We start from the raw sequence: 144,179 nt of genomic DNA on the forward strand, positions 1-144,179 counted from the left end.
ATGTGGCCTGCGTGGGAGTCATGATTTCAGAAAGCAGTAGTGGAGAGAGAGCTGGACAAAGAAATATGTGACAATTCTAGAAGAGTCTGTGGTCTATGGTCTGAGGCCCCTTCCTGCTGTAATGCTCCATGCCTGGATTGGTTCTTCTGGTTATAGAACATGAGAGAAGGGATAACGGTCTTCTGCCTGCAATGAGGAAGAATCAAGCTAGAGGTGGGGAGAAATCATCTAGAGCAATCTAGTGCCAGGGAACACATCAATGAAAAGTCCCCTAGGGAGTGGCTTCATGGCCACTTCCAACATTCATTTAAGAAATATCTTCGGTGACCTGGATCTTTTTAACTCTGTGGCAACCACAGTGATGGAAGCCTCCCATAATTTTCTAATTGACGGGGACTGTTACTGGTGGAGTATCACCTTCGTGATTGCAAGCATTATGGCTTTTTTTTTTCTTTATTCAAAATGAGCTCGATAATGTAGAATTCAAACCCCAGAAAAATCTCATCGATACAACACTTTTCCTTTCTGGCTGTCAATCTCCATTTTATTTAATTTTTTTGCTGTTTTAGTTTTGTGTGGCTCAGTAATCTGCAGGCAGTTAGCATCACTAATTCTTAAAAGAGATACAAAATAGAAATGTTTCCAAATTTGAAGCATTTATTAAAAGGAGCTTGAATTTAAAATTCAGACTTTATCCTTATCAAATGCTTTTGGCCACATTGAAGAAATTTGGGAGAAATTTAAGAAACATTTCTTGGAGGGACAGCATAGAGGGTAAACATCAGGATGACTCTGCAGAATGCATCTCAAACTTGATTTCTGAACAATGCTTCTGCATACCCTGAGCTACTCATTCCAGCATCTGGAATTCTAATTACAAAAATCCCAAACTCTTGGGTTCTTCTCCTCCATAACCACCTAATATTATTCATGTGCTTCCTTAGTGTAAGCATTTTTTTTTCTGTAATAAAACCGGAGACTGAAATTAATTCACACAGACAAAATAATAGCACTTTAACTTCTGACTTTATTATTTTCCGCAAATAAACAGGTGATGAAACATTGTCTGTGTCCAAAGCAAAAGGCATGGTTGCCTCTCCTCTTCTTTCACAGAGTGCCAGAAAATGTAAACAATCTTTAGGAGGTTGAACTTCTGAGTTTTAATTTTCTGCCAGCCTTTAGAACATCATTCATTTGTTTGTTTGTACCAGGATTTAACAGCAGAAAGAGTAAAACAAGCAAATGGTCGGAGGCATTTATATGAAGTGTTCAGACTGCGATACAGACTTGCGTCTGCATCATTTTTAGTCGGACAAAGAAAAACACTGCTTTAGGAAGTGGGTCATGTGGGTGTATAAGTGCTTCGTGGACAGGCCGGAAATGCCATGGTTCTGGTCAGAGTACCACTGAAACACAAAGGACAGAAGCCTCTGTTACAACTACAGGCACATGATGCATCTAGCTTTGACTTACTCATGCTCTCAGGTCCTGGTAATTTTTCTAATATTGTGGTTGAAATTCTACTTAAGCACGCTCAAATAACTAAACTAGCTTACACGTAAGCATTTAGAACAGGAAGGTATGAAAGCCTTCTATTAACCCTCACTGTTCTCTCACATTCTTTAAGCTGAGATTTTAGGTCTTGGTGGCTGAGCTTTAACAGTGGCCAGCATCCCGGGGGGGGGGGGGGTGCGGGGGGGATCCGGAGGCAGGCATGGGTTCCAGAGCTGGTGTGTTGGGTCTATTACTTTGCTTCTCTGGAGCTTGGTTTCTTCATTTGAAAAATGAGGAGGTTGGATTTGATTTCCTCTGAGGCTCCTTCTAGCTCAAAAATTCCACGAGGCTTTTAGCCTCTGAATCCAATTCCTGTCTGCTGCAGGAAATCCACAACACATATAACTGTAAACACCTTTTATAGGAGTTAAACATAGTATCATTAAAAACACCCAGGGAGACGGCATTATAAATTTAAACTTCATTGTTGGGGAGATGCTGGTATGATGATTGTTTTCACTGAATAAAGGTAGATCGTGGTCGTGATGGAATGCTCCACATACTCATCAGGTGAATTTATGTTGGGGGGGGAGGGTCACAATAAAAAAGACCAGAAAAACCTCACGTCCGCTTTTGTAAATTATTTTTAAAAACCAAATTTCCAAAAATGAGGGTTTCCTTTTCTAGGTTCTTATTCAGGAAAAGCAAGTGAGGGGGAACTTATGCTCACCGAAGGGGGGAAACAGCTGTCAGGGGTTGTCTCCCTTGCCGTGGTTTTCACCTTACTTTTCTCTCTGCTGTCATTTCCTATTCCTCATGCAACCTTGATTTTACAGCTAGCTCATTCATTCCTTCGCTCGGTGAAAACACCAGCTCGTGTGCTGGGCCAGGCATGTGTCAGGTGCTGAGAACACACAGATAAAAGGGCTCTCTGAGCGGAGCCGCCTGACTTCCCGGAGCCTCGGAGGCCTCTGGTAACATTCCATGATTGCTTCTTACTGGGTAAACAGAGACTTTTAGCTGCTTTGGGTCTCCCGGCCTTTGTGGGGACTCTAAGTATGTAGCTACACTTATGTAAGCAGGATCGCAGAACTATTGGATTTCGAGCTAGAAGATCAGCTCATCTCACGGATGCCTTTATTTCATATATGACTCAACTAGGATCCCTGGAGGTGACATGGCTTGCTTAGTGTCCTTCAGGGAGTTCATGAAAGATCTGAGACCCATCTGCTAATGTTCTGCCCACTCTACCCTACAGCCAGTTTGCCAGGTTTCAGTAAAAAGTAATAATTATAATCAAAAAATAAGATTCTTCCTTTTAGCTTACGGGTCTAAGGCCGTGAACATGAGTAAAACGAAATTATGTACCATTGCCTGGAAATCCACTTGTGCATTAACCAGAGCTTTAGCAATCTGTGCTGAGTTTTGAAAGTGCACATTATCTGCAACAAAGAGAGAGAGTTAAAGTGCTGCTAAATACCAGAAAGCACAGAGTGACAATGTACCGCCTGGAAATGAACACCGACAATTATCTAGTCATGCAGTTGACATTGTCAGCAGTGAGTAATCACACTCATTTATGGAAATGTCCCTGACTCTTAGGTACTGACCCTGAGCATAGGCATAGGAGGATGCTTAATGTTTCTTAAACAAAGTGATGTTGGCTCAGTATTTTTATGTGTAAGAGTCTTGCTTAAACCTCACCATCTGCTGTTCCGTGGATGAGAAGATAGTCTACATTTCTGAAATATTCTGCTCTTGCCATCACAGTTGAATTCTGGAAAAGAGGAAAAATTAACATTTTAGTTGCTGCAAGTTCTAATAGAAAACTAGCTAAATCATTGTGCGATGGACTTAGCACCAATACTGAAATTATGTATTGCTTTGGTTGATAAATATTTAAGAGTCAGAGCAACACATTTTCATCATCATTTGCATTACTTCCATCTGATTCCTAGTTTGAAAAACGGAAAGTTTATGTGTCATATGTTACATATGAGTGAGACCTTAGGCATAGATGATGCCCGCTCAAGCTGTGTGGGGGTTGGGGGTGGGCAGCACGATGGGGAAAAGGGAGGTGAGGGAAGGGAGGATGGGGAAAGAAAGAAGAGAATCCAAAGAGAGTAAATTTCTTTCTAGGGAGGTGTTTTGCAGCTAACAAAAGATCATCGCATTTGCCTGGGGCCCCAGCAAGAGTGTAAACTCTGAATGACTGCTTCAAAAGTATGTGGCACATACTGGAACTCAGTTAATGACCTAAATTAAACAGAACGTGCTTACTTTATAGTGCTCGAGATTATCGTCCTTTGTTGGGAGGCCCATGAATCGCTCCGTGTAGATAGATGCTGTAAAACATATAAGAACATGTTGTTTGCATGTGAAATGGTTCATTTCACTAACCAGCAAGACCCCTCAGTTTGAGAACTGCTCACCACTTTCCCCTGTGGAGCTGCTGAGGAAGGTTCTTGCTTTCCTTTACTGTAATGCTCCACCCAAGTCATTTGCTCTGCAATTTGCCTCAGTAGGGCTGGCGAAGCAAAGGAGGAAACAGGAACAGCTAACACGAGAAAGGATGCTCTTAAGTTTTTTCTCTTCTACCCAAAGCCCTTCCGTGGGGGCAGGGTGGGGGGGGGGGTGGAAATGTTGAGCTAGGGAGGACCTTATGGGATGACCTCATTATATTTTAAAAGAAATCACAAATGCAGCTGTCTCTAGTACTTTTATTGGTGTCTTACTGTGGGGTGGAACTGTGTCCCCCAAATCCTCCTCTCCCAACACACACACACACACACACACACACTTTTTTTTTTTCTGAATAAAGATTCCCTCCAAGTTATAGTGGCTTCATTTCTATCCCAGCACAGGGACGAGGATCTGATGAAAGCTAGTTTTTGTTCAATTATTAGAGTTAATTCCGACTGATCATCCCGCGTTAATGTTAATCATAAAAATAGGCACACACGGGAGGTGTACTTCTCAACAAATTTTGGTTTGTTTTTTGTTTTGATTTCTGGAGCAAAGGAACTGGCAGCTGCAAACTGTGGTGTGGAGGTGAATAGCGGTGGCTCTGCCTAACTTTGCATACAATGTGCTTAAAAGCCAGACCTGCTGCACCTGTGTGCCTGCGAAAACAAAGAGCTGGCTCTGGTTCTAGAGGTTTGGTTTAGCAGGAGGCACAAGGTGTTGGGGGAGAGACTAACATACTGGGTTTTAGAAGAGTCCTTCCTCATTCTTAAGATTTCTTTGATTGCTGCAACATGATTATAATGAATCATATAAACAACCTCGTTTATAGATTGTATTTTCCCCAGTGAAGCTGGGGTGAATTTTACTGCATAATTTGTTTTCCTAGCAACCTCAAATATAGAGTAATTATGTGTTAAATGTTTTCGCAGCAACATTTATGAAATGTTTCCATACCGTAATATTCCCAGCTGGAGACAGGAGCCACTGCTATCCCACATTTGAAAAGACCGGTTCCCGAAGCAAGGGCCAGTGATGAAACATAGCCTCCGTAGGACTGTGGAGACATCATTGCAAGTCAGTCCCAGATTTGCTTTCAGAAACTCTCCAAGATAGTTTTATAGCAACTCCTCTCACAATAAGTACTCATGGGCGCCGGGGATGTGCATGGGGTAGATTAAATGTCTATCTTGCACTCTTGGCAGTGACTTCCACCTGACACAGCATAATTTCACCCCTAGTAAACTAAAAATACTTGGTGTGCTAATCAGAGCATGGCAGGGGCAGTTTAAGAGATATTTATAATTGTAATTTTTCTGCCAAAATTCTTTCCTCCATATTTTTCCAAAGAAGACCTTGCCAGAGCAAAACCAGGATTTTACTTGAAAGAAATGCACAAAGAAAGCAGATTATTGCCCAAATGGAAAAGCGAGATACTTCTCACAGCTTGCAAAAGTCCCAGGAGGCGGAACTCACATCTGTGTATTAACTTATTTGTTTTCATAATAGAACAATAAGGGAAGGACATATGAATCTTCTGGATATTGAAGAAATGGCCAGAATTTGGGTATAATGTAGTGTTATATATTCTGCTCTGAAGATTTCTGGCAAAGCAGCTCAAAGGAGGAAAAGCCATTGTAAAGTCTTACATAGCCCCCCACAAATTTAATGGAAGAACAAAGACATGCAAAAGGGGATACAAATGGCACAGTCAGGAGTAGGGTTAACTCTCATCAAGTTTCTTCCCCAAGGAATCAAATAGATGGCTCACACATGTGACCCTGACAACAGGAGATGTCTGCCTGTGTCACCTGGATATTTGAACCTTTTCCTAAAACTGAAGAAAAGAACACAATAAGGTGGCATCTCTCCCTGGAAGTCAAAGGTAGAAACATGCCTGAGAGAGATGCTTCTCCTGGGAATGTGGACTAAACAGTGCCCAGGGTCCTGAGCCCTCCAAAATGTGTGTGCTAGATTAAGAAGTGATCCTCAGTGCATATTCTTGCCCCAACACAGGAAGGTTCCCACAAGTCACAAGAGAACAGTGGGACTTTCCAACTAGAAATGTAATGTGTCTTGTACTTAGGACCTTATAACCACAAGCCTCTGGGAGCTATTCCCTTAGATCAGCAGATCTTATCACCCTTTGCCAACAGAAAAGTCAGTCTTTAGAAAGAGGGTGAAAGAGTGAGTGGGAGAGCTTTATAGAGTGAGAGACAACGGGCAGACAGACAGACCGACATGGTAGTGAGGGCAGGTCAGTAGCAAGGGTCTATTCTCTTTCTTTTTTTTTAAAGCTTATTTATTTTGAGAGGGGGGATGGTAGAGAGAGAAGGAGAGCGAGAATCCCAAGCAGGATCCAGACTCTCAGCCCGGAGCCTGACGTGGGGCTCGAACTCACAAACTGTGAGATCATGACCTGAGTTGAAATCAATATTCAGCCGCTTAACTTGACTGAGCTACCCAGGCGCCCCAGCAAGGGTCTATTCTTAACCTGTGAAATACATGGTATGGGGCGGGGGGGCGGTAAGCTAAACAATCTTGCTGAATTGATGAGTTCAAGGAAGAATTCTTTGACTAGTTTACAGTTGTAGGTTTCCAGTTCTGAAGAATTTTATGGAGGACCCTTGGCTACAAAACACAGTATAGAAGAAGCATCTCCAATTATATCATGGCCTCCTTAGAGAAGACTAAAACATGTTTTAATAGGGGAAATATATTTTAAAAATGGAAGGAACATTGGGTTTAAAAATCTTTTGGGTAAGTGAAAATTTTCCCTTATAAAAATGATTTGTTTTAATTAGTAGGTTAGTAATGACTATTACTGAAACGGGAGTTCTTTCCTTCTTTCTTTCAGTTTTAGGTTCAAAGACAGTAAAGTAAGCCTGAGTTAGAAATATTATCATTTGTGGTTTTATTGGAAAACTGTGTTCACTACAGGTAACAACAGTGGGTCCCGCTGAAATAGCATGAAACAAGATTTGAAATCAAAGGCGCTTCTATATAGTGAAAAGGGTTTTGAACATTTCTGTTTGAAATCTTACAAGTTATGAATCTGTATCTACCCAGTGATTAGATAATAATGCTGTATCTAAATAAAATTTCCGTGTTTGCAGGATGAATACAAATTGTCTCTAGGAATTTGTAAGAGCAAAACTGGTGTAGCAGCAGCACAACAAAAGTAGGTGTTCTTTAAATTCTCAGGCAGCTTAGAAAAGCTATTCCTATTGTAGAAATGAAGAGGAAATAAAATAAACCCGAGTTGACTTTTTTCTGCTCTCCCATGGGTGGGGCTCCAAGGCAGAGTGGGTGGCTGTCGCAAGAAAGGAACCCACGGAGCAGATTGGCCATGAGAATTCTAGAATTTTGTCCTTTGCACTTAGATGCCTTGCCATTTTGTTTAAATGAAGGATATCTTTAAAAACATTCTTAGAAGGGCACAGAATTTTGAAGGGTTTATAGAACACTCTTATGTGAGCCATAATGTACATTGGAACATTTTACCTACAGGCGATAATAATAGATAGTTAATGTTTGTATGGCCAAGGCTGTTGTGACCTTCTTTGAGGACCCACAACTTTGCTTCCCTTCTCCCACCTCAGATGTCCCTCTGCTTGTTGGCTCTCCTAATGTTTTCTGGAGCCTCCAAGCGTGATCTAGTCCCAGGACCTTCACAAATGCTGCTGCCCTCTGCCTAGAACACTCTAGAACTCTGCCTAGAACACTGCTTAGAACATATCTCCGAATATGGGCAGGGCTCACTTCCTCCCCACTTCAAGTCTTAACTCAAAGAGTCTCACCCGTCCTTCTCATCTATAATTGCACCAACCCTGCTTCATGCTCCTTTCTTGTTTTGGCTTGGTTTCCACCAGGGCATTTTATCATTTAACATCTTATTCATTTTACTTATTTATCTTGCTTGCTGTCTTTCTTCCCAACCATTCCTAACTCCACAAAGGTCGACATTTTCATCTGTCTTGTGACCAAAGGTATCCCCAGCCCTGAGAATAAGGCCTGGAACACAGAAGGGAATAGACTAAATATTTGACGAATATGTGACTTTCCTATTAACTCAGCTAATCTTCACAATGACTTGGTGAGGAAATCAGGGCTGCATTTCATGATGAGGAAATTGAGGTTCGGAGTGAACGTAGAGGACTCTTGGAGTCATGAAACAGCAGAGCCGGGACTCAAAGCGAGGACACCTTCCTCTACAACCCATGACTTTCCGCTCCGTCCTTGCACTAGGGCAAACCTCTTTGGGGAACTTTAAGTTTGGAGTCTAATGTAGTCTCATTAGAGGTGCATTTGTCCTACTTTTACATCGCTGATCGCACATAGCAATTCAAATTGCTTATAATTAGTCACTGGAAGAGAAAGGAACTAAGATTAAATCATGAACTAATGCTTATTCAACACCACCTGGCTAGGCCTATATTAACAAAGCAAGGCCCATAAATGAGGTTGTTATTCTAATAATTTAGGCAAAACCCCTGCTGCTCTTCAATTGTGAGAATAATTACTTCAATTTTTCTTCAAATAAACCAGTGTTTTGCAACCTCAGCACTGCTGACATTTTAGGCTGGGTAATTCTTTTTTGTGGGGAGCTGTCCTGTGCATTGTGAGATATTTAACAGCATCTCTGGCCCCTACTCACTAGATGCCAGTAGCACTCTCCCAGTTGTGACAACCAAAAATGACTCCAGACATTGCCAAATGTCCCCTGAGGGACAAAATTGCCTAGTTAAGAACCAGTTATAACAGACACTCCCTAGGCATAGTGTTGGGTGCACAGTGGATATCTAATAAAACTAAAAACAGGGCTCCTGGACTTCGATTTGTGTGAGCCAGAAAAATAAAAGGGTAAGATAAAAATGCCTCTTCTCCCCTTCTTAATCAGGATAATGGAGGGAAATGCAGGATTTTCATCTTATTCACCCACTGACTACCAAAAATTTATGTGGTTAGCTGCAGTATGTTTCTCAGACCACTCTGGCGCCTAACACTTCATACAAACAGATATTTCCTTCCTTGATATGAAACAATAATAGCTAAGCAATGCTCATGGTCGTTCTCAATATCTTCCTCTTTCCAGTCTTCAGTGTCTTGCAGGCTCCTGCTTATTATACTAGAAAAGAGCACTTGAACCTCTTCCCACCTCATACCTCACTGCCTAAATTCAGGCCGTGGGCATTGGTTGCCCATATTACTGCTCACCTAGCTCCTTGGCTCACTCCTTCTCCTACCTCATATCTTCCTTCGCTCTGCAGCCAACAGGATCTTCCTAAGACACCAATTCTATTCCCTACTGACTTCAAGAGCGCATCTCAAAAAAGTATCCGTGGAATCAAATACTTTTTGGTAATACTGTTAATCGAAATCTCTCCTTCACAGAGCCAGCACACACTATTATGTAGACTTTATAATTTACCAAATTATTAGACCAGATAAACTTTTCCTGAAAAATCCCTTGGTACTAATAAGATACATGTGGGGGGACACTGACTTCTAGGATTAAATTTAGTTTAAACAACATCATCAATATATGAGATAGCCAAGTATTATGCCAAACGTTTGAGAAACAAATCTAGAAACAGATGAAGTCCATTCCCTCGATGAGCTTACATTTTCATAGGAGAAACCAATAGACAGACAAGATAAACCATGGTAATTCCCAGAAGAGCAGTAAAAAGAACTATTGGAGGACAAAGAAAGTCATGTCTGAGTTGGGTTTTATTTATTTATTTTTCAACGTTTTTTTATTTATTTTTGGGACAGAGAGAGACAGAGCATGAACGGGGGAGGGGCAGAGAGAGAGGGAGACACAGAATCGGAAACAGGCTCCAGGCTCTGAGCCATCAGCCCAGAGCCTGACGCGGGGCTCGAACTCACGGACTGTGAGATCGTGACCTGGCTGAAGTCGGACGCTTAACCGACTGCGCCACCCAGGCGCCCCTGAGTTGGGTTTTAAAGAATAAGTGAGTTTTCCATTTCAGAGGAAGAGGAGGGGGATGGAAGAAGATGGACACATTGCAGGTACAAGGAGCAGGATTCACAAAAACATGGGAGTGAGGAAGCACAGACATGAGTCAAATTATTCATAAGGCATGGGGAAAAGTGGAAAGAGATGAGGCTGGAAAAGCAGGTTTCAGCCAGCTTGTCATGGGCTTTGCATGCTAGGAAATATATTTGGGCACCAGGTCAAGGTTGATGTGTACATTAGAAAATGTACAAGCATATAAGCAGAAAAGCAACATGGTAAATTCCCGTTTTGGAACAATAACTTCATTAGCAACATTGCAGCTTGTGAAGTCAAAGCAGGAAGGCTAGTTCAGAGGCAACTGAACTACCCAACCCATGGTCCTTGGACCAAAGGAATCAGCATCACTTGTGATCTTGTGGGAAATGCAAATCCTCGGGCCTCACCAGGGAGTACTGAATCAGAATCTCTGGTGGTAGGGCCCTAGAACCTGTTTCAATAAGTTCTTCAGGTGATGCTTATGTAAGCTAAAGTTTGAGAAGGTCTGATCTAAATTACATATGAAGAAACTTGGACTAAAGCACTGGCTGTGGGCATGACGAGAACAGATTTAAATGTTTGAAGGTAGAATTGATAGACCTTACTAACCACTGGAGTGTTGGAGCTGGGGAGCAGGAGAAGTTGCAGATAGCTCTGAACTTATTATTTGGGTGACTAGGTGTGTGGTGAGGTCCTTTAATAAAGATGAGGACTTGTTTTAAGTAGACTATAACAAGTTTAGCTTGTGTGAGTTAAGCCTGAGCCTCTTGTAAGACATTGATTTGGGATAGATGACCAGTGAGCATTTGAAATGTGGAGCTGAGAAGAGAGGTGGGGGCTAGTGGCAGGGATCTGACTGTCATCACCATTTTTGAAATTACCTGGGTGTCACCAAGGAAGTGAAAAACAATGAGGGCCAAGGTCAGATCCTGAAAATCACCAACATTTTTAAAAAAATGAATGGAGTGTAATGATGATGGAGACAGAAAAATAAGAGAAATGTCTGCAAAGCCATGGAGAGAGCCTATTCTTCTCTATGCAGTCTAAAAGTCCTCCTGTTATCTGGCTACCTATCTATCCAAACTAATTTCCTACACCTTCTTTAGTATGTATGGATTACACTTCTGAAGTTTCAGGCATCCAGACCAACTGTGCCCTACTCATTGCTACCTTCGGACCCTGGCAATGTTGTCTCCATTCTCTGGCATGACCCACTACTAACCTATCTTCACTCCCTCATTTCTGAATCTTCCCTTAGCTCTCATAGCCAGAATTAACCAGTCTTCTCCCTGGTATTCTCCGCGGTAAGTTGTGTCTGTCTTAACACTTGGAATGTTGCTGAGCAATTGCTTTTTTGCTCTCTGTTTTATCTAACAGAGGGCCAGGGCTATAACTTATTCATCTTTTCATCTTCTAAAGAACCTAATATAAGACCTAATTGAGATCCAATAAAAATGTACTACATGCATGAAAGAACGCATGAATCAGTGATCGGATGGATGGGTTAAATAACTCTTAAATAATTGATAAATAACAGTATAGTATTAAGGTCTTTTTCCTTCAGGATCTTCTGGGCCCTGCTGATTCAGGGGTTGCTCATGCGTTGCATCCGGTGGCAGTTCACTTATTTCCCTCTTCCGCGCATGTTCTCAGGGTTTAGCTTGCAATCACTGCCATGTTGGAAAGTAAGCAATAAAGGGGACCTAATATACTACTTCTTCTAGAAGCATTTGCACAGACATCGTGAGAATCCCTTATTGAAGAATTTCAGACTGATATGGATGTATTTTGAGGTGATGAGTGGGTTCTTTAAATCATCCCACATAGATGGTTCTCTACCAAACTAATACCAGGATGTTGTAGAAATGAAATTAAAAATTCCACTTTCTGATTATTTCAGAGCTTGCAGTAAAAGCAAAGTAAAAGTGTAAGAGAAATGGTAATGATTACATGGAAGTGTTCCGCGTGAAATTTGAATCTTTTGAAAATTTACTTTAGGAAATTTCATAAAAATGGATGGAGAGATTTTATCTGAAATATTTCACTATAAAAATATTTCATTTATTTCCACCCATTTGAATTCCATTCTGTTTAGATATTTAACATTTGATAGTTTTAAGAAGGACCAAATGGCTTGAAGTAACAACTTTCCACAAATTCATAACAGCTCTTCATCTGGTCACTGAGCTGAGAGCTGAGTCGGAGCCTGCAGATTCCCTTCAATATTGGGTTTCATTCCCTCCATCTTGTGCAGGCCGCTCTCAGAGAAAACAGCCAAGAAAAACAACCCAAGCACAAACGGCTGCAAATTGACTTGCAAATGTACAAATTCAGACCAAAAAGTGAAACAGGAAATCTTCTTTGAAGGGTAATTATCATAATTTATAATGGGCAAATCTAAACTCTTTCCAATATTTCTCTAAACTTTCCAGTGACTTCATTGCCCATGATTGGGAAGTTTTGTCTCTTCCTTTTAATGTGTATTTTGAGAACCTGCACAGCTCCTCAAACGTGGGCAGTTATCTCCATGACCTATAACTCTGAAACTAAATTATACTCCTCTCCAGTTAGCACAAATTAATGTTAAGTCTGGTAAAATAATTTGATTACCAAAAAAAAAAAAAAAAAAAAAAAAGAATCAAAACAGCCAAGATATGACTGGGATAGGCTAGGTACTAGGGAATTTGTATTCTAAAAGTTCCTATAATTGCAAATGTTAGCTTAGTTTTTCATTAAAAAAATGAAATTATGAACTCTAAAAGATCTTTATTAACTCCAAAATAACAAAGGAAATGAAACCTTTGATGAACATAGTTCAATTCAGGATACTGTAATCTAATACCAAAAAATTAAGTAAAAATGTATCAATTATGAGTTAATTTGCTACACAAGAAAGAAATTAAATGATTGGGAAAAAGGAACACTTAAAGCCACCACTTTGAAGCCTAGATTACCCAAACTGACTGTTTCCATTGACAGATTAAATTATGTTGCAACATTAACATTTCATGAGAAACCTTATAAGCGAACACTTTAGAAAATTATGATTGCTGAACTGAATAACAGGCATAAAACATATAAAACAACTCACCCAGCCCCATATGGCTATTCTTTTTTCATCAATGAAACCCATTTCTATGAATTTTCTAAAATAAAAGAAACAAATTTTTAGAATTTTAAGTGTGTACACATGACATTTACTTCATTACACAAGCATATTTAATCCAAAGATTTAATAGAAACGCTTCATTTTCTTTGTTTAAACACATGCATAATAATGCTGCACTTACAAATAATTAAAAGAATATGATCATGTTTTCTGCAAAGCATAAAAAGGATCCTTTAAGGCTCTACTGTACATCTATTGAGTCGTACTTTCGGGGCTGAAAGTCTACTATCCTAATTGCGGGAGTGAGTTACTCGACTCAGAGAGGTCAAGACCTAGTCTTACAGTAACACAAGAAATACTAGCACCATAACTAGGACCAAATATCCAAATCCTCAGATTTTGGAAAAAAAGATTTGCATTGTTGTTGCCTTAAATTTTATCAATGTTAAATGCTTAGATGTTAATGATAATGGCCATCTCATTTTCGGTAGCTTTCATCTGCAAAAAAATATCCATCCCTCTCCCATTCCATACTTAGGAACCCTCGGTTTGTCACAGCATGGATATGTATCTTTTAGGATATGGTCATAATTCGTTTGCGTTTCATCACAGAAGAGCCATCGTTTGAAAACTATTTTGAAAATAAATGTCTTCTTAGGAGTAAGAGACCGTGCTGAAGGACAACTTTTAAATAAAAGTCATGGGAAGCCTTCAGAAATATAACTTTGCAAAGTCGGTGCGAAAATGGGAATATTTTAGGCAAATTTATCCCATGCCCCCTTGAGGATTGGTGTTCTAGAGCAATTGTGGTTTATTTGGGGGATGGTTTGATAAGAACTCCAGGAACTCTCAGAGAAGCAGGAGCAGTGGAAGAAAATAGCAAACTGGATGAGCCATTGCAGAGACCCGGATGCAACAGTAATGGGAAGGCGAGGAGAACGAAGTGGCACACGCAGCGCCAGAAAAAGACCATTTTTTTTTTTGTTCCCTATAGTTATGTTAATGTCCTTTGTCATTTTTCTCTGGAAGTAAGATGTAGTGGTTTCATTAGTTGAATAATGGAGTTTCTTAAGGGGATTTCACAGCAACCATTTTGCTCGTTGCATTGATTCAACATGCACGTTTCCAATGCACAGAGGAGTTGGGCAAATGCCCGGGACAAACAGATGGGAAGAAGCCCCGTCAGTCACAGCTTACCCTACACCGATTCTGAGGGACACTGAGGAGTCTACGGGGAAGAAATGCAGCAGCAAACGGGAAGTTGCTACCTGTGTGGATGCTGTTCATGATAAAACAGAGAAAATGTGCAGCAAACTGTGGCATTTCGGCAATTCTTCCACAAACTTCACAAACCAAATGAAAGAAGAGAAGGTTCGCTCTCTTTGTTAAAAAAAAAAAAAAAAAATCTTGCCACTCGTGCTGGAAGACGGTTCTGAGCCATAAAATCAATTTCGATTTTATGATCTCCCAGAAGCTAGCAATCATATTGCCTTGCATCTGGGGTAAAAGCAAATAGCAGGTGATGCATGGGAGCAGGAAATTCTTAACAGCTCCCTTCCTCGGTTTATTCCGAAAGGATGACATTTACAGGAAATGATAGTGCAATAGTTAACATGGAAATGAAACATTAACACTTAATGTGGCAGGACTAGGTTAAAGGTTAGCTAGATAACCCGAGCACTTTAAGGCCACCAAAGCTCTATAAAATTTACCTCCAAATTCTGAAGCGCTTCCAAAGAGAGTTATCAGAAATACTGTTGATGATGTGGTTAAATGAAGAAAAATGTTAGGAACAAATGAAAAGGCATTTTGGAGGCTAAACTGAACTTCACAACTTTTCTCTCATAAAAATGATCCTATTCCAAAGGTCAATTTGGAACCCTAGGGATCAATTATTATCCTATTTTGGAAATGTTCTTGTTGATGCCAGGTATAACAGTATGATAGATTTTTCTCACCACTAACCTTCAAGTTATATAAAAATTTTAAATTGTGGGAATGCCAAAAGTGCCAAATATACCCCAAATTAGTAGAACTGATCCTATAACTAACGAAGTTTTGTGGGACCTATGTAAGTACCATTTGCAGAGAAGTCTGGGGAAAGCAGGTCTCAGTTTTGTGTGTGCTTTGACCTCACAAACATCTCCTTGGAAGCATTCTGTTTTGTGTAGTCAAAGTAGTGAGCTTGTGTGGCTTTTTTTTTTTTTTTAACACTGCTTTGCTTTGTTTAAATCTATTTATTGAGTCTAGCCTTTACTGTCATTTCCAAATAGGTACACATGATTTTCTTTTGGTATGTAAAAAATTTAGCCAGATTGCATTTTATTTAGTTTTTATTTTTTAAAATATAATTTATTGTCAAACTGTCTAACATACAGTGTGTATAGTGTGCTCTTGGTTTTGGGGGTAGATTCCTGTGGTTCATCGCTTACATACAACACCCAGTGCTCATCCCAACAAGTGCCCTCCTCAATGCCCATCATCCATTTTCCCCTCTCTTCCACTGCCCTCCCCCCATCAACCCTCAGTTTGTTCTCTGTATTTAACAGTTTGCCCAGATTGCATTCTATATGAGATTGAAGGGGATAAATTTCATTCTTTTGTGGGAAGGTAATTTGAGGGCTACCATAAAGGGATTACAATCCCAATTCCCATGTCAGACATTCAGTGTCTGATTCCCAAAACACTTCTTGGCAGACATGCGGTTGAATTATTCCCAGGATCATCATTATAAATCTATCCTTTTTAGCTTTTGTTTTCTAAAAGCATCCGGTTCCAAGGCTTCCCTTTCACTTTTGCAGAATGGCGCTTTCAAGCAAAGCCAGACCAGCCTCAACTGGCATCTCCACTGTTGCATACGTGCTGTGCACGGGCCACACAGCCTCCCCTTGTTCACTAGGGTGTTTAGTAAAAGTTCCATCTAATGGCAATGCTGTCCCTTCAGAGTGCCAGGGGTTTATCCATTTTACAAAGATTGTAAGTGCACTGAAAGTAGAGATTATAAAAATTGCACAGTTTTGTACAGAGTGGATTGCAATGGCATACATTAATATTTGATCTGTTGTTGAATGGCTGAGCAAATGAGTGAACATATGCCTGCTCTATAGCAGGAAGACTTTCTTTAGATTCCATCCTAAAAATGGCTCAGAGAAGGTAAAGGTAGCCAATAACTGCCTCTGGTCTATCTTCAATTCTAAATGCCAAAGACATTTATATTATTGTGAAAATTGGTACAATTTGTGGCTTCATGTCCTATATATTGAACAGCAGAAATAACAATTTTAGCTAAGGCCTGTACATGGAATTCAGGTTTAGATTTTCATTCCATCCAAGAAACACGATAAGAAGCTATCTGCTCTGTTTCTTGAGGTATTCTTAAATACAAATGCTGCAATTTTGGTGGTAAATAAGTGCAAAAAACATAATGATGCACTTTGTTGTTATTGGTAGATTGGGATGATGAGCTGCTTCTGTTAAGTTTGGTTTTCAACCAATGCCAGAACAAACCACTGTTTAGCGCTACGAACTTTGGAAAAGATGTAACTGAATTACGAATGAGGTATAATCTACATCTGTCTTTTGATGTGGTCCCAGGGTTGCGTATCCTTGGTGTTTATTGCGTGGTTTAAATAAAAATAGATGTGACCTGCAGTGCCGAGAAAAATAATAATAATCCTTAAAGAATTAGGTCTATAATACTGACAATGGTGTTCATATTTCCACAATGGTGTTCATATGTGAGAAACTGATCTCGTGGTGGATTTTTCTTTGAGCTATCTCTTCTGTGTCTCTCCATCGGGCAGAAGATTATCCTAAATAGGTTAACAGCAGACAGGCCAAATAATCTGGATTAGCAAGAAAGATGGAGCCTCCTAGAAATGAGGTGTGAATGACACCTAGAGATTTCATAGTGTTATTTAATAATCTACTTATTCGTTTGTCAGATTTTATTCAAATAGACTGTTTTTAATTGAATATTTTGTGTTATAGAAGTGTGTGTATATTACTGTTCACAGAATGGAAGGAAAATTTGAAAACATATGGGTTATGATTACTTTTCTATTTTTAAAAATAATTACTTGTGAGTCTAAACTCTTCTGCTTTGATTAGAGACAAAAACACAGAAAAGTGTTGTCTGGGCCCACCTCCTTGCTGTTAAATACATTCTTCATTGTGTATGCTATATTGAAATCAGTAACTATCAGTGACATTAAGATGATAAAAGGAATGTGCTAATGAATTTTCTAAATTGCTCTTTGTTGTGCAACAATGTCTGACCTTAAGCCGTTACACACACATATATATCCACGACTAAGGGTGCAATTGGCCTGTGTTGGCTTTTACATTTATAAACTACTGTTCTCTGACTTCACATACTCACAACATAATAACAGAAACCCAACAACTATAGAGAAATATCCTGAAGCATCCTGCACAGTGTTTCCAAATAAACAGCAATTTTGATGCCTATATTCTATTTGTTTCAGAAAAGATGATGGAGATGCAAATTGTGGTTGAGAATGTGGTTGGGAAGGACTCAGATTATGGGTCTGCCTTCCCCATGAATGTTTTCATAATATAATTTGTATTACATAAAATGCATGTTTTGTCAAATGAAAACAGGAAAACACTTTCATGCTAACACAGCTAAACTTCACAGCTAGCTTAATTACAAAAGAATGCTTAGTATCTATAAGTGTAGGGTGTTGAGGAAATCTTGAGACATTTCTAAATCTATGAGATAGAATCCACAATGCTTGAGCAAATTCAGATGTTTGGTTTCCTATAGACCATCCCTAGTTACACAATTTTTTTTTTCTAGTTGTGAGCCATGTGAATCAACGAAAGGATATCAGAACGACTGAAACACTGAGAGTATTTGTCATTTATCACTATAAATCTTGTTTCTACACATTTATTAGCTCTTGTCTATCATTATTTTTTTTCTCATATTGGGCAAAAATATCTCTTTAAGATTAATGTTAACTTGAGAGGAAGTTAGGAAAACAGACAAAAAGAATTAAATCATCAAAGATGGAGAAACTCGACAGTGATTGCATGACTTTTGTTGCACGCCAGTTTCTGTTTGAATGAGGTGCTCACCTGACAGCTGTGATCTGGTCCTCAACTTCATAAACACCCAGCTTTCGATACACTGCATACAGGAGTTTGTCACCTTGGAAGGCTGTTCCTCGGCCATCCACCAAGGCAATGACTATCCCTTCCTTACTTGCAAGATAAGAAATCCAACTAATAGCGAATACAGACCTTACGCTCTGACTACAAGGACCACCATACCTAAAGGAAAAAAAAAAAAAAAAAACAAACCTTGGATTCCTTTGTAAAACTCAACTTCTCATCGTAGCTAAGAATTGCCTTTAGTATTTCCAGTACATTTGTATGATAAAATTTCAATAACAGTGGCATTAGAACTGGCTCAAAATCAAGAGAGGACCAGGCTTTTCCCAGAGGTTTGCTACAAGGAAGTTGTTTTGGGACACAGCCTCTCCTATTCCCCAAAACGGATACATCTAGGGTTGGCATTTCAAGGAATATGTGTGGGTTTTTCGTCATTTCTGCCACCTGCCACTTGCTAAAAGCAGGCATAAGATATACTAAAAAAAATGCATGGTGTTTTAAGCAAATTGTGTGTAGGTCAGCACTGATTTTGGGTGTGATTCCACTAAATGTATTCCATTCCCTTATTTCATTTCTAACTCACTTACATAAGACATTAAGATGATTTACAATATTTTTTGGCTGCAATTTCTCTATCTCAAAGGTATTCTGACACATTCGGCAATTTGCCATACAAAGGAAATTCAAGACAGCAAATGCAAGCCAGTCCATCTAAAATCCCCAAACTTCCTCATTCTATTTTAAATAGCCATATTTTATTTACTCTGATTAGTTGAGGAATATATAAAAACAGCATCAATAGGAACTGTTACCAAGGAGAATGGTTCATTCTATCTCATAAATGTGTATTTAATTTAACATATTTTCAGTAAATAGTTTTTACACCAAAGAAAATATTACATACACTTGAATTAGCAAGGGATACTTCTTTGATCTGTCAAATTGAGGAGGAAGAATCATCTTGTACCATAAAGCTTGGGAAAAAAAAGAAAAATCTTTATTCCACTATATGTCATTATTTATTTTCTTTAATTACAATATAACATAAAATAAATTTATAACTAGTAAATTGTAAAGAATCGAGCATATGTTTTAAGCTGATTTTTACTGTGTATTTTTGTCAAATTTATAAATTACTAGAAATCTTGAGTTATTGTTTATCTAGAAGCACACGTACTAAAATTAAAATCAGATAAACTTTTAAAAAATATCAGGGTTGAAGCGGAGCTATAGAGAAGTATCAGATCAACTCTATTTACAAACACATTAAAGACATTCTGTGAAACTCTATTATAGTAGTAAGATTGCTTGAATTAAGTTATTTTAATATTGTAGTGTTTGGACTATAATATTTAGCCTGTAATTTTTTTTTAAAAGCAAGATAAGTGTTCAGCTTCATATTTGTAAATGAGAAATTTTTATGAAATCTTACTAATTTCATCCACTTCAAGTTTCTTAATTTCTTCTTTAGGCAGCTGGATATTTTTCAAAGCATTTTCCAATTCCTTGTTTTCTTCCAGGATTTTAATTTCTTAAAAAATAAAATGCTCATTTTTAATTAATAGCATTAACACAAGAAAATTCCTTTCTTAAAATTCCTTTGGTTTTAATATGGATAAAACTGAAACTGTATAAGGAACTGTGTAGCAAGTTTCATATTGCCAAGCATATTTTTAACCCAGCCTTTAAAGCAGGTATGAGTTTATGAGGACATCAGTCATTGTCTCCTGTACTGATCCTTATGGCATCGCAACACATTTTGAGCAGAACCACAGAGACAGTAACGTTTATTCCCCATATTTTCCCATCTCCAACTTTTCTAACGTGAAATTATGTATGATCTGAGAAGGTGACTTTTTTATCACCTAAAGAAAAAAAAAAGAAATAAAATCTATATTGCTGAAATCTCAATTAAAATAATTGATTATGTAGTTACAAAGTTTGTTTTTAAAATTTTCAATGTGTAAAATCAAGTATTAGTTCTGTGATTTTTTAAAATATATGTTTATTTTTAATCTTTTCCTGCTCTGCTTAAGTAATACACGATATTCTTCCTTTTTTTGTAATTGAACTATTGCACATTATATTCCTTCAGATCGTTTCCCTCAAGGTGGTTACATACCTTAGTAAAATAACAATATATAACACTACGCTCTCTTTCTGTCTTTCACCTTAAAAGATCTTCTTAAAAACTGCTGTTTATATGTGAAATTAATTACGTTTCACACTTTAATCTTTGAAACTGAACAATCCATTGATCTCCTGAGGCTGTAGTTTGGTGATCTATGCAAATGGGTTTCTAGCAATAGAGGGTTTTTTGCAAGTTTTATTTTGAACTGGAATTGATACTGGCTATCTTCTAGAGAAAAGTTAGACTTTCATATGGCATGTGGAATTTGTAGATTTATTTTTTAAAAGAAGGTCTGGATGACTTCTGAGATATGGCAGGTTTTACAAAAGACATCCTGTGAACTTCTTGTTTTTGTGCCTTTTTAAAAAGTGGTCCTTGAAGATAGGGAACTGGAGGAGTACTTGTAACTACACTAAGTTTGCCAAACCACTTCCCTTGTAACTCTCAGTTTTCATATACTCATGGCATTTTGTTCCAACATGTTATATTTAATCTTAGAACAAGTATAGATGTTTTGGTATGAGTTGTATAAGATACATAATAAATTTCATTTTAACTTTGGATAATCCATCAGGAAAGAGATACTTGTGGCATCTTAAAAGCTAAAACTAGAAAAAAACCCAAAAAACAAAAAACAAATACACAATTCTAAGTACAATGGAGCCAATTCTTCATTCTCTTTGTGTGGGTTCTGTGTGTGGAGCTATTATGGATAAAGGGAATCCTGTGTGGAGTCACAGAGTGTGTTATAATTGCTTATTATTTCTTTTTATATTTTAGTTATTATTATATTTATTATTTGCTTATTTATTTTTATCATTTTACCAACAGGTACTGGAAGATCATACCCAAGTGTTGGCAGGTTGGTTAGACTTTCACTTCTCCATTTGGCTAGCTGTTGAACTTACTGATTCAAGACTTATTGAATGCCAAATTTAATTTATAAGCTTATTAATGCTCTATAGTGCAGAGAAGCATTTGTACATACGGTAACTTGGCAATTTTGCCCACCCCTTGGAGCAAAACGGGATTTCATAGGACTGTGGCTGGGGGATGCCGACTGGGCTTCTCTATGTGGCTTTGCATTAAAAGCCAATAGTGTGGGAGGAGTGCTGCAGTCTAGACTGTACCTTTCAAACTTATTTCACTCATCATTGTATACGCAGTACCTAGTACATGATAGGTACGTAGGATGTGCTCTGTATTTTTTGTGGACTATTCATTATGATGAAATAAAAAAAGAAAAAGGATGGACCATGCAAGAAACTTTTGTTTCAATTGCATTAACTACTATATGTTGCTCATTAATTAAATTATGTGAGGAATCTGTGGAAAAGCTGATAAACGGGGTCATTCAATCAGTTGGGTAACCTGCTGTGCCCGAAGCAACTAAGCCTCAACTGGGGTACGTCAAGGGCCAACTCTTCTGGGTTTTTAAAGCACATGGTTGAGGTACTATGTTATTTTCAAATGGCCCGACCCCACTTTGCAGATAAAATGAAGCCATTGTACTGTTTTCTGCAACGTCTACAAACTTGCGTACACTATATGAAATTGTACTAAATCACATTAGTAATTTCTTCATTCTTGCTCAGCACAATGCCAGGGATGAATCTCTGCACCTGTCTCTGAACTCCATCCATTTTCCCAACTCCTTGGGGACTCCCCTCCTTTATGTCTTCAACCCTTTTGGTCTCTTCATTTCTTCCATCAGCATTTAACCACGCTCAAATGTTTATTATCTTTCAAAAACAAAATTGAACTTCTATCAACTGCTTCCAGCCATCATCCACCCCCCTCTTCCTCCTCTCCTCAGTCAGACCTATTGAAAATACTGTCTTTTTATCTACCTCCTCTGCAGGCCTAAACTTGCTTTATTCTGGCTGCCACCTGCACTGTTCTCTGAAAGTGCTCCGACCAAGACAATGCTAATTCCCTCTTGCTAAATTCATTGATTTAGAGCAGGTCTCACTTCAGTCTCTGCAGCACTTGACATAGGTGGGCACTCCCTCTTTGCCCTCTTTGCCCTCCTCCCTGCCTTCTTTGATACCATATCTGCAAGGTTGTCCTCCTTCTGGTCCCTCTGTGTCTCCTTTACAGGGTCATTTTCCTCTTCCCATTTCTCATGTTGGTATTCTGCACAGTTTTATTCTAGGCTCACTTTCTACTACCTCCGCCCACCCTCATTTTTCCTACTCTGCAGTCTCATCCACTTCCATGGCCTCAGTAACCATATATTTCGTAAAGTAATGACTTCGTGTTCCTCCTCTTCAGTCCAAACTGATCCCGTGATGTCCAGATTCAAAACTTTGCCACTCCAGTCAGCTCCACTTGCATATCGTTGCAGTGCCTCAAGCTCAACGTTAAAAATAAAACTCATCATCTCCACAAAAATATTCTCTCTGTTGTGAACCCCTCTTCCAGTAAAAAAACATCAATATCAATCCACTTGACCAAGCCAGACATCCAAGCAGAATTAATACCTCCTTCATATTTGTGGGTTTCCAGTTTGACGTATCTATCCTTATGAGACATTTCCAAACCCCTGAAACCCAGATGCGGTGCCCTGCTTATGTGCTTTCATGTTCTATTTCCCGTATCTGAATTCTCTACCCCACAGTATTGTCCATTCACATGTCTGCCTTCCCCATTGATCTATAATTTCCTTGAGGAAAGGAAATCTACCTAATCTAATCCAGTCATGTCTAATCCAGTATCTGTTCATTTTTAAGATCTAGTATCCAGCACAGTGCCTGGATTAATGTGATAGGTGCTTAATAAATATATGTTGAATAAAGATTTCTGGCATGAAATGCAATGGAAAATGGGTAAAAACAAAACAAAAGAAAACAAAAGCTACAAATGAATAGAAGACACAGCATCAATTCTAAAAAGCAGCTCCAAGACGTATCTGGGAATTTATTAAAGATACAAATTCTCTAGCCCAGTCAAAGAGGTACTGAACTGGAATTTCTGGGGCGCGCTTGAAAGCTCAGGCCTTTATGATAAATATCTCTGGAGAATTTCATCGCTAGGCAAGTTTGCATAACTATGCTCTAAAAAAATTTGTGTTCTGTAAGAGAGTTAGAAAACATATAAATACATATGACAAATGAAAATGACATGAACACTGCGCCTGCTTTGTAAGTATTGGGAGAAGTAGTAACACTTTTGTATGCAGTACAGAAATCGATACCTGGCAGGAAGAGGAGAAGGATAATAAGAGAGTGGAAATTCATACCCTGAGAAAAGGGAAGCTGACCGGTAACAGCCATGATAAAATGGAAATCATACATTTATGGGAATTTCCATTAAAGCAAAAGATTACAGGTTTGAATGTAGTATTGCTTTAAAATGTCTCTTACTCGGCGCGCCTGGGTGGCTCAGTCGGTTAAGCGGCCGACTTCAGCTCAGGTCATGACCTCGCGGTCCGTGAGGGCTGTGAGTCCGAGCCCCCCGCGTCGGGCTCTGTGCTGACAGCTCAGAGCCTGGAGCCTGTTTCGGATTCTGTGTCTCCCTCTCTCTGACCCTCCCCTGTTCATGCTCTGTCTCTCTCTGTCTCAGAAATAAATAAATGTTAAAAAAAAAATTAAAAAAAAAATAAAATGTCTCTTACTCAAGGTTGAGTTGAGCCATATTGAGAAATACAATCACTTATTCTTAAAAGTATTTCATTATTAGCCACAAGGTTAAAAAAAACACAAAACTTCAAAATGAAACTAAATTCACAGTCCCTGTATTACAATGCCTGTCCTGTCCAGAGCTCCTGAATTGACTCTGTTTTTCCTCATTACCATATTTTCACCTATTATACTTGAGCCATTGTGCTGGCAGCCAAACTAATCCCAAAACAGTCTCCTGACTTGTCATCAAAGCTGTTCAGGGATCAAGATCACAGGCACAAGTGCTCAAGTCCCTCATTGTCCCTTGTCTCCATCAACTTCGACCTAAAATGTCCTTTAATAGTAAATCAGAAGACAACGGGGAATTGCTGGGAGAGCACGGGGCAGTGACACACTTGGATAACTCTGCCGAGGGCAAAGACAGTCATCTTTGGTCTGTGAACCCTTTTTAACCTATATCATAAATACAGGATGGAGGAGGACGATCTTGATCATAGTTGAAGATGGGAAAAGCCTCTGAATTTCAGGGCTTTCATACATAGCAACACTGTGATGTAGCTGTTAAAACAAAAAGCCAGCGTGATAGTCACCCTCTGCTTTGAACTGGACTTATATCTGGAATTTGTCTCCAGTTTGGGATGTTACAAAAAAAGCAGGAATTCTGATTTGGGAGGGAGGTTGTGCTAAATATCCTAACTGTCCTTCTAGTGCTAAGCTGCTGTGTTTTTTAGGGGGCCGATTGGGGAAGACAGTATGAATCCCTGTGATAACAACCCATCCGTGTTATGCCAGGTTCTTACTGCAAATAATTGTTAAATTTCATAGGGTCCAGTTTGACTCAAAGAATACCCAAATCTACGTAACAATAGGCTTTATGATAACAAGACTCCATCACAGTCCCCGTGTTGGTGTGAGGAAACTGTCTTGCTTCCTCTAGTGTGATGTCACCGACAGTTCAGGGTTTCTTTAGACAGCAGCATGCAAGAGAGCGTACCTTGATCAGTGCGACCGTCATGAAGGGTGGAAATGGGGAGGCCTGGGCCTGTGCACAGGATAAAAACAAACACATGCTTTAGCTTTTAAATAAACCCTGGGTTTCCAATAAGAACTGCTGGTCATCTTTGTGGTTAATGTCAGGCTCAACTTCATCTTTTAATTCTACAGCTATTTTTTTTTCCCCAGAGAGAAGAAAACATCACCTTGTAAGTTAAGTTTAACCTACACAAGAGATCAGAGCCCAAAGATGAGATGTGAGAGAAGAGTCACAGGTGCGCTTCACCAGGAGGGATCCTGAATAGTTCAGGATCTAGTTACAGAAATGGACCCCAGGAACTCCTGTGGCAAATGGCCTTCTGAGAAGACACCATGCTGTATGAGCTACATTAGCTATGTCTCTATTATCCAATAGCCTTCACCAGTACCCAGATAATACTTTCAGTCTGGCTTCTTGGTTCAATGGTCAGTAGAACTCAACATTTTTTTCTATGTAATTAATAAATGAAGAAATAAATTTATCTAGAATCTGTTGCCTGTTCAAATGTGTTGTGGCAGGTCACATTCCCTGGGAAACAGACCCAGCAGGAGTTTTGTGGGCAAGCAGTTTTTCCGGGGTAGTATTAGGAGGGATGAGGCAGTGAGGGAAGGTGGGCTTCAGTGCAGTCAAAACACAAAACTCAGCCGACCCCCACAGGGAGCTCCGGAGCTGGATGGCCTGCAGAGTTGCCTTCATGTACCAGCCGGGCTGGCTTTTACACAGAATGGAGTGGCCATTGGCTGTGGCAAGGCACGTCCCAGGGTGGGAGCTCAGCTGTGAGCTGTCAGCCGCTGGCACTCTCAGCAGCTGGCAGAATGAGGGGTTCAGTCCTGAGGTGGGAGGTTCTGGGTGGCACGCCAGTGTCCACTACACATTCCAGCATGGAACTCAAGGGCCATTTTAACCGGCCATTTTAACAAGACCTACAAATAATTGAGCACTAATTTTCTCTCACTTGAGAGATAAAATAATATCCTCTTACAGGATAAATTTGCTCAGGCAGTCAATGTGTTAAAAGAAACAACATGGAGGTTGGGGTAGAGCTTCGTTGCACTTCTGATGCTTCTGCCTTCTTTTTGGAACATCATTCGGGTAGCACCCTGGATCCCAGGCAAGCAGAGGAGGGGGTGACCTTTTGATGAATTCTGAGAAGACCTAGATTTAAGTAACTCCTTCTTCTGCCTTGTTCCTGGCATCGTTCTCCCTGCTTTTGTCGGGTCCTCAGTGTTCCAAAGAGGATAGTGCCGGGCTCTGTGGGGGCAGCCAGTGGCTGTCCAGTCATACCCATATTTGTGTAATTGTAATTCTGAGGTACAATATTAGGAAGCTGTACATATTTAACCACATTTTCCAATTAACATTTACGAATAATAAAGCTAAATAGTTTAATTTCCTTCTTGACCCTTCAGTCTAACTTGAGAGTGAGGAGAAGGGATACTATTTATTAGACTTCCTCAAAAAAACAACAATTCGTTATTGTGTGGAGTGCCAAAATTGTATAGAACTTAATTTCAGAGATTGTCATTTTGGCCAGCTTTTCTTCAAAGGTATTAGAAGGGACAAACGCATATTATATTTGTGGTCAGAATGTAAGGGAATGAAACATGAATCAGAATTTGTTGACTTTAGTCAACCGGCATCCATCCTATGGAATTTTCACGGGTATGCAGTTCCAGTAGTGACAACTAGCATATCTTTTCTGGCCAAATTATGACACTAAATAATAACTGACTGCCTTAGATACAAAAGACCTGAGCACAAATGACATAAAAGCATCAATTGTCTGGAATCCCCCCTTTGCATTACTTTTGTTCCATCGGCATCACGAAGAGGGTTTTCACCTATTTAATCCTATTCTCTGGGATTTACTCACCATCTCTCTTGGAGAGTTTGAAGTTACATAATGAGGCTTTACTCTTAGTCCTAAAGGGAAAGATTTCAAGGTTTTTCTTATGATGGCTCAGTGACTCATTTTACTGGAGCTTCAAAAACACCAGACGATGTGATGCTTCCCACACAGTATATTTTTTGCTAAATGGGAAATTACCATACTGCCGAGCAAGAGTGAGTGTGGAAAAGTCAGGCGATTCAAGTTCTAGAAAGGACTCTTCCACCAACTTTTGAGGAGAGCTTAGTCTTTGCTTCCTTATCTTTTCAGTGGGCACTCAGACTCGAGCAAACATTAGGAAGACAAACCGCTATAAAAAGTGGCATAGTGCTTTCAAAAAGGGTTGAAGCATTATGCAAATGCAGGACGCACATAAACACAAATGAGTGTATGCAAGTGTAGGGTCACTGATGTCTTTATCAGTAAACATATCGGCATAAGAAAAAGGTTTTTTTGTTAGACTTCACAAAAGGCAGTAATGCTTGGATCTTCTTTCGTACCTATGTTCATTCAACAATTATGCATTATACATTATACATAATTATTATGCATTAGCCATTTTTCTTGGCCTTATGAATGTGAAGATTAAAGGAAAGCATCCTCTGCCTTCAGGAGAGAAAGACAAACAGATTACTCAGTAGAGTTAATTCAATGATACTACATGCCTGGCATGTAAGCTTTCAATATGTTTTGCATGAATACATAGCTTGGGTTGAAAAATGTTGCATATAATTTGACAAGGACATTTAATATATACCTTTAAGTACCGTAACCACATTCAGCACATACGATTATGAACAACAATCTCTTGGCTTTTCAAAGATGTCATTGACCCAACATTTTGTGAAAATAGTTGTAACAAACCGACATCTTGTGCCATCTTACAGGGAGCATTTGGGGTAAAATGCTTATTCATTTCTGCAGTCAAGTGAGTTGGGGCTCTGGTTCAGGGGCCAGATGACTGGAGTGAGGAGAATGGCATGTCAGGGAAGCCTTCCTTCTGGGAAGTAAAGAACCTGGGGTCTTCTGCAACTGCTCAGGGATCTCCATCAGGCAAAGATTCCTTTTGTTCTCTGAGCTGCCTTCCACTGGGAGTTGATACCAGAAAGAGTTGAGTGGTGTGCATTTTGTAATAACATCTTCTGTTTGCTGTTCCCCACCAGAGAAACTCAGGGATTTAATTATGGGGATGGGACAGAGAATGGAAAAGTAGGTATTTCTCAAGTCCATTTTCCAAATCTCCATGACCCCAACATATTTCATTGATCTACTGATGCCCAACCTGACCTGTTTCATTGCTTTTCATATGTTCAAGATATAGCTAAGATGTTATGCATAAAATAAAATATTTTGGATAGAAATTATTAGCTAAATGTACACATGACCTAAAAAACCACAAAGTATTTAGTGTATTTAATTACCCATGACTTTTTAATATTTGAATGAATTCTTATGTTTCCCAAATTTAGAAAGGACATTCTGGGTGACAAACTTTATTTTCCATCCTCGCTGAAACTGTACTTCAAAGAATTATTGGCCTCCAAGGGAAGGAGCTCAGGTTTCTAGGACTTATTCTTCCTCCTGGCTATAAGAGTTTGACATTTTCCAGGCAAATGGGGCCGAAGTCTGGCAACCATTTTTAACACAGAATGCTTCTTTTAATACTATTGCTCGAGTCTTGCTGCAATAGCTGCTAGATGGTGTTTGCATATAACTAGATGGTGCTGTGGCAGGTGCCGGGTAAGAGCTTGGGATTTACAGTCAATAGATCCTTGGTCCCATCCTAACTCTGATGCTTGCCAGCAGTGCAGACCTTTTGCAAGCTATTCTATTTCCTCAACTGCGAAAAAAAAAAAGAGATAATAATGCTCTCCTATCTTCTTTTCATTCTTTTCCCCCATAAGCATCAGGTCAGATAACATAGGTAAGATCCCCTCCCATAAAGGTACTTGATAACCCGTAGTTAAGATCGGCTAGAGGATAGTGGTGATGAAGGCGACCACACTGGCAGTGATGTGGTAGAGTTCGTGTTGGGTCCATTACCTACCATAGCAGACAAGTGCATAGTACTTGGCGTAGTCACTGAAACTTGCTGTGTAATATTGGCACCTTTCTTTCCTTAGATGGCAAGTAATGCACTTTTTGCTTGGAGGATAGCTTCCAATGCTAATTCTAGAGGAAAATGAAAATAAAACTAAGCTGAAATTTTGAGATTGTATTTATCAAAATGTACTACTCCATGTAAAATGACTAATTTACATATTGACATCAAACCCACTCTATTTTTCTCTTGCCAATATCATTTAAAGTGAAGGGGAATTACAGTATTTTGATGTAGCCTGATTTTCAATCATCTTTGCTTGAAGAGGCACCAGACTTGAGGGAGAAGCCCCCCCAGTTTCTCTGCGGTGGGAGAAATACCTAACACCTTGAATGGAAGTGAGGTAACCACTTCCCATAGCCATTCATCTCTCACATCTTACAAAGTGGTTGGCAATGCATAGTTCTTCATCTTTCCATCTCTCTTTTTGTACTCCCATGTAAAACATGCAAGGAAATCTGGCAGTCTCACCAAGAAAAGGGTCGCTGTTCTTATCATATATCTGGAAGGGGAAATTAGTAATAAGCAAATTGGAAATTAAAAAAAAACACAGTTTTTAAGTGCCTCCTGTGCCTTTCATTCTTTTCAGAAGGAAGTTTTGGTTCAGAGAAGCTCTTCCTGGGAATGCTTCCCTACTGGCATTCTTACATAAGCCAACATGGACCTACACCCTCTCCCCAGTAGAACCTTCTGCGTGGCTCCTGAAGGAGGTGGTTGGTTTTAATATACAGACTCCAAGACCTTACCCCAAACATTCAGAATCAGAATCTCATTTGGGGCAGACTAGATGGTATGATGCCAACATGGATCAGGGTCAGAATCTGTTGTGACTGGTAGGATAATCTGTGGCTGCTGCAGTGTTCTTTCTGCTGCTGCCCTTGATCTTGCCTTGGACATGGTAGAGGGGAGCCAGGGACATTGCTGGCGCCATAGAGGGATTCTCCCCAACAGATAAGAAGTCATGATACAGGAAGGAGCAGAGGAATGCAGCAGAGGGAAAATTTCTTATTTCCTTGGTTACAGTCTGCATTCATGTTCACATTTTGGTGTAATCTTGGAAATATTAAGTAGGTAGTTAACAGTAAGGGGATTAGGTCAGCATGCCCAGGTGCAAATTCTGGCTATAACAGTATTGCCTGCCTCCTGAAGTTGTAGGGATTCAACAAAATTACATATGTAAAGCAGATAAAAACGTGCCTGGCATATAGCAGACTATCAGCCCATGGTAGCTATGCCTTTTACTTCTACATCAGAAAGGGCTGTTGAGGGCACCATTCATTTTTTCTCCCTTTTTAAAAATGTTTAGTGGGGCAAGGCCACCATTCCATTTGCCAAGGGGACAATTGGGCCAACTTAAACACTAATTTGGGAAGAGAGAGGAATTTTCTCCAATCCTAATAGGCTTATGCCAAGGTGAACCATGTTAAAAGAAATCACACAATATGGGAGTCAACGCCATACCTGGTACACAATAGGGACTTAATTAGTGTCTGCTAAGTGAATGAACATCGTCAATTACCTCTAAATTTAGTTGAAGTATTTAGTATCATGTTTTTATCAGGATTAGAATTCCTTGGCTTTTCTTTCTGAAGACATTTTGAGTTAGCTAATATTTTGGGGGTGTATATTTTATACTGATGTGGGGTACAGTATGCTCCAAATGTTTTACCTTAATTCATATATTATTTTTATTACATTCATGCTTTAAAGATATTCTATGTATCCAAAGGACTCTGACATATTTTCATTCAAATTAATGTATACAAATACTAGAATGAATTGACATAAATTACCTATAGATATTTCTTCTTCCAGGGTAGCCTTCAAATTCATTGCTAGAATAAAACCTGAAATACATTCAGAAGCTATTAAATAAATATTTATAACTAAATGGTGATAGAATTTTTAGTACTAATAGAGTAAACAATGTAGTCCAATGTTCATCTAATGAAACTATATTAATTGGCACTTATGTAGATAAATCATTGCTGGTTATTAACTTATTTTTAAATGTCTATTTATTTTTGAGACAGAGACAGAGAGAGAGAGAGAGAGAGAGAGAGAGAGAATGAGTGAGGGAGGGGCAGACAGAGGGGGCATAGAGGATCTGAAGTGGGCTTTGTGCTGACAGCAGAGAGCCTGAGGTGGGGCTCGAACTCACGAACGATGAGATCATGACCTGAGCCAAAGTTGGATGCTTAAGTGACTGAGCCACCCAGGTGCCCCAGTCATTGCTGTTTATAACACTGAATTTTATATACTTACTCTGACTTTCAAATCATAGGAGGATTAAAGTGTGCCAAATATTCTTTTTTTATTATAGGTATATTATATTCTGATTCATTATTTATGAGTTATACAAAATAAGCTAGGATATTGATTAATATCACCCCCTTCCTTACCATGATAAAGTTTACTGGTTTCTCTATGTTATATTATTTAATTCTGTTTGTGATTCTGAAGATATTTTGGATTTGTTTTATAGAAGCCCTGACGGAGAAGTTTGTTATAAATCCAGAAACGTATCCACACTACGACACAACACAAAGGGGCATGTTGATTTACCCAGATGCGAAAGAAGTCACAAGAGAACATACTTGTTACTTAAGTATCTGGGTCCCAGTTCTAACCTGTCTTAATATAGCCATGAAGTGGGAAATCCAATTTAGTGGCATGATTTTCACTCCTCTGTGAGTTCATCTGAATATCACGAAGAAACCGCCTTTTTTTTTTCCTTCAAGAAGAGCATAATAGACTGTAGAAAGTTAGGTTTAGTTACCAATTTTTTAATTCTTGAGGTTGTTCAGTGGCTCAGGTACTACTATGTGTTCACTGTCATAAAAACCTTGTTACCCGCGAGTAAAAAGAAAAGGTAACAGAATGCCAATCACTCCTAGGATTAAATGTATCTTCTGACCCAGCATTTTTCTACATGACTTTACTGATTTCAACGGACTCTGATAGACTGATGGTCACTTGCACTTGCCTTCCCCCACATCATCTCAAACTACTAGTGAATAAAATACTCAGTATCTTTTCCAAACAGCACCACCCTCCCCCCACCCTCCCACAGCTTTCTTGTTCTGTCAAAGGCTTCACGATTGATTACCTTCATCTGACACTTGCATCAGAGTCCAGTTTGCCTTGCCTTTCCCTTTTCCTTCACTGCCACGAAGTCACCAGTCTTGTTCAACCTCCATCTGTCTTTATGGTCTATCTACCCTTCCTCTCACTCACTTAACTAATATTTACAGAATTCCAGCTATGTGTCAGGCACTATGTCAAGTGCTAAGGACACACAAAGAAAGGAGGCGTAGCTTTTTCCTCAAAGAGTCCATATTTTATTGCCACTATTCTAGTTTAGGTCTCTATCATTGCAGGCCTGGATTATGACCATAGCTGGGTCTCCCTGCCTTTGGTTTCCCCTGAAGTCCTAACCTTGTTATGTCTGAAATTTGCCATCCACGTTTATCTTGTCACTCTTCTTACACTGGTGATTGTAATGACTGCTCCATATAATGTTCAAACTCCTTTGTCAAATGTTCCAAGAGTGCCATAAATCGACAATTGGTTTCTGACATGTTTTTATCCAGCGAGCCTGGACTAATGATTCCCCTTCTTTGCTCATAGAATTACAGATAATGACAGGCAGGTTATAAGAAAGTACCCTGGATTTGGGCTTTATTAGAAGCAAGGGAAAGAAACTGTACATTCTTGACTAGAGAAGTTTGATCATAAATGATTATTTTAAGATGATTTATTTAGATAGCACACAGGATGGACTGAGGAAAGAACTGGAAGGAAGAAGTCCCATGTTGAGATCACAATAAGAACCTTAGATTTAATATGTGTTAGGTTTGAATCCTAGTTCTGCTACTAATTAAATATGCAGTCTTGGCCATGTTAATTTGCAAGGATCAGTTTTCTCATCTGTATAACCAGGGTAATTGTTTCTACTTTACAGTATATGGTATGAAGTAATTGCTCAAAAAACGATAGCTGGGGAGCCTGGGTGGCTCAGTTGATTAAGCGTCTGACTCCTGACTTTGGCTCAGGTCAGGATCTCATGGTTCATGAGTTCAAGCCCCACGTTGGACTCTGTGTTGAGAGCACAGATCCGGCTTGGGATTCTCCCTCTCTCTCTGTCTCTCCCCCCTGGCGCTCTCTCTCCCTCTCTCTCTTTCTCTCTCTCTCTCTCTCTCAAAATAAGTAAATAAACTTTTTTTTAAAGATAGCTGTTGTAGATAATAATCTTAAACTTATATAACAGTGAATCACTACAAAAAACTTTCTGTATCTATGGGCTGCCCTTCATGGACTTTTGAAGCTTGCTCATTTCTTCAAGTGCTAAAGAGTAAAATTTGTGTTTAAAAGTCGTTATTATTTCTAAAATTTTATACTTTTAATGTAATTATCTACCAAGTATCAGAAGAGAAGTGACTGCTGACTAAATATTCTTTCCTAAAAGAAATCGTGTTAACTATTAAAGAATACACAATTTTAATGAAACCACAGCTGTCTGAACTACACTACAGAGTAAGTAACAAAAAATGCTTTTAACTAAGAGGTGGTACAGTATCATTTGTGGGTCCATCAGTGCCAATTAAAACCTGAATGGTGCATCATGCTTCATGCAATACTTACAGTGAATCCTGTGTTACTCTGAATATATTTATGGCCTCCCACTTGCCACTTGTAATTTGAATAGCATTTTCCTATAAAAAGACAAACATTATGTTGTGTGAAGCTGAGCGTTATTTGAGCAACCTCAACTGAATGATCTTTGAGGAGATAAATCTTGGAAGGAACATACCACAGTGTCTTTGATATAGTGAATATGTTTGTAGCCATCCTTGTCGCTAAATATTTTGTAGTATGAAATGGCATCATAGCTGAAAACTGGTGTTGAAACAAAGAACTGAAAGAAATGAACAGAGGTTATGTTCAAAAGACAAACCAAACTAAAACTATAGAATTTTTTATAAGCAGTGGATAGTTCATGATTATCGGAACCAGAATGTCCTGCCTCCCCTAGTGTCCATCAACCACATCTGAAATGCCATTCTTTCAGTTAGACAGCTTTTCTAGTAATTCTAACAGGCATTTGCACATTCCAACTGCTGCTTAATTGCTACTACATGCCCCTCTGTTTATAATGTTTAATTTGATTGAATGTCTATGCTTGGAGACACTGTGGTTTGGAACAGAGTTAAGAGAATCATAAATGAGTGTTGCCATGTAGCCAAGTCTAACTTCAAAATGTGGTATTTGACCAAAGCGTGACTCATGAAGGCTGATAGTTTTTTTGAGTTTTGATTTGTCGGATGCCAAGCACCTAATGCCAATGATTCAATGAAGACATTTTAAAGATGAAAATATCATGCCCTGCTAGTTACAGTTTTTCATGATGGAAAGAAACTTCTAGACCCAGGACAAGTAAGTAGGAGGTTTGCTCCTTGAGCTCAGGGAGCGAAGCAGACCTCATTACCCATCTCTGACCTCTTCCCAGGGTCCCTACTGGTCATTTACTGGGAACTGGTGAATGATCTAAGGAGGCCCTGACACTCAGCAAACCATACTTTCATATCCTTCATGGTATAGATAACTAAAATCCTGCAAAAGTCCTCAGACCAAATTTTAGTTAGTAGTTTCTCCCATAAAAAAAATAGCCTTGGGGAGCCTGGGTGGCTCAGGTCATGATCTCAAGTTCTTTCATGAGTTCGAGCCCCATGTCCGGCTTCCTGCTGTCAATGTGGAGCCCACCTCGGGTCCTGTGTGTGTGTCTCTCTCTCTGTGCCCCTCCCCTGCTTGTGTTTTGTGTGTGTGTGTGTGTGTGTGTGTGTGTGTGTGTGTGTGTATGTATGTGTGTGTGTGTCAACAACAAATAAACATAAAAAATTAAAAATATATATCCTTATCTTACATTTGTCAGCTTCTTTTTTCCTGGCCGTTGGGTTATAAAAGGAAGGTAAAATGGTAAAATAGCTATGTGAGGATAGAGCTACTCTACATCACGGCCAGTAGATACTCCCACAAATAATCCCAAGCCAGCTCTCTCTAGCTGGAAGTGTTTCCACACAACAAGGAATCAAGATGTTTAACTCCTTCAGAATTGACCAAGCAACAACAACCAAACTATCAGTATCTTTTAGTTGCTGTAGGCCTTTTGAGTGATGGTTTTTGACCAAATTGATGATTATGATTGCATGCTATTAAAATGTAACTTATTTGATGTGGTGTCTGTAGTGATCTGGGTAGGGTTCTCCAAAATTTACGTGAACCCAGAACCTCAGAATGTGACTATTATGGACTGTTTGTGTCTCCTTAAAACTCATATTTTGAAACCCTAATATGAATTAGGGTTAGTATTAGGAAGTGGGACATTGGGCAGGTAATTAGGATTAGATGAGGTCGTAAGGGTAGAGCCTTATGGGATTAGTGCCCTCTATGAATCACCAGAGAGCTTGCTTCCCTTGCTCTGCTCTCCATCACTTGAGGATACAAGAAGATGGTGGTCTCCAACCCAGAACAGAGCTCTCACGAGAACCCAACCATGCTGGCACCCTGGTCTAAGACCTTCAGCCTCCAGAAGTGTGAGAAATCAATTTCTGTTGTTTTTAAGCCACTCAGTCTATGGCACTTTGTCATAACAGCTCAAATGAAGGAAGATAATGACCTTATTTGCAGATATAATCAAAGTAAGAATTGAGATGTGACCATATTGGATTTGAGTGGGCCCCAAATCCAATGAATGGTGTCCTCATAAAAAGAGGGGGTACAAAGAAACACAGAGGGACACAGGGAAGAAGGCTTCATGGATGGGAGCAGAGATTGGGGGAGATGGCTACAAGCCAATGGAGTCCTGCCAAGAGCCACCAGGAGGTGGAAGAGGAGAGGAAGTATTCTTCCTTGGAGGCTTCAGAGGGAGCAGGACCATGCTGACACCTTGACTTTGGGCTTACAGCCTCCAGGATGGTGACACAATGGATTTCTATTGTTTTAAGCCACTAAGTTTGTGGTGATTTGTCACATTGATCCCAGGAAACTAATACCCTGTCCTAAGTCTTATCACTTTGGCATAGAATGGATGTCTTTCACAAAATGAAAAAATGGGATAAGGAGAAACTGCTGTCTCCTTCCATGGTTCCTTTATGAGTTTCATTAATAATAAGACCAGCCTTGGTGGGATTCTGTGTATTGAGACTTGTGCCTCTAAATAAAATTAAGAGTGAATTGAGTGAAAAAGAGGCCCAGGGAAAAGAAATTCTGGTTTGCAATTTTGTGGATGGAATTTTGTTAGTATAGGTCTGACAAGCCATTGTTTCATTTGAGAATGAAGCTTTGCCTTCTCAGACAAATGATGATATACTTACTTACTAGTAACCACTTTCCAATGCCTCCCTCTCACTCCTTAGGGTGAAAGACAAAAAACTGGCTGTGCATTGTTTTTACCACTAAAATGGAACCAGGGTCACAAAATATTTTAAGATGCCGGAGTAAAAACATAGTCTCCTCACACCTCTGGTTAGTAAGGAACTTTAAAAAAGGTTTTGTTCTGGATTAAAACTTAAAACTTTCATTTTCATTGAAAAAAAAAATAGGGCAGAGTGTTTGAAGATCTTAGAATCAGGCAAACAGGAAGACTATCTCCGCTAAGCAAAGAATGTTATCTTCTCCCCTTTTATTGCGCACACTGAGGACAGCTGCTTTAGATGAACAGGTAACTTGGGTGAGCTAAAGAGAGTGTGAAATATTTCCGCATTCACTTTCCCAGAGCTAGCTCCATAATGCATCCTGAGTTAAATGCGTCTTGCATCAAGTTACACCTGGACCCTAGAAAGCACAGGTAACTAGGTGGTCCTCAGTTTTAACAAGGCCTCTTCACAGTCTCTTTATCAGCTTAGATTTTCTGATAAATTACTCACCTCTATCTGCAAAGCCATTTAAACTGTTTTACTTGGAAGGTGAGATTATTTACCACCTGATAATTTCTTGCCATGGTTGGTAAACAACCCAAGGTCCTAGATATCAGAGGCTGATGCCTAAGCTGAGTCCACATTTGATGAAAAGCACAGACTTCCAAGCATCAAGCAGAAAACTCGTTTTTCTGGCAACCAATTCAGCCAACTTTATTTGTGAAATAAGGAAATGAAGGCTTACTTAAAAGTAAAAAAAAACCCACAAGCTCATTTTTCTGAACAAAGGGGTTTTACTGACAGCAAAGGGAGGGGCCGTATTGCTTAATTATTTTAAAATAATTTAAATGCAGCATTGTAGTCTATGCTTTTAGTGTTTGTTCTCCAAATTTTACTGATTCAATACTACATTCTTTGATTAAATATTTCTTTTTGTCGGTTGCCTACAGGGCGAAAAGAAATTTGTTTAAAGTGAACTCATGGTTTGTTATTTTTCTGATCAAATACCAAAGGAGATATGAGGCTACGTCCCCCAAATTAAGACACTTGACTAGCTCATGCTGGAGGAGAGAGAGTGATAGGTAAACTTCTATTTGCTAGTTCCGTGCCCCGCACCGTAACAGGTCCATTGCTTTTAGGAAGTCATTCAATCTTTTCTGATTCACAGGTGATTTCCAAAGGTGTTTTTCAGTTGAAATCTCCTTAATAAAATCTAAAGGAACAACTTCTCCAACATCACTCTTTAATTTTATACTGATACGACTAGCCTGTACACTTTCTCTAAAAAGTTCATAGATATTACTTGAACAAATGTCTGAAAGGTTATTTCATACTCCTAGGTTTTTTCTGGGTAATTTTATTAAGTCACTGATTTGATTATAGGTCAAAGGAAGCTATCCAGCACATTATGACATATGACTTATAAGCATATGAAGCTATGGCCTGACTTTCAGAAGACATGTCAAAGCTTGTAAAATCTAATGACTTCTTCAAAGCAGCTGCCTTGGGAGAGTGTGAACTTCCTGAAAGCTATCACTACAAAGAATTTTTGACAATACCTCTTTGGGTATTTAGAAAGTTTACTGACTATTTTAAATTTTAAGAGATTGAGATGAATACATTAAAAGATGATTTTTTTCCAATAGAATTCCAAAGCTACAGATGTTAAAATGATCTAGCACAAAATCATATGTTGCAGATACATAATACATTATTCACTAGATTTACTTTGGCATCATTTTTTATTTAATGTAGGGATCTCATCTTCCCTCAAAGGATGTGTATGTGCCTCCACTGAGGGTATTTAAAGCAAGGCTCTACAGCTTTAGAAGGCAAATAATCAATTAATTAATTAATCCACTCTGCTCATGTTTGCTGAGATTACAAGGTTGGTGCTATACACATTATAAAAATTGATAAGATACAAATGTTGACTCCAAGTTGCTTATAAATAAGAGATTTCAAAAGATGCAATCTAAAATATTTCAGAGTGTTTTGAACGCATGCAGCATTTTCAGAATAAATGTGCATGGATTCCAAAGATCACGTCTTTGAGAAGATTGTTGGTATCCTTGTTTATCTATTTGTAAAATCATGTCACTCATAATATTCTGCAGTAACTCTAGCTATGTTATCATCACGGAGAATACAAGCAAAGGAAGTCTTAAAGTATTCTTTGCCTCCAATCTTTACTGGAAATTTTATAATGAGAGTGAACTCATAGATTAACTTCCCTTTTCCTCAAGTTTTCAAACAATGATCTAGGCATTGTCTTTTTGGAAGATGAGCTATGGATTGACCAAGATTCCAAAAATTTAGAAAATTCTGTCCTTCCACTGAATACTGCTGATTTTTCTTATGTTATTTAGTACAGTGGCAAAGAGTTCTTATGTTATTTAGAACTGAGATATCTTTAACTAAAGACAGAGTAAATATATGTAAGCTAAAATTGCTAACTCCAGAAAAATGTACAAGGAGTTTTTGACATCTCAAGATTTTTACTTTGCAATTTACCTTCTTTCTACCCATCTTAACTTTGAATTTTAATGAGTTATCATCTTACAATTAACTCTGAAGTCTTTATTGTCCTTGTATCATGGGTTAATGTGTTAAGCCAGGTCCTAAGGGTCTTCTTTTTCTTTGCTTGTGCTACTCAGAGAAACTGTGTTTTGTTTTGTTTTTTTAAATCCAAATGCTAGTTGAATTCAATCACGTGTTTGTAATAAATGGCAGCATCCATGCAACATTCACTTGGTCTCTGTCCTATTTTATATTCTTCAAATAGAATATTGTACACAATTGATAACTTTGTAAATCATGATTTTTTTTACACTAAAAATTCTTACAAATCACTGAATAAGCCTATCCAAAAAATCTAGTGATCACAAACCATAACAAAATATACGATTTCCTATTTGATACCACTTAAAAACTGGAAACGAATACATAATTCATTTATTCATTTCAGTTTATATGAAATTGAATAAGAGGCAGATTGTGTTTAAATTACTATGAATACCCAATGTATTTGGTTTTTCTGGATTCAACTGGCTAGTAAGTATTATTTTAAGTCGATCAGGAATTGTAATTGCTTTTGAAAAACAGCCTTTATTTTGTTTAATAAGAATATTAATTATGAATATCAGAGAGTCAGTTGAAAAAGTTAAGGTTGTGACATGAGGACTATGATTTGTTCTCAATAGAATTTTAAATATATAGACATTAATTGTCTGGCACAAAACTGCTGAAAGGATCCCTACCTCTGTGGTTTTTTTTACCTTGGTGTTTTTTCTATGAGACAAGTAGTGTCAGTTTGGATACATTTAAAAAAGTCCTTTGATGGCTGAGAATCTGTGAAGTGTCATTAAAATATAAGGAAAAGATAGCAAAATCATACTCCACCAGCCCATCCAGTTCTGCTTTCTTCTATATGCTCCTGGGTCTAAAAGAAAGAAAGATCACGTCAAGCACGCTATTAGGAGAACGGTTTTTCCTAAACATGATCTGGGCATTTGAACCTGTTAAGCTGCCCACTCAGAGTGTACCATTGCTAATAGCCTAACTTCACACTTGAATTTAAGATGACCGTATTCAACATCTTATACATCAACACTATTGCATATACATGAGCAATCTAAGGGATGGATCTTACTGAAAACCTTTAATAATTCTGGTTTAATTTTCCATGAGGCAGTGCCTGGAATTATTTCATTTATGGAAGCTGAGCACAACCCAAGCACTTGGTGTCATATAGTTTAAAAAGACATTTCAGTGGTGTCTGGGTGGCTCAGTCAGTTAAGTGTCTGACTCTTGGTTTCAGTTCAGGTTGTGATCCCATGGTTTGTGGGTTCGAGCCCCCCAGGTCTGCTGACAACACAGAACCTGGCTTGGGATTTCTCTCTCTCCCGTTCTCTCTGCCCCTCCCTCCACTCGCATGCCCACTCTCACTCTATCCTATTCCAAAAATAAACAAATAAACATTTTTTTAAAAAAGCATTTCACAGTGGAGTTTAGGTTAATTTTTTTTCTTTTCTTAATCTTATTAAGTAGGTAGGAATCTTAAAATGTACACAGAATCTTATTTTGGTGTACATTTTAGGATAGTATAATCATTTGTTGATCAAAATTTAGTGGGCATAAAAGGATGAATAGGCTTTCCTAGACAAATAATTAGAGAAAGATCATTCTAGGTGAAATGAACAGCACAAAGACCAGGCCAGCTTAGTAGACCACAGGGGTGGTTCCATATGGCTGAGTGGAAGGTGACTATGGAAAAGAGTTCAAGAGGAAGGAAGATGTTTGGGTATCAGAATGATCTTGGAGAAACTTTTACGCCACACTAGGAAGTTTAGATTCCCCTTCTAGACGAGCCCTTTGAAGGAGTTCAAAGTCACAATTTGGAAAATATAATTGTGAACATGATACAGACAATGGATTACAAGTCAGCAAGATAGAAAGAGGCAGAGAGATCAATTGGAAGCCTACTGGAATGTTTGGGAAAAAGGATGATAAAGGCCTTAATCTAGGTATGGATAGCAAATATGGATCAGAGAAGATGTAGCCAGAGACATTTAAAAGTTCAAATCCTCAGAATAAATTTGAGGGCAAATGGTAACCAAAACCTTTGGTACAGATAAAAATTGCCTAAAGAGTAAGTTGAGAGTTATGGTAGAGACTAGAAGATTATTAGCAATCATTTTCTCTGTTTGCTAAGACTATAGCTAGGCTACTTTTCCCAGGCCTGCTTCCAGTAAGATGTGGTCATGTGATAAATTCTAACCAATGGTGTGTGAGCAGAAGTGACTCATTCTACGTCTAGGCCTGACCTATATAAACCTATTATATGTGATCTTCCATTCTCTTTTCCATCCCCCAGTGGGATGTTGGTGATCAGGTTTGAAAACCGTGGACTAGCTTTGGAAGTCACTAGATGAAGACAGCACAAATGCCATCAACCTGGATCCTAGAGTGACTGTGCAGAGCAGAGCATCCCAACAATTAAAATTCCCCACAAACCTGGACTCAGTATTAGGTGGTTACCTCAATGTGTAAAAATTTTCTTTCTTCTTTTTTAAAAAATTTATTTATTTATTTTTGAAAGAGAGAGAGAGAGAGAAAAAAAACACAAGTGGGGGAGGGGCAGAGAGAGAGAGAGGGAGACACAGAATCTGAAGCAGGCCCCAGGCTTTGAGCTGTCAGTGCAGAGCCGGAAGTGGGGCTTGAACTCACAAGCCATGATGACATCATGACCTGAGTTGAAGTCAGATGCTTAACAGACTGAGCCACCCAGGTGCCCCCCAAAATTTCTATTGTATTAATTGTATTGTATTGTATTGTATTGTATTGTATTGTATTGTAATAATAAGAAGGGTCTTATTGGTGTTGTAGCAGTTAGCCTACCTTACAAACACATTAATTTGGAGAATAGTAAGATTTACAGAGAAATCATAAAAAGAAGAGCTGAAAACAAAAGGTCAGTGAAGTAGCAAGGGAATCATGAGAGAAGGTACTGTCATAAAAAGCAAGGGAATAATAAATTTTAAGGCACAGCTTTGTTGTCTAACACGACACTTTGCAGTTCTTATCTGAAAATGTGTTCCATGTATTTATCAAATTATTTTGAAACAGAGGTTGCTTTGAAATCCTAAGGTTAATTAAACCTGGTATTCTAAATTTAATCACTGTTTTGGGCCGTAAAGTTAAAGTTTATATCCAAGGAATTCCACATCTCCGTGAATAAGCATCTTTTATATTCTGTCAGTTTAGATTAAAGTTGACCCTGATTTTTATAAATGAGAATTTCAGATTCCAAAGCAATTACTGTTTTTAAATGCCTAGTTTTAAGAACTAAAATCTTAGTCTAAATGACTGATCTTACAGGTTAAAAGTAATAAGTAAAACCAACAATTCCTAATACCTAGATTCAATAAAAACATTGAAGATATATTCATCCCAAGCTGATTTATCAGATGAATGGTTTCTAATTAACTACCACAATCAAGTTGATTCTTCTTTTTCCCCCTATGGTACTGCATTGAAGCCAAAATCTTTCTGTTTTGTATAGCAAAATATAAATAAGATATAAAAAAAAAAGCTTCTAGCATATTCCATCAAAATTAGTCAAGCTTCTTACAGAGTAGTGATTTAAAAAAATATTTTTAGCCCAAGTAATGTTGACTATAATAGTCCTGATATATTTCCAAATAGATTCATATGACTCTTTTCTTGCAAAACATAGTGTCCTAATTTCAAGAAGGAATTTAGTGATTTACTTTGATTCCTCTGTGCTTTTTTTCTTGCTTGATAAAAAAAGGTTTATTCTATATTTGGTTTAATGAAACATGTCTTCATAATTAGAAGTCTTATGAAATGTATCCATCAAATTTCCTATTTAAAGAAAACATTTTGTGTGTCTGAGTCTCTAATAGGAGTACTTATGAACAGGCTCATTTTAAAGCTTTTAGATTGGTGGAGTACTTTTCTAACGCATTAATTTAACAGATTATGTTTGGATTTGAACAATAGAAACAATTAAAACTCAACAATAAATCTGTGCTTAATTTTCAACTTTTCCCTTCCTAAAATTAGCACAGTATTTCTATTGTATTAACCCACTGAATTACTGCAAGATAACAGGATAGCAGGATAGTTTGACCTGATATTTCATGTCATATTCTTAATTATCTGCTTTTAAATTTTACAATGGGAATGTTTGGCTTTCTTTTGATGACATCAATTTCCTTCAAAATTTCTATTTTTCTATTTTTACACTGAATAGACATAACACCGTTGGCATTTTTCTGTTTTATTTTTTTATCTATTTCTTTTTTTTTTAATGTTTATTTATTTTTGAGAGAGACAGAGACATAATGTGAATGGGTTGGGGCAGTGAGAGAGAGAGACAACAGAATCTGAAACAGGCTCCAGGCTCTGAGCTGTCAGCACAGAGCCCGACACGGGGCTCAAACTCACGAGCCACGAGATCATGACCGGAGCTGAAGTTGGACACTAAGCCCACTGAGCCACCCAGGCGCCCCTCTGTTTTGTTTTAAGTAGAATATATCTATTTCCCTAAAGACCCATCTTATCTTCTCATCTTCATCATTTTGGGTTTTGTTGACTACCAATCTTATATTCTCAAAAGGATGGAATTTCATCCTAACTCAGAACCAGATACCTTATTTTTCCAATATTACATTGTTTCATTTAGTCTTTTTCTCCATTCAGTTTCAATGCTAAAGTCATTCAAGAAAACAAGGAGTCTATTACTTATTTAATAAAAATAATGGACTGTGAATAAAGGGTTTTTTTTGTTTTGTTTTGTTTTGTTTTGTTTTACAAAGCAATCAAGAGTTGAATGCAGTAATTCTGGCTTTATAATACAAAATGTTAGCGATAAATAAGTCCTCCCTCATACACTTTCATCTTCAGAAATACACCTCTGTGGGTTTAATATGACCTACCTTTGGACAATCCCATGTCTGCCAACCTTCTCTGAAATCACATATAGACAGAACTGAAACATTCTGGATTCTTTTCAGCCACTGGAAACATATTCGTTCATCAGTAACCCATGTGAGCCAACTGAAATAATAATCACTGCAAATAAACCAAAACAACAGTCACTACCATAAACCAGTATGATGTCAAATAATTTCTCAAGTTCTGTTTTCTCAAGGATGTATTTTGTTATTATGAAATATCTATTCCATAGATAAAGAAGGTAGAACTTTCCCTTCTCTTCAGAGAAAGTTTAAATATACTTGCTGACTTTTAAACAATATCTATGAGAGTTGGTTCATCTAATGGAATTATTTTATATTTGAGCTTTCTCCTCATTTTGGACTTTTATATCTTGGGAAACATTTTAAGACATGAGGCCAAAGCTATTGGTCGATATAGAGGGGGGGAAAGCATTAAACTGGTTATTTTGCATGAGTAAACTCAATTTTTCACTTTTTAAGTGGTTGAGAGAAAGCCAAGTGTGATAAATGCCCATCTTTCTCTCTAGGCAGTTTGTATTAGAAGCCTCGTTTTAACTGTGACCAGGGTCAGGGGTTGAAATTCAGGTTTAGTATCATAATCAGAGATGATGTACACTAAGTAACTCTATTAGTGCTGGCATACAGTTGGTGTCAATGAATGGCAGCAATTATCACTCGGCTCTGAGAATGAACCTATAGATGGAGAACATCAATGTAAATAAACCACAGAATTCTGGACATTGATATAAAAGAAATCACAGAACTGGAAGGGTCTCTGGCTCAGATTCTGGTTTTACCTCCTAGTAGTTCTACTACGTAAGGCTACTTACTTAACATATCTGTGCCCCTGGTTCTTTATCAAATGGGAATAACAGTATTACCAAATGCAGAGCTTGCTGTAGAATTGGCTGAGTGTGCTTAAAGTTCGTGAGAATTCTGCCTGCTCCATGGTAAGTGCTGAGAAAATGTTAGCTATTACTATTAAATTGTTAGTATTTTACAGATGCTCCTCTTGACTCCTTATACAGTACCCTTTCTATCATTCCATTTGCTTCCTAAGGAGAATGACAGTTGAAAGAAAGAAAGAAAGAAAGAAAGAAAGAAAGAAAGAAAGAAAGAAAGAGAAAGAAAGATGTACTTAGTCGAAGTTTCCATCAACTAGATTGGTGGTAGTTGGGGAAGTAATGGATCATCCCCCCAAATAAAGCCATTTTAAACTATCCAAGAGGGGCGCCTGGGTGTCTCAGTCAGTTGAGCGTCCAGCTTCGGCTCAGGTCATGATCTCACGGTTTTTGAGTTCGAGCCCCGCGTCAGGCTCTGTGCTGACAGCTTGGAGCCTGGAGCCTGTTTCGGATTCTGTGTCTCCCTCTCTCTCTGCTCCTCCCCTGCTCGTGCTTTCTCTCTTTCACTCTCTCTCTTTCACTCTCTCTCTTTCTCTCTCTCTCTCTCAAAAATAAATAAACATTAAAAAAAATTTAAATTATCCAAGAGTAGATTCACCCTGGCAAGGCCCCACAGAGGCCTCTGCTGAGGTTCTCTTTCCTGTCAGTGATCAATCATTCTGCCCTGGCCGACTCTCCTGCAAGGGGCAGCATGCCCTGGCCTGTTAGGGTTTGGGAAGTAGTGAGGAGGCCCACCAGGCTGGGTGTGGGCAGCCTCTTACCTTGATCTGCTTCAACCATAATGACCACAGAGGACTGATGGAGGGTTGGAAGGGTTGCTACAATCAGAACTAATCAGACAGGATCTACATATGGCCCCAAGCTGGGGGAGTGAGACTGATTCATGTCCCTGTCTCCTTACAGTGAATCCCAAACAGATAATTGTACAACCAGATAATTGTGAATAGACTGCATCCTAGTAAAAATTGCTAATATTTGGAGAGGGTTGGCCTCTTGTTAGTCATGCATATGTGATCAAACATGATCTATATGTGATCAAGCCCTGGGCTTGAGAGAAGTAGACCAGACTTGAAACAAGACAGGCTGAGAACATATATGAATTTTATTATTTGCCCACTGATCCCAAGTTTACATTCACACATCTGAGGGGAGTATCACTTAGATTGATCACTCTGATCGGATGACATCCTTACATGTGTGAAAGGGGCTGACACTTTAAAATCAATTTAAGAAATGTCATTTTTAATTTGGTTACGTATTTAGGTTTACATGCCAATTTTATTTATTTATTTCTGCTTAGAGTATACATATCATAAACTCACTAGAAAAGAAGTGTAAATCTCAGCTAAGAAATTTAAGTGTTAAAATTCAGGTTAAGGTGGAAAGAGAGCATCTGGGCTTGCCCTACCTTGATGCTATCATTGCTGGAACTGGCACTTCTATGGGACCTATATGCTCAGGGTGAGTGGCATCGATAATAAATAACCGAACAACAGGATTCTTAGCTCCAGCCTGCCGAAAAAATGGAGATTATATGCTCATAAATTTTTAATTATGACTAACATATTAAAGACACTTTAGGAGTTTAGGCATTTTTTATAAGCTTACAATATTAAGTATATCATTGTTGAAAACATTTGAATTATAACATGACCAGGAATTTCATTTCGATTTTACTTGCAGGGCAATTACAAATATTATGTCAACCAGAGTGAAGACACATATTTTAAGTGATTAATGAGAGAGCTTTGATTCGTAGGGGAAAATAATTTGGATATGAAAATGCAGTGCCATAATTGATATTGTCTTTTCTGACTTTCAAGACAGATATTTCTTCTTCTTCTTCTTCTTCTTCTTCTTCTTCTTCTTCTTCTTAGGATAATTATTATAATCACTTCTCCCTGTACTGGAAGGCGTGCAGGGGGGAAGACAGTATAAACAATAAATAACAGAAGATATTTTTTGCTTTTTGCCCTATACTTTGGTCTAGGACAATCATCAGTCGGTCTCCTAGCTGGTTACATTACTACTGTTATCATCCCCCCCAAATTAGGGAAATGTCACCTCCAAATAAAGTGCCTGTAGAATTTGCACTTTTCTTGTTTTGTACTTTCTGTGCTATTATACACCCTAAATTTACATGACAGTGTAGTTCACACCCAGACAGCTTCTTAGAGTTCCTGTTATTTTAACACAGAAAAAGAGAGTCTTATAATTGTCAAACAATTTAAGTCCACAGAGTTCAGGTTCACAGCCTTAAATGACTCCATGCCGTTTGGATTTATCTAAAGAACTGTCCAGGCTCTCCTCTGACCTCCTGTTTCACTGTGAAGCTTAGCTGGGACTTCTGGTTTCTTTTGAGTTGCCTCACCTCTCAGCTTGATGTCAGATGTTTCAACAACTCTAGTCTTCAAGGAAACATGAAAATTTGGGTCCCAACTTCTCTGTCAGTGTCAGTTAGTCCTCAGCTCTGGGTTCCTCCATTTCTTCCTGCTGCCTTACACCCTCTTGAAGATCCAAATTCTTTTACGTCTTGGGTCCCAAGTGCCACTTCTCTTACTTCCAAACATCTTCAGTCTTTCAGACTTTATATACAGCCGTTGAGGGGTCTCCTACCTAAACGTGCATCTCCTATCCATTATCTTTTCTCACATGACTTTTAACATAAATTTTAGACTATCTGGAATTTCTAGTTCTTTATCTATACCCACTGTGACTCGCATCATAAACCACTTGTGTGTACACATATCCATAGAGGGACCCACTGGGTCCATCTGTAACAGTGTTCTCTTTGGCAAGTAAACACAACAGGGACCAAAGAACAAAGAACTATTTTCTACAGTCACTTCCATTCCTTGTAAAAGAGGAGAATTTATTATTTGATCCCTTTTTAGAATTTTTGCCTAAGTCAAATTAGGATACGGCGCTTCTCCACTGTGACCTTGCTGTTCTACTATACATACAAGAGCCCTCTCTTCAGACATGGGACTGAATGAAGTGTTTCACTCAGAACTCTAGAATGGTTATACAAGAAACATTGGGTTCATTCCATGTCTAATTTCCTCAAGGAAGACACTAGATTCACACACTTAACCTACCTTATATGTCCAGAAAAGATCATAACTCATGCCTGCTTCTACCTGACAGGAACATCAAGTTCAACATTTGTATTTTCCATTCTAGTTCGCATTTACATGAGAATTCAAGAAGGAATTGCAAAACAGAACTTTACCCTGAATTTGGAGCATGAAAGATGAAAAATTAAAATTAAGTTAAGCTTGTTTTTCCTCCATAATCTAGACCATATGTTTTTCAAAGATTCTGCGATGGATTTTGCAAAGACTACTTCATCCAGCACAACCAGATGTCCAAAGCAACAGATGTCCACATAAATAATAGAGCACAGTACAATGTTTGCCTTACAATGCACAAGGATAAGAAGCTCTCCAAACTTGTTGATCCCACCTCTATTCATGGTGTTGGTTGCTCATTTTGACACCAGAGGAATGGAAGCATCTGCTGAAAGTACTCAACATACCTTGGGGTATGGAATATTTATTGTTCTAGGATATTGTTCATCACCATAATAGGAATAGGCGATAACAGGTATCTCGGTATCATTAAATTCTGCATATGCCAAAAATTTTCCATTAGGAGACCACCAGAGAGCGTATTTTGTAGCAAGCATTTCCTCTGAAAAATAAAACACAAGCATACAAATAACCATTATGGCTTACTCTTAAAATTATTGCAAATTCTTCAAAATATATTGTGTTAGCCATTTACTGACTGCAATAATTTATTTAATGTGGGTGTGACATATGCCAAAATTTTGTTATTAAAAAAGATAAATAATCTGAGTTTAAAGACATAGCCTAACTTATACCTCATTTCAAACATCAATCAGTCTGTGTAGGAATTGATATTAATCAGAAATGTAATTCTTTAAGTAAATTAATTAAGCATTTCAACAATAAATAATTTTTCCCTTGGGGCAGCTTCTGGTTTTTACAGTCACCTAATGTAGCCCAAACAAGGAGAACTGTAATTACACTACAAGAGTGACATAAGTGTTAGATGTTGACTTTTTCTCCTAGGAATATTTAAAAAAAACAAAAAAAAAACCCAAAAACCAAAAAAAACCAAAAAACAAAAACAGTTCAGTTATATAATTTTTAATAAAGGCAAGAACTATAAGACTTCTTAAAGTCCAGTTAGGTCCTGGATCCTACATGGCCTACAAAGAGGACACAATTCACAAAAGTATCAAAAACTAGGAATATTTCTCTGCAAAATTATGTAGACAGTTGTTTAGTTTTGGAAGAAAGATTTATTCCTCAAGAAAAAAGAAACCTGAAGAAATGTACCAACACAGCATCGAAGGACCATAAACTTCTTGAAATGTAAATTATTACTACCACTTTATAATGCTCATGAAAATCAGCTCTACCAGCCTGATTATTAGATTTTGTTCTTTGAGAACATGTACATCCTGTTCATAACCTGATAACAGCTTTCAGAAATGCCACCATTCATCTTGGTAACATACCACTTGGCTAAACTTTACTAAATACATGCAATTATTTTCAATTAAAAGCCTAAAACAGCAACGGTAGAAAAGGAATATGATTTACCTTCATAAACCCAGTCTGGGATCCCATTGAATATTTTATTTTCTCTTCCATTAAATGTTATTTGAAAAGGTGGGTCTTCTGGTCTTTGTTTCAAATAGATATTGTTTTGATAGACATATGCCTAGAAGTGGTGGTAAGTTAGTTAATAAGGAGAATTCCATAAGAAATACAATAAAGCCTGTAAACTTGTTTTAATTATTTACCTAATACCTTCAAAATGCATGGTAATCCAGATGCAAGAAGGAATCACAACTAAAGTATCATTTTAATAGGTCAAAAAACCAATCAATTCACATTGACATCAGTTATGATTTTTAAAGTCTATCAAATAAAGCATAAAGTTTACCATATATTTGTTGTTTTATTACTCAAATAAATAATTGTACATATTAACAGAAAGTCAAATAAATCTTTGAATATTAATAGCTAGCCAGATCTAATCTTTATTTAGAGTCCTTAAATAAGAGCTTGGACAAAATTTCATGTTGTCTGAAGCTAGTCTGGGAAACTTGTGAAAACCATATTTTTCCTCAGCTTTCTGGCACAACGCATTCTGGCTGAGTATGAGGATAAAGTTTTTGACTGCGATATTTAAAGAAGTCTATCCATGAGCTTGAGATTTTGCGGAATTCTCAGATGAGTTTCAATTTATCAAAACTCTTCCCGTTTTTAACCACTAAAATAGTCATGAATTTTTTTTTTCCTTTCAGGCAGGGAAATTTAACAAAGGCCAAAATCAAATGGCTCCTCTTTTATTTAAATGATTAAACACTTCTATAATTTAAACACTTACTAATTTACTCCCAACAGGCGACCAGCATAAATACTGAATTGGACGAGGAAGCTCATTTCTTCTTACAAACTGTCTAGAAGGAAAAAAAAAAAAAGGGAGAAAAAATAATAATAAACCTTGCTGTTCAAGGGGGAAAAAAAGCATCTTTACAAACAGAAAAAAGTAAATAATAAAAATGAAGGCTCATCCTCGGCCTCCTCAAACCTAACGGAAAGAATGTGACAAAATGGCACTGGAGGCATCGGGTTCTGGTAGCAGTTCTTTACCAGTTACTTAAGTCACTTAATTTCTCTGGGTCTCAGTTTTCTGACCTTTGTAATGAAGTGAATTAAAGATTTATTAAAGATTTATAGACTGTGAAAGTGAGACTATCTCTAGAAATTATCTGGTGGAACACCTCATTAAAAAAAAATAAATAAACGTGAGGTTAGAGAGATACGACTTTTTAAAATCACATCGCTGGTTCTTGGCCGACCGTAATTAAACTCAAGTCTCCTAACCCTCAGGACTGTAAAATTTGTACACATCAGGCTGAGATGGTCGCCGAAGTGCCTTCCAGCTCTAAAATGCTATAGCTGTGCTGAAGTTTAATATGTGCTCTTCCACATTCTCATTTACAACCCCCATCTCTGTGAATGCATATGCATTTCAAATTTTTGAAAATAAGATGCCATTTGACAATCTCCCCAGGGATCTGACTTGAAATCAGAAAAGGAAAGGAACATCTGATCTCAAACTAAACTGAAAAACAGATCATACACTGGGCAGTATGCCTTAAGCTTGCAAAGTTCTCCACCCATGGGGAAATTTCAAATATCTTATTGGCCAAAAATCTCACTTTGGTGCCTAGACTCACCCTGCAAATACTCAATTGACTAACTTGCACTGTGGGGCTTTTGTAGTTCTTCAACGAGAATGTGTTCAGATTTTTGTAAGTGCTAAAGAGTCATAGGATGCCATGCTTAAGTTTTGACTATTATCTCCTTGAAGATTATATTAATAGTTTCATCAAGACTGCTTTTGAAGATAAACGAAACAAGACTTGCCTCCAAGGTATACATTGAGGAGCCTGAAGAAAGACTCTTTGTCCTCTCCCTCAAAAAGCTAACTCCAACCTGGACCTAACATGCCTGACACTTCTACTTTTCTCATTCTTTTAAAGCTGGAACCTGCAAAGAATTGTAACCCACGTTACTTTGACACAACTTATTAGGTCATGCAGCCTGAGGCCTAGCAAGCCGTGAGGGAACACAGGCAGATCAGCTTTGACTGGGGATATAGAGAGTAATGGCCATGGAAGAGAGAGACCGCTGGTGAAGCAGTGAGAATCCTGCCTGCCAGAGGGCAGTATATGAGCAGCATGCACTGGGAAGGTCCACGATATATTGAAACACATGTGAAGGCACAGGCAAAGGAATGATCCAGAAGAAAAGGCATTTCTATCTCAGGCCAGCGTTCATGTTACCTTTGACATTGCAACGCTGTCTTAGGTTTCCATATGCTGTGGAATCATCTATGCAGGCATGCAGACAGCGCCAAGCTGAAAATCTCAGCGCAGAGTCTCTTCATGACTGGCAAGTCACCACAGCTGCCATTTTCTATGTTTTCTAAATAACTAACACTATGAGAGAAAGTGGAGGAGGCTGCTCACAAAGGCTGTCGTCTCCTCTCAGTATTCCTTCCCATGCTTGAAACCAGAACTATCTTCACTTTCTCTGTGGTAGATTTTTATAGACTCTTCAGAAGCATATAGAAAATTTGGAATTAGTGGTATGTGGTCTTGCCTTGAATCTCAACAAATTTGTCATCCCTCACTTCCTAAATTATGCTATATTTACCTGACAAAAGACAAATTTGGCAAATTAGATAGTTGTGCAGATAAGAAAAGAAAGAAAGAGAGAGAGAGAAAGCAAGCAGGCAAGTAGTGGCTTGACTAAGTTCACTGCACAAAAGCTAAATATTTAAAATGATTCGAGGCCATAAAACTTATACAAGCCATAATTAAAATATTAGTATTGTCACTTTCTTTTGGAATGCTGTTTAATTTGTTGAACCTTAAGGTAGGATGTGGAGAATTTCAAAACAATTAAAAGAAAAATAAGGAATTGATTAAAGCCTTAAGAAATTGTGCTGAAAGAGTAAGGATTTTACTTCACCAATTTAAAGTTTTCTTGAGAGTAGGGTCAGTGCCTCGAGTTCATTTGTATCTCCCCATATATGCTTTTCACATAATGGGTGTTCAATAATTTCTTTTTGAGGGGCTCCTGGATGGCTCAGTCGGTTAAGTGTCTGACTCTTGATTTCAGGTCTGGTCATGATCTCAAGGTTCGTGAGTTCAAGCCCTGTGTTGGGCTCTGAGCTGATAGTGCGGAGCCTCTTTGGGATTCTTTCTCTCCATTTCTCTCTGCCTCTCCCCCACACACATGCGCACAACACACACACACACACACACACACACACACACACACACACTCTCTCTCTCTCTCTCTTTCTCTCTCTCTCAAAATAATAAAAAAATAAACTTAAAAAAAGAAAAAAAAAACTATTTTTGAATTTGGTGATGATGTGGATACAGAGAAGAGAAAGACCCAGAGTATATTAGATGAGTTCAGTTTCTACTTTATGTAGTAGTTCACATTTCCTCAATTGACAGTTTAAGATCAGAATCATTCTTTTCTGAACTCTTAAAACAAGTAGATTTTGTTTTGAATTTTTGTGTTCTTACTGGACAAAAGAGGAAATAGACCATAAAATTTTTCAATACCTCTTCAAGCCATATAATTATTTTTCCCTTTTATATAACAGCAAATAGGATATCACATTAAGATGAGTAACTAAACCAATTCATTGTCCATACTGAGTCAGAGTGGTTTTTCTAAAGTGCAAATCTGATTCCCTATTGTCATCAGAACGACATCTAAACTCTTCTTAATGGTTTCCTCATGATTATTTGGCCCTTGCTTCCTGGCCCCAACTCCTTCCCAACCTTACACCACCTCTCACTAGTCAGCATGCCCTCCTCCAATTTCAACTCAACTGACCTATTTTGAGTTTCCGAAACTCTCTGTGTTCTCCCTTCCCTTGGGGCCTTTACAGGTTATTCCTTCTGTCAGGAATTCCCTCACTAGGTGTTCTGCCTACCTACTCGTTCCTTTTTTTCTTTCTTTCTTTCTTTCTTTCTTTCTTTCTTTCTTTCTTTCTTTCTTTTTTGATTAAATTGAAATATTTCAAATAGTGAAGCATACAAAGAAAGAAAGAAAATGGTATGACAGATGACAACTTATCTACAGCCCCAATTTAAAAAATATTAACGTTTTGCAATTTTAGTAACAGTTAATTTAAAATCAATTAATGGAGTCTGTGTTTAGATACAACTGAAGGAGATTTGCATCTCCTGCCCTTCTGCTTCCTTCCGTTGAAACAGCCACTCTCTCGTAAGCAGTGTATCATTCCCATGCACGTGTTTGTGCTTTCAGTATGTAGGTTTATGTCCATAAATGGTATATTTATAATTTGGTGTTCCAAAGTAGGGAGAATAAAACTGCCTGGTGAATAAAAATACAGAACATTTGTCAAATAAAAAGAGGTAAATGTTTCATAAAAGTATTTCCTTAAATTTCTTCATTTTTATGGGTGCCCATACACGGTAAAGAAGTAAAACACTAAGATCAGTAACAAGATAATGTAGTCTTAACTTTAAATCAGAGCGTGGAGTGAAAAATCATAATGGATTTAAGTAGTATCAATACATAGATATGAAATTTTACCCAGTATTTAGGTCATAGATGTGATATGTTGCTGTGTAAGAGTATCTCCAAAGCTGTCGGAAAGAAGAGAGACAGAGACAAATTATGATTCTTAAAAAGCTTCTATCAATAATGTATAATAACAAATGATTCAAGATTCAGAATTATAAAAGGACTATTTTCATAAAGCACTAGGAAGGATATGTTTCAATTCCAAAAGAGTCTTCATTTAAAGAGTTTTACTGTGGACTTTTGTGATGTTTGTCTAAGTTCCAGAACTAATCTCAGCAGTGATTCAACCCTCACTCCATAAAAAGCATATCCGAAGACATTTCTTAATATAAAAAGCTTTTCTTTGACACACTCTATCCTAAGAATTTTTCCTTTATGCTATACCTTGATTTGAAGTAAAACCCCCATGATCTCCCTGGCCATAAGGATTACCCCAAACCTATGTAGTTCATTACAATGATACCCTCTAAAATTAGATAAAGAGAATTTTATTCAACACAGAGTTTTGTTACAACATGTTTGCCTTTCTTAAAATATAACACTTTTTAAGAATAATAGAAATTGAAAAAGAAATAGAAGCTCCATAGTTTATAATTCCTCCTAAAAAAAACTGCTCTTTTTCTCATTAAGTGTATTTGTTCTGTGGTTAGTGAATAATACAAATATTATTTTGGATTTTGTTTCTTAAAAGAGCTTTCAGACTCTTGGCAAAGAAACTCCAACTGGTTAAAACATGTCTTCCTGAAGACTGGTAGCGACCAGGACCCGGTCTACTGGAAAATAATCAGCAGACTGAACAACTTGGGGGGGGGCAAGATTAACTATTCATTCTGTTTTATATCTCACATAGGATATGAAAAATGGCAGTAAAAAGGTTCTCTCTCTAAAAGTAATCACTAGAAGTTTCATTTGATAATAAATTCTTTTGCCTTCTTGCAAAATTATCTCGAAGTTGTGTAAGTAGAAAAAATAAGATCATCAACTTCCCTCTATAACTTCATTCAAGAAGGGGAAACGAAGTAAAGGTAAATGGTCTGATTTGGTGGGATATTCCTACCCCAGTTTTTTGAAGCCACAGATTTAAACCCTGGTGTACCGCTGACCACATATTATCCTACTTGAGCAAGTGAGTTAAATAAGCTACACCTCGATATTTCCATTTTCCATAACAATTAACTTTCACAAGGTTAAAATATGCGAGGATTAACTAACGACTTATGAAGTCAACTAGTTTTAGAAATAGAAGTGTAATTGTCCCGTTTCTGATAAATATCAGTGCCCCCAAATGAAGTCCCCTACCCCAGAGGAAAGTAGTTTCTACCGTTGGAGGATAACCAGACAAGTGCACCAAATTCTGAATTATGCGTATGTTCTTCAGTTATGTTTTTTAGGCTCATCTAGAACTCACATTAACTTCTTGAATATTTAGAGATAAAAATATACTCTCACTTCCTCTTACTTTTATAAACCAAACTGTGGATTAGTAGCAGATATAAACGGATATACCCAAATTAAATAGTCAATACCTTTGAATAATCACTTTCTAGATAGGCAAATTGCCGATCAGGTGACAAGCCATAATTTGAAGCATTCACACTTTTCTGAAATCATAAATAAGTCAATTAGAATATAGAAGAAAAACCAGAGCCATGTAAATGTGAAGTATTAAAAGGATATCACATAATAGACATACTCTTACGTACATATACTGTCTATGCAATTAAAAAAACATTTACATGGTACTGTATACAAACAAATTTATTAAACACTATGAGAGGAAGATGTGATACATAGAATATACTTTATGATTTCAGGAAGCTTAATATGTTAAACTTGAAAATAAGTAACGTATTGCAAATTAGAAAGTTCTATTGAAGAAATACAAATATAGCATTACGAAAGCATTTGAAAAAGAGTTGATTAAATCCAATTCAGAGGATCATTGGTTGCATGAGGAAGAGAGTATCATCTGAGCTTGACTTTAAAACATTAGCAGGCTTTTGAGGGTGGAGAAAGTGGGAAGAGCCTAGGAGCATAGAGCGGCAGAAGCCTACATTTCATAGTTCTTGTTTGTCGAGCGTGTATTCCAGGTTAGGTGCCGTCCTCCCACATTCAAATGTTACACTACTTACCTCTTCTAGAAACCCAGACTGGTATTATTCTTCCTACTCTTCAGAGAGAGAAAATGAGGCACACCGTGGCTGGTGTGGTATGGAACCTTATTTAACTTTCCATAGCTAAGAAGTGACAGAACCTGGATTTGAGCCTCAGTTTGCCTGTTATAAGGAATGATTTCTCAACTCTTATCTCTTACTACACTTTTTTTCGCAGAGAAAGAAAGATGCTGGGTGATTGAGAGGAGGCAAAGGCTGTAGTATAGTGTGACTAGAAGAGAGAACTGGAGAATTCAGTGGGGGATGGAACCGAGAAGGCTAGGTCAAGTGCTGAGAGTTTGGATTCTGTTCCTTGGTCATTGAGTAGGTGGCAAAGGTTTGAGGAGGAAGATGATGCTGGATACATACCATGGTGTTATTACTCAAAATGGTATATGATTCTCCTGTTTCAATATTGTAATATACTATATCATTATCTGTAGACTGATGAAGATATTCTTGTCCTTTAAACAAGAAGGAAAACAAACTTGAAATGATCCCCCTTAGTAGGAAATGCATTTATAAGAAAGAGAAACCTCCCTTATTTCACAGATGTGCTTTGCTTTTCTTCCCTGTCCAGGACATTGCTTCGTCAGACTTAAAATAATTAGCTGACAGTGGAAGGGAGGAAAGGATGCTCTTTTCTATTTTCCACAAAAATGCCACATTTGCTAGTAGGCTGTCCTATTGTGACCAGTTCAGGGTGCTGGGGAATAAAATTGGGTTTTCTCTGTGATACAACAAAGAGGATAAATTGGTGTGTTTAAAAACTGGTGTTAAAATGGTGTATTTGTTTTGAACTAAAAAATACATTATATTTGGGTTGTGTTTGATTTAGTTTAAAACTCTTTTGATGTGCATTTTATTTTCTAAAGAGAAAATTGAAAATATTTAAATGTGTTTAGTCCCACTTTAGATACAAACTATAATACCATAAATAATTTAGTTGACCTTACTATTTGTTTGGAATTATTTGACAATATCCTATTCTGAAAACGTATATGCAAATATCAATTTTATGGCCTATGAATGATTTTTTTTTTTTTTGTGGCCAGGATGGGATTTGTCCATTTCTCAGATTATCTAGATTAACAATGGAATTTCTCTGTTGGTAAAATTCTTATGGCCTCTCCTAAATAGGTGCATATTCAGAAGAGTCATACAATACGCTCAGATTGTTCTAGCAATGTACTCTCAACTTTCACTTTTTTACTGAAAATCCAACTGGCATCATTACTATTCGGCAAATGGTTCTGTCAAAGGTGCTTTTGGTGGCCATTTGACTTATCTAAGTAAGCTCTCTTTTTTTCTATTTCAATTGATATGGCCTCTGTTACCATTGAGATGTATTGGCACAAAAAATAAAAACAAAAACACGTATTTTCAAAAACCTCAAAAGGTAAAGAAACAATCCACTTACCTGAAATCCAGTTTGGAAAAAATGTCTTATAGGAAAATGTCCCATTTAAAATATCCTTCAAAGTGAGTGTTCTTGTTGTACTTCCTTCAGAGTCATGAACTTTAGGGGAGATGGAAACAGTATTACTAAAAAGATGATTAATAACGCAAATAAATCCTGAGCCTGTCTCTCATCTTTCCTGTCTCCTGTAATGAAAACACTGCCATTGCTAAACTTTTCACCCCTGTTAAGAGTTGTGAGTGTCATCTCCTTGATAGAGAGGCTAATCAAGGCCTAGAGAGACAGTCGGCTTGCCAGAAGGAGTATGATGGGCACTCAGGAAGGCCATGATGGGTTGTAGGAACCCTCTTCAGGCAGCACAGGGTTGTCAGAGGTCTTTTATAAACGATAAGATGACAGATGACCTGGGGCACCAGGGTAGCTCAGACGTTAAGCTTCCTAGTTCACCCCAGGTCATGATCTCGCAGTTTGTGGGTTTGAGCCCCTCCTAGGGCTCTGACAGCTGGAAGCCTGTAGCCTGCTTCAGATTCTGGGTCTCCTTCTTGCTCTCTGCCCCTCCCCCACTCGCGCTCCATCTGTCTCTCTCAAAAATAAACATTAAAAAAATATTAAAAAAATTTTTTTTTAATTCTAGAAGTAGAGGATTTCCATATAAAACCTCACCTAAGGTAGCTGACAAACCACAAGGGCGACAGAGCGTGAGTGGGGGAGGGGCAGAGAGAGAGAAGGAGACACAGAATCCAAAGCAGGCTTCAGGCTCCCAGCTGTCAGCACAGAACCCAATGCGGGGCTTGAACACATGAACTGGGAGATCATGGCCTGAGCTGAAGCTGGATGCTTAAACGACTGTCCCACCCTGGAGCCCCCCCCCCAAATATATTTTTAAAAGATGAGGTGACCTTCCAACAACCCTAAACCTTGCAAAGCTGGGATTGCAGACCTAGCTTAAAAACTTCGTCCTTTGTGTGCCTGGGTGGGGCTCGATGGGTTAAGCGTCTGACTCTCGGTTTCAGCTCAGGTCATGATCTCACGGTTGGTGGCTTCGAGCCCCCGCATGGGGCTCGGTGCTGACCATGCAAAATCTGCTTGGGATTCTCTCTTTCCCTCTCTTTCTGCCCCTCCTCTGCTCATGTGAGAAAAGCCCTCTCTCTCTTTCTCAACATAAATAAATAAACTTTAAAAAAAAACCACACCTTATCTTTTAAGCAGTTCTTTGTACTTCATCATAGATGCTTGGCTTGGATTACTACTGGTTTGTCAAGGACATATTTTAGCATCCCATTTGGTCAGAAGAGATCAGCCAAAATCCTTACCTTCAGACATCTCAAGGGAGAATGTATCAATGAAAGTAGATAATTTCTTATCCTGACTGGAATTTTTATAAAGAGAAAGTGGGACAGGGAAAAAAAAAAAGAACCGAAACCACATGATCTATACAAATGATCTTAAAATTTCCAGAAGTAGAGGATTTCCATGTAAAACCTCACCTAAGGTAGCTGACAGACCACAGGCAAGTTTCACCTACATTTGAATCTTCCAAAACAATTGTGTTTTTCAAACACGACTCTATTCTCAGAACACATTCATTACAGAGCTCCTGAACAGTCAGATACGCCAGATGGATAGTATGGCAACCATCTTCCAGTCCTCCTTCATATCCATATTGCCATTCTTCATCCCTCCCACCCTACCCCTTCTCCAGGCCATCACTTACAGAACCAAAACTTAGAAAAATGTCCTATACCTTGAATAGCATTTGTGAATCTGGTATTTGCCCATGTAAAAATAAAACTGTCGAAGATGAGAGCTATAACTTTATCCTCCTGCTAAACTGTCTCATAGCTTTCCATAACTCTTAGGATAAAGACCAAAAATGTTAGTCTGAACTATAGGCCCTGGATGGTCTGGGATGGCCCTCCAGTCCCTTCTTGCCTCTCTGTCATTTCTTTTTAGATTCCAAACATACTGGGCTTTCTGTTCTTCAAATACTCATTTCTTTCTCTGGGGCTTCGGCACTTCTTTCCACCTTCTCCCCTCCCATATCTTCTAGTCATGCTTGAATGCTTAATATAATGGCTACTTCCTCTGGGAAGCCCCTTCTGACCCTCTGGTTTAGATCTGGTTCCCTTGTTATACATTACCATAGACCATGTTCTTTTGCATGAAAACATTTGTCTTGATTTGTAATCATGTATGTATTTGAGTATTTTATTATTATTTCTCCACCTTCTACCATATTCTCAGTCACAATAAGTTCAGGGACCATGTGTAGTTTTGCTCACCATCACATCCCTTGTATCCAGAATACAATAGGCATTTCATAAATGCTTGTTCAATGGATGAATACCTTAAATGAAGAATGGATGGATGGACAGATGGATGGATGGATGGATGGATGGAAAGATGGATGGATGGATGAGACCTATGTCCTCTTTTTTTACAGAATCATTCTACTACTAATTTCCTGTATAGCTTTGGTAAGTCAATCTCTGGCATCATAGCTTACTCACCTGAAATATTATGAAGGACTGTACTAGAAAATGATAATACTTCCAGTACTTCCACACTAGCTTTTGAAATTTGAGAATCAACATGCTCTATAACCTTGTAATTACATAAATGTACTGCCATGTGACAAGAGTTAATTGACCAACTGGATAATATCATCTTATGTTATTTTAACTGATTCACACTGATGTATGTATGCTCCATATGCTTAATTAGGACACTGAATTCTTTTCTTAATTTACTAAAAATTATTCTGGTGGCTATAAGAACAACAGGTGGCTGGTGAACCCTTTTGCAAGTAGACCCTAAATAATAACACTAAGTTACTCGGTTTTTTAAAATATTCATCTTCTTAAATTCTCCTTGAATTCTAAGCCAGATAGTTATTCATAATAAAAGTTCTTCTATTTAATTAAATGCTCTTGTATAAGATATATACCACTGATTTTTATAATTCCTATTCAATGAATAAAAGACCATTTTACTACAATAACATTAGAATACTTGCTAAGTATTTTAAATAAATTTTACTTAACTCTTCTAAAAGCAAATTACAATCTGTTTCTAATATAGTCAAGGGGAAATTCTAATACTATTTGCAGTGGAAATTACTTTCTTTTTTGAGATGCATTTAATTTTGCCTACACAATCCTGAACCTATAGATGAAGAAATTTTCAATTCAGTGAATCCCTTTATTGTGAATACCGAAAAAAAAGCCCTAGATAATTGCTTTGTAAAAAACTTCTTTTGATATTAATTCAATAAATAAATATAACATTGGTGGTTTATTTATTTACTTTTTTGTCTAGCATAAGTAATGCTTTGACTTTGGCTGATGACTTACATAATAGATTTTCCTATTTAAATATCCTTGCATATAATTTTCCTTACTTGCAATTATGCTTAATCGAGAAATTCATAGCTACAGTTAATTTTCATTTCTGTAGAAGGTTAAATTAAGTGAGCTAATTGAAATGAAACATTGAGCTCTATGCTTGGAACATGGTAATCAGTGAATAAATGTTAGCTTTTGCTATTAACTTATCTGTATTCTTTAAATATTTTTTCCTTTTTTTAAAATTTGGGAATAGTTGACACACAATGTTACATTAGTTTCAGGTGTACAACATAGTGATTCAACAAGTTTATACAGTCATTATGCTATGTTCTCCACAAGCATAGCTACCATCTGTCCTGTTACATCGCTATTACAATATCACTGACTATGTTCCTTATGCTGTGCCTTTTATTCCCGTGACTTATTCATTCTCTAACTGGAAGCCTGTATCTCCCACTCCCTTTCACCCATTTTGCCCAACCAAATAAATATTCTTGATCAGTGTTTTCCAAACTAATTTGACCACTGGCACCGTTTTTGTTTTGTTTTGTTTTTGAATATCTACTAAAACCACAGATGGGAAATGCAGTTTCAGATTAGACCACTAGTATATAATTAATGTTCACTTTTATTTTGATATAATAAAATTCATCAGTTGTGTTTGGAACATTTTGGTCATCTTACAGCTTTACAACTGAAATATCACAATTGTGATCGTAAATGCAGTTAGTACTAATATCACATACATGGATAAATAAAGTTTATAAAAAACAAGAATTTCAAGTTATTTTTAAAATACCTACACATTTTCCTTTTCATATCCTTAACAATCATACTGATCCTTGTCAGATTTTTCAAAAAGATTTTAAGGATTAGTTATTTACTCTTTTAGAACCTCTAATTTAGATTATTCAGGAAAGCTACATGAAACTGTATTTCATACTACTCCCTAGTTAGTCATTTTTTTAAATGGGTGCATAGTAGCTATAAATGCCAACAATCTATATAGAGAACTTAGCATATGTCCTATTATGACTCAAAATATCTGAAAAGCAATTTTAAACATGTATTAATTAGATTGCTAATTAGTATAGTGATAATAAGCCCCACCAGCACCCAAGAAGTGATGAGTGGATGCACAAAAAACATATCCAGAGGAGCCAGTTATGTTGGTGTGGAAATAAGGTTCATGGCACAGATTTAGGGCAGGCCACTGCTCTTAACCTTACGTGTGGTGTAGCCAGAGCTCAGAAGGTGTGATTATGCCAGAGTCAGGCTGGGCTCAGAGGAGTACCAAATCAAATGGGAAGAATTTAAATTAGGCATTCTTTTCTTTCTGCTGAAAATGGCCACATGTTCATAAATGCAGTGGAGTAATATATCTGTTCTGAGAAGTTGCATTAGGTCACATAATATGAGTTATGAAACATGAAGTTTACTCAGAATTTCCAACCCAAGCTTTGGTTCTTTGTACATCTAGAAAGACCATAAACATAGTTATGTTTTACTACACTATCAGTGTTAACCCCTGTATCAGCTACCAGCAAAAATGATCTTCCACTGGGTTCTATGAAACTGTCATTAGCTAATTGCTATCTCAGTACTTACCTAAATTTATTGTACACATACCCTTTTCATCTCTATATTTATGTGAATTGGATAAGGTGTGGGTGTTTACCCATGAGAGTAGGGTCTGTATTTGATTTTTCTCATGCATATATGCCCAGTAGCCAGGACGACTTGGCATAGAGTGGGAGCACGATAAATAATTGTTGAATTAAAAAAAAATAAATCAACTAAACAGATTTTATGTTAACTTATTTCTGTCAATTCTCCCTCAAAGATTTGCATATCCATGGGGCGTCTGGGTGGCTTGGTCGGTTGAGTGTCCGACTTCGGCTCAGGTCATGATCTCACAGTCCGTGAGTTCGAGCCCCGCGTCGGGCTCTGTGCTGACAGCTCAGAGCCTGGAGCCTGTTTCAGATTCTGTGTCTCCCTCTCACTCTGCCCCTCCCCTGTTCATGCTCTGTCTCTCTCTGTCTCAAAAATAAATAAACGTTAAAAAAAAAAAAGATTTGCATATCCTTACTCTTTACTCTCCTGTCCATGTTGTGAATTTCATGTATACACTCTTCTACCTGGACATATCTTCATTTACAGAATGCATAAAAGTTTAGTCCTTGGAGTCCCTGGGAGTGCTTTTTGAAAAACAGATTCCTAGTCCTTGTCTCAAACCTACTGATTTAGAATCTCTAGGCCCTGGGGCCCTGGTAGCTTTTATTTTTACCAAGCACCCCAAGTTGGTGCTTCTTCAAGGAATCCAAATTTAGTGATTTCGTTGAATCTACTTGATTCAATGTACTCCTGGGCCTATCAGTGGACTTGCTCTTTGCCTATAAATTCCTGGTCTGCATCCCAATCCATACCTCATAGATAAAGACACTCTACAACTAAGTGTTGATCGTGGATTTCAAAAGGTTGATGGTCTCTCTTAATGTTTATGCCCCTGTGCAATCCTCCTGCTCATTATCTGTTGAGGCTGTGTCTAAATGGACTCCTCTTTAGGTACATTCCCTCTGCTGATCCTTGAAGAATGGACAAAAGGCAAGGGATGTGTGTGTGTGTGCTGATTCTGCCCCAGATTAGATTAAAGGAAGATTGCAGGGAAAGCATGGGAGTCATTGTTCTCTAGTGGTTTGAGTGTGTGTGTGTGTGCACGCACGCGCGTGTGTGTGTGTGTGTGTAAATCGGTATAAAGTGCAACTCTGTGGCATCAATCACACTAAACAAGTTCTAGTCACTTGAAAAAAAATTCCACTATAGTTACTGTATGAATAAATAGATTTTCATGCAGTTTTCCAAATAACATTTTAATTTTGAAATATAACCTTTTGATTATTTTGGAAGTTTAGTTTTGGCATCCATAATTCTTAAACTTTAAATAGTTGAACAGAAGCACAAATGAATTCTGAAAGCATATCTCTCTTCTATACATAGCTGACACTCACTTGATTAACACCTAATTCCTGATAGTGCCCTTAAATTCAATTTGGCCCGTCTTTAGCACAAGTTACTCATACACCGCTTAAACACTCTAATTAACCATACTTTAATTATCTTCATTTTCAACCTATTAAAGCAAAGCTGAAAATTACTTCAATTACAAATCCAAGAAATTACAATTCATAGAAATGATTCACAAGTAATGATTCACTATTTTCTTAATTCTTTCTTAAAACTTTGTGTATTCTTTATCAGGATTCTGTTTCTATTTCTGCTCTTTAATTTTCCAGTCCTGAAAAACTGAGAGTTCGTGTTGGAGCAGAGACATCTGATGTTAGCTGTAATATTCATCATAAACTAAATGAGAAAATACGGTTTATTAAATGGGAACACAAATGGCTAGTAGGTCATTTTGCTGTCACTTTTGAACTTGATTTGGAAGCAATGCTTATGAGCCACCTCAGGGAAAGTGACCCGAGACCCCACACACACCACACCTGTGCTTCTGTGGGGTCTGCAGAGATGCTGTCTGTGAGGCAGCGTCACCTCCGATCATCACACCAGGTCATGCATGTTTCTGGAGTGAACACCGCAAGGGTTAAGGTAGGAAGTATTAGGGTGCGAAGTATACTATTCACAAACTAACATTATATTTGAGCAAAGGCTTACAACTCTGAAAAAAAAATAGGTCTGAGGCAGCCTTAGACGAGTAATAATTTACTAGGTTCTTATAAGTACTAAGTACTACTACACGCATTGGTCCTATTAAATATTCACAGCAACTCTCGGATGTAAGTACTATTATCAACACTATGTTACAGATTATGAAATGGAAATTAGAAGAGATAAAGTAACTTGCCTAATACAGAGCAGAGATGGAGTTTAAATCCAGCTCTATCTGATCTTAGAGCCTCGCATTTTATTACTATACTGTGATTTAAAGTGAAAGCACACGTTAAAACAACCACAGAACAAAACAAACACAAAAATAAGGTCAAGAAGCAAGCCACACACAAGAGCGTAGAATAATTACACCTCAAAACGTAGGTGAAGAGAAAATGAAGCAATTTGAGCTTCGTCAAAGCAGAGGTCACAAGAAACCTTTTAACGTCTCACTGAAGAATGTAGTAGTTCGCAGTTCTGAAAGCAATTTTCCACAATTTTCTCTACAAATAACACTAAACAACGTAAGTCAAAGGAATTGTCAGTTTTTCAAGTCCGTTTGTGTATTATGTCATTATTGTGCCATGTTATTATAATTAGGGCATTTTTTTCCATGATCTCTAAAGCTTTGAAGATCAGAGGACATGGTCAACATAATGCATGAGAACAGGAACAGTAAATGCCATTTGGGTGACCTTGAAGGTAAAAGCATACCTTGTCTATTTTTGAAGGCTCACTCAGTCTACGTTGCCAGCTCATCTGCCTCTAATACCTGGTTTAGATTTTGGAGTGGCTCCTATTGGTATTCCTTGGGGTCTGAGGAGAGCCACTTTCCTCAGCCATTTCATTTTAGGATTTCTATTACACATGGTTGGCCTGACTCACCTCCACCACCATTGCCACACTTGACCCCCCCCCTTGGATTTGTTCTTTAGATTCCAGACCTGTATATTAAACCTTATCCTTGGGGTGCCTGGGTAGCTCAGTCAGTTAAGCATCTGTCTCTTGGTTTTGGCTCAGGTCATGATCTCACGGTTTGTGGGTTCGAGCCCCATGTGGGGCTCTGTGTTGACAGTGAAGAGCCTGCTTGGGATTTTCTCTCTTTCCCTCTGTCTCGGCCCTTCCCCTGTTCATGTGTGTACATGCACACACACACTCTCTCTCTCTGTCTCAAAATAAATAAATACACTTTAAAAAAAAAAAAAAGCCCTCCTTCTTAACATCTCCACTCGCACATCTCTCAGGCATTTCAAAATCAGTATGTTACAAGCTAAGAATAAAAGAATTCCACGCTGCCCCTCCAGACTCCTCCAAGTAATGGCACTACCATCCATGTAATTCCTCAATTCAAATACCTGGGAGTTATCCTTGACTTCTCTCCTCCCCCTCTTCCTTTTTCCAGCACCTAAACCTGACAACCCTGTCTCCAAAATCTCTCTCTACTGTGTCTGCTTTTCTCCATTTCTAGACCAATGGCTTCAAGACCAAGCCATTTCTCACTAGGTAGACTATAATGGACACTTAAATGCTCTACCTGCAACTTCATTCCTGGTATTTCATTCAGATTTTGATTTACGTTTTTCTAATGACTAATGATGTTGAGCATCTCTTCATGTATTTATTGGTCATTTGCATACCTTTTTTTTTTTTTGGATGGGGGATATGTCTATCTTTTGTCTATGTTTAAATTGGTTTACTTGCCTTTTTATTATTGACTTTTAAGAGTTCTTTATTCGTTCTGGATTCAAATCAGATATATGATTTGCAAATATTTTTCCCCATCTTGTGGGTAGTCTTTTCACTTTCTTGATGGTATCCTTTGTAAGCCCAAAGCATTAAATTTCAACGAAGTTCAATTTATGTACTTTGCCTTTTGTTGCTTGTATCTATGAAACCATTGACTAATCCAAGAACATGAAGATTTATTCCTATGTTTTGTTTTAAGACTTACATAGTTTTAGCTCTTACATTTAAGTCTCTTACATTTAAGTGTCTGATCTATTGTGAGTTAAGTTTTACATATAGTGAGAGGTAAGAAGTCCAATATCTGTTTTTAATGTGGACATCCTGTTCTCCCAACACCATTTGTTGAAGCATTTCCCCATTTAATTGTTATGGCATCCTTGCAAAAAAAATCAATGAATCATATATATAAGGCTTTAATTTTGGACTTGAAATTGTATTCCATTGATCTATATGTGCGTCCTTATGCAGGCAGCACACTGTTATGACTATGTAAGTTTTGTACTAAGTTTTGAAATAAGGAAGTGTGATTCCTCCAACTTTGTTCTTTTTCAAGATAACTATTCTGGGTCCTTTGCATTTCCATATGAATTTTAGTTTTCAGCTTGTCAATTTCTGCAAGTTATCTGGGATTTGGATAAGAATTACTTTTAATCTGTAGATAAATTTAGTGAGTATTGCCATCTTAAAAATATTTAGTTTTCTGATCTATATAAAGTTTATGTAGGATGTCTTTCCATTTATTTAGATCTTTTTGTACTGTTTATGGCTAATGTATGTTTATTGCTAATGTACAATTGTTTTTTCACACTGATCTTGTGTCTTGCAACTTTTCTGAAGTTGTTATTATTTTCTAAAGTTGCAACTTTTCTAAGTTGTTTGAATAATTTTCTTTTGGTGAATTCCTTGAGATTTTCTATAAACCATATTATATCATCTGCAAATAGAGATAATTTTATTTCTTCCTTTCCAGTCTGGATCCTTTTTATTTCTTTTCCTTACCTAATTGCCCTGGTTACAACCATCAAAAAATATGGAACAGAAGTGGTGAGAGAAGACATGCTGTGTTGTTCTTGATCTTAGGGGGGAAGCACTGAATCTTATAGCACTGTGATGTTAGCTGTGAATGTTTTGTAGATGACCTTGATCAGATAGAGGAAATTCCTCCTATCTTTAGTCTGCTCAGTGCTTTTACAATGAAAGAGTGTTAGATTTCCTTAAATTTTTCCTGTGTCCATTGAGATAATCACGTGGTTTTTGTCTTTTTTTTTTTCCATTAATACAGTTTATTATAGTAATTGATTTTTGGATGTTAAACCAACATTCTTGGGATAAATTCCTCTTGGTAATGCTATATAATCCTTTAAACATAACTGAATTTGGTTTCCTAGTATTTTGTTGAGGATTTTTTTCATCTATATTCCTGAGAGATATTAGTCTGTAACTTTTTTTCTTGTGACATCTTTGTATGGGTTTTGGTGTCATGCTAATACCGGCCTGTGGAATGAATTGAGAGGCATTCTTTTCTATTTTTGGAAAAGTTTGTGAAAGATTGGTAATAATTCTTCTTTAAATGTTTGGTAGCATTTGCCAGTGAAGCCATCTGGGCCTGGGGTTTTCTTTGTTGGAAGTTTTAAAATCACTAAATCAATCTCTTTAGTTCTTATAGTTCTATTCAGATTTCCACTTAATCTTGAGTAAATTTGGGGAGTTTGTATCTTTCTAGAAATTTTTCCATTTTATATATGTTACCTGATTTTTTGGCATACAGTCTTTTCATCCTGTTACTTTAAAGATTCTATCACATCAAGGGTGCCTGTGTGGCTCAGTCGGTTGAGTGTCCGACTTCAGCTCAGGTCATGATCTCCCAGTCTAGGTTCAGGGCCGCGTGGGGCTCTGTGCTGACAGCTCAGAGCCTGGAGTTGCTTCGGACTCTGTGTGTCCCTCTCTCTCTGCCTCTCCCCTGCTTGTGCTCTCTTTCTCTCTCAAAATAAATAAATAAACAAATAAATAAATAGACGTTAATTTTTTTTAATTTTACATATTCTATTACATCAGTTTTTCTACCAAGTATAAAATCATAACCTACATGAAAAATTTAATTTAATTTAGATACTAAGCAGTCATATTCTTTTTATGATTAATAGGAATAAAGGTTAATAACAGTTGTCAGTTATTCTGTTTTTACTACATAATTTTTGTTAATTCACAAAGATACTGAAATGAAAAATAAGTTCTTTGCTTTGCATATAAATGAGGAATAAATTTATTTATTTATTTATTTATTTATTTATTTATTTAACATTTATTTATTTTTGAGACAGAGAGAGAACGTGAACGGGGGAGGGTCAGAGAGAGGGAGACACAGAATCTGAAACAGGCTCCAGGCTCTGAGCTGTCAGCACAGAGCCCGACGCGGGGCTGGAACTCATGGACCGCGAGATCACCTGAGCCCAAGTCGGCCGCTTAACCGACTGAGCCACCCAGGCGCCCCGTGGGAATAAATTTTAAACAAAAGATTGGCTCGTGTTTGATTATCCTATGGAAAATCATTTCAATTTGTGCCTACTGTGCTAATTATTACAATATATTTTAAGACTCAGTTTGACTGTCTCTGGTTCTTAAAAACTTTTATCCCCAAATACACAAACCTGATTTGAGCTTTAGAGGTTTTTTTTCCAAGTATATCTGTGACTAGAAGTTCTTGTGTAAGTTGTAACACAATTCCCTTTGGAAATCAGAGACAGGTAAACTCCTCTGCATGATGGGACTCATCCAAACACGGATTATTTTCTATATTATTTAAAATTTGGCAAAACTCATTGAAAGTTTGCCAAGATTCATCTTCTGTGATTTAAAAATCCAAGTGCAAATTACAGAAATATAATCTGCAAAGTTGATTTGTTTATGCTCAACTCAAAAGCTCTTTCATGTCCATGAACTTTCTGAACCTTTTCCTCAATCCTTCAGACTTGCCCATATTTCCTCCAAAAGAACAGTGAAAAAATAAGCTTAAAACTCTTAGATGTTTGAGGGAGTCTGTTTCACAGTTCTGAATGTTGATACTGGGAAAATTTCAAGCCCTAAAAACATATTCACATCTCCTTTGAAGATGATTTCGTCTCACATGTATCTGATTTTACAAACAGTGATGACGGAGGTTATAGTAGTAGTAATAGTAATATTACCAACTGTGGATTTTTGCCTAAAATGCAGACATCCTAAATTATATTTCTTGAAAAATACTGATTTCGGTTCTTTCCAAATTGTCTATGGCTTCAGATATCTTCTGAAGTGAATTATATAAGGCATTACCTAGCTAAGGAAGCAATCACTATAGATTTTATATAGGTGTGTGTATAACTGTAAACATAGGTGTATATACATATTTTCCTGTGCTAACTGGTTTACACAATTTGACCTCACAGCTATCATTCTCTTTTTGATTCCTTGAACTTCTTGAACACTTTCTTGCTTCAGGGACTTTGTGCCTGCATCTCCCTCTGCCTTGAGGATTTATCCTTGGCTGGAGGATTGTAACCCCCCTGTCCTTAAGGTCGCAGCCCAATTGTCATCTCAGAGGAGGCTCATTGATGACCTTCTTTACAGACCGGATTGTGTCCCCCAAAATTCAAAGACTGAAGCTCTAACCTTTGATGTGATTGTATTTGGAGACAGTGCCCTTAAAGAGGTACATAATTAAGGTTACATAAAATCATAATGGTGGAGCCCTAATCCAATATAACTGGTGTCCTTATAAGAAGAGGAAGAGGCACCAGGAGTGTGTGTGCATAGAGAAAGGGCCATGTGAGGACACAGCCATCTACAAGCGAAGAAGGGAAGCTTCCAAAAAAACCAAACCTGTCTGCACCTTGATCCTGCACTTCCAGCCGCCAGAACTGTGACAAAATAAAGTTTTGTTTTTTAAGCCACCCAGCCTGTGGTATTTTGTTATGGCAGTCCTAGATGTCAATACAACCCTCACTCTACTTGTTCTAGGTAACATTTTTAAGAAATTGAACTATCTTGGATATTTATTTGCTTATCATCAGACTGCTCTTTCTTAAGGATGGAGATCTTGTCATCCATGCCCTAGACTAGTGGCAGTTATTTGGAAGGTGTTTAACAAATAATCGTTGGACAAATAATTGACATGTCAGGGAGCCACAGTGGACTGGATGTTGTGGATATTGGATAACTTTAGGCTGCTAATCTCAGGTTTTTCATATTTAGTAGACTGTTATTTTTAAAAAATTTTTAGGTTTATTTATTTATTTTGTGAGAGAAACAGAGGACGAGCAGGGGAGGGGCAGAGAGAGAAGGAGAGAGAGAATCCCAAGAAGGCTCTGTATTGTTAGCTCAAAGCCCAATGTGGGGCTTGAACTCAAACCGTGAGATCATGACCTGAGTTGAAACCAAGAGTCAGACACTTAGCTGACTGAGCCACCCAGGCACCCCGTAGATTACTAGTTTTAATCCTAGGAGGAATCATATGCTTCAGTCAGTCCAAGGGTTAAAAATCCAACTGTTTTCAGAAGTCGGGCAGATATTGTAAATGAATATGGTGTCCTGTGCACAATAAAATGGGAAGTTGTATGGTCTGTGGCAGACTGGAGAATGCATTGCCCATCTAAAGAGAGCACCTACTTTTCAACTAACGGTTACCATGGGCCCAATGTTGCCAGATCTAATATTTAAAGTGGAGTAAAAAATCTAAGATTTTTATGTGAAATCTTCTGATTCTTAAAAATTGGCAACTAATACAAATTTGTATAAAACACTGCCAACCCCAAAACAGCAAAAAGGGGCAAAATGTTTAAAGGTAGACAGAGGATTTCAGGGACATCTGAGGCTGGACTTCCAATGGTTCTCCTTCCACTGAGAGATCCTGGAGGCACTGCCCAGGAGAACTTTCAACTTCTCCACACTGCATTCTCCCTCTCTTTTTCTTTTCTTCAGTTTTATTCTGCACCTCCCTTTCCAATTTCCTTTATCTTCTTCCTTTTGCGCCAATGCTGCTAGTGTCCTATATGAGTGGGTTGTGCACAAAAGTTTCTGAAAAATACTTGTTTTTCGTTCAAGGAGGTGAGGGATAAGAACAGGGATGGTACCCAGGGGTAAAGACTCCCTACTCTCAGAACGGAGAACACTGTTGAAATTGGAATACATCGACGGCCTACTTGCCATGTATGTTAGGATGAAGAACACAATAAAATTCTGGCTGTCACTATTTCAGTAGCTATTCTATATTAAAATCATAAACAAAAAATAATAGCTAATACTTGTGGAGCATTTGCTCATTATCATGTGGGGAACTCTACACGCAGTAGAAGTTTAGGGGAGGGGCATTGCATGCCCACCTTTCCTATCACACACAATTTATACAAATCAGGTCCAGGAATTCTGAGAGTGTAAATTATGAGGCAAGGAAGGCCATATAGAATTTACTCTTGAAATTCTAAGGGCGCCTGGGTGGCTCAGTCGGTTAAGCGGCCGACTTCGGCTCGGGTCATGATCTTGTGGTCTGTGAGTTCGAGCCCCGCGTCGGGCTCTGTGCTGACAGCTCAGAGCCTGGAGCCTGTTTCAGATTCTGTGTCTCCCTCTCTCTGACCCTCCCCTGTTCATGCTTTGTCTCTCCCTGTCTCAAAAATAAAACATTAAAAAAAAAAAGAAATTCTGGAACTTCTATCACTTTCCAATTCTAGGTTTTTTTTGTGGGTTTGTGTTTATCTCTTGAAATCTCTTGTAACAAGATCTGTGCATTTGTCTTTGGGGTTGGCGAAAACAGGGGGAAGGTTAGTTTCATTCTTGGCCTCATTGCATCTTCACAAGAGAAGTGGAGCGATGCTTGGGAAGAAGAGAGAAAAAGAATAGAGTCAGGAGACTAGAAAGGGCATCGCTGAAAGGAGAGTCAGCTGAGGCCAAGGGGGATAGCCTTGGGCTAAGGGATAGAAAATCCTATGAATTTCCCATTTGGTGAAAATAAAAATGGGAAATTTTGGAAGTATCCAAAAATGTTGTCCCTTGTTTTTATTATTATGTGAGTGATGTAAATGGATCTTTTCATTTCACTACTACATTTTCTATTTTTCCTAAAATCCTGCCTAATTCCTCCACAGCTCTTTTAGAACTGAGGCTGGTGTTCCTGGGACCTTCTCCCTGTGTGGAAAAGCCCATCTCTCTCCTTCTGTCACTGAGACCTGGTGGGGATTGGCAGAAATCTCCTCTGGTGGTGATGACTATGCATCCACAGTGGGTTTTTACCTTGCATTTAAGAAGGAAATCTAGACCACTGCATCTTTGTTTCCCCAGTAACTGGCACAATGATGGGCAGGTCATTGGTGGGACTCAATTCGGTAATTAATAAATAAGCAAACCAATGTTTCTTAAGTGGGTGTTTAAGTTTCTCAAAGGAAAACTGTTCTTATACTGGCACAGAAACCCTGGGCTAAGAATACGAGGGCACTTGAGGCCAATGTGAGGTAATGGTATTTCTGAGGAAGTGTGAGAAGGCTAACTGGAAGCTTACTTGGCATTGAATTCTCTGTTCCTCCTTCCCTTCTCCTCCTGCCTTATTACCTTAGATGCTATTCTGACCAGGCACCGGACAGATGTGAGAGCGAAGTTCTGAATCTAGGATGATTAAGGAGTGAGGTGAGAAGACAGGAGGGAGGTCAGAAGGATGTGCTTAGCATCGGGGCTGCCTATACACTGACTTGAGGGAAGGAAAACTTCAAACCTGTTCCTGCTCAGAAAAGTAAGGCAACGAATAGTCCCATGTGCAAGTTATTGAAGTGGCAATTCTGAGAAGTGCTTCAGCCAACTTAGAATAGAAAAAGAATGGTATCATGGATACAAAAGATACAGTTCTCAGCTTTTTTTGTGTGTGATTTTTCTGTTGTTCAATGAGTAATAAAATTTTATCTAAAGTTTAATTTGATTATTTCACTCTTTCAAGAAATTACTTTGCTCGGAGACTAATCTTGTTGGTTGAAATGGACAACTATGTTACAAATGATAGGACTTCAAATATATATGTAGATTATAACATATTTATGTGTGTAATATACATATCTAACCTTGGGAAGAAGGTAATGATTGAGATCGTATACAACTACACAAATGTCTATGTGTTGTATGCTTTTTATAAATGTATAACCATAGTATGTTTGTTATTAAAAATTATGGGTTAAACTGCAAAGTGCCAATGCAATCCAATCTTGCTTGTGGACATGGCGGCAAGCTCAGAAGAATATCTACACACTTTTTGTTCTCAGAACATTAATTTTGGGGGGAGCAAAGTGTTGATTTCAAGTACTGGTGAGTTTCTCTCAAAATAAGGAGTTAATCTTGAACGGATTAGCATTCAACAGGTCACTTAGACCTAATCCACCATCTGACAATTAATAGTATGAGGGAAATATGGCCCAAAACCTTTGAGGTGAGACACTCGTCTGAAAACAATTTTAATTTGAAAAAACATATGAAAAATATGGATGGGCACACACATCTCAGCAGCCTAAGAATAATCAGTGCCAGAAGATAGCAGGAATAAGGACTAAAGATTACCACTGAAGATCTAAGAACACTGCTTTCATCTTATTGACTAACTTCTTCATTTTATAGTTCTGTGAAAATCCCAGTAACATTTTGAATTTTTCAAAATATTTTTCTATTTTGTTTTTTTAAAGCAACAGATCATTTTTTTAGCTAAAGGCTTACCGCTGGTCTGCATTTATCGTCAGTTAACCTGTAACCAAAAATGTTTCCCATCTTAGCTATCATAAGCTTTTAATATTTATTAGTACAAACTTTTCTCCTTTCCCGAGATCCCAACACTCAAGACCTGTTATTGTTGTGATATTTTTCCTATTTTAGAATTTGAGCTTCTCTTCATCAACTGTTTCATAAAAACTTATTCCCCTAATATCACTGGATTATTTGTAGACAGTCTTAATTTAAATTCAGACTAGTCCCAATATCAGTTCACACTATCTTCCAACTTACAGCAAATTGAGATCAATGTTAATCTTTTAAAAGGATCAATTTATCACTAGACATAATGCTCACTTGATGATAGTCTTCTAATCTGATTTTTCATTGCTACTGCATCCAGAGCAACAATTCCACCTTTTCTACACAGCTATTCCTGTGATATCTATTTTCCACTGCCTTCTTAAATTTTTAGAACGATTCGTAATACAAAACCCCATAGGCTCTGTTTTGACTTTTCCATTCTTACTTTATTTTCCATAAGCGAATCCGATAATGAAAAGCAATGTTAGTTAAAAATATTTTCTCTAAAGGCCTGTCCAAACTTGTAACTTAGCATATATTGTTGGCGGGTGTGTGGGGGGAGTGATACGGAATAGTGCTTAGGCTTTTCTATTGCTGAAGTAATACTGGAAATCCCTTCCTACTTGTGCCTTAAATTCCTCAGTATTTCTGGTTGCTCAACAACATCTCTGTGAGCCTCTATGTCTTCTTAGAAATAACAGACTTACTTTGGGAAATAGACACTTAGGAAATGTTCGATCACTTGCGACCATGCATTAGTGCACTTTCCAAGCTATCCTAAGCAGAGAGAGAGCAAAACAGAGAAAATTCTTACCTCTCGAAGGACGTAAGACAATGCACATCACCAGCAAAGCAAGAACAGTAGAGGTGGCAATTCCAAATACAATTTTTAACCATATCTACATAAAATAAAGAAAATTGACAGATGCACAGTTTCTGCTAGGAAGTAGAAATGGCAAGATTTTGTTTACACCTTAATCCTATTTCTCCCTCCCCACAAAGCTTTTGATTGTTTTCCACTGATCTGGCTATAATTGCTGGAATTCTTCCAGCTCGGCCAGAACAAATGTTTCTGCAATATATTCAGAACAATCTCTCCCTCCCAACCCACTCCAGGAAGTGCATACTTATGTATAAATCTTTACCTTCTAAACAACAGAAAACTCTGATCAAACTCAACCCAGCTAGTCCTCATTCTTTAGCAATACCTGAGGCTGCATATACTAACCTTCATTTTTCCAGATGTTTTTGAAAGTTAGCTGACTTCACAGCGTGGGTCACTGGATCTGTGAAAACCGTTGAAAAGCAGCAAGTCTGTCTTCAGAGTTGGAAGCTGAAGCTAGGACAAGGTTTTTTTTTTTTTTCTTTCCACGGACTTTTGAATACCGTGCCAAATTTCAAAAGATTTCTGTAAAATTAGAAACAGATTTTGGGGGCGTTCTTGGCCTTAAAATGAACTGTGAGTGGCTCAAGGGAGGTTTTATAGCCTTCTCATCCTTGTAAATTCTACACCAACATCTGCTTACGTTGACATACAGAGGTTTTAGTTTTATTTTTTTTTTAACAAGTTTGGGTTTATGTTTCATTTTCTTCTAGAAATCGCTCATGGATCACTTTGGCAAGTATAAACTTTTAATTTGCAACCGAAATAATTTAAAATAGTATAACTTCCAGGTACATACAATATATATATGCCTATTTTTTTTTTTTTGCAGAGAAAGAAAATTAAAGCCATAGAAGATTTTATGAGACATACACCACATAACTGCACATTTTTCTTCCCCTGGGAGATTATGAGGTACTTGCGGACAGAAATGTTTTTCTTTCAGCACAATTTCTTTGTCCATATAGCACCATATGCACTTTCAGTAAATACAGAAGTTTAAAAATTCAACTGTCTAAACCCACGACTGCTTTACTTTAAAGAAATAAAATGCCATCTGGTGAAATTTAGTATGGGTTAGGTGTGTATGCACAGGCCAGAAAGATGGAAAGATCAGTAAGAATAATTTACCAGCAGACCTTTGGAAGAATGGAAATGGCTTTGCAAAAGTGATATTTCTGCTCCCATCTCAGAATATATTCTGAGAGAGAAGACCATTTAGTAATTATAAAGCCTCTAAAACAAATAAAAAAGCATTTGAAAATAGAAGTAAGTCTTAAGTACAATTTCCTTTTGGCTAAATCCATATAATTCCAAAGAACTGGTCAATTCAACAGACCAGAAAGATGGTTGACTGAATTTTTAAAAAATGCATGCATACAACAGTTTCTTGGAGTTTTCTGGCTGGCTCAGTGCAGTTCACTTGGATAGATTCTGTGGTTCCACGTAAACACAGTTGTTAACCTACTGTGTCTTTTTTTTTTTTTTCCACCAACGATTTGCTTTTCTGGAAGTTTATAATGTTCTCAACCTGACTCAAACAACCTTCATGGTGACATTTCATGGGTTGTTCGTGAAAGATAATGAGGAAACTATACTGAAATCTGTTGCTGTTTGCTTTAGTCAGCTGGCCTGACTACCATGGGAGGCTCTCTCCAGCAAACAGCAGGACAGTGGCTTGTGAACTTCCTTTCAGACATTCTCCAGACATCCCTCCCTGGATTCCAGTCTTATGAAAATTCTGTTGAGGAAAATGAGTCATTCAGCACTTACTGGCAGAGAGATGTAGCCACCCGGATTCTAGATGAGTCGCCCTCTTTTGCAGTTGATGGGGCGAATCCTTTACAAACTGAAGCAATGATTAAGAGTAATATCCTGGTTATGCTCTATAGTTGCAGTCATATCCTTTGATTGTGAGATCCTCAAACCTGAGATAAAAGCCACCAGCTAGGTTCCAAATGAACAGCTCCCGTGTGGGTCCTCTCTGATTGCCTCCTTTGGAAAATTCACACAACATGTTCTCATAAGTTCTGTTACAGCCTGCCAAAGCCCCAGAGTCCACAAGTACTTTTTAGTGTGTTATTTCCAAGACTTTACATTCTGAAGACTGACTGTAATAAATGATTAGGGTGTAATTAAAATGGAAACTATTCGCTTTAGCAATTAAATATACACTGACACTTATCTAGTCTGAGTACCACTTAGGATTGCAGCCAAGTGTGGGTGTCCACAAGAGACCCAACTGGTAGGTTCTATGGAGAAATTGGGGTGCTTTAAGAGGAACAAATTTAAGTTGAAACTGTTAGTGAGTGGGTACTATGAGGCTGAAATATGTTTATTTAGTTTTGTTTATTTTTTCCTTGGAAAGTTGGTGATTCAAACTGCAACTTCTGGAAAATCCTTACTGGTTTAAACCTGTTTTTAGAAAAATAAGACCAACTACAGAAGTAAAGATGTCAAGAGTTTTTCCCATGCGATTCCATGGGTTAGGGACATGTTGCTTTAATAGAACTATACATGTCCATCCCTTTGAGATACTGTAAGCGTTCTAGGTTTCATCCAAACAAAATTTGGATCCTTTTAATATTATAACATCTTTACTGGCTTTTTCTTCTTTCAGAGTGAATATTAAAATATTTATGCTAACAGTTTTTTAAATATTAGGAAAAATGACCACCATTCTTATTTTATACAGTGAGTTAATATCCAGTCAGCATGTATGTCAGGAAAACAGGTCTGTTCTCAGGGAGCTTACTTTCTAGTATAAGCAGGACTGGCAAGTTCTTACATATTCATTTCTTTTGCCTTGTGGGAGCTCTTGCTGAGAATGAGCCTGAGGCTGGGTTTGTGCTTAGTAAGCAAGAGACCCCTGATGGGCTGTTGACTTCCACATAAACGCAGGAGGAGTCAGAAAGTCCACACACCATGTTTGATATCCTTAATGTAAGTCTAGTTTTTGTCAGGACTGGACGTTTTTCAGAAAGTGACTCTGGATCTACTCAAATGCAACAAAAATGGAAAGTATGACTTTGGCTTATATAAAACTAAGAGCAAGAATTAGGATAATAGAGGCTCAACTGAGCTTTTCCCCAAAGATGGGCTTTCTGAGGCTTAATTTGGAATATGACTACTTTCTGATAGGCCCACTGGGAAAGTTGACTATAATGTAAACCTTTAGCTTACTAAAACAGATTTATAGACCTGTTCAGCAGTAGCCACTGTGCATCTGCCAAAAATGATTTTGATGTAGATGTTTTCCTAGAAAGCACAGCCAGTGATACACCTGTAGAGAGTGAATGGCAGTAAGACCATGCTGAAGGCGTGAATAAGGATGCCGTCTCTCGTTATTTGGGGGTAGGAAGATAAAAAGAGATACATTTATTAACCAAAATCTAAGACAGATTATTTAATGGCAAATTATAAGTAAGGGGTATGAGGACAGGAGTGGAGTCCACATAAGCCTTGATTTTTATAAAATAAGAATTTTCTCTTAAGAAGGCCACACCTGCCCATCTGATACCTTAGATTCAATAAATATTTCTAGTTCGGTGGTATATACAAAGAGCTTTAGTACGTTATTTTATTTAACTCATAATCAAAACTCATTTTACTGACTAGAAAATGGAGCCCAGACAAATTAGTTAACTTACCCAAGATTCCAACAGGACCCAATGTTAACATATTACATTGTTTTTTTGCAATAGCTCCTGAAGTTGGTTCAATAGTAACAAATATTTTTTTTTAATTTAATTGACATCTCACTGATTCTCTATTCAGACATATTTTAAGAGTATGATAGTAGAATCATTATCATTAAAATATGCACAATTCTCACATCTTCAAATTGTTATGTATGTCTTAAAAGATCACAGTCTCACCCTACAGGGATAGGGTCCAAAATATAAATTTGGTTAGTTTTATTAAAATGAAGATCTAGGGGCGCCTGGGTGGCTTGGTCGGTTGAGTGTCCGACTTTGGCTCAGGTCATGATCTCACAGTCCGTGAGTTCGAGCCCCGCGTCGGGCTCTGTGCTGACGGCTCAGAGCCTGGAGCCTGTTTCAGATTCTGTGTCTCCCTCTCTCTGTGACCCTCCCCCATTCATGCTCTGTCTCTCTCTGTCTCAAAAATAAATAAAAACGTTTAAAAAAAATAAAAAATAAAATGAAGATCTAGTAATCAAAGCAATAATTATTGCCTGGGGCTAAAAGGTCTTCCTTCAGGGACCTGTCAAAATTAAGGGATTCAGCAGAATCCCATCATCAAAGAGATTTTGAGATCCAAGCTGAAAGATTCCTGAGATCTTCAAAGCTCATAATAGCTATCCACAACTATAGATCTGAAAGTGGCATAACAGCATAACAGTGCCAGAGTTTAAATCACTCTTTGAATCTGGTCTATTTCCTAAAACCACAATCGTTATATAAGGGAGAGTATGAGGCAATATGCCTCCCAGTTTGTAATTGGTAACTACTACCTTGATAGATGTTATAATTAGACATCAGTGGTTCCAAATATAATAATTAGGGCAAGTTCTCCTTGGACATGCAGAGAGTTAACTATCAAAGTTAGCTTAGGAAAAAAAAATTAGAGAAATAACCCACTTCTTTGGGTGCCTTGATGTAGTTTAAATATGTAAATATTATATCTCCTTAGAAATGCTCAATCAAGAAAGACTGACTAAATTGTATAAATTGAATGAGTAAGCATTTCATATATGTCAATACAACTTATTAAAGCACACTGCGATTTCATTAATATTTTTAAATTAGAGAATATTATTACTCTGTCTAATGTTTATTGAACACTTTTATTGAGGCTGACCTCATATATAACTGTCTCATCTGATCCTCAGAACATCAGTAATACCATTATCCTCATTTTAAAGATGAGAACATGGGTGTACAGAAAGTTTAAGTAACTTCCCCAAGTCACACAGCTTATAATCTTGTGCTCCTAAGCCATGTCGGCGGTAGAGATGGGACATGAACACATCTTATTCCATAACACAATTTGATTGGCTCATGTTTAAGATTCTGACAGGAGAGTATATATAGGTACAGTGATGGGATGTGTAATCAAGGCTGGATCTAGGAGGAGGTGAAACAGAAGGAAGAAATTAAATGGGCTAAAAAGCCACATATCTTGACGAGGCCAAAAGCAGGTATTGAGTGATAGTGTGGGAAATAAAAGTTGTTACCAGAAAGCAGAATGTTTCAATTTAAGATTTCAGTTCAAGGTGCTGACAAGGACCTGTATCCTTGTGTGGATACAGAGATGGGTGGCCAAGATAGAGGAAAGGAATGACATAACTGGAAAAGCAGTTGGCAAAAGAATGTGTGGTGTCATTTGCGATATCTATCTGGGAACATGATTTACCTCAAATTATGGTAATACTTGGGGAGAGGGGAAAAATACCCTGAGTCACATTCTAAACACTTTAGAAAAGAGTTGAAGAAATTTCCAATTCAAGACAGTAGACTGAACATATACATCAATTTCTTTGCCTTCTGAAACTCCATTAGACTGATTGTAAGGGAAAAAAGGATAAGGCATGCTACACTAGAGGGAACAGAGACAGTATCATCAGTGGATGAAACAGAAAAGAAATAGCAACTCCCTGGACACACCTAGAAAGGAACTTCCATGAAACAGTTCAAAAATAGAGATAGCATTTACCCTTGAGGTTGGAGAGAGAAATGGGGCTGCAGTAAAGGGTACAAGTTGAACATCCATAGATAGACTCTTCACCTCCAGATGTAGAACAATTCTGACGCTGAGCATTTAGTCCAGGCAAAAAGATATATTTATTTGTTTGAATGTTTATTTGTTTTTGAGAGACAAAGAGAAAGCGCAAGTGGGGGGTGGGCAGAGAGAGGAAGACACAGAATCTGAAGCAGGCTCCAGGCTCTGAGCTGTCAGCACAGAGCCCGACACGGGGCTCAAACTCATGAACCGCGAGATCATGACCTGAGCTGACCTCAGACATTTAACCAACTGAGTCACTCAGGCTCCCCAGTAGAAGATTTAATTTTAAGAGATATTAAACTACTGATGATGAAGGGTACTAGAGGCACTAACTGGGAGTCAGTGCAACAGAGTAGATCCAGTCTTCTGGCTTATTGGCTTCCTGACCTCTTTTCTGTAAACAAACCCATCAGCCAATAAGCTCTGCCTGCATAGTAGGGTCTCTTCATTCTTACCCTATTCTTACATCTGCTACAAAAATGAGAATAAGTAGACAAAAAAATACCTTTTTTTAAAAAAGAAGAATCAAAACCCTAAAACATGCAAGAAAAGTAAAGACACTAAGAAGAATAAATAGGAAAAAAAAAGACAGACAAGGAAAATAGAAAAAGTGACCACAGATATAATTCTGAGAACAAAAGACAACCATTAAAAAAAAGTTTGTATTCAGCAATCACACTTTTGGCTACATATGCAGAGGAAATGAAAACAGGTACCAAAGAGATGTCTGCACTCCCAGTACATTGCATTATTTACAATAGTCAAAATATGAAAACAACCTAAGTGTTCATCAAGAGACCAATGGTTACGGAATTGTGGTATATATGTACAATGGAGTATTATACAACAATAAAAAAGAAGGAATCCTGCCATTTGCAAAAACATGGACACACCTGGAGGGCGTTATGCCAAGTGAAATAAGCTAGACAGAGAAAGACAAATACTGCATAGTATCACTTAAACGTGAAGGCTCAAAGAAAAAAGATAAGAGGAAAAAAAAGTCAAACTCCTAGAAAAAGAGCAGAAAAGTGGTTGCTGGGGGAAATAGGGAGAGGTTGGTAAAGAGTACAAATTTCCAGCTGCAAAGTAAATGCGGTCTGAGGATCTAACGTAAATCATACTGACTATAGGTGATAACACTGTGTTGTATAACTGAAATCTCCTAAGAGTAGAACTTAAATTTTCTCAAACACAAACAGAGAAATGAGGTGATGGATGAATTAACTAGATAGAAGGACTCCTTCCACAATGTATATGTATATCAAATCACCATGATGTACACTTTATTTATTTTTATTATTTTTTTATTTTTTAGCAAAATCTGAACTTTGTGGGTTTTTTTAATATGAAATTTATTGTTAAATTTGTTTCCATACAACACCCAGTGCTCATTCCAACAGGTGCCCTCCCCAATACCCATCACCCCCCTCCCCTCCCTCCCATCCCCCATCAACCCTCAGTTTGTTCTCCAGTTTTTAAGAGTCTCTTATGTTTTAGCTCCCTCCCTCTCTAACCTTTCCTTTTTTTTTCCTTCCCCTCCCCCATGGTCTTCCGGTAAGTTTCTCAGGATCCACATAAGAGTGAAAACATATGGTATCTGTCTTTCTCTGTATGACCACGTTGCTACAAAAGGCCATATTTCATTCTTACTCATTGCCAAGTAGTATTCCATTGTGTATATAAACCACAATTTGATGTACACTTTAAATATCTTATAATTTTACTTGTCAATTATACCTCAATAAAGTGGAAATGGAAAACAAATAAAAAAAATTAAGAAGCTTGAATTAGGGGGCTCCTGGGTGGCTCAGTCATTTAAACGTCCAACTTCAGCTCAGGTCATGATCTCGCCTTCCGTGAGTTCTGCCCCGCGTCGGGCTCTGTGCTGACAGCTCAGAGCCTGGAGCCTGTTTCAGATTCTGTCTCCCTCTCTCTCTGCCCCTCCCCGCTTATGCTCTGTCTCTCTGTCTCTGAAAAATGAATAAACATTAAAAAAATTTTAAAAAAAGAAGCTTGAATTAGCATCTTCAGTGAGATTCAGCCAGATATTGCTATAGTTCAGACACCAGTTTATGAAAAAGTAACATTCCAACAAACCCTTACATATTGAAAATATAATTGCCAAAAAAAAATCATTATAGGGGCGTCTGGTTGGCTCAATAGGTTAAACATCAGACTCTTGGTTTTGGCTCAGGTAATGATTTCACGGTTAGTGAGTTCAATGCCTGCATCGGGCTCTGTGCTGATGGTCCGGAGCCTGCTTGGGATTCTCTCTCTCCTCTCTCTCCTCTCTCAAAATGAATAAATAAATAAGCTTAACCAAAAAAAAATTATTATAGGTTTAGGAAATAAAATTGAGGAAATCTCTCAGAACAGAAATAAAAAGATGAATAAAATGATGGAGAAGGTAAGAGACATAGAATATAAACTCAACCAGTATGATATCCACTTAGTATGAGTTTGAGGAAGAAAGATCAAAGAAGGCAGAGGAAGAAGGGTTATACAAAATGAATACAAGAGAATTTCCCAATGCTCAAGAATAAAATAAGTCTTTAGGGCCAACCAAATGCCCAGCATAAAACATGAGAAAAGACTCACATCTAGATACATAATTGTGACAGTCCAGAATATTCAAAGAGAAAATTCTTTTTTCTAATGTTTATTTATTTTTGAGAGAAAGAGAGACAAAGCGTGAGTGAGGGGAGGGAAGAGAGAGAGGGAGACTCAGAATCTGAAGCAGGCTCCAGGCTCCGAGCTGTCAGCATGGAGCCTGATGTGGGGCTTGTACTCATGAACTACGAGATCATGACCTGAGCCAAAGCTGGATGCTTAATCAACTGAGCCACCCAGGCCCTTCAAAGAGAAAATTCTTATTTTTTCCAGAGAGAAAAACAAGTCTTCTACAAAAGTAGCAAGAATTAGGCTGACAACAAACAATATCTGCCTAGATGCTGCAAAATGACAGAATATTGTTTTCAGGGTTCTGAGAGAAAATGTTTGTCAAGCTAGCATCTACTTAGGCAGGAAACCAGTAAAACATGAAAATAAGATAAATATATTTTCTGATGAATGGGAACTCAGAAAGTTTACAGCTCAAATATCCTATCTTAGGAAGAAACTTGAGGGTATATTTCAGCAAAATGAGGGAGGGAAGTCCTACAGTCACCATTTAGAGCAGAACAAAGCTGAACCATGAAATGGAGAATCTGGTCTTTGGAAACCAGACGCTAACAGTGTGTGAGCCCGTCTCTTGCCATTTCTTAAGTCAGATCTACTCTTTTGAGTAACTATTTTTTTTCTAAGTTGGAGCTGTTTTGCATGCCACTTATAAACAAGAGTCCCAATAGTCACATAACAGATGGAGATAGTTGATGGAATATAAAAGTAGAATCTTAAGAACACTCTCTACTGATGAGCGTAAAAAGTACTATTGGACCCACAGAGGATGAAATGTAATCCTACCAAACTCCTTAGCTCAAAAACAATACCTATATATTCAATAATTTAATGTTTATTGGTTTTAAATTCTTCTAATTCATTGTGGAAAAATCACAAAAGCCTTTTTTGTGGTCAGAAATTATCAATAAAAAGTATTTATTATTTGTATCTGAATAAAATTAAATTTACATAGAATAGAATTTGGAAAGTAGAAGAGGGTGAAGAAACACAGACAGAAGGGCAGGGAAACTTATGCCCTCATCTCACAAAGTAGGTAGTTGAGAGATCTCATCTGGGATGACCAGAATAAGAGGTGGAGAATGTTCCATGTGTACTAGAAAAGAATGCGTATTCTGCTGCTTTAGGATAAAATGTTCTGAATATATCTGTTAAGTCCATCTGGTCCAATGTGCCACTCAAAGCTATTATTTCCTTGTTGATTCTTTTCTTTTTTCTTTTATTAATTTAGGGAGAGAGAGTGAGAGAGTGCATGAGTGGGGCAGAGGGGCAGAGGGAGAGAGAATCTCAAGCAGGCTCCATGCTTAGTGTAGAGCCTGATGCTGGGCTTGATCACATGACCCTGGGATCATAACCTGAGCGGAAATCTGGATTCAGCCATTCAACCAACTGAGCCACCCAGGTGCCCCTCTTTGTTGATTTTCTGCTCAAATAATCTGCTCATTGTTGAAAGTGGTGTGTTAAAGTCTCCTACTATCATTATATTATTATTGATGAGCTTATTTATGTTTGTTAGTAATTGATTTATATATTTAGATGCTTCTAAATTGGGGGGGGGTATAAATATTTACAATTGTTAGATATCCTTGATGGATAGACTCCTTAAATATGATATAATGCCCTTCTCTCGTTAAAGTCTTTGTGTTAAAATCTAGTTTGTCTGATATAAGTATGGCTATATGGCTACTCCAGCTTTCTTTTGATGTCCATTAGCATGATAGATAATTCTCCATTCCCTCACTTTGAATCTGCAAGTGTCTTTAGGTCTAAAATGAGTCTCTTGTAGACAGCATATAAATGTGTCTTGTAATTTTTATCCATTCTGATATCCTATGTCTTTTGATTGGAGCATTTAGTCCGTTTAAATTCAGATTGATTATTGAAAGATATGAATTTAGTGTAATTGTGTTACACTAAATGGAATGGTAGAAGATATTTGCAAATGATATATCTGATAAATGGTTAGTATCCAAATCTATAAAGAGCTTATCAAACTCAAAACCCCAAAAAACAAATAATCTAATTAAGAAGTGGGCAGAAGACATGAATAGACATTTTTCCAAAGAAGACATACAGATGGCTAACAGGCACATGAAAAGATGTTCAACATCACTCATCAACAGGGAAATACAGATCAAAACCAAGATGACATACAACCTCACAGCTGTCAGAATGGCTAAAATTAACAACACAGGAAACAACAGATGTTGGAAAGGATGCAGAGAAAGGGGAACCCTTTTGCACTGCTGGTGTGAATGCAAACTGGCACAGCCACTCTGGAAAACAGTATGGAGGTTCCTCAAAAAGTTAAAAATAGAACTACCCTATGACTCAGCAATTGCGCTACTAGGTATTTACCCAAAGGATACAAAAGTACAGATTTGAAAGGGTACATACACCCCAATATTTATAGCAGCATTGTCAACAATAGCCAAACTATGGAAAGAGCCCAAATGTCTATTGACTAATGAATGAAGAAGATGTGGTATATATGGTGTGTGTGTGCGTGTGTGTGTACACATACATGTATTGGAATATTACTCATCCATGAAAAAGAATGAAATCTTGCCATTTGCAAAGACACGGATGGAGCTGAAGTGTATTATGCTAAGCAAAATGTTAGTCAGAGAAAGACAGATACCATGTGATTTCACTCATATGTGGACTTTAAGAAACAAAACAGATGAATATATGGGGAAGGGAATAAAAAAAATACAGGAGAGAAGGAAACAAACCATAAAAGACTCTCAGAGATAGAGAACAAACTGAGGGTTGATGGAGGGAGCTGGGTCGGGGATGGGCTAGATGAGTGATGGGTATTGAGGAGGGCACTTGTTTTGATGAGCACTGGGTATTGTATATAAGGAATGAATCACTGAATTCTACTCCTGAAACCAACATTGCACTGTATATTAACTAACTGGAATTTAAGTAAAAATTTGAAAAGAAAAAAAAAAATGGACTGCACATAACAGGTTTTGCCATGCCACCTCCAAATAGTTTTGAGGGCTCATTATGGGAGGGGAATATTTACATTAGTAGAAATATAGAGCCATATGATTTTTCATATAATTTCATATGTTTAAAAAATAAATCTGCAAATTCATATGATGGATGTAAGTAGTCTGATATAGTAGGTGACATCTGTGCTCATTATCTTTTCCCTCTCTTTTGGAACATTTGCTCCACGGCACAATAGAGAAAAAAAATGGGTAAAGAGAAAAAATAGACAGTTTATCCAGGCACAGCTACAAGTTATAAAAATGTAAAAAAAATGATAAGAAATTAATAAAGTAATGTTAAATGTTGTCAGACTTCCAAGAAATGCAAAGAATGGCATAGTTTTCATTTATTGGGTTAGCAGACATTTAAAAACGGTAACAGGCCCTCTCATGATCAGCTGATGATGGAGGAAAGTACAGGAAACTTTCTGGAGTGCAGTGTAGAAGTAAATATCAAAAATATGCATCCCCTTCAGGACGGTGATTCTATCTCTGGTAATGTATATTCAGGATGACATTAGATAAGTGTACCAAGTTGCAAATACAAGACTGCTGTTGAAACTCAGCTTACAATATCAAGAAACTGAAAATTTTCTAAAAGCCTATCAAGAGGGAATTAGAGCCGTATGGAACATACAAAAATGAATGATGTAGGTCTAAATTTGTTGACATGGAAAGCATCCACAATCTACCTTTTAGTATGTAGAGTATAAACCCACTTTTGGGAAGAGGAGACAGGAAAAGTTTATGTAGGTATATACATAATAGAAACTCTGGAAATACAGGCCTCAGAGTGGTGGGTTTCAAGGTGGGGTGTGGTGAGCGTAGTCTTTCACAGAAACAGAAAATAAAAGGGAAGTATTATCTATAACATACTTACAAGCAATAGTGAAAGCCACTAAAATCAGTCTGCTGTTTTCTCATCCCTGTCCAGTAATTGTAAACAATGCTAGTGGTAAAACACTCCTTCCTTCCTGAAGCAAACCACTGCACTCCCAGTATCCCCCACCCTTGGTGTACCATTCCATCAGAGGTCAAAAAGTGCTATCCCAGTGAGAAAATAAGATCAGAGTGAAGGGCCAGTTTGGTCAATAAAATTGTATGAGGTTATATTTATTTGTGAGAGTAAAAAATGTTGCTGTGTGTTTATTATGCAAAGCATATGAGACCAAGTCTAAGACCTTACAATCCTTGGGGCACCTGGCTGGCTCAGTCAGAAGGGCATGCGACTCTTGATCTCGGGGTTGTGAGTTTGAGCCCCCCATTGGGTGCAGAAATTACTATAAATAAATAAATAAATAAATAAATAAATAAATAAATAGAAATAAAAGACCTTCCAATCTTTGTCTTGTCTCCATCTGTACTCTCTCTACTCATCCTGTGCCTCCAGTTTGGCCCCTGGTATACTGGAATAATCCTGGGACTCTGCCTACAGGCTTGCCAGGCCATGCCACCTACACAGATTTTTCCCTTCATGAATGTGCATATTTCTTCTTGAGTCTTACTCCCATTGCATATGAGAATTTTAAAAAAGAATTGCTGATAATGCTATACTTTAATATAATGAATATCTTAATGGTGGTGAATTTAGGCAGCTTGGCTGAGTGATGGGAAAGTTATGTAATTTCTTTAAGAAGTAGATCTTAAAATAGTAAAAGAACTGAGAGAGGAGACAGAACTTTTGGTAGCACATTTCTTGTTATTTCATATAGGAACCTACTTACTGCTCTCATGAGTAAGACCAGGTCTCTTCGGTTTTCAGGAGATAAATCCTATGTTATCATGAAAAAAATCACTGGCCTTGACCTGAGGTCTATGTAGTCTTAAGCCTACACATAAATTTCTTTTTTTTATTTCTTTAGTAGATGGCATCAGGAAAGATAATGGCAGCAAAAGATTTCTGGATGAGGAAAAAAGACATTACCAACGCAGGCTCAAGTCCTCACTCCAATGTTATCTTCTCAATGAAGCTGAACCAGTTCATTGAGCATCCAACTCTTGATTTCAGTTTAGGTCATGATCCCAGAAGGAGTCCTGGGATTGAGCCCTGTGTTGGGCTCTGTGCTGGTCTCCATGCTGAGCATAGAGCCGACATAAGATTTTTTTTTCTCTCTCTCCCTCCCTCTGCCCCTATCTCCCACTCATGCTCTCTCTCTCTCTCTCACTCTCTCTCTATATATATATTAATTGACCCACTTCAATCTCCAGTTTTTTAGTTTACTTGTCTTTTTTTCCCCATAGATTTTACTACTTCCAAATAAACTATAATATGTATGTATGTATTATTTCTATTGTTTATTCCTCTTTCCCCTACAAGTAGCTCCATTTCAGCTTGTTTCACTAATTTATCTTAATAGGAGCATCTGGGCGGCTCAGTTGGTTGAGTATCGACTTCAGCTCAGGTCATGATCTCACGGTTTGTGACTTTGAGCCCCACATTGGGCTTGCTGCTGTTAGCCTGTCACCACAGAGCCTGCTTCAGACCCTCTGTCTCCATCTCTCTGCCCACCCCCATGCTTGCACTCTCCCCAAAATAAAGAAGTAAAAAAATATATGCTTAATAAATATTGCTGTCTGAATGAATGAACGATATAGATGATTTGGAGCTCACCTGCTACTCACTGTGGGTCCAAGGTAGATAAGGCTCAGGGAGAACACCTCCAGGTGTGACCAGTAAAAGGTCAAGCTCATTATTGTTAAACAATCAGATATTAACCATTGTTATCTAACAATGGTCATTTAATCCTTGTGCTAATGCTTAAGTGTGCCTTTCAACATGAATTGCGGTTTTGTTCATTATAACATGGAACATTAGTAATAGGACACTTTACTGCAGCTATTCAGTCATTTTTTTCCTGAGAACTGAGGAAAGATTACCAGAACTGAGGAAAGATTACTTTATGAGAAGTATCTGTTTTATGGATTAGTAAAGTGGAAATTAGCACAATTCCATGTCTGCTTCTTTCTGACATTCTAATTAGCTAAATTTCAATGAACATGTAACCTAATCAATGTTGTGTTCCATTCTGATCATTTTTCCAGTAACTTTTAGTTTAACACACACACACACACACACACACACACACACACGTGCCAGAATTGTGGGTCTATTTTTTGACAAGTGATTTGCCATGCTCATGGTAGATGGTTTGGCATAATCAGTTTGAACGGCAAAGCTAAGCTGATGTAGTCAAGGAGTTCTTTGGGTGCCTGTGGTCTCTCGTCAATGTTCACACTGGTGAACTATCATGGTAGAGGGGCTTGTGAAGAAAGATGAAGGAAGCAGTAGGCAGGAGACAGGAAGCGCAGAAGAGGGCAGATTCTGTGAAGTCACACAATCTACCAAGGCATTAATTTATTGTCCTACAATTTGATGCCACAAAACTGGCTAGAGTGAGGCACGACCTCAAACCTACAATTTCTCTCTTGCCAAATACCGAAAGCTAAAGGAACTTTTTATGTGATACTGAGGCATGCTCTTTTATTCCTTAGTAACCTTGTTCCTACTATCACAATTTTTGAAAAAGGAACATTCTGTTCCTCTATATAAATCTCCATCTCCTTTTTTTTTTAAGTAGGCTCCATATCCAGCATGGAGTTTGAACTCACAACCCTGAGATCAAGAGTCAGATGCTTAACCAACTGAGCCACCCAGGCACCCATAAACTTCTATCTCTTGATGGAAAGTAAAAGAAAATTCCCTTTGTTGAATGCAGGAGGGGTAATGCTTGACTGCAGAAGGCTTGCTCTAGTTTGGCTTTTACTCAACTAATAGAAATAGCCAATGTGTATTATTAGATATTCTCAAATATATTTTCAGGGTATTAGCATGAGATATTATATTATCAAATATATTTCAGGTATTATCATGAGATATTACTTATGCCAGAATCTCCTTATCACTGTGATCCCCACAATATGTCCTTCACTAATTGTGAGGTCTCTCTTTTGAAAAACCCCTAGTCACTGACCTCTCAGTGCTGTGTATTGAGTATCACCACAGCGTCAAACCTACTTTTTTACAGAAGTGCAGAAACTTTCATGGTTTGGTATTTCTAACACAGTTGTATCTTAGTTATACACACAATAAAAGTACTCAGAAAAAAACATATTTTCTAGGATTAGGAAAATAGTCACCTGCTCTACAATTCTTTTCTACTACTCTTCTGAATTTTGCCAAGACCAAAGCATCAGCAAGATGAAGAAAAGAAATACTGTCTTCCTTGTGTAAGATTTTACCCAATCTTCTAACCTGAATGTACAAGTTAGAAAAGTTTTCCCGGAACACAAATCACTTTTAAACATTATATCGCTACAGTTTATATGACAAATAGTAGAATATTTTAGCTATTAAGCCAGTTGTGAAAAACTTCAGTAGGAGACCAAATCAGGTGGAGAATCAAAGTCTCCTAACTTTTAGTTCAGGTCTAAGAACTAACTACTTCATCTTATTTATGGGATTTAAGATGTAGGGAAATAATGGGAATGATGGCTTCCTTCTTCCACTTCCCCAGGTTGTAATATATAAAAATAATCAATTATTTATGGCTTTGTAAGATCTGGAACAGAGCCGTCAGCCATGCTGTGCAGAATTAATTGTCACTAGCCTGAATGAGTATGCATGTATGTGTGTGAGAGACAGAGATATGAAGTCACTGAAGAAAGCTAAAGCAGGAATAGTAAAAGCCAACATCCTCCAGGAGAATAACCTTAGATGTTTGAGAGTCAAAGAACTTTATGTGGCAGACGAGCCCAAGTTTTAAAACGAGGGGAAATCTAGATTTCTCTCTTCAAGGAAACTGATTTCCCCTTCTTATGCTTCAACCCAATGAGGATTAATCCCATTTTTGGCCATACCTTTGACTCAGTTGTCCCTTTGGCCTTTGGGGGAAGTGTTATCTAGAAAAAGAAACATAATGCGAGTGAACAGACATGAAAGAGAGGAAGGTTCAGAGAGAGCTCTGGCCTTGCTCACTTGTGGGAAAGTAGAGTTATAATACACAGAAATGAACCAGAGTCTGGCTGCTGCTTTTCCCTCTTCTCACTTCAAACACTGCCTGTAATTTTGCTTTTGCAGAAGTGAGGCTACTTTATATTCTCTCTTGGGGCGCCTGGGTGGCTCAGTCGGTTAAGCGGCCGACTTCAGCTCCGGTCATGATCTCACGGTTCATGAGTTCAAGCCCCGCGTCAGGCTCTGTGCTGACAGCTCAGAGCCTGGAGCCTGTTTCAGATTCTGTGTCTCCCACTCTCTCTCTCTGGCCCTCCCCCTTTCATGCTCTGTCTCTCTCTGTCTCAAAAATATATTCTCTCTTAAACTGGGTTCCCTGGAAACTGAGATGGAGAGATGCAAGTAGGGTTTAGTTTATGGGTGGGGTTAGGGGTCGATAGAGGTTGTTCTCAGGAGATAATACCTGTAGAGAAAAGAAGGCAGGTCTGAGCAGAGGGAGACACTGACCTGCAGAACGATTGCAAAGGAAGCCTCATTCTACCCTACGGGGACCTCAGGAGTTGGATTGCTCTTCAGGGTTGTTCCAAATGGAGTAAAGGGGGACAGGCTTGTGTTTCCTCATCAGTCTGTCATTTGACTTCAGGCCACCACCAAGAAGACATAATCCTAGGAAAGGCAGTTCCCCATAGCTTAGGGTGATACCCACAGAGGGAGGCAGCTATGAGCTGTCAGCAGCCATATTCCCAGGCCCAGGGGGATGGGTGCCTTGGCCCTGAGGAGGGGATCTGGGCAGACAGCCATGGTGTTTATTATGTATTCTCACAAGTCATTGTTTTATCATATATAAATATATGCACAACTTTAGAGATAAGAAGACCTCAGAGAATTAACAGAAAGTAAGAAAATTCGAAGTTAGGTAATAACTTGCAAGAAGAAAATTGGAACTTCATGTTTAAACTGTGTTTTCTCTATATCTAACTTAAAAACTAAAATGTCTAGGGGCGCCTGGGTGGCTCAGTCGGTTAAGCGGCCGACTTCAGCTCAGGTCATGATCTCGCGGTCCGTGAGTTCGAGCCCTGCGTCGGGCTCTGTGCTGACAGCTCAGAGCCTGGAGCCTGTTTCAGATTCTGTGTCTCCCTCTCTCTGACCCTTCCCTGTTCATGCTCTGTCTCTCTCTGTCTCAAAAATAAATAAACATTAAAAAAAATTTATAAAAAAACTAAAATGTCTAGAATTGCACTATTCATCTAGCTACAGGTGTCTATTGACCACTTGAAAACGTGGCCAGTCGTAGGAGCCCGGCTAGCTCAGTCGGTAGAGCATGAGGTTGTGAGTTTGACCACGGTGGGCATAAAGTTTGCTTTGGGACGCCTGGGTGGCTCAGCCGGTTAAGCGTCTGACTTCAGCTCAGGTCATAATCTCACAGCTTGTGAGTTCAAGCCCCGCATCAGGCTCTGGGCTGACATATCAGATCCTGGAGCCTGCTTCGGATTCTATGTCTCCATCTGTCTCTGCCTCTCCTCCGCTCATTCCCTCTCTCTCTCTCTCCTTCTTTCTCTCACCCTCTCTCAGAAATAAATAAACATTAAAAAAATTAAAAAAACAAGAAAATGTGGCAAGTCCAAATTGAGATGTGCTAAAAGTATAAAACACAGATCAAATATTGGAGACTTGACAGGAAAGATATGACATATATTATTAATAATTTTTATATTGATAATATGTCAATGTAATATAACTATATTGAGTTAAAATACATTATTAACATTAATGTCACCTGTTCCTTTTAACTTTTTAAATGTAGCTTTTGGCAAACTTTAAATTAGTTATCTGTTTCAAACCATAGTTTCATTGCACAGAGCTGGTCTAAACTAATCTTAAAGTCTGGAAAAAGGGTCATTATCTCAGGCCACAGCCTAAGACAGAGCATTATTGGAAAGGGCCACAGAATCAGGAGTGCAGAACTCTCCCCATTTTCAGAAACTCACTTCCTTCGCCTACTTAGAATGGCAGCCTCAAAGCACTTTATTTGGTTCTTGAGAGGTCAAGACAGCACCTGAGTCATATAACCAGTTTGCCCCCATTGGTAGACTGGGAATGGATGTAGGAAGTTCTTGGGAACCAGAGCCTCTGGGAAATAAAAGTGTTTGATTTATTCACAAATCAAGAGATTCTGACTCATTTTAAACCTTTTCTTCAGGACAAGGGAATTGTATCCACCACAGCTCAGTGATCAGTGTGGGTGGATTAGAAAACAGCTGGGGCCCAGTGAGCAAGTTCTTGGGTGAAATAAAAGAGTTATTCTGTATGCCAGGAATATGACCGCATGTGGAATTAGATGACGACCAAGCAGAATTATGAGTCATACTGAGAGCAAAAAGAAGGTAACGTAAAGAAATTTCTTGTATTTGGTTCTATCACCAACTGTGCTGTACTTTTGTATTTATTTTGTTTATTGCCCTCAAGTCCGTATCAGTCACAATTTTTCCAGCTCGTGATTTTATTTCGACATCTTCCAGCATCACTCATTGCTTCCACTCTCACTGCCAATGACCAAGTCCAGATGTTCATCATCTCAGACTCAATGGCTCCAACTTCCTTGATCTTTTTCCTTCCAATTTTTCTCTCTTCAGTATGATTTAGCCTGCTAACTCCTCGCAGATCGTCTTTCCTACCTGTCACTCTACTGCTCAAAAAACTAGAATGACTTCATATTGGTTACCCAGTCAAACCCAGATTCAGTTTGGTATTCCAATAGATATGCAAAACATGTTCTTTTTTCTTCTTCCTTCTTCCTTATTACCTTCATTTAAAGCATTCTTCCTACTCTTCTTCCCTTTTAAATTATTATGAAATATGAACATCTAATATATACAGAGCATTGTTCAAATTTCTTACTCTAATTCAGAAGCTTTTCTCAGTTCTAAAATACCTGTAATTTGTATACCACGTGATTATTGTATACTCGTATTTTTTCTGATTATTTTGTGTCTATAATCATGGAACACTCCGTCAATTTGTTGATGCCCCAAGGTCAGAGATTACATCTTATACTTCAAATTAGAGAAAGAAATTAATATTTATTAAATGTTTTCTTTGTGTCAGTCACCGTAAAATGTGTTAAACATTTGTTATCTGGAATTCTCTGTAGCCACTTTTCCTTGTGTGTGTGTGTGCTTTCTCTTCGCTGTTTCCATATTGCCCTGCCAGACAGCCCTGATGCCAAATAATACCAACTGAAGTATGGAAGTAGCATATTCACTGGTGCTTTGGGACAATGAGGATGGAATTTCCACTGGTAATTTCTACTTGGGCTGTAGCCTCCTGCTTTGCTCCTGAGACTCCCTCTCTCCAACATTTTCTCCCTTCCTCTTTAGCTCCTTCTAACTGATCCTGTTTTATGCAAAAACAGTTTAGCTATTTCTTTGATTCATTATCAATGGAACTATAAGAAGGTCTCATTTTCAAAAATAAACACACATTAGGGGGTTCTAAAACAAAAGTAGTTCTCTCTCTCTGAGGGTTTTAAATCATTTAAAAAATCTAGTATACAGACATTTTCTCATTTAATCCTCTCAATGTCCATTATGTGGTCTTTCATGTAAGATGGGAATTTTGGATTCAGCTATTGGCATTATAGAACTGATGGTTGGGATTTAGAAAATGAAAGTAGCTAATTATAAAATATATTCTGTCTTGTTTCTAAATTATTTGGTTAGAGAATTGGTCAGATGCATTTGAGTCATTTCCTGTGTAAAATACAATGTCTATACATAAGAGTAACTTGATATTTAAGCACTATAACTTCTTGTGAACTAACTCCCATATTTCTTTAGACATGATTGCATGAGTGAGTCTAGTCAGGTGAGAGAAACCACAGGTAAAATGTAAATAAATAACTATTTAATTATTAGTTATTATTATTTAATTATTAGTTAAAATTTAATATAAATAGTTATTAACTATAATGGGATTGGAGTAACAGTAAATTAATTAATAAGAAGTAAAAAGAACTCTAGAGAATACGGACATAACAGAGACATGAAGCAGCTGCTTCCCTTGTGGCTGAGATAGATAACCAAGCATGAGATTCAGACCTTATTGGAGAAAGCAACTGTAGGTTATTGAAAGCAAAGAATTTGCCAAGGGGCCGCTGGAACTCGCTGAAAGTCTGCCTTTTGGAGCTCGCTGGAAATGTGCCATCTGGGTCCCAAGGGAAGTTATTCATGGGGAGGGATTCATGGGGACACTGTATACAAAGCTCCTAAGGAGATACTGCTGGCCACTGCGTACGGCTGGCTGCCATCAAGACCTGGATGCCCGAGAAAGCCACATGTCCTACAGGAACTGTATGCCGGAGAAGCTACCCACACTTGCAAAAGCTTGCCAAAAGCAAGTGCACCAGAACCAGGAAGCAAAACCTTTCCTTTCTGCATTGTTTCTCCAGAAGCCTCTACAGGCAAAGTTTAATGTCAATGCCAGCTGGCAAAGCAAAAATACTTGAAGGGCCCAGCTGTGTGTTTAGAGACCAGATTAAAAAAAAGTTGAATTTGGAGATGAAAGATAATAAATTGGTAACGGGCATTGTTATTTTCCATTATTTCAGAGACTAAAAACATGCTAATATGCATATTCACAAAAAAATTCCTCATTTCCCAACCCATAGGGAAGGTGGAAAACACCGTTTGTGGTTCAAGCTTCCATAAAACCAAGGGTAAATGAACAGAGGGAGGAAAAGAAATAAACAAGTAAAATCATGTTGATTTACATTATAAGAGGAGGAGTCTGGGAGGAAAGTAGGGGATTTCAGAGGGGATAACACAGGATTTCAGGAAGGTGATTTCTGAGGAGTTTTGAAGAGATGTTGATGTTGGGGTTCTTCTAAATACAGTATTGTGCTGAGAGAAGTCACAAACAAGACCATCTTTATTTGGGTGACCATAACATTTTAAAACTTTTTGAGTCCATCAAATCTTTAAACATTCTGTTTTTTTTCTTTTACATATCGAAGGATAAATACAAGAAAACTTAGTCCAGTATCCTGCACATTAGTATTTATTAAATGATTACTTCTATATTTGTTATTTCTAAATCAGCCAGTCCCACTACTGCATGGTAATCTTCTTACTCAGTTTCTGATCAGTCACTTTGCATTCATCGAAGCATGTTAAAAATCTTTACTGCTTTCCTTACTTCCCCATGTCCATCCTCAAATCCAAAACCCAACTCGGCAGATAGCCCAGTGATTGATGCCAGTAGAAAAACTCCATCAGCCTTCTGCTTTTTTACCTTTACATTAAACTGTACCTTTTTTTTCATATTTACTTTTTTCCCCCTGCTTCAGCAGCAGCAGAGGCAACTATCTTCATCTTTTCCTCTGCTCTTTATTTCATCCACTTCCTTCTTCCGATGCATTTTGTAACACCAGTTATGCCCTCCTCTTTCCCTTTGAGTCTTGAATCTCTCCCTGTTTCACAGCTCTTACTCCTCAGCCTGTAGACAGGTTTGAAACCTTGGATCCCCTTTCAAAAATTTCTCCTCCTCATTTTTTTCCCCCACAATACCCGTTTAAGGATCATCTAGGCTATTACATTCATTTCATCACCTCCTGAAAATCACTCTTTGTTGAAGACTATCTATCAGGAACACTTGGTCTATGCTTTCCTTAGCCTAACCACACGGTGCAGTCAGATTGAGCACTCATTACAAAGCATATTTTAAAACTTTTCTTAAAGTATTCCAATCATTGGATATTGTGAACAAAGATGTACAATGTACCAAACTAGCCATCCTTCCAGCTGTCCCAGACAAAACTATGCTTGTTTAGGTATTCTATCCCTCAGATGATTACGAGGTAGTGACCTTACCTGGGCCAGAGAATGACTGCTAGGCCAGTTGCTGAGGCCTTTATCCAGGATAATGTTGGAAAAATAGGATTGGGTCTCAAGGCATCTTTTGAAAAGGATGGATGTGACCAGAGCACAGGCATCTCACAATCTTTCTCCCACTCCTGTCTCCATCTAGAGAAGTCTTTTTTTTTTAATTTTTTTAAACGTTTATTTATTTTTGAGACAGAGAGAGACAGAGCATGAACAGGAGACGGGCAGAGAGAGAGGGAGACACAGAATCTGAAACAGGCTCCAGGCTCTGAGCTGTCAGCACAGAGCCCGATGTGGGACTTGAACTCACGGACCGTGAGATCATGACCTGAGCCTGGAGCCTGTTTCAGATTCTGTGGACGCTTAACCGACCAAGCCACCCAGGCGCCCCTCCATCTAGAGAAGTCTTGACCTCTTCCCATGACTGTTACATCAGAAGCTGGCATCTTTTTTCACTGGTTTCTTTCTTTCTTCAATCCCTTATTGTGGAGTTGAACCTTATTAAAATTAGTTTAACTGTTTTATAATTACTTGGGTAAACAAAGTTTAGTAATATTTTAAGTCAAATGGCATGTTTATCTACAAGATATTTCAAACGTATTATATGCTTTAAACCAAAAGTATTTTATTCTAAATACAGTTAGAGTGAATTTTCTTTTTCTAACCATATTTGATAGTAACATTTTCTTTTATGGATTATCAGGTGTTCTCCTTTTTCTTATTTCTATGTACGATCCATCTTCAACTCTCCCACTCCCAAGATGGGAAAACTCTAAATAGGACTTGAAAAAATCTCCTGGGCACTCCACAATCCAATGCAGTCTTCTATCTTCCATCCCTGTTGGAAGTAATCTCTCCTTCCCTTCTCTTGTGGCATTGGTCATTGTCTTCCGTACTGATATTTACATACATGGCTAATCTCTGTAAGTGAATCCTAAAAGCAAGATCCTCATTTTACTCACTATTGAGTAAAAGATCCTCACCACTGGTTAAAAAAAAAATCTCTTGAGCAAGATCCATATTTTACTTTCAGTGCCTAAAATATAGTACCTTACAAATAGGAAGACTTAAAATTGTTTGATGAGTAGAAAAGAAACAATTGGTCATTTATTAGATGTATGAATATCCCTCAGTTAAATTTATTTTTTCTTCTTCTGTTCTTATTTGTCTATGTGTTATCATGTGGCTGTCTTTTTAATTTCTTTGCTTCTATTTCATTTGGCTTCTATCTATTCCCTTTTTACCTTCATTTTCTCTTCTTTTTCTTCTCTTGCATGGAACACAATGTTTTACATGGAATGACAGGTTTTTGTTTGTTTCTTGCAGTTAGTCATTTGAGGATTGCATTTTATCCCAAAATAAATGAGTGATAACAATAAAACACTGAACCAAGTCGTTCATTACAAAATCTAGGGCCTTAAGTGAGCTATCACCATGAGGTTAGTAGCTTTCAATAGAATAAGCCATTTAGTCTAATTAAACACAAGAAACATCACAAGATTTGAGCTACACTTGTCAAATGAGATAAATCCTTTGAAAGTTGTGACTGTGAACTCAACAGGTTATCACAGTTATTGGTATAAATTGTGCAAAGTAAAGTCATGAAATTATAAACCTGGGTAAAATGCAAAGAAAAAAAGTAAATTTAGCAATAGAAACATTGGTGTGGTACTGAAGTGATATTAATCTCAGGTGGACAACCCTGTCCAGGATAACACTAAATCAGTTGTTTTGGGCATTTTAGTATTATGCAAATCCTTACAGCTTGATGAGTTATGATCATTGTTATGACCTGTTAAGTGAATCAAAATGAAGGAACTAACCATCCAACAGTCCATTCATGCTATGTGTTTATAGTAAAGTACAAGCTTCGTAAGAGACAGAAGAAGACAGTGTTTGAAGGAAATACTTAAGTTGAAACAATGCTCATCTTTGGTTCAGTATTATTTTATACATACAACTGAATTAAATACAATTTTTTCGTAAGTGTCAAAATCAAGTCCATTTATGAGATTAGTACGTAAAAACTAATATACTTCATCAAACATATTCAACTTAAATAGTGGCCCAAATGTATTCCAACTGCATGATTAAATATTACTTCCAAAAAGTCTGTTTCTCTTCCCATAGTCCCACCGAGGATCTGGTCTTTAATTTGGATTTTAAAATTATGAACTAATAGGACTCACAGCCAATTTCATCTTCAAATGAGATGCTTCTGGGATGATTAATTTATATAAAGAAGAACTTGGTAATGCTCTGTGTGGAAAATATCTAAAAATTACAAAAAATATCTGCAGTGCTTTCCATGTGTATTTCATATTTCATATGCTCCGACTAAAAAGTTTAAGGATTTAGAAACAAATAAAAGACAATCATCATTTGTGTTGGACAAAAATTACTGTTGACATGCTACAACCCCTCTCTCTTGCAATTGTTGGGCAGGTCAATACAGCAACACTATCACATTATTCTTGAAGATAAAGACGGGATCTCATTAAAATTGTACCTACATAATAGACCTAGTGAAGTCCTATAACCACTTAATAAATCAGTGCTGATCTTTGTGTCCACGCTGAAACCTGTTTTTCTGTTGGCCTACAGATATGGACATTAAATCTTCCCTCCACTGACAATGAATAGCACATTCAGAGCAATCATGTTTCATTACAGCTACCACTTAGCTATTGGATAAGCCCTCTAGGCTAACTGTTGGATGTGGGAACTCTAGTCCTGTAGGTAACCTACTTATTATCAAACATAAATCTAAAATTTACTATTTTTATGCTATACCTACAGCTGTTCTATTACAACTATTGTTGCTTTTCTGGCCACTCTCACTACTATGTTCTATACATTAATTCCTACTAAATGCCAAATGCTAGGTATGTTCCATGCAATATCCAAATTCTCATGACAGTCCCTCAAGGTTGGTACTAACTATAGTCTCAGAGAGATCAAGTGACTTGCCCAAGTCACAAAGCTACTGAGGATCCAAACCCAATTATATCTCAGTCCATGCTCTCCCCCACAAAAACAAAGATGTAAAATTCTATATCTAGTATGACAAATTAAGGAGAAATTCACAAACTGAAGGAGACTGAAGAAGCTTATGGTTATTTCATGGTTATTTCAAATTAACTTTATAACTCTTAGAAGGAAATGAAATAATTTTCTTGTTTTTTTGTTTGTTTGTTTTACTTTACTGCTGTGACTAATGTAATTGTTTATCAGGCTTTGGAAACAAGCACTTTGTTATGCTCAGGGTGAGTGAATATTATTCCCCCTGCATGTTCTTTCCATTCTAGTTCTTCTTTTTTTTTTTTTTTCTAATCTGCTTCCTTTTATTTATTTTTTTATTTTTTTAAATAGAATTTATTGTCAAGTTGGCTAACATACAGTGTATACAGTGTGCTTTTCGTTTTGGGGATAGAGTCCCGTGATTCATCACTTACATACAATACCCAGTGCTCATCCCAACATTCTAGTTCCGAAAACGTGAACTGTGCTAGATGCTGGGAAGTGCCACATGGGTTTCATCTGTGTGGAACATAAAGGATGTCAGCTGGAGAGATGGCGAAAAAGGGAGAAAGCGTGTAAAGACGCACTGTTGAGAAAGGATCAGGGTGTCCAGAAAAGACTGTAGCAGCATCATTTGTCAGGATTTATCAATAACACCCAACAAGCAATTTACTATTCTCTCACTCTTTATTATTCTTTCCCATCTGCACATAAGTGTGTTCGAATTCTTCACATCTTAAAAGCAACAATGATGGGAAACTTTAAATCTTCTTTGGCTTGATGTTCCACTGAACTGAAAATACCACCAGAAGCCTTCTTTTCCCTAAGGCATAACAAACACTCTGAGATATTAAATTGCAGTGTTTTATGCTTTCAACAACTGCTTGTGACGTGTACTCATGGTCCTTTGAGCAACCATTTCTTATTCACTTACGTGCTGCCTCAATGCCTTACATTCAAATGTTTGTATGAACTGTAAATTATTGTATTTTAATTTCATAGGGTCTCAAATGATCTCAAACTTTTGGTATAAAACCTTGACATCTCTTACCCACAAAGTTGGTCACTGATCTACTGGCTTGGGAATGCTTGCTCTAAAATCTCCTGACACTTTCAGGCCTTTCCAACCCACTTTGAGATACAGGACTCCAGCCAGTGGACCTTTCCTGTGAGACCCCCGCAACTGCCCTTTAGCAGATATGAGTTACTTTCAAATGTGTCATATGCCTGCCAGGTATTTAGCCCACAGCTGATATTACCACAAGTCATGAGACAAGGTCTTAAAATGAAAGCAGCGAGGGAGCCAGAAGCATAGAGAATGGTAATGTTAGACTTGTAAGAGACCTTTAATACCATTCAATCCAGTCTCTCATTTTCCAGGAGAGGAAACACAGCACCTGTGAGATGAGGTTGCCCAAAGTGCCCCAAATAACTGAAGGTTTCATGGGGACTAAAACTAGGCCTAGGCCTTCCAACTCCAGGTTGATATCTACATGTCATGAGGCTATCCTGTAAATGATATCCAAATACTCTAAGTATTAAACTGTTCGGTAACGATCAATCAAAATGCTACAATTATTACATGCGTCATAATTTGAGTTTTCAGGTACCATCACATATTAAGTTTTATACTATTTGGAACACGTATTTCAAAACTTTGAGGTAAAGATAACACTTCTTTATTGAAAAAAAAAATTTACTGGAAAACACAGATGAAAAAACCTGATATTTGTTGACACCTCAAAAACAGTCTACATATGTTACAGTAGTACATTTAGCTATTTTATGCATTTGGTTTCCTGCATAGTTTCCAAAATGTTCTAGAAGACAGCAGTACTTTAAATGGAGTCAGCTGGAGGTTTTAAAAGTATTTTAAGAAAACCACAATCTTCTTTGTCCCAAGAGCTCTCATTGGTTAATATTCATCTTTGCTTGGTTCTTATTAAGAAAAGCTAATGTTAGACTGAATTTAATTAATCCATCAAAACCACAGAAGAATTTTCTTTCTCATTCCCTCCAACATTTTGTTTCTCTTTAGTCACAGAAGGTAACACTTTCCATGCAGCAGATCATCTGAGTAAGTGTGGGTTAAAATGGTCAATTGTGAATCAGTCTCAATCATGTGGCTCTTCCATGGCAAAAGAGGTTGTTTGTCTCTACTGTGAGAATGTTCTGAATGCTGCACCTTGTGCCTATCTCCAAATAATCATACTTACTTCAGAAAAGCTGAAAATATCACAGTCACGGAGAGGTTACCCTTCTACCTGGTGTTAGGGACAAGTGGAGGTAGATACTTTCTCTAATAACATCAAGCATCTGCTCCCTGCTAACATCCTTTGTGAACCCTAGACATCTCTACTGACATAGGTAATCTTACAAGTATTAATAAATAGTCTGGACTTAGCCACCATTCCTGTGTTTATGGAGGGAAAGCTGAAAAAATAAGACTTAAGCTACCTGATGCTGCTTCTTCATAGCATAGCTTCTCCCTTGCTTTTTATGGTGCTTTAATATTTTTCAAAGTGCTTTTCATATGAATACATATATCACTTACTCACAAAAGCTGAGCAAGTGGTATGAGAGGCAGAATTCTTAGACGGCCTCCAAGATTTCCGTCTGCTGGTGTGGTGTATATGCCCTCAAAATCCCTTAACTTTGAGTGTGGGCAGGATCTATGAATATGACATAGTCACTCCTGTGATTTTATCTTAGCAGACAAGAGAGAGATTGTCCTGCTGGCTTTGAAGAAGCAAATAGCTGTGCTATAAAAGGTCTATGAGCAAGTCACATGATGAGGGCAGCCCTACCTGTTCAGAGTGATCCCCAGTGGACAGCTAGCAAGAAGACAGGAATCCCCATCTTCATCTTCAAGGAAATGATAGCCAACAACTTGAAAGAGCTTGGAAGTGATTCAATGTTCATCCAGTACATCCAGATGAAAAACATCACTTGTTTCATAACTTGATTTCAGTCTCTGAGACCCTGTGCAGAGGACTCTGTCCAGGCCTCTGACCTACAGAACATGTGTAATAATAAAGGACTGTTGTTTTAAGCCACTAAGTTTGTGCTAATTTGTTGTGTAGCAGTAGAAAGCTAATGAAAGCAAAGGTAAATAATACTATGACGATTTCACGAATAAGGACACTGGTTCAGAAAGATGAACTGATTTGGTTAATTTCATCGTGAAGATTGGTGTGACAGGACTGATAGTGGTACCTTGGATGCCTCCTTTATATGCTAGCATTCTTTCCACAGTCCCATAATGCTCCATACTAATGCGTATTACTGCTAGGTGTTCTTTACCCCTGCCCAACAACAAGATAGATACTTGAAAGCATAATACATTATCTTCCTCCATGCAGCTCAACACCAAGTAAGGCAATGACTTTATTAATCCTCACATCAGTTCTGTAGTATAGTAAAAACACTCATCAAAATCAAAGTAAATGTTAAGATGATAATATTTTTTAAAGAGTCTCAAATCGAATGTTAGTCCTCATCACTTAACAAACAATATTCTGAATAGTCAAGATCAGGAAATGTGATCGGTAATTCCACCCACTTTTTGTATTGTTTCTTCGGTGAATTATTTTTGAAAACCACTACAAAATTCTTTATTTTGAGACAAGGAAAATCTAAGCCTTTGTGCACCATCATCGTTCCCCAAGCCTAGAAAACAAAAGAGAGTGAGAGGAAAAATTAAATGCACATCCAATTAAGAATTCCCTGTGGCCAAAGTAAACATAAGCTCACAGCACTTTACTCACTTGGCCACATATTTTGCAGATAATCTCGCCATTTGTTTGATAGTCTACAAACTTCTTTCGTAGGGCTTTGTTTTCTCTCACAATGTAGAGTTCCCTAAAATGATCAAGGAGTAAAAACATACCTGAGAATTTGCAACGGACAAATATGCAAATTATGGGTACATGCTGTTGGACCTGAAGCTCAGCCACCTGCATGCATGCATATCCCACACCTTATCTCCCTCTCCTTCCTGCCCCCACAGATCATCAGGTAGACACTCCCTTTCCGCATACATCTCTCAAGGGCCATGTTGCTTTTGGTGGCCTCTTTAAGTCTGTAGATTATTTTAACTAGACTTAAGTTGTCCAAAATTTTGAGAACAAATACGACTACACACCAGACGATGCACCTTGGATCCAAATGGCTCTGGGGCTCTCCCTTCTCCCCCCCGTGCCTCAGTGCAATATATTTGAAAAAGTCACATTTGAAATAGGGATAGAATATGGGGGCTAAAGGAGGAGAAGTTCTGAAAAATAATGAACCTCATTTGTACTATTTCGGAAGAACACGCACAGTACAACCTACTTCACTTCTTATACAGAAACTAAAAATTCAGTGTTCCAGGACCTACTTGAATACTGGTGTCATGTTGACATGGTGCATCTTCTCAATTACATGGATGTCTTCCCCAGAGCAGGCTACCACACCGCAGTTTTTGCAGAGGAAATTTATTAACGATGGGTTTTCCTTGTAATACTTTGCGATACTTCTCTTGATTTTCATTTTCTTTTCCATTATACTTTGCATCTGTAATTCCAAAATCTGCATTGAGAAAAAAAAATTCAGTGTTTCTTTTTTTTTTTTTTTCACAGCTTCACTGAAGTAAGTCTCCTGGAATTCAGAGATCTTAAATAGTTACAAAAATGTACACTTGGCCTTAGTATAGAAAGAAAAATAATGAGGCGATAGCCTCCAAAGAATTTTGCATATAATCCTTTCCTGTAATCATGGAAATGTGTTCAGAAAGCAACCTTTTCCATTTTAGACAAGTTCTACTGTGAGAAAGTCCTTAGTAATATTAAAAAAACAAAAACAAAACAACAACAAAATAACACCTCATCCTACCACCTCTCTCCCTTGCCATTAGTTTCAATTCGGTGTCATAAAATAAGTTTAAGCCTTCTTTTACATGGAATCCCTTTGAAGACCTAAACACTATTATGACATTACCAATAGTCTTCTCTTACTTGTGATAAGCCACCCCCCACCACCAATTTCTTTAATCTTTTCTAGACCCTTTGCTATCTTACTCAATCTCTTCTTTACACATTTGTAGCAGAAACACTAGTTTCCCACCCAGAGTCCATTCTTCCTGGGAACAGAACTATAATTTCATTCCAGGTGAAAATATGCTAGCTACATTACAACATTTCAAGCCAGTGGCCAGTGAGACATAAGATGTTGCGTAGAATTTCTAGAAAAGCTCAAGTATCAGATAGTGGCCATTTTGCACTTTCTGTCTTTTCCATCTTCTTCTTTCTTCCACCTAAAATGAGCATGTGACAGTTGAAATTTGAAAAAAAACTCTCTTTGGCCTGGATAACAGAAACCAAATACTAAGAGGGCAGATAAGAGAGAGAAAGGTCTTGGCTTCCTTGACATCATGGAGCTATCATATGGATCTAGATTATCCACATTTTTTTATGAGAGAATAAGACCTTAACTGTGTATTCCAGGCCCTGTGGCTAGTGGCAAAATTTATGTCATAACAGAAACAATGTAGAGACACAAAACTTGAGATAGGCACTGGCCAGGTCTCACACCTACATAACTTCACATTAGGAAAACTTGTTTCTTAAATAATTTACCTCCAAACTAAACCACTCATAGATAGCAAAGTTATATTAAAATGTGCAGGACGCCATTGTTTTCCTGAAGGCTGAGGGGAAGTTTGTAGTAAAAGTAAATTATCAGTGCTGATGAGCAAAGCTGAATGGCCCATCTCTGGCTCTCACCTCTGTTTTGGGCTTTGATTCAAGACAGCCATATTTACTACAGAAAGGAGAACGAAACCTTGTAAGCAGCCCATGGGCCATATAATAGTTTAAACAGACAACTACAAAGACTAGTGTCATGTGTAAATTATAACAATATAAAAAATTGAAGTATTATGTTCCCTAAAAGTTTAATTAGGTTGTTCCTGCAAGATACTATCATTCACTGAGCCGATAAAAGATGATTTGGCATGGGATCATGTACATGGCAGGCAATTAAGAAACACAGGTGCAACAGAAAAGATAAAAATAAATCCAAAGTTAGTGTATGGGTATGTAACCAGGACACCAGCAACTAAAAGATTAGTTTTAAAATAGTAAAGAATAGGGGCGCCTGGGTGGCTCAGTCAGTTGAGAGCCTGACTCTTGATTTTGGCTCAGGTCATGATCCCAGGGTTGTGGGATCCAGTTCCATGTCGGGCTCCACACTGAGCACAGTCTGCTTAAATTCTCTCTCTCCCTCACATATATATACATTAATTAATTAACTGATTAATTAGTTAAAATACTAAAGACCAGTAAGGGATTAGTTCTAAAATAGTGAAAAATAGTAAAGAATGTGAATTAGAGGGGCAACAAATGAAAACAAAGCATCATAAATATATGGGAGGTACAAGCTATAGTCAGTCAAAGTCTAAATAAAATGTAACGAGTTGGAAAAGCTGTTGGGTCATTGCCAGGGAAAATGTTTAAAATCTTCACATTGTTTCTAGAAGTTTGATTCACAGGCTATCAGTTATGTACAGATTCTGTATATGACATGGAAAATAGACCTCACCTTCTGTGTCAAGGCTCACCATTTACTAGTGGCTGTTTGAACATTGTGTTGATACGGATTCTTAACTCAGAAGAAGGGAGTGCTGGGGTCTACCAGCGATGTCTGCTGAGGGAGCTGCACAGAATAGTAGTCAAATGTACCCCCTGCCATCCTTTTCTGAGTTTGTCAGCCTGGAGTAGCTTTAGGAGGGCAGGGCTCTTAGCCAAAGGAAATCTAAAAAGGTAGCCGATTCTGGGGCCCCCAAAGAGACTGTATCTTATTGTAGATATGATCTGAAAAAATTTGCCTCATAAATTCCAGAGATGGCCTAGAGTTTACCCAAAACATCTGGTCTTGAAACATCAATCTTTGAAAATATCCACTTGATTAACTTTCCAGTGACATTATATGGTCACAGATGTTTGATTTGACATTATCAAATGTTTGGTTTGCCTTATATGTAAAGGGGTTTTAAAATATAAGTTTGTGTAGAAACCTGGCCAGGAAACCTTGGAGTTGGTTATAGCAATGCACACCAATTTAAAAGCATCCCTTTCGTGAAACTCTATTTAGGGTAGAGCCAATTCCAATGTTAAGAAACTAACATTCACACCCATATGCAAGGGTGTGAATTTTCTTCTAAATGGATTGTTTGCTATTATAGTAGTTACAGTCTTTAATTCAGTGGTATGGGGGATTTCCTGAAATATTGCAGAAATGCATTCTTCCTTCACGGCATTCCTCTTGAAGCTCAAATGACTCTACATTAGTAAACTGAGATGCAGCTAGATAACATATTATGTATTTTCTTATCATTCAAATCTAACCTCAATGTCTCTATTTCTAAGAGACTTTCCCCAAACATCCAATCTAAAAAGTACTCATCTAATGACTCGTTTCATGTTGTCTTATTCTAATTCTCTAGAATTTATCCTTATGTGATATATTTCTTGGTTCATTTTTGTTTCTTGTTTCTCCTCTTCAACTCTCACTACGTATACTCTAGAATATAAGCTTCACGTGGCAGAGATCGGTCTGTGCTGTTTGCTACCATGCTCTCTCTTTCTAGAACATTGCCTGGCACAGAGTAGGCACTTCATAAATACTTCTACAATGAAAATTTGTGTCTGTACTGATTCAACGAAACCAAAATTACCAGGTTGGCTTGAATGGGTGAACTGCACTAATCTTTCTAAACAAGGGCAGATTAAATTTACATCATCAAAATTTATGGTTGGTTTCATTGGAACGGGGGCCTGACAATTTCTGCTCATGATGGATCTTGATTCTTTTTGTATGTGAATCTGGACTAAGTACAGCTCATCCAACTGGAACTTAAAATTCAAGCACAATTTCTGTCTTGAGACTTAGCCACAAAGCTATCAATGGCAACCACATGCAGCCACTTTAAAGTGAAAAATAAATTCAGAGAGGTCCAAAAACAATACCTTATGAGCATACTCCTCTGGGTTCATATTTTGAACATGGTCTATAGCTTTATACATCATTTTCTCTCGGAAATCATTAACTATCTCACGTTCAATAACTCCTGAACCACTGTGGGCAACCAGGACGTAGGTACTCTCATCAGCTCTGGCTCGACCTCGGGCCTGAGAACATAAAGAAATCAAATAAACGAATGGCTATGCCTTCTGTCCACACTCTCATCTTTGGTTTGGAATGGTATTCATTGCTCAGTGTGCCAGCCTTCAAGTAATTTTGTTATTCTCAGTAAAGTTAGCTGTTACCCATTTTTTGTAAATCAGTTATTTGAAATTCAAAATGTGCTTTAATGCAGAAACAATGTTCTAGAGCGATGATGGTTAGGTCACCACACCAACCCTCAAAACCCTCAACTGCACAAGACCATTCTGTCCACCTTTTTTGTTCCCAGGATCCTCCTCTCAACCCTGGGAACCGGCACCATTGACTTAGACTGGAATGGCATTCCGGCCTGGTAGGAGGGATAGATGGAAAGAAGGGGCATCTCTGACCTTGACAGCAGGACTATTGAAAATGCAGTTTCTGCTCCTGGTATCTATGTTGGATTTTGAGCACATTTCCCCATGAAAACAGGCTCAACATGGTGATAAATTTCTGTAGTCCTCTTTAGAAAGTAATATTTCGGTACATTTTGAGTAACAGACAATGTTGTGGCCTGGCCCAGGAACCTAACTACCAGCTATAATATCTGTATGAAAAATGCATTCAGTGTTACAAGCCACCAACAAATTAACTCTTGAAATTCAATTACTTGCTAATTTGATGGTTGTCTGGTTATCTTAGTCTTCCTGACTTGTCTCCCATGCAGGGATACAATTCAATGTATTTTAAAAAGATTTTAAGTTAATTTTATAGGAAGAGTTTTATATATGCAAATCAAAGGTAACAATTATATTGTTAAAATAGTGTGGGTAAAAGATAAAAGAAAATTAGGACATTTCACTTTTGTTTTGTATGTGTAACTTTGCCTCCCTCAACATTTTATGATGAAAAATTCAAAACATACAGAAAAACTGTAAGAATTGGGAGGAGAATGCAGAAATGGTAGGGATCCTTAAGGTTTGTGCATATTGCTTTGTCAGACATTTTTAAGAACACTGCACTTCAGATTCCTAGTCCAGCTGGGAGCTCGCAGACATCCTAGGAATGAAGAGGCCTCTTGACTCTTACAGATGGGGCGGGGCCAGTGTCATGTTTCTGAAGAGTCTTGGGACACAGAAATAACAACCAAAGAAGAGTTGTTTAAAAATGCAACAGTTGGGGTGCCTGGGTGGCTCAGTCAGTTAAGCGTCCAACTTCAGCTTAGGTTGATCTCAGTCTATGAGTTGGGAGCTCTGAGTCGAGCTCTGTGCTGATAGCTCAGAGCCTGAAGCCTGCTTGGGATCCTGCATCTCCCTCTCTCTCTGCCTCTCTCCTGCCTGTGCTCCGTCTCTCTCTCTCTCTCTCTCTTTCCCTCCTTCCCTCTCTCTCTCTCTCTCTCAAAAAATAAACATTAAAAATAAAATTAAAAATAACAACAAAAATACAACAGTTATCTGATTGTCATACGAATCAAAACAGGAGTATTCAGCTCTTCAAGATTTCTTTTTTTGAATTGAGGTATAATTGACATATAACATTGTATTCGTCTCAGGTGTGCAATATAATGATTTGGTATTTGTATACAATAAGAACCGATTTCTCTTTTAGAAGAATAGATATATTTTTAAAACTGTGCTGTTTTGCTAAAACAATTAAAATAATAACACAAAATAAAAATTTAACATATTAGAGGTATTAAGTGTACCTGGACCATGGCTATTTCATTAGTGACGAGACCATAACGGATAACAATATTACATTCTTTAATATCCAGACCTTCTTCTGCCACTGTGGTAGCGATAAGCAGATTTATTTTTCCAGTGCGGAATTTACTAATGACTTCTTTTTGTTCATTCTGTAGAAACATTTTAATAAATTAAATTTTGTGATGCTAAACACATTATAATCTTCTAATTAGCAGAAGAAATAATAAATTGCAACTGGTCAGTGCAAATCAAAGGATTAGCTCATACACGGATTCACTGCCATCTGTTTTTGGCATTGAACAAAGACATGATGGTAAGACAACATTTGATATCCAATCTGGGATTACCACACAATAATAAAAATATTTCCATCATCCAGTCTGGAAGTGGGAAGACCATCATTTTTGCCAAGGAAATAAATTGATGGGTAACTTGGGAGGGAGGAAAAAGGAGATGCTTTCGGTTGAGGAGAGGATAGAGCGATGAGAAACTAGAGTGGGCTTTGCTCTTTACTATGTTAACTTCAGAATCTTTAGTATTCAGAAAATAAGATGCAGTGACACTTTGAAAGATTGTTGAATTTTGAGTCACAGAGAAAATAATACAGTCTATGCCACATTTGGTCACTTTAAGAGTCACTCAAGCATGAAACCTATAGAATATTTCTGGAAGGATATGTGAAAAACTGAAAATATTGGCTGCCTCCAGCGAGGGAGCCAGAATACTGGAGGGGAGTCGTGTGCCCTGAACCTTATTAATTCTGAAAGATATGAATATGTTATCTGTTCAAAGAGAAGATTAAATAAAAATGAAATAATAAGTTATTAAAACATAATATTAAAACTATAATTAAATGAAAAAACTCTGAATTTTGAGTTTTTGAGTATATTAATTTCTTAGTATAAGAAATAGGGGCGCCTGGGTTAAGCATCCAACTCTTGATTTCAGTTCAGGTCATGATCTCATGGTCTGTGAGTTCAAGCCCCATGTCAGGCTCTTCCTCTCTCTCTCTCTCTCTCTCTCTCTCTCTCTCTCAGACCCTCCCCCCTCTCAAAAATAGATAAATAAACTTAAAAAGAAAAAAGAAAGAAAGAAAACATGCACTCTGGCCCTTGCATAGGAGGGGCAGGTGAACATAAACCCAGCCTCATATGGCCACGGTGGTTTTACTGCCACAATTACTCTTATCAAAGCTGTTGGTCCAGTCTGCCTCTGGTGCATGTTTATGCTGTCTTTTATCCCCAAACATTAAACAAAAATAACATGTCACACCAGCAGTGTGTTTTCCTATCCCCTTCCTTCTCTTCTTAGAGGCAGTGTGTCTTTATTTGACTCCTAAATGCGAAAGCATTGTGCAGAAAAAGCCTCTCTCCAGTCTTCACTGATAATTTCTCCCTCTGGCACTCATGTCCACTGATAAAGGCTTACATGTCTTTGGATTTTAGCAGAAGATGTCTCTGCTATTCAAGAGTACTTTAATAATGAGAATTTCAGACACAGCATCAAACCCTGAAACAGTAGATGCCAACTCCCTCTCCCAAGGAGTAAGGCCAACTCTGTTCACAAGGGGAGGATGTGGGATGTAAGGAAGGTAATTTGGTATGTAGCCCCCAAATCTGAAATGACTTAGGACCAAAAAGTAGCTTGATAACAACATACTTTCCTTTTATACCTCACCACTTTTCAAAGAGGAGCTGAGGCCACATATACCTGAAGTCATAATACGAAAGCTAATATAATAGAAACTTAAAAACAGGAGTAAAAGGATACAGATGTATTACTTGTAAGCATTAACCCAGAGGCTGTGGGACTGAACTTGAGTTTTACCTGTGAGCTTCTGGAAAGGTAAGGCAAAAGGGAAACAAATTAAGAAAACTAGTTCTCATCACAAAGGAGGAAGTAAGCTCCTTACCCAAGGAAAACAGTTCTTTCTTTCTCTGGCATAAATTTTAGAGGGAGCTTTAACTGAGTATATGTAGTGAGTATATTGAGCATTATCATGTAAAATTTCAAGAACTATTTTTTTCAGCAAACAATAAAACAGATAATTTGCTCCATTGGACTGAATGATGATGACCATAACAGAATTCAAGTCTCCTCTTGTCCCTCAAGACTCAAAGTCAATATGACTTCAGAAGAACATTTTACTCTAACAATCCATGCTTGTAATGTCTACAAGTGCCTTTTTTTAAATCTCCCATGGGTTTTTACTGTGCACATGATAAGTAGTATAATGAAATGAAAACAAAACAAAACAAATCTTTAAAAGGAAAAGAAAATCGCTCATAGTCCCAAATCTTTTAACACACGAAATGTCTTAATTTTTCCAAGTTGCCTTACAGATCTCATCCTATGCAAACATATTCTACATTTTTCTAATTATAATGTACATACTTTGGTGGGGATTTGATTTTTCCACTCGATATGATATTGTAACCAGTTTTGCATTTTGTTACTAGGTTTAAATGTCAATCATTTTTGCAAAGGAAACTCAATTTCCAAAGTTGCTCCAAGTATGTGAAAAACGTGACTCCTAACACAATGTTCAGCTTATCAAATACCACAGATTAGACTGCTACTAAACTCACATTTTATCTTAAGAACACGTGTTTCATCCGACAAAATTATTTGTGGGGTGTGAAGAGAAAAAATGAAAAAAGAAAAAGACTACAATAAATTTGGGAAGAGAAATAACAACATGAGGAAAGAAATACAGGAGATGTTTTCACCTGTGTCATGGGCTTGAACTCACTGCTGTGTCCAGCTCCAATCAGATGATGGGCTTTGACGCCAACTTCAGCAAATTTTTTATTTTCAGTAATCCACTGGGAAAGGGCATATGCACTCTGTCGTGTTTTTGTGAAAATTATTCCTCGGGCTGATTCCTCAGTCCTTGTGTATTGTTCCATTATGGTGTTTCTTAATTTGGTCAGCTTCTCATTTTCATGTTTTGGGTTTTCAGCCAGCTTTTTCAACATTCTATTGTTTTCTTTAAAGAATAATTAGTTTGATTATAAAATATGTGAATAATTACACTGGGAGATTTTATGTAATGAGATACTGAGATACGTAGTTGACCTACAGTTAATCTTGTGCTATATCTAACAATGAGGCTAGCTTAATAAATAAATGTATTGCAGTCTTGTTGATAATAAAACCAGGTGGCTGAATGACTGATCGTGATTATACACAATTAATGGCTAATCTGAACCCATCAATTAGAAGGGGCCCCGATATAGGTGGGATTTCTTCTTTCAAAATGAAAGATTATTTTAAGAGGGCCTTTTGGAGGGTGCCTGGCTGGCTTAGTCGGTTAAGCATTGGAATCTTGGTTTCAGCTCAGGTCATGATCTTGAGATTCTCGGGATAGAGCCCCATATCAGGCTCTACACTAGTAGCTCAGAGGTTGCTTGGGATCCCCCCTCTCTCTCTGTATCTCTCTCTTTCTCTCTCTCTCTATAAATAAATAAATAAATAAATAAATAAATACACACTTTTTTTAAAAGAGGGCCTTTTGGGGAGCTTTTGAGAAGTATTGGGCTCATGCCAAAGAGGCGCATGCATGAGCATACACCATAAATGTCACATTGATTCTCACCTATAAATAAATCCATGAGAAATCTATCTGTCTTATCCACTCTCAAAGGCTTCTTGTCATCATCCTCATCTTCGTTACCATCATCGTTACCCTCCTCACCACTCTCATCGCTATCATCTTCTTGAACTGCAAACTTCTTTTCTTTTTCATCATTATAGAAAGCTTCCAGGTGATTATAGGCATCAATCGTTCGAATTGTATCATTAATTTGTAGGGCCTCATTGTACTTCCTCAAATGCTCTGCGCAAACTCTGTCTTTGCGATTTCCTTCTCTTGCAGCTGTGAAAGAACACATTATACATAGTGAAATAATGGTAAAACACACCCCTACAATTGTGCTGTGGACTTGAATATGTCTTTGATACTTGTTTTTGAAATGGGAAGTTAAGGCCCAAAATGCGCCTTGAGCTCTTAAAGCCTTTCAACCCCTGGACTGGCTATCTGAGCTCTGTTACAGCAAGAACACCTACCTGATTCTTGCTGACTCAGAAGAATAGCATGGAAAACATTTCAGTTCAGTTTGCATTTGGAGACAGAAACGTTAATATTTATCTTAATGTGTTAAACATACAATAAGTGAAAGACTCTGGAAATGAAGACAAAAATGGATAGATTGGAGCTTCTTTCCATCAGTAGATAAGAGATTAGAACATGTACATCCGTGTACTACTTCAGAGAAATTCCATCTGATATTCCATTTGCTTTCAGCTTGCTTGAGAATATATGATAGATCATCTGAAATCTTAGCATAAACATGGAAGTGTTAAGTCAAAAACCCAGTTACCTTTTTTTTCCATTTGAATGGTCCATTGTTCATAGGGTTGAGTTCCAAAATCTGACATTGGACTCATTTCACAAAAACTTTGAATCCTGGTCATTATTTCTACAAGTTTATCTTTAAATGGATCCTAAAAATAAATTATACACTTATTCTTACATGTTTATGTTGTTAAAGAAATAACATTACCTTTGTTAACATAATTTCCATGTTATAATAAATTTGGTTCATAATCTTTGTTGAGACAAAGAAACAAGTTAATCTCTGACCACTTCCTCGTACATTTATTTCTTATCCGAAATCCACCCTTAAGCCACACACACACCAACACCATGCACCCCCACTGGAATTCCCATTTTAAAAGTTTTACAAAGATAAAACTAATGAATAATAAGAAATTTGAATGCTAAGAGTAATTTTAAAATATGTAAGTTAAAGCAATACCCCAATTATTTAGAGATTGTGATGTAATTTAAGAAACATTTCCATTTGAAGAACTGGTATGATTTCTAGCAAAATAAAAAGTCAAGAGAGACTTGTGATGAGCACTGGGTGATGCATGGAATTGTTGAGTCACTATATTGTACACTTGAAACTAATATAACACTGTATGTTAACTAACTGGATTATTTTTTATTTTAGAGAGACAGAGAGAAAGAAAGAGAGAGAGAGAGAGAGAGAGAGAGAGAGAGAGAGAGAATCTTAAGCACGAGCTAGCATGGAGCCTGATGTGGGGCTCAATCCCATGACCTTGGGATCAGGACCTGAGCCAAAATCAAAAGTTGGACACTAACCCACTGAGCCATCCAGGTAACCCTCTAAAGAATTTAAGAAAAAGTTAAGAGAGTTTAAAAAACAAAAACAAAAAAACAGAAGCGTGCATACTAAATGATTTCTTTTAAATAAAGTTAAAAATCTGTCAAAACCCATCTTGGTGTTAGAAGTCAGGATAGTAGTTATCCTTGGGGGATGAATGACTGGAAGGAGAAATAAGGGCTTTTTGGGTGTTGAAAATGTTTAGATTTTGACTATACAGATGTGTTCATTTTAAAACAATTCAGCAATCTGTATATTTATGAATTTGTACTTTCCTGTACGTCTGTTATACTTCAATAAAAAGCATACCCAAATTAAGTAAGTTAAAAAGTAAGATTGCGGCTTTTAAAAATTTATCCTAGGGATGTCGTGGGTTTTTTTTTTCAATGATGATGAGTAGAAACATGCATTTAAATTTATCAAGTAAAAGGGAATAAGTAACAAAACTGAAGGAAAATAAAGTATATTCAAATGTTCTAGTTCAGCTGGAATAGATAGTAGTCTTCTTCAGAATTTCCACCAAAATTAATCTATGGAGATTGGTCACTGACACTGGTTTACCGCCTACGACATTTCAAACACAATATTGTCTATTATACATATTTCATGTCATTTAATCCTAACATCCTATGACATAGATTTTCAATGACTACACTTATTATCAAGTACATAGAGCTAAAATTTATCATGCTTTTTATATTTTACAAATGAAAGTATTGACATAACATACTGATCATAATATCCAAAACAACTCAGTTGGTTTTTATAATCAGCAAAAATACTCATTTCAAAGGAACCATTACAGTAAATATTTTACTTCTTTACTACTGTGTGTACCGTGTGTTCTCTTAAGAAAGTAAATGTGCAAATTAGGAATGATTCCCATTATCATTACCAGCTGCAATTTGGTAGCAACAAAATTGTTCTGTGAAATGTCAGAAAACTAGTCCTGGAATTCACCAAGAAAGTTAAATGAATAAAATGAACTATAGTAATCTCTCTAGTTTACTTGTATATAACCCTCTCTACTCTCATCCCCATGGCGTCTCTTCATATAAACTGGTAAACTAAAAGGGTGGACAAGAGAATTCACAGCAGTGCTTTCTCATCTAATAATACAAAAGAATAAAACTAAGTTATTTTGCTAAAAATTTAAGATAATATTCTTCGGTTTGTATAAAATAACCTTTGCATGTTTCAGTTAAGTATGGCATTATTAATCTAATAAATATAAAACTTTAAGCACATACTTCTCTGGTGTCATCTGCGATTGCAAACTTTTTGCATGGCTCTTTTATTTGGCTTTTGAGTTGATTTATATTTTCTTTCACAGTTTTAATGGTACATGCATCAAGATTGGCACATATCTGGAAAAGAGATTTTTTTCAATATTCAAATATTTAGTTTTCCTTTTCAATCGATTCAATGTAGAACTATTTTTTCATATAATAAATAAGTACCATGACTTGCTAAATATAGCATTTTAGTATTGCTTTACTGTGGATCTGATTAACCAGTACATTTATCTCAACAGACTAAAAAGAAACTTCTAAATCAGTTGGTGGATAATTCCAAAAAAGAAGTGTATTTATTCTCCTTTCTTAAACTCCATTTGCCAGCTGGAAAAACTGATATGGAAACAGTATAGTAAATAAAAGAGATCAGCAGAGAATGGTTATAAGATAACCATATTATATGAGACATTTTAAAGGCCATCTTGACATCCCTGGATCAGATTACCACCCTCTTCTACCCATAAAAAGAACAATGTAAAGCTAGGAGCAGCTGAAGACTAGATGTGCCTGAATCTAGACTGATGTTAGTCCTTAATCCCATAATAAATTGTATTTTGGAACCAATAATTGTGCCTCTGTCTGTTGTACGTGATTTTACTGAGTCCAACTTAAAGTAAGGGACTTAAAATATAAATGCAATTGCTTTAGTACCAACATACTCCTTGCGTTTCTCTGAATTCATTTAACATTTGAAATCAACAATAGTACTTTATATGGTGTTACCATTTGGGGTCAGCTGACAAGTAGTACAACTTCGAACAGAGATTTTTGTATCCCCCTTTTCCCATTTAATTTGGATTACTCAGAATCTGAGAACCACATAGAACAACAAAGGCACAGAAGAAAATATGCAATTTTTAAACTCATGGAGTATTGTGAAAATTAGAAACTTTCATCACTTATGCATATTTCTAAATGTTTATTTATCTTTTTCAGAGAGAGAGAGAGTGCACGTGTGTGCACAGAAGGAGGACAGAGAGAATCTGTCAGCACACAGCCTGATGTGGGGCTTGATCTTACCAGTCTCACCGACGGGGAGATCATGACCTGAGCCAAAATCAAGAGTCAGATACTTAACCAACTGAGCCACCCAGGCGCCCCTTTTATTTTATTTTTTGTTTTAAAATGTTTATTTATTTATTTTTTGAGAGAGATAGATTGCTTATTTGTATATCAAATGGATCGTTAAGTTTAACAATAAGAGTGGATATTTAAAATTAGGTATTTCATTTGCCCCAATTTTTCATTTATTATATCTGCACTCCATAATTTTTGTGACATGTTTATATGTCATAGTAATCAATTAAGGCATATTACCGTTTTGTAGAAGGTTGAATATATTTATTTTAACTAAAACACACTGATTTAACTTAATCAATGATCATGAAATACCTTCTGTTATGTATTCCATGGCATTTGGACCTAATCTTACTCAAAAAGCCCAAGAAGCACTGGCATTTGCTTTAGGTTTTTGTTGTTGTTGCTGTTATTGTTGTTGTTGTTGTTATACATAACATATACATATACATATACATATACATAATGTCATATACATAGTGGCTTACTTTTAAAATATGTTCTTTGGCTTCAGCTTGCCTTTTGGCTCCTCCAACACCTGGTGAAGCTGTCAGTCCTAGGATCTGAGGTAGGGGAATCACTGGTTTGCATTCTTTCTTGAGTTTATTGTTTTTCAACTTCTGTTTCAAGTAACGCCTCATGATGTTATTATAGACTGCTTCTTTGTTGGTGTGATGGCATTCATCAATAACGATGAGGGAAAAGTCTTAAAAGAAAATCCAAGTGGTTCATTTGTCCATACCAGCGAGGTACAGTGAAGAAAAGTACCTTTAAAGTTAGTAAACTGAGGTGCCATGGTGATGTCTTTTCTCGAGCAGAATTCTGGCACAGACCTCTTTTTAAGAGGGCAATGTGACTATGCCAGTAACCTGTACATCCAGAGGTCCGTGTATATTAATCATGAAACTATTCCTGTTAGATATTGCCCCTATTTAATAGATTCGTTTCAGAAAGTTTACAAAGGCACAAAGTGTTATGGGATAGAATTCCATCTCTGCCTATATTCTCCCAAATTAATCAGGATTACACTTAAATTAATCAGGATTACACTTTTGTTCTTTAATAACACATTTAATTTTAAGTGGCTGAAGGCTTTTTTTTTTATGTCAAATGAGAACCATACCATTTAAACAGAGATAATTTTGCCTTGTTTTAACATTGAATTTAATTATTATCATTATTATGATGAATATACTTCTTTCCCTTTCTCTCACTTTTTCTTCCCATTCCCCCAGAATAGAAAGGACTGTATTTTATTCTACGGAAACATGGCAGATCTAACAGTATCCATTAGCATATGAAAATAACTTGGTACATAGAAATAAAAAGTAAATAGAAAGTCCAGCGAGTGCTTGATTTAATAATGTATCCTTATGTATATAAAGGGAGCTAATTAAAAATATACCAAAATCTTTGTACGTTTCCCCAAGAAAGGAGAAGAGTTTAATGAAAACTTAAGCAATGAAAGACAATCTAAATCAGAGATACTCTTTTAAATCAGCATTTTGAAGATTATTTAACAAATACAGCCTCTGTTACTATCATTGATATTACTACTACTAATTCTTCTTTTACCAAAATGCAAACACTTCAACCAACCTGACAACTGGACACCATCATCTTCTCCTATTTCTGAGTTTAAAAGGGAGTTTTCAAGGATCTGGGCTGTACTGATGATAACATCATAGGTTTTGACAACTTCTGGAAATGATATTTTCAATTGGGTATCACCACTTAATCCAATAGTATGATACCATTTCTTCAAAAATGGTTCAAACTCTTTGCGGAAGAGCTGTTCAACTAGTGGTACCTTTAAAAATGCCAAAATTAAAAAAAAAAGAGAGAGAGAGAGCATGGTCAAAGCAAAAGGAGTATTGATCAAAGGCCTACTATGTGTCAAGCATTATCAGAGGTGTTTACATTATCAGTTACTTAAGCATAATGACCTATCCAATTTGTCAGTAAGCATTTACTGAACGCCTATTAGGTGTAGACATTGTATCTGAGACACAAAATGTTTAAGATATGGCTGACAACTTCAAGGAACAGTCTAGCTAAGCACATAGACTAAGACTAAACAACAAAAAAGCACAACTTATTAAAACACAATATAATAATTCTCTCATAGAAATACATACAAAGTGACAGCAAAGAGGCAGAAGCAAATGACTGGTTTTAGCTCAAAAGAAAGGTTTAGAAGGAATTCTCATCAAGTAGGCCACGGGTCAATGACGAGATAAATGAAAACCAAGGCTGGATAAGAAATACATTTTGAATTCATAGATCAGGGCCAGGCTATAAAGGGTTGTGAATACCACACAGAATATTTTAAATTTACTATAGTTCATAGGACCTTATGAGTTGTGTTTAGTGTTGATTTATTCCTGCTGTTTGTTTTGGGATGGGGCCAGAGGCAATATGCCTAAAAAACTGAAGACAGCAGAGAACCAAAACTGAGGAGGTAAGACATTGCTTAGGAGAGCAGATGTGCGGTGAAGGGGCAGACCACTAAAATGGCTTTGGTGGCTGAGAAAGAACAAATGAGAAAACAGGCTTGGCAAAATAAGTGGAAATCTTTCAGACTTGACTGACATTGTTGAGTGGGAGTATGCTGGCATTGAGGTTACTCAGTGTAATTGGCAATTCACAGTATCGTTGCATTCACTAGCTGGTCAACATGTCACTCTTTTGAAGACCCTGACCTGAAAGACCATCTGGAGATCGGAATATGGAACCCAGTGATAGATACCATAGAGAACATGAATGCCGACATCCAGGATAAATAAGGCACCCGGACCCGCACCCCCCAACCCCCAGCCAGCAAAGATTCATCCTTGCAGGCAAGGAGCTGGAAGATGGCCACATTCTTTCTGACTACAACATACAGAAAGTGTCAACCTTGTATCTGGTCCTCTGTCTAAGGGGTGGCTATTAATTCTTCAGTCTTGCATTCATACTGCCCAATGATGGCATCACTCTGCATTATAGCCATCTGCCCCAATTTAAGTTTAGAAATTACCAGTTTCAGTAACAGCCGAACCTGGTGAAAGTTTTAATAAAAGATTTATTGCATGGTAGTTAAAAAAAAAAGAATCCTTTCAGCTGGCTCTCCATATGTCATAGCATCTGCTGAAGGTGGCTGAGTTGATACCTGAATGTTACGCACTGCCCATCATTCAGAATACCTCCTAGATCAAGGGAAAGGAATAACCAGGCCATCTTGAAGGTTATATGCTAGGAGAATTTATACCACGGAAGCCTAGGGATGTACAGTGTGGCAAATAGGGAATTGGCAGGAAGAGTTTCAAGGGCAAGCATCAAAGAATAAGCGTTATATTCCTCATAATGTGATTACCAGATAATGTAATCAATGGTTATCTTTCTATTGGTCTGCAGAACATGTGTTATTCATCTTTTTTACTTGAGGTGAGTCCTACTTATGTGTAAAATGAGGGCTGGCTGATACCCCTGGCTGAGAACAGTGTACAAAGAACACTGTCTTGTATCATTATTTAGTAGAAATGATGAACTTGTCCAAGAGTCAATGTGGAGGGGGAAGGGGTTAAAATGGAATCTATGAATTTTAAGGAAACAGTGTGGACCTAAAATCAAAAACCAAGTTTGGTTACTGGAAGAAAATAACACAAGGTGAAAAGACTAAGAAGAGAAACTTTCCATTAGTATTTGTTTTTGTTTTTGTCAAGGTAAAAGTCTCTGGTCTACCTGCCACAAAATCACTTGAGAGATTTGGAAAATGAAGACTCCTGGGCCCCACCAAAGAACTACTGAATCTAGGCACCATCTCTGGGGACAAAACATTAAAACCTGCGCTTATATGAAGCCTCTCATGTGACAGTAAGGCTTTAAAATTTGAGAACCGCAGCTCTTCTCTCACTTACACAAACTCATTTCTGATACATTTTTCTAGAACTATCCTTTTCATTCTACTTATATGAGACAGGGGAAATGATCTGAGGAAGTAAGAGAGATTCTGAAGAAGAGAATGGAAATTAAGCTTAATGGAAGGAGATAGTAAGATCCAGAGGAAAGAAAGTCAGCTCTGAAAATGACTCCAGCCATCTGCTTATTATGTGACCTGGGACAAGTTACTGAATCATCTGAATCATCTCAATTTCCACATCAGTAAAATGAGGATAATGTTAGCCCTACGGTAGAGTTGTTGTGAAAATTAAATGAAATAGAGGCTGTCATTTTCTGGGTACTCATAACTCATAAAAATTTCCTGATATTTTGCTAATCCTTTTATTCTAGCTGTAGAGTGAAAAAAGAAGGCCAGTTGGCTTCAGAAGGTAAGGATTCAAGTTTCAGCTCTGCTACTTATTGGCAGGATGATCCCTGATGGACCAATTAAAGCCTCAGAGCCTCAGTTTTCTGATGGGTAAAATGAGGATAATTATGGCTACCTCATAGAGTACCTGTGTGGATTTAATGAGGTATGATAAAAATAATTAATATTGTATCACCAAGTGCAATACAATATTAATTATTATATTGTTAGTACACATCTCTAATTTCTTAGATTGTAGATTCCTGAGGACAGGATACGCCTTTGATTTGTCTTTAAACACCCTCATGCTGCTGAGTGATTTAAGAATCTCTGTACCATGGGGTGACAAAGCGACCTGGGGTTCTGCCCGTAAAGGATGAGTCAAGAACTTTCAAAGAAGAAGCATCTTCTGGTCTACAGAACAAAAATAAGTTTTCATAGGAGGGAGCAGGTGTTGGAAATCCTGATACTCACTCTGGGTGGCATTGACTTCCTACTGAAGGACACAGAGAAAGCCAGATGCAAGTCTGACATGGCTAATTGGGAGGTGTGTGGTCCTCTTGGAGCCTTTTCCTGAGATGTGACAGAGTGCCTGCCAAGACTAATCAAACCCAACTGCTACCCACTTCTGCTGAATCATATGGGGCTGTATTATAGCATCTGAAGGAACCTGGGATTTATCTCTCGTGATGTTGAAGCCCTAGATAGGAAATAGAAAGTCTGGGAACACAGGTGGTGTTTTCATTTCTCCCTGCATTTGAAGGCGATAACTTTGGAAAGCATGGAGGCAGGGAGATGAAAGTAAACGGTGTTAGAGGGGACAGGATTTCTCTTTTCCAGATCAAGGGTGATAATACCATCTATTTGGTCAAATACAGAACTAAGTTTATGTGACATACGGAACTAGCAATTTCCTGACTCAATCAAAAAGAACTGAAGCTCATGTGCCTTTAAAATGGAAAGAAACAGGGTAATAAAGTAAACAATTATGACATATATGGAAGAACCAGTGGAGGGATTTCTAGTAATTCTTAGGGAAAAACAATAGCGAAGCAGATGATGAATTAGACTTATGTCCTTAAATGTCTACACAACAGGGCAGTGAATATGAAAAATTAATGAGGATAATTTAACATTCAAACATGGCTGTAAATGTGGATTCGTAAGAATCACCTAGTTGCATGAGATGAATGGTTTGTGATGAGCATACAGCACTGAGAGGGAGTCATTAGTCCTTATAAGAAGGAGATACATTAGGTGCATACAAAACCCTGAGACCTGCAATGATCAGTCAACATGCAGAAGATGAAGAAACGAATGTTAAGTATTTACATTTAGGCTCAAAAAATTAACTGCACAAAAATAACTTAAAAGGCTTCTAGTCTAACAGATTTTCGGACAAAAAGAAACTTGAGGCTTTTAGTTTATGGCAAACTCCAGATGAGTCTGTGGGTGCCGGCACCGTGATAAAGGCAAACCTGCTCATGGCTTCGTGTCACATGGGCTTACTATCTACACTGATAAGACCGTATCTGTAGTATTTTGCCCAACTCTGGACACTGTATTTTAAGAAGCCTCAAAAAGGATGGGCACTCAGGATGATGAAAAATCTGGAAACCATGTTATATGAAAAAGAGTTAAAGGGACTAGGAATATTTATCCCAGGGAATCAAAAGAAAAATGACACAGGAACCACATTTCTGCCTTCTCTATGTGAAGGGCAGTCACAAGGCAGGAGAATTAATACTTATTGTGTATAATCACAGAGGAAAAGAACTCCCACCAATGAGTGTGGATTCCAGAGAAACAGATTTTGCTAGGGCTTTCCTTCTGAGTCAGTTATTCAAAGAATGGATCAAGCTATCTTATTAAAATGGGGACTTTCTGGATATTCCAGCTTACTCAGCAGAGGTGAGAGAACCACCCTGCAATGGATAAGCACTAGATCTTGAAGTTCTCTTTCAGCTCTAATAGTTTATGACCCTGCGGCCTGATAAGAAAAGGGAATCAAAAATATACCCTAGGTGTTGAGGCTTCATGCTTTGGAGGAGGTGGTGTAACTAACAAAGAGATAGATATAGAGGGAAGGAGAGCCTGTAGGGAGGGTGATGGTGAGGCTGAGGTTGAGGAAATTAAACTGTAGAATATTCAAATGGTATCAAGAACTCCAGCTGAAGTATCTTCAAATCCAGTTAACTCTGTTTTTTTTCTCCAAACCTGGCATTAAGACCCTGTTCAACTAGTTAAGAAGTTCCATTTACCAAGTTTTGGAGGTGAGGAAGAGGGAGGGGAAGAAAAACTAATATTCACTGAATCATTCCTAGGCTTTAGACAGATCATCTAATTTAAATTTCAGAGCAGCTGTATAGGGTACTATTATTTTGTTCACTTTACAGATGAGGAAACTAAAGTGAGAGAAGTTAGGAATTTGTCCAAGGTTAAACTACTGGTAGGTAGAAGTAGTAGTCAAAGCTAGATTCCTTTTATTCCAAAAGATAATGTCCTTAATAAAGACACTATGTGAAAAGCTATGGGCAAGTAAATTCTGGTGTATCACTATTGTCACAAAAGAAATAAAAGTATTCTAATAATAGTCATTTAAGCATAAAGATCTTTTGACTTAGTAGATGTATATAGAATGCATTTGGAACCACATGATAGAAATTACTCAGATCATAGATTCTGAGTATGTTACTTCAGTACTGAAAAGCAGGTTGCAACTAAAACTTTAAGCATAACAGAAATCCAAAAACACAAGAAAGCTGTATAGTCTGTTGCTATATTTTTGGTAAGGGTCATGCTGAAAACCGAGTTATTGTAAGTAATAGAGAAAAGACTATTTTGGCCATGGAAATGTATACTCAATTTTACTCCATAAAAGTAAAAATTAATCCACTCAATATGCAAATTAATAAATTAATAAACTCATTTATCTGAATAAAGCTCAAAAAACTAGATTTTGTTTTATCGTAAAGGGGAATTATACCTGTTTACGAAGATTGGTCTTTAAATATCCCAGGACATAAATTACTAGAGGGAAACCTCAGTTACATTTCAAGTAGCATCTTTGTATAATTATTGAAAGTTAGTCATCTATTTTCCTTTTTAACTTGATTTAGATCAGCCAAATATTCACTTAATTTTCTCTTTATCTTCACATAAATTATACATATTCTGGATAAGGAGGATTTACCACCTTTAACTAAGGGCCAACAGTTAAGGAGACTTCAAAAGACAATGTTTGATCCTAGATTCCAGTAATATTTTGAGGTCATTCATGTCCACATACAGTGATAACTTAAATTAGTGCCAGTTAACCTTAAAGAATATCTGAGTAAATGTATTCTTAATACCTAAATAACAGCTATTTGATCTTTGCTCTGGTCTTATGAAGCAAAATCATTTTAAAAGCTAATAACTTAGATATCATTTAACTGTAAAAGCAAAGATATAAATTAAATAAAAGATTACTCTTAATTACACTAAATCCGTGCGATCCATTGTTATAGTGTCATTTTACAAATGCGTCAGAATAATAAAGTGAAAATAAACACAGTTGTATTATGTGCGATTTGAATACCTTATTGACAAGGACTATAACTTTTCCAGGTTCAGATGCTTTTTTCTTCTTGTCCAAGTGATCCTTGGCAATGTAAACAGCCACTCTGGTTTTCCCACTCCCTGTAGGGAGGCATATAATGATATTTTTCCCCTCCAAGGCTGGTTGGGCAACTTCCATTTGGTAGGGCCTGAGATGCAGTTCTGGCTCAGGGGATGCTCTTTCTGCCACATTTTCTTCCTCTGAAGGAAATTAAAAGGTAGAAAAGTAAGGGAATGGGCAATAAAACAACTAACGCTAGGAAGTCTAAAACCGAACATAGGCTTCTTGTGGTTTAAATTCCCTTTCATGTGTGGTCCAACGCAATCCATTTTTCTATTTTTCCATACCAAATGGGTGTCAGCTCTCTTGGCATTTGCAGGATACAACCAGGCACTCCACCATGGAAGTCGCCTGGGGGTGGAGGTTCCTGGGGAGGGAATGAACAGGATGGTGGGCAGGGAGGGGAGGGAACAGGGGAGAGTCTTTTCACAGAGTGAGCAAAGCCAGGGGAAATTGCAGAAAGGGCTGTAGTACAGGATTGGCAGTAACAGTTCTTAATGCGTCAGACTTTCCAATTTTTGGTTGAGCCCTTATGCCCTACTTGTTTCTTTTTAGACTTTATACCTATGAATCAAGAGGAATTGGGAAAGCAGGAGTCATTAGTTCTCTTTGTTCTGTATCTGCCCCTCCCCAGCCCTTACCTTTAATTGCAAAGAAGATATTATAGCTAATGCTACTTTCCTTCATTTGAAAAACTTTATCTGACAACCAAATATCCCAAGGCTTGTTTGTCTGTCTGTCTGCCTGTCTATCTATCATCTGTCTATTCCCAAACTCTAAAATGGCAAAAAAAAAAAACAAAAACAAAAACAAAAAAAACCCCTATTTTTGCCATGTGAGGTAGCTAGATTAAACAAGGGTGAAGGGGAAAAACTTCCCATGCAAGCCTTTAGTTGATAGGTTGTCTTTAAAAGATGAAAAATAATTTTGTTGGTTTGAACTGAATTGTGATAAATTTAGTTTTGAATTTTGGTCTTTATCACTTCCTTGTATGTATTCTCCACATCTTTGTATTTTCCTGAAACTCACCATGCAATATATAAAAAATATTTCCAGTTAATATAGATTTCTGAATTTAAAATTCTGATAAAGTACTAATATACATTAATTCTTTGAACATTAGAATAAAATCATTATAACATATCTTGGTTTAAACACGTTTTGTTTAAAAGTGACCAGATTCGGGGAGGGAAAAAAAAAAAAAGAAAAAAGAAAAGAAATAAATAAAAGTGACCAGATTTATCTATATTAGCCAGGGGAAAAAGATCTAAAAATGTATAACCTATCATGTGGAATGCAGTAAAATAAATATTATATCAATTTAAAAGCCTGTCTTATGCTTTATATAGTCATAAGGAAAAAATGAAATGACAGCACTTAGTACTTCATTACACATGAAGTGTTCTTTCTCTTATCAATGATTGCAAAAAAACTAAACCAACATAATCCCATTAACTTCACAAAAATTGCTGATGGTTCCATTTCAGCAACTGGATGATTCTATTTAAATGGGTTTTAACTTGTTGTGATAGTCCTATCTGCATAGGTAGGAAAATTCACACCAAATACCACTTAGTAAGAGTCATCTACTAACCTGGCAGGAAATTTGTCTTCTGTATGGATGAGTAAACAAAGATGCAATACATTTAAGTTATCATTGGATCATCTGCCGATTCATTTAATATGATTTTCAGGAGAAACTCATTTAAGATCACCAGCATTTAAAAATATGCATTTACAAGTTTGCTCTCAATGCTTGTTTTGAACTCTACAGCAATCATAATGATTCATCTTCTATTACATTTATGTAAGGTTCAGATTTATTTAAGAATATCATTACTTCTCTGCTAAGTGGCTTTTATAGATTATCAAAATCCTACCATTCTACCTACATTACCAGCATTGATTACCTAACTTCCAAAAGAGCAAGAATATTTGCAAAGGAAGATGTATTTTAAATTGCGTTTAACACCAAGATCCAGTTATTTACTTTTGCTAAATTGATATTTAATTTAGGAAATTCATTAAAAGATATTAACAGATTCCCTTTGTTTAATTTCACTCCAGGTATATTTTTGCATGGACTTTTACAAATAATAAAATTCTGGTTCCCTCGTAGTAGTTAAATGTACTTCTTTAATCATTTCCCCTTTTTATTTTTCACTCTTCCTACTATATCCTTGGGTGATACAAATTAAAAAGAGAAATTAGAGCAATTTTCTGTCTTTTTCCCAAGTAATCGAAAACTAAGTCAAATGAGCACAACATCAATACCACTTATGCATACTAGCTATTTATTATACTGAAAAGTGTAAGATGAGTTAGGAAGCTAAAAGGACTATCATGTTCAAGATTTGATTCTAGAGCCAAAGTTGTGATGTTTCCCTGCTACTTACCTCATCATGCACCACTAATTCATTGTGCAGTAATTATTCACTAGGTGGCTCTTATGTGCCATGCAGCCCCAGGAATGGAGTCCTTGTCTTCAAGGACTTCAGGGTCTAAAGCACTGTATGCTGCAGCCACTAACAATGTCTGGCTATTAGACAGATAGCTCTATTAGCTTCCATACTTTTGAGTCAACTCTAGGAAACTTGATGGGTAGCCCCAAGTTTAAAAGAGAAACACAGAGTGAATATGGAAAAAATCAGAGTTGGATTCATTGTGAGAACAGCATCCAAAGAAGAGCTGGGTGAGTGCTAAATATTCAGCCTGATTCTTGCCTTATCACATCCTCTGACATAGGGATGGAAGAATTTATCCACATAAGCAATGAAAAGAGAATTTTCTCTTCTCTGTCACCAGAAGGAGAGAACTGGGCGGGTGTCAAGGAGCCAGGAGCCAATTTCCTTTATAAAAGAAATGTTTGGGTTTTTGTTTGTTTGTTTTTTTGTTTCTTTTTGGCTTGCTTTGAAAAGCAAAATCAATTAAATGCAATAATGAATGTGGTATTTAAAATATGCACAAGCTTTGAATAACACTGTGCCCTTCCTCTACAACAAATATTGATTGAAGACCTTGAAATTATACTATGCCATATAAATGGTCAAAAAATAAAACCAAATAGGACTTAAATAATAACATTTTATTGGAACTACACCATGTGGCACATTTCATTCTCACATTGATTTTGACAGCTGAGTTATTCTTGGAGAGAAAAGGTCTGTCACTGCATGTGTTTGAAATCGACAAAGTATTCCTTTACCTATAGTATGTAACCACGGAAAAATACGCCATTCCAGCTGGACAAATATTAATAGGTATTACCTCGAAATAGTAAGGAAATACTTTCTACATATCAGGCCAATGCGTATTGCCAAAAACATTGCCACTTTGTGAGATGCAGTGTATCTCTCTAAAAATGAGAAACAGAAAAACAAAAAAGCCTTCCCTAGCATAATTAGAATATTTAAACTTTAGGAGCCTTACTAATCGTGTTTTCCTGTGATGAAATACTTCCACAAAGGAACACAATGTTATGGTATTGGGTCACATCCATGAGCCTTATGTCCCATTATGTAACTGTTGAAGGTGGACAAAGGACATATGAAATAGAGTTCCTTTGCTGTCAGCCTGAAAGGTTAAGATATAATCGCAAACACTGTGATGCTTTTTAGAAATTAAATGCATGTTTACCAATTTGCAATTTATCTAAACCTTTTTTGAACTGATTTCTAATTCGCTCTACACGATGCACCTGAGGGAAAGAAATCTCATAATTTTATAAATTCAGAATTTTACTACCCACTATGCGAAGTAATTCTTCATTTCTAAGCACTGACCCCATCTAGAACTTCAATGGGTGCCCTTTGAAAATGAGTTTGTCTTCAAATGTATTTGCCTTCGAAAATGTATTTGCTTTTTAAAAGTAGGTTGCGTTCAGATTTATCACGTCTTTCATGCCACATTGAGGACTGAAAATCAGTAAATAGTTACATTTGCTAACAGCTCTAAATAGACAAAATGGCCAACACATAGGGGATGCCCATTAAATATTTATTGAATGAATGAATATTGTTGAAAAGCCCTTACTTAGACAAACAAAAATTAGGATGAGGTCCAGAAGCTTAAAACAACCATAAAGATGTTAAATATTAGCTAGAGCACAGTTTGAGTTCTAACAGCAATAACATTTAATAGAAATGTTAATTATTAAATCTAACAGTTGTTTGCATAGCAAGTATAGAAAATTCAAATACAATCCACAGAACTAAGCATAGGGCAATAACTTAATAAACACTGCCTGCAGTGAACAGAAAATGAATTAACCCTTTAAAAGCTTGGAAAGCTTTTAGAGCAGATGACCATTTTCATGTAAATGATTTTGTCCCTTCAGGACTATTCTAGCTAAATTTCTATAATTCTTCAGACAATGCAGGGTAATCTGAAATACACAACATTTTCCAAGTGTTTTCTACAACTCAGTCACAAAACAAATGAATACAAAAGTAATTTGTGTTTCTGAATTTGCCAATTTCCTACCGATTCTTAGCTGGCCACATTGCAAAGCATTTTTTGTTTGTTTATAATTTGTTAATTTAATTGTGAGATACTTCAAACACCAGACGAATATAGAGAGGTGTATAACAAATCTCTGAGGATCTATCACCTATTCTTAGAAAATGTTAACATTTTAGTTCAGTAGTAATCATTGGAATTGCACATTCAATCAACAGAAAGAAGCGATATGAATTTGACCAGACTGACAACATTTAGGCAATCTGATAACAGGAGGTATTGCTAAAGTGTGGCATTGAGAAGAGGCGCTCTCGTTTATTGCTGGTGTGCTACCAGCTAATAGAGGGAGCAATTAGGGAAACACCTAATAAAGTTCTCATTTAGTGACAAAAGTGTTTTTGCAAACTCTACTCCTATGCAAGAGATATTTAGGGAAACTGAAACTCTCTTAACTACACGTGTCATTTTTAGTTTTTCATTTTAAAAGGACTCTTGTTATCTGCAGCTAATCTACAGTCACCATCATCTTATTGACAGTATTAATTGATTTATTTTAAAAGTATTTTAATTAAAAAAAATAAGGTTTGGAACACATGTACCAAACTGAATACATCATTTAAATGCAGTCAAATTAACTGAAACAGACAGCATAAATAAAATAGATGACATAATTCTATGGAAGGTGGCATATGCATAATCTTATCGACACCAAAAAGATAAGTACTGGATCAAAAATTAGAGAGCTTGATTCTAAGACTTTTATAAGTTGTACTTTTGAAGAAAGTGAATGGCAAAGTTCCAAAACTACTTCAACTGGAGAAAAGAATTGCTTTAATTGCATAAATACATTAGGGAGGGTATGAACAGCCCCCATGCTTTCCACTATATGGCGTCTTATTTCACACTTTTTAAGGTTTACACAACAGTTAGGCAGTACCTGAATCACTTCCCATGGTGCCTGAATCACTGCCCATGTTGCTGTTATGTCCAAGACTTTCATCTAAGCAGCTGACACTTCCTTCTGCCAAACTTGTGTCTGATTCTGCAAAGGAAAACATTTTAAAATATTTTAAAAATATTTCTGAGAATAAACGTATTTTAACTGCACACCTCTACAGCACACAGTACATACAGTTCAATGCAAGTGGAAAAGGCACACCCAGACAATTATGAATAAAAGGTAAGAGTTCCTGGCAAGCAACATTTAAAAAGTCTACTATGGATGAGCAGCTGTAGGGTAGTGAATCAAACACATATACCTACTTGAAGTATCATACATCCGATTCGAGAGCAAATACAAATTTGTAAACACGTGTGACTTTTGATGTCCCCCCACCATGTAAGTTTTGTGCAAGAAGAGAAGATCTAGGCTTGATGGTGGCATTGAGACAAAAAGTACTACACAGAAACCACCGAGTTATTTTAACATAATATGGCAGGGAATTAATAAAGGATAAAGAATTGATAAACCACATGGTTCTATTGATTGGTTCTGAAAAGAACAGTTCAGCGATAAACATTACTTCAAAATCTCACAAAGAATTTGCTCAAAAGGAATATCATTAAAGTCTGGCACTGCAGTTGTAATGGAAGCTTCTGTGAGGCTGGAAATAAATGTTTTCCTTTACTACAATTAAACTAAGCTTCCATCAAAAAGTCACCATGAGGATGAATGTCAAGAGCGTTCCCTTAACTTGTTAATCCCGATTTTTGGTTTTCAGTACTCAGCATCAATTCCTTTGGAAAATCTTTTTTTCCCTCTAGGGAAGACTTCCCTCTTTACAGTTTATTGCCAAGGATTTATGCCATCTTATCCACAGGGATCAGAACTATTGCTAAGCTGGGAAAAGTAAATGAAAGATGGCAGCAAACGCCAGCCCTGGAATCAGGACTTGTGAAATTTGCTGTTGAGGTTGCTCTGAGCCTAACTTGCCCTCATTTAAAATGGGGCTAGTACAATTCACCCTCCAGAATTTGATAACCAGTAAGTAATATTAGGTACAATAAACTCTTACCACTGCAACTTCAGTGCTGATAATTGGAAAATGAAATAAAAATCAAGTTGTTGATTAGTATTAGGGCAGGAGTTCCATTAAATACCGTTCTTCTTACAACGAACAACATTTCATAATATTTATACTTGTTGCATAATTATCACTTCATGCTAAAGCTCCCAAATGCACAAAACAAATTACATAAAGTAGCCGTTAGCTATTTGAAACTAGTGTGAGTGCCACCCATTTAGGGCTAGTAACAGAACCGGTTGAAACACACACATAGTATATTATCAATAAAATTTCTCTGGAAAAAGACCATATACAACTCCTCAAAACTACAAGTATCTTCTTTTTCCTTAACCAGTTTTTTTTTTAAGTTGGTGTATTAAGGTACAATTTAGATAATATGAAAATCATTCTTTTTAGGTTGTTTTTTTTAGGTAGGTTTAGTTTGTCGACACTGACACATGTATATAGTTTTGCAACCATCATCACAATCAAGATTTTTCTATCACCTCAGAAGTCCCCTCAAGCCCCTTTGTTTTCATTTTCCTCGTGCTGCCCCCTAGCAGTCCCTGATTTAATTTCTATCCCTATAGCTTTGCCTTCTCCAGAAAATCATATAAACGGATTCACACAATACGTAGCCTCTGTTTGATTTCTTTAACTTAACCTAACACGTTCAAGATGCATCCTTGTTCATATCACTAATCTGTTCCTTTTTATTGCTGACTAGTACTCCATTGAGCATCTACGACATCTGCGATATCTCCCTTCCAATAAGCCTAGTTAGCAGGAAATATAATGGAATTATAACTGATGCCAATCAAATATGTAAGATATCTTTTTTTTTAAGTTCAAAGAAAGCTGATAAAGAATTTGTGGAAAAATTCTCAACGGACACGCATATTGTTTAAGTATATTAGCACAACACAAATATACTAATTTGAAAATACTGTGCCTACCAGTTGTCGTAGATTAGCTCTCAAACTCAGATTTGAGGAATCCCTTATGACTACACGGGAAAACCTGTATATCTCACTGAGAGATTTTAAATATGGCACTTTGCAATTCCCAGAGGTATGCCTTGTTAGAAGCTTAGAGGCGAGTGTGGGATAGAACTGTCAAGCAGAAGAGCGTTTGGGGCAGATGTACTGATGAAAAGAGAATAAGATTTATAAGGAAAAGGCAAGGTGTAAAATGAGATGGGGAAAATGTCATTGCAAGGATAATTCTAGATCTAGAAATACAGACTAGGATTTCTGAAGCAAAAAAGTAAATTTTGACATGCTTTTCATTTGTTGTTTTAAATAGGGTATTGAGAACTGAAGATAATACCAAAAATACCGAAAAATACAAGTATTATTTAAAATTAACCCTGTATCTTTGTTTCCCATTAAGTGTAATGCACTTGATTTTCATTTGATTCTCTAATCATTAGCAGTTCAACAACAACCTTAAAACTATTTTGTGTATATGTAAAGTCAAAGTTTTCCCCAAGCTCTGTTCTAACATATATAAGTTTGGGGAAGCTATTTAACACAACGTGCATGATTAATTTATAAATATTAAAGAAAGTTGTGACCCCAAATAGGGTATTATTAATTAAGCTTGTTACCTGGATTATTTTGATCTTAACAAACAAATCTGCAGTGTGTTAAGAAAACACTGAGCTCAGTACCTTCACAGATGTAAATTACATTTTAAACCTCAACATTCTATTCTGTGTGGTAGAGATCCATTGTCACCTCAGTTTTATAGATGAGAAACCAAGGCTCAGAGAAGTTAAATGATTTATCCTGACCACACAGCCATAATGGGGCCCCAATTTCTGGATCCGAGTCCAGTCACTATTCCAGTGCTTTTTATTTGATAGCACGCAATGGCTGATGCTTTGTGTGAAGCTTTGTAAACAAGCAAACAATCCTATATCTAATAGCGTTAAGTGAAATGAAAGTTGGTTTTTGTTGTCGTTTTAAAGCATATAGACATTTTCATTGTAATGTCGAATTTTCTAGCAATCTTGAAACGGTTTATCTTCTCAAGGGGAAAAAAAGCTAGAGAGATTGTTTTATTTTGCTCACATTTCTGATTTCATCGATAGACTTTCGTTTACTTTACATTTAAACATCCACACTTATTTTTGAAATTTTCTTTTCTGCACATATATAAAAGAGGAACACTTCCATCCTTGTTAAACAAAATTAATTGGAATAATTCTGCTAGAGATAATTATGAAAATGAAAGTGAATATATAGAGGTTTATTTCTTTGTCATTTTGAGGATATATAAAATCTCTACTTTCTCAACACAAAAATAATTTTGTTTCCTAGGCAGCGAATTTTTATGCATTTGATATATATTTTTTTATTTCATAGAAAGAGAAGTACTAGAGGAAATAACTTGAACAATAAAAGAAAATATATTGAAACTCCCATAACATTAAAAATGTCTTTCAGAGATTCTCTTCCTGCAGTCACTTAAGAGAAATCATGTTTAAAAAAATCACACACATACACACACACACACACACACACACACACACACACATAAGGTCAGATCAAGTGATTGTGTGATGCCAAAATTAAACCAAGCTATTGAGTTAATAACCCAAGAATGCCTGTAATTGATTTATATAGGATTATTTTGTTTCATCTTTTGTACTTTTCACAGTACGTCAATCTGGACTTATGTCCTGATGAGTAAAGTCATGTGTCTATGATTTTAAAATAGATCAGATAAAATAGAGTAGTCAATTGGAGGCAGGGTGTTGCCATGAAAAGAACATGTGCTATGGAGTCAAACAGATCGATCTCCAGATCTGAGCTCAGCCACTGCTAACAAGTGACTTAACCTTTTTTTTTTCTTAAAATTTTAAAATATAGATAGTAGTTTCTATTTTCTCATTTATTTTGAGAATGATTATGTTAGATAAAGGAAATGAATCTTGAAGAGGAACAAATCTTAAATTCTCATGAAGTTGCTACTTAAATGGGCTTTTGAATATTGGAGTTACATTATATAATAAGTTTAGTTAACTTTTATATAGCTGTCATTTCCTCTAGGGAAAATATCAAAGCTGGCTACAAAACAGATTAGAAAATGTTGGTAATTCCTAACTGTTAAAAAAAAAAAAAAAGAAAAAAGCAGTTATTTATATCAAACTTTTTTGGAATGAAAGAAAATGATACTCATCCAATTAAAAGATAGGATTTTCTGTAATAACTTTGTAAACAGCACAAAAAAAGAACAGCTCTGAGTACAATGATCCTAAGACCAGTCCGTAAGCCATGGAAAAAATGCCTCATTTTGCAATCACAACTTGAATATTTTACTAATAAAGCAGAAATATTAACTGGAATCTGAGAAATTTCACATTTAACATCTTCTAGACTTTAAATACTTTAAAATATTTTTAAACCATTTAGAACCAAAAATATTGAAGTTAAAAAAAAAATTCATATGAAAAAAACCTCTTGGTTGAAGGCCTTTTTAGATCTATTTCAATGTAAAGTATGCCCTCTACTGGCCAGTGCTATTATAACAATTAATTTGTAAGGATATTGTTTATTCAACTTAAGGGCTAAGCTTCATTAGGTAAGATACAGATTGGTTCTTCTATTCCTGACAGGTAATGCCCCCCCCCCCCCAACCATTTTCAATCTAGATGTGTTTCTCACCCCACAGAATACTTCTCTTTTTTTTACCCCTGGCTGTCATACATTCTCTTTGCTGAAAAGTGGTTTTGTATTAGAGCAGGAAGCAGTGCAAGGGGCCAGGGCCTGTACTCGTTGAGAAAGAAGGGCACCAGCAGATCCCATTCCCCCTGAGAGGTAGTGCTTACAAGGTCTGCAAATAATCTAATTTCACTTGTCACAGTACTTTGATGTTTATTCTAGTTCTGACCTTGTGGTGCATTTTAGCTTCACCTCTTTAGCTCTTCCCCTTTGCCTGGTTTCATAACCCACGCACCCTGGAATGTCAAAGAGTACCCCTCAAGATTCAAACACATGTGCATGTATGGGCATGCCCAAAACTACTGCGTGGGCTTCCTAAGTGTGTTTATTTTCATACTACTAATAATACTTATTTAGTTTTTCTTTCTCTCTTTCTTCCTTTCTCTTTCTTCCTTTTCTTTTTCTTTCTTTCTTTACTTCTTTCTTTTCTCTCTTCCCTTCCTTCCTCCCTCCCACCTTTCTTTTTCTTTCTTTCTTTCTTTCTTTCTTTCTTTCTTTCTTTCTTTCTTTCTTTTCTTCCTCTCTCTCTCTCTCTCTCTCTCTCTCTCTCTCTCTCAGGGTCCTGTCTGTTTCAATAGCTCTTACTGGTACTTAAAAATGAACAACAGTTGAGTATTGCCCATATGGAAAAAGCAGGCTTTTTGTGATGTGTACACTGAGGACTAAGATGAACCTTTAGCACTTTCTTTCTTTTCCCTTCCTCTTCTTTGAGGAGCTATACTAGCCAAACCCCTCAAGACCACCAATAAAGTTATTCTGGACTCTCCTCCCACTGTGGGTTCCTTTGACTCTGTGCTTTTCTGTGGGCTCCTATAATTGGATCAGACACATTGCTAAGACCTCTTGTCTTTTTTTTTTTTCTAAAATGCAAAGTATCCTAACACTCAAACACTCCTTTTCTTTTGAAATAACTTATCCTTAATCTTTTTTGAGAGGAAATAGATGACTTTTATTTTCAGCTCTATGTATATGGATTTGTGCGTGTGTGTGTGCGCGCACACACACATACACACACACACACGCTCACATTTTGGTCTGTCAGATTCTGCTCTCCGTGCCAGGGAACATGTGTTCCCGCAGAATGGAGAGAAGCCACCTCCACCCACCTTGCATATTCTCTCCTGGATCCAAGCTTCTAGGAAATGAGTTCCCCAAAGAGAAAAAACTCTCCTAGAGCCACAGGCCCACATGGCTATCCACGGAGCTCCTTGCTCCTGTTTATAGAATTTATACTGCCGAAATGTTTCCGTCAGAATTACATTTGAATTGTGTGTAAGTAATAGTGTTGGCTTAAATCATCTAGACCCTTTAGCCTTTGGACTTGAGTCCCAATATATAAAGACAGTTATTAAAATACAGGGTTGTGGGGATAACCATATCCACTAGACTCATTCATTCACTGCCAGTCAGTAACAGAGGCAAAAAGTCCCGGAGTGAAAAAGTTATGAGTGAAAAGCTAGATGACCACATGGGAAGTAAGTCTTGGCAGTAACAAGGTTTAGGGATGTCAAGCTAGAAGATGAATTGGAAACTAATTCGGCTGGTAAGCACCCCTTAGGAAGAAGTATTCAAGTTAAGCAGGCTTAAGCAAATGTGAGGAAAGTATGGGGAGATACATTTAAGGTTGTCCGGATAAATGCTCAATGGTCAGCTGTTTGGGGGGGAAAGCCACGATATAGAAGCGTCTGTTAATTTCCATGGTGTAAATATTCCTGCCAGGGCTGATTTCAAGCTCCCAGCATGATGTCACAGAGTGGAGCTGAGCAGAGATGTGTGCATCTGGCTCCTGCAAACCAGTGGGAGCCGGTTCCAGCTACCCAGAGGATTCATTCCTCCGATTAAGGACTCTCCCACAAACATCATCTAAAACCATCAGGCGTGCATTGTGCTAGTATTTCATAATTGGCCAAACGATGAATGATAAACTTGTAAGAGTATTTTTTTTTTTGCCTTAGAAAAATCATTTATAAAAACTATGGAGAAACCCATTAACACTCATTGATATAAGAAGTCTTATCTCACCCATCCTCCTCCATAAATGCTCCCCTCTTAACCGAATTATTCTCCTACATCCATAGTTATAGAATTTTGTTGTGTTTACTATAGCTAGATTCATTTTGTATAGACTTTTGTTTTCAGGGCAGTTTCAGATTCACTGCAAAACCGAGCAGTATGGAAACTTTCCCCACAAGCCCTGCTCCCACACATGCAGAGCCCTCCGCATTATTAACACCTCTCACCCTAAACATACTTTGAACTTTCCTACACCTACTCTCTTGCTCACAGTGCCCATGCGGTCTGAAATGCTGCCTGCCGCTTCTGTGCACAGACCCAACCCAGGACTGGATGAACGGAGGTCTCCGCTTCCTCCTCGGGGAGGCTGTCTCTGCATCTTCCTTCCTTCCCAAGTCTTCCCTCCTCGTCCCTGAACACATTCTCTCTTTCGCTCTGGACAGTGACTGTTTCTCTTTGGGGGGCTATAACTTGCTTTCTGGAACTGGGTTCTAAACTCTTTGAGGGTGAAGGCAATACCCCCAGGACTCGGTTCTCTCGGTAACAAGACCTGACGAACTCACTCTGTGGCTTCTTGTCTTCATCCGCATGCTAAATAGAGAAGGTAAGGCCTGAGCATCAAACTGAAATAAAACCCGCCGCCTTTGTTAAAACGGTGCTAAAAAAAAAAAAAAAGTTTTTGGTTTGTAGCCATGAAAGGATGTCAGGAAAATAAACCCAGCATGTCATAGCTGCACACCAGGGATAGCCTTTCTGTCAAAATACCTATGGCCTCATTCCTGAGATATGAACAACAACCCTCGTGGAACTATTAAGCGATTAGAAGTCATATAAGTAACTTAGATAGCTCCAGGTAGGTTTCAAATAAAATAGAAACCCATATTAACCTTTAGCAAACACTAACATCAGCAGGGACAGCATCTCTCTCTCTCTCTCTCAGCTCAAATTAGTATTTGCCTTTTAGATTGCCTCAGTAGTATTTCTAGTTCTAATAATTAATGTACTTAAATTTAGCAAAATATAGAAGTAAAGGATAGTTATCTGAAGTCAAACCAATCCTGTAATAGTGTGGGTTATTTTGACACAATCTTATTGTATGTTGCTTTATCGATCATCTTTTCTACTGAGGTCTTAAATGCTATATGGTATTTTTTTTTCTAGAGATTCTAAAAATCTCTAAATTTCTAGAGGCTGGTGCCATAAAACATTATTCTGGTCCTCAAGTGCAAGGATAAATTTTGTGGCATTTTTACAGAAATTAGTATAGACCAAATCTAAGATTGGACTTTGGTCTATAAAAAGGCAAAACAAAACAACAACAAAAAAAGTGCTATAACAGATTGGGCCAGGGAGAAGGAGGCTGTTTTATAAAGGTCAATTTTTAAACCCCTCCTACAGAACATGATCTATGCAAAATATATCCACAATATATTCCAAAGCATAATGTCACCGGATAAACCTAAGGAGTGGAACATATGGGGGAATATGAAAAAGAAGGTATTAAAGTCTGAAAACAAGCAGGTTGGTAAGCTCATTAGCTGGGGTGGAATTTTAAAATCTTCACGTGAACGAATATATAAATCAAAATATACACATGCATTCACAGTCATGCGCACTGTATATTCACACATGGCACATTCTACAGTTACATTATAATCTTCCACACTGGAACAGTGAATCCCATTCTCTTTTTAATGTAAAAGCGCCCTCTGCTGGCCGACATGAGGTACTGGCATTTTCTAGTTTTCCTAACCAAGATCCAAGACCGAATGATAAAAGAAGTCTGGGAGATTTTATGTGAAATTCTGCATAAAAGTAAGTTTATTACAAATACGCGTTTTATTTTGTTTTGAACCTCATTTTCTTTACTTTTATTTTATTATAGATCATTAATTCCTGAAATAGTATAATGTAAAGGTCGGTGTAGAAGAACCACGTGCTTGTTTTGAGAAAGCAGTAACAGCAGACTATTAAAAACAGTCTATTAAAGACTATTAAAAATAGACTATTAAAAATTGTACAACCAATTTTACTGAAAGCCTATAGAATTAAAATAATCCAGCTAACTTTGTATTTTCTATAATTAAAATATTTTCAATGGAAGAAAATGAACGTGGGCTTTGTGTTCCTCTGATGTTTTCTTGGGAGTTGGGGGTTTTCCAATATTTTCTCATTATGAGAGATGGCCAGTGACTTTAGAAAGCAGGACTATACCATCCAGCATTAAAATTCTACTCATAGTCTGAGAACTATTCAAATATCCTTTTGAAATTATTGGGTTAATTTGGAAGAAGGCAAATTTTAAAAATTGGTATATCTCACTTATTAACCAGTTTTGAATGGGAAGCACATAGTTGGAAGGAGGGAGGAAGAACAATGCCAGCCCCCAGTGTGGAGTCAGGACAAAATCACTCTCCAGAGCCATCTACTAGGGAATCCTGATACATCACCCCAAGGATGAAGGAGAAATGGGATTCAACTTGGTTTCAGGGTGGGCTACCGTTCCCAGCGGTAGTAGATCTCACCCTGTCAGGTGTGTCAAGGAGTAAAAAGGGCTAACAAACAACATACAAGGAACCTTTGCATTGAAATTATAAATAATTACCATTTGTATGCACCAAGACTATGCACTGAAAAAATATTTTAGAAACTGGTTCAGAAATAAAAATTAGAGGAGTCAATTTAAAATTAGAAATAATTCAAGTCACATTTTTTCTTTCTGCATATGAAAATTCATATTTATAGAATGTGTGCAGCTTAAGTAATACGTTTCTTTCAATGCTACTTTGGTAGCATTGACTATATTTGAGCTGTATATGAAATCTTAATCCAATATATTAGAATTCAAAATAAAGATTATACATTACCAGTATCGATAAAATACAAAAAACAAAATTATGCAAATGCATATCAGAAACTATGGGATAACTCCTCCTTTATTTTGATTGTTAACTCTACGAAAGGATGACAGGATAGGCAAAATCTTCCTACCGTAAATTTTGCAACAAAAACTTGAAGCAAAAAAACATCAGTAGCTGCTTTGGACTAATGGTACTTTAAAAGTTATTTATATCCGTCATCTTAGTTCTGGAGAGCAATAAGAAAATAAACACACACTTGGAATGATCCATAGCATCTATGAGTAGTGGTGTCTAAGGCCTAAGGTTAAGGAACTACATTTTAATAAATAAATTACCCTTCGTTACTTCTCTGAAAAGGACTAGAATGGATTGGACTGACTTGCTCCCATGTGCACAGGGAAGTCCATACGGCATAAGGATCCTACAAACCTGAAGGTCGTTAAAGTCTCTGGATTGGGTGGGGTTGTCAGATCACTGTTAGCATACTATACTTTCACAGGTTCTCAGACCAGCACATGTTTTAATAGGCTGTACTTGCATTTACTGTATGACTGTTATTAGCACTTACTGTGCAGCCACATAGTGACTACTGTTTGACTGACGTGCCCATCAGTTGAAAGTTCCATGAGAGCAGAAGCCCACCTCTCTTACATTCCCCCACGGTATTTGCAGTGCTAAACACTGAACACTGCATGCCTGGGACATGATAGTAGTTAAATAAATGTTTGTTACATGAAAGAATCAAAAGGTACAGAGATCAAATGGGAGGGAGGGTGAGAGGGAAGACAAGAGGGGTAAAAAACAAAACAAAACACACACAAAAAAAACCTTTTCTGTCCCCTAAGGCCATTATTACGTTCTAGATTTTTTTTTTTTTCACAAAATGCAACTTAAAGTTTTATGTGAACTAGTAAGAAAATAGAAAAATTTTAAAGTTTTGCCTTTAATTTTGTTCACTTTGAGACTCAGAATCCTCTGTAGATACATAAACTACAGGCTGATGAGATGCATTGCTGGCAACCTTTGATGAAAAACTCGCATTTGAGATGCAGGATCGTCTGCCGGCTTCAGTCCTGTCTTTGATTCTTTCTAGGGTGGATTTAGAAAGTAGCCAGTAACCCACGGAGACGTCAGGTAGCCTACCAAGGAAGTATGTTAAAATGTGACAAACCTACATTCAGATAGTACATTTGGGCATTCCTATCAGATCACGATTTCTGAAAGAAAGTGCAGCTGCTCAAATGAAAAAAAAAACCCTCTAGAATTCAAGTTTTTGCTATTCTATATATTAAGCCTGACTACCTAACGTGTGGTCCAGGACCAGCAGTACAGTGTCACCTGGGAGCATGTGAGGAACACAGAATCTCAGGCCCCACACAGGACCTACTAAATCAGAATGCATTTCAGGAAGACCGGCTCCCCTAGGTGATTCAGACACACAGGAAAGCCTGAGAAGCATTGCATTAAAAAAAATAATAAAGAAAGAAAAGAAAAGAAAAGAAAAGAAAAGAAAAGAAAAGAAAAGAAAAGAAAAGAAGAGAAAAGACAAGAGAGAAGAGAAGAGAAGAGAAGAGAAGAGAAGAGAAGAGAAGAGAAGAAAAAACACAACAAAAAAACTATAAACAAGGCACAAGGTTGAATAGCAGGCAAACTATAATACACACTGGTGCTACTTATGACAAGATTGCTATCCTACATGTTTCATATAGTTCATATAAACCATCAAGAAGAATATTAATACACTAACAGAAAAATAGATAGGCAACTAGCAACAACAAAAAGAATAAACTTATAAAAATGCTTTTCATTGGAAATCAAAAAATTCAAATTCAAGTAGCAAGATACCAAATTGGCAAAGTTTGAAGAATTACCTCTTCTTGTAGAAGAGACATCAGGGCAATACACACTCGTATACTCCCGAAGAACATGTAATTTGGTACAAGTTTCTGGAGGTAATTTGACATTAAGTATCAGGTATTTTAATATTGTAGAGATCATTTGATCCAGAAATTCCAGTTATGTACTATGCTTTTAAGAATTAAATTTAAAAAAAGGAATTAAATTGAAACATAGATATTAAGGGACTTGTTCACAATGTAGAGATTTTTAAACATCCTAAATATTTAACAATTGATTAATTATAAATCACCCAATAAATGGAAATATTAAGTCACTAAAAACCAGGCTGTGGAAGAATACCTAGGAACACAGGAGAAATGCCACCATGTATAAAACATTCACTTATGTAAAAAGATTAGAAGGATAGATAACCCAAATGTTAAGAGTAATAGATCTACATTGCTGCAGTATGGGTGACTTTTTCCTTGTATGTTTTCACATTTTCCAAGTATTCTGCAAGGCAACTGTATTACTTTTCTGAAGTAGAAAATAGTAAACTTTGGGGGGCACCTGGCTTGCTCAGTCAGTGGAGTATGGGACTCTTCATCTCAGGGCTGTGAGTTCGAGCACCACCCTGGGGTTAGAGATTATTTTTAAAAAATGGAGAAAAAATAGTGAACTCTGCAGTGGTGTGATAGAGTCAGCTTAAACGGGCTCGCAAAAACCAATTGTTAAATCTTCAGGAATTTTGTGAGCAGGCTGTCAAACACAGTCATTTTAAAAATTAAATTATATAGGGGCACCTGGGTGGCTCAGTTGGTTAAGCGACTGACTCTTGATTTCAGCTCAGGTCATGATCTCACGGTTTCGAGGTTGAGCCCCGTATCTTCGGCTCCACACTGAGCCTGAAGCCTGCTTGAGACTCTTTCCCTCTCTCTCTGCCCCTTCCCTGCTTGCACACACCCTCTCTCCCTCAAGTTCTAGAAATAAATACATACATACACACATAAATAAACATTAGCAAATGAATTATATAAATGTATAATTAAATAAATTGTATTGAAATCAAGGTAATGAATACTTAAAACTCATCACTTCCTTATCGTGTTCCTGAAATTTACTATCATCCGTGACGTTGATGCTGTTTACGCCCCTCGTGTCTGCATCCTGGAAATGCTAACACCATGGTGAGCTCCCTCTTTTCTCTTCCCAGCTCAGGGACATGATGTTGGAGGTTTGACACCAGCTTTAGTGGGAGCATTTGCCCTGTGAGGACTGGCAAATGCTACAAGTCAGGACTTCCCTTCTTTCCTCCCAGACACTTGCTTGTTCAACATTTACCAGCATACTACAGATCCTGAAAAATTGTTTCTTTTAAATGACTATTTCCTATGAAAATAGAATGCAGCCCTTAGGTGGGGAAAGGGGAAGGGAGAAAGATCTTCCTATCGTGAGAAAATTAGGGAAGGAAATGTAATTAAATTGGTATTATTGTTCCAGTGACTTCTCATATCAGAAAGGTGGTCATGGCGGTAAACAGTTCTCTCACCAATTAGTTACTGCAAATCAAGCCAACCCCAATTTAGCCTCCCCTCATCTGCCTTTCTACAGCCTTGCTTTTGGTGTCTACAAAAACTGAACCTCTCT

At 37.4% G+C, this 144,179-nt stretch overlaps 2 protein-coding genes across 3 annotated transcripts in view; both read right to left on the reverse strand.

Moving 5' to 3' along the window:
* Positions 1 to 1,018: 1,018 nt before the first annotated feature.
* On the reverse strand, positions 1,019 to 75,017 carry LOC122227832 (fibroblast activation protein alpha). Its single transcript, XM_042952564.1, is given in 25 exon segments — positions 1,019 to 1,406; positions 2,863 to 2,936; positions 3,199 to 3,271; positions 3,775 to 3,839; positions 4,915 to 5,014; positions 13,068 to 13,122; positions 18,189 to 18,383; positions 19,129 to 19,198; positions 19,657 to 19,755; positions 24,973 to 25,020; positions 28,947 to 29,071; positions 30,794 to 30,847; positions 33,645 to 33,715; positions 33,814 to 33,918; positions 39,813 to 39,857; positions 43,879 to 44,014; positions 46,210 to 46,313; positions 48,340 to 48,494; positions 49,436 to 49,556; positions 50,229 to 50,301; positions 53,996 to 54,048; positions 55,513 to 55,587; positions 56,509 to 56,603; positions 57,560 to 57,658; positions 74,927 to 75,017. Coding segments are annotated over 25 exon segments (2,283 nt in total). The 3' UTR covers positions 1,019 to 1,304.
* A 28,309-nt stretch (positions 75,018 to 103,326) lies between these two features.
* The window catches only part of IFIH1 (interferon induced with helicase C domain 1), a 55,049-nt gene continuing 14,196 nt past the window's right edge, over positions 103,327 to 144,179 (reverse strand). Inside the window, exons 4-16 of one of the 2 annotated variants that reach the window (XM_042948963.1) lie at positions 131,023 to 131,127; positions 125,547 to 125,767; positions 119,278 to 119,488; positions 118,167 to 118,384; positions 116,557 to 116,673; positions 114,497 to 114,620; positions 113,713 to 113,991; positions 112,844 to 113,103; positions 110,114 to 110,263; positions 108,273 to 108,434; positions 104,645 to 104,835; positions 104,034 to 104,127; positions 103,327 to 103,935 (exon numbers count right to left, since the gene is read on the reverse strand). In XM_042948963.1, coding sequence (XP_042804897.1) covers positions 103,756 to 103,935; positions 104,034 to 104,127; positions 104,645 to 104,835; positions 108,273 to 108,434; positions 110,114 to 110,263; positions 112,844 to 113,103; positions 113,713 to 113,991; positions 114,497 to 114,620; positions 116,557 to 116,673; positions 118,167 to 118,384; positions 119,278 to 119,488; positions 125,547 to 125,767; positions 131,023 to 131,127 — 2,312 coding nt within the window. In that variant the 3' untranslated portion in view covers positions 103,327 to 103,755. The remainder of the gene's footprint in view (positions 103,936 to 104,033; positions 104,128 to 104,644; positions 104,836 to 108,272; positions 108,435 to 110,113; positions 110,264 to 112,843; positions 113,104 to 113,712; positions 113,992 to 114,496; positions 114,621 to 116,556; positions 116,674 to 118,166; positions 118,385 to 119,277; positions 119,489 to 125,546; positions 125,768 to 131,022; positions 131,128 to 144,179) is intronic. The other variant, XM_042948965.1, reaches the window with a different exon arrangement.

The sequence above is a fragment of the Panthera leo genome, chromosome C1 (assembly GCF_018350215.1).
Source record: "Panthera leo isolate Ple1 chromosome C1, P.leo_Ple1_pat1.1, whole genome shotgun sequence".
NCBI lineage: Eukaryota > Metazoa > Chordata > Mammalia > Carnivora > Felidae > Panthera > Panthera leo.